We start from the raw sequence: 144089 nt of genomic DNA, 5'->3' as shown, positions 1-144089 counted from the left end.
GACTAATGATCAGAAGAAGACTTTACGAAGCAGGTGACATCTTCTGGATTGCTCTGCTCCTACTGTGGTCTTATCCGGCTAGGACTCGGTCTCGGAGAACAGTAGAATTGTTGTCTCTTCCTATGATGCTGGCCGGGAGAGTTGAATCAATGCTGACCTCTTACAGCTGATGTTTGAGGCACTTATCTCCCTCCCTTCATAAGAATGGATGTTGTTTCCCAACACTCATTGGCTGGCTCTGCCTTGTAAATGGGAGTGCAGACTGGGCGCCTCCCTGTATGATCTTCTCAATGGCTCCCTCCCTTAATCATCTACTTATAGAGCGGGAGACCTGGGAATACAAGGGGGACAGCGTGGGAACGCAGCCAGTGAGAGCTGATAGGACGTCTGCTGACCAGTAATGGGCCTTCATCAGTTAGCAGTAATAGGTTTATGTTACTAAGTATTAGTGGGAATGATAATTGCTGGTATGATGAACCTTTATTATAACCATCAGAAACGTAATTAGGATTATTAGTCTGTGCCAGGTTTGCAGACAATGAAGCCCTTCCACACAAGTAATATGTTCTTAATGTTAGGCTTAATACCGTGCTGGACTCCTGGGTACAATCTCCGTGTGAACTGAATTATCATTTTTGCAATGATATAATGTAGCTGCACAGAAAGGGTTAAGGTGGCAGAGAGGCTCCTGGAAAGCTTAAAGTTGCAATGCGCCTTTGTAGAAAGGGTTAAGGCTGCCGTGAGGCTGCTCGGAAAGGGTTAAGGTTGCCGTGAGGCTGCTCGGGTAGGGTTAAGGTTGCCGTGAGGCTGCTCGGAAAGGGTTAAGGTTGCCGTGTGGCTGCTCGGAAAGGGTTAAGGTTGCAGTGTGGCTGCTCGGAAAGGGTTAAGGTTGCAGTGTGGCTGCTCGGAAAGGGTTAAGGTTGCAGTGTGGCTGCTCTGATAGGGTTAAGGTTGCGGCGAGGCTGCTCGGGTAGGGTTAAGGTTGTGGCGAGGCTGCTCGGGTAGGGTTAAGGTTGTGGCGAGGCTGCTCGGGTAGGGTTAAGGTTGCGGCGAGGCTGCTCGGGTAGGGTTAAGGTGGCGGCGAGGCTGCTCGGGTAGGGTGAAGGTGGCGGCGAGGCTGCTCGGGTAGGGTTAAGGTTGCGGTGAGGCTGCTTGGATAGGGTTAAGGTTGCGGTGAGGCTGCTCGGGTAGGGTTAAGGTTGCGGCGAGGCTGCTCGGATAGGGTTAAGGATGCGGCGAGGCTGCTCGGAAAGGGTTAAGGTTGCGGCGAGGCTGCTCGGAAAGGGTTAAGGCTGCGGCTGCGATGTAATAGGAGTATTTCCTGCACTCCCAGCCTTAGCGTGAGGGATCATGGACAGGAGATCTGAGCTGGGGCTCCCCGGGGCGTCATTTTATGCTGCAGAGACCCATGATGAGAAACCCAATCTGACCATCTGCCTGTCACTGCCGCCTCTATACTACCCTCTGACTTTCTACATCGCTGCCAGTGTCTGCTGGGAGTTGTAGTCCCTAGCAGCGTTTTCTGTCCTTCAGGGAGTTGTGTTTTTAGCAGTATCCTTACATCAGTGATGTCATTATAGATGTATATTTCTCACTGGCCGAAGGCAATAAGGGAACACCCAGCCATACTGCTACCTCATCCCTGGTACTAACATCCGCCAGCCGTGCCGCTACCTCATCCCTGGTACTAATATCCGCCAGCCGTGCCGCTGCCTCATCCCTGGTACTAACATCCGCCAGCCGTGCCGCTACCTCATCCCTGGTACTAATATCCGCCAGCCGTGCCGCTACCTCATCCCTGGTGCTAATATCCGCCAGCCGTGCCGCTGCCTCATCCCTGGTACTAACATCCGCCAGCCGTGCCGCTACCTCATCCCTGGTACTAACATCCGCCAGCCGTGCAGGAGACTGAGTATAAATATAATACAGCTGTCCCTGCTCATACTGCTGGGGGTCTCTACTAATCGCCTTTCATATTGTGCATGTGCGGAGCCTGAGCCTTGTACAGCGCTGCAGAGTATGCTGGCGCTATATAGGCAACTGATCTCCAAATTGTGGTTTCAAGTGATTAATACAGTAATAATATAATAATACAGCACAAAGCACAATGTCTCCTACGTCTGTATCCTCCCCTCAGGGCCCAGCGAGCGACCAGTGTCCTATTGGCAGACCCGTGCTTCCAGTTACGCTCTATCCAGTACTTACTGGGGCAGATTGAACCAAACACTCTGGGGACTGGGCTGCCTCCTGCTGAAAAGAAGCATTTCTCCATGCAGGCCTGTAAGTACCCCGTCTGATCGCCATGTTTGAGGTAACGGTATGAATAAGTACCCCGTCTGATTGCCATGTTTGAGGTAACGGCATGAATAAGTACCCCGTCTGATCGCCATGTGTGAGGTAACTGTATGAATAAGTACCCCGTCTGATCGCCATGTGTGAGGTAACGGTATGAGTAAGTACCCCGTCTGATCGCCATGTGTGAGGTAACGGTATGAGTAAGTACCCCGTCTGATTGCCATGTGTGAGGTAACGGTATGAGTAAGTACCCCGTCTGATCGCCATGTTTGAGGTAACGGTATGAATAAGTACCCCGTCTGATCGCCATGTTTGAGGTAATGGTATGAATAAGTACCCCGTCTGATCGCCATGTTTGAGGTAACGGTATGAATAAGTACCCCGTCTGATCGCCATGTGTGAGGTAATGGTATGAATAAGTACCCCGTCTGATCGCCATGTTTGAGGTAACGGTATGAATAAGTACCCCGTCTGATCGCCATGTGTGAGGTAACTGTATGAAACGTATTATTCTTTTCTGGCCCACACATTCTTGGTTGTAAATTAAGGGGATACCCCCAGACCTGAAGGAAACCCCTAATAATCATAATGTTTCCTACAGCGCCCCCTGGAGTCCAACCATTCATTTACATTCTCTTATATAGTCTATGGCAGAGGTTCCCAATCCCCACAATTACAGTCCAGGTTTTAAGCATATCCATGCTTGAGCACAGGTGATTTAATTAGTACCTCAGGCAATTTTATTTAACAATATGGACTAAAGCATGGATATCCTTAAAACCTGGACTGTAATGGCGGAGTTTGGGAACCTCAGGTCTATAGTAATTAATGTTACATTCATGCTAAAATGTAATAACACATGTAACTATATATATATACACGCACGCACACACGAAGAAGACAGACTGCGCATATTATCTACCCTTATAAATGTTGGCGGCCACAGAACAACCTGACGCAGTGCAGTAATAGCTGTGCCTCCTGAGGTGGGAGGTGGAACCTCTGCTGGGAAAATGAAGTTTAATAACAATTTAGAGATGAGATGGCAGAAATAATGTGATATTTGCCTCCAGAACTTTCCTAATTACAATGTTCTGGGCTAATTGCATTCATTAATGATTTTGGGCAGAACTGCGAATCCCCTTGTACATGAAGACGGACGTTCGGGGCATTTTGAGGCAGCTGGAAGGGGGTTTCCTAAAGTCTAGTCCTCCTTTCTGTGGCCCCTTGAAGTGCCTGTGAGTGGGGGTTGGGTGGGTGCCCGTGTGAGCTCGGTGCTGGTGACCCCCATTTCAGCCTCACTTAGATGCACCGTCCTTCACCCTATGATTTTGGGGTTCTGCCCAATCCCCTCCGTTCTTGTTGTGGAAGGATGAGACCGCCTGGAACACGGGGACAGAATGTCTGACGCTGGGATATTTATAGATGAGGGAGCTCCCCGAGCATATTATTGTCTCTATAATACGGCAGGAAAGCAGCTGGCAGATATGGTAAAGCCTTTCCCCGGAGCCTGTCCCCTGCAAGGATCCGGTACTAATGTGTACTCAGGGCCTACACCCCGGGACACGCACGGCAGCGCACGGACCATGGAACCGCTGCTTCCACCAGGACTAACGCGTCTCTCTCTGTACAGATACAGACTACATCAGTGCAGAGGAACTGGGTAAGGTGACCCGGATGCTGGCACACCTGAGCGAGGAGTCTAAGCAGGCAGCAGCCACCAGTCAGGTGAGTGCCCGTGTTCCCTGTGCGCTGACTGATCACAAAATGTCTTCCCGTGTTGTCCGTGCGCTGGCTGAATCATCGACTGTGCCCCTGTATGAGACGTGCCCGTGTTCTCCGCGTGCGCCTGTGGGAGACGTGCCCGTGTTCTCCGCGTGCGCCTGTGGGAGACGTGCCCGTGTTCTCCGCGTGCGCCTGTGGGAGACGTGCCCGTGTTCTCCGCGTGCGCCTGTGGGAGACGTGCCCGTGTTCTCCGCGTGCGCCTGTGGGAGACGTGCCCGTGTTCTCCGCGTGCGCCTGTGGGAGACGTGCCCGTGTTCTCCGCGTGCGCCTGTGGGAGACGTGCCCGTGTTCTCCGCGTGCGCCTGTGGGAGACGTGCCCGTGTTCTCCGCGTGCGCCTGTGGGAGACGTGCCCGTGTTCTCCGCGTGCGCCTGTGGGAGACGTGCCCGTGTTCTCCGCGTGCGCCTGTGGGAGACGTGCCCGTGTTCTCCGCGTGCGCCTGTGGGAGACGTGCCCGTGTTCTCCGCGTGCGCCTGTGGGAGACGTGCCCGTGTTCTCCGCGTGCGCCTGTGGGAGACGTGCCCGTGTTCTCCGCGTGCGCCTGTGGGAGACGTGCCCGTGTTCTCCGCGTGCGCCTGTGGGAGACGTGCCCGTGTTCTCCGCGTGCGCCTGTGGGAGACGTGCCCGTGTTCTCCGCGTGCGCCTGTGGGAGACGTGCCCGTGTTCTCCGCGTGCGCCTGTGGGAGACGTGCCCGTGTTCTCCGCGTGCGCCTGTGGGAGACGTGCCCGTGTTCTCCGCGTGCGCCTGTGGGAGACGTGCCCGTGTTCTCCGCTTGCGCCTGTGGGAGACGTGCCCGTGTTCTCCGCTTGCGCCTGTGGGAGACGTGCCCGTGTTCTCCGCTTGCGCCTGTGGGAGACGTGCCCGTGTTCTCCGCGTGCGCCTGTGGGAGACGTGCCCGTGTTCTCCGCGTGCGCCTGTGGGAGACGTGCCCGTGTTCTCCGCGTGCCCCTGTGGGAGACGTGCCCGTGTTCTCCGCGTGCCCCTGTATGAGACGTGCCCGTGTTCTCCGCGTGCCCCTGTATGAGACGTGCCCGTGTTCTCCGCGTGCCCCTGCAGGAGACGTGCCCGTGTTCTCCGCGTGCGCCTGCAGGAGACGTGCCCGTGTTCTCCGCGTGCGCCTGCAGGAGACGTGCCCGTGTTCTCCGCGTGCGCCTGCAGGAGACGTGCCCGTGTTCTCCGTGTGTGTGCCTGTATGAGACGTGCCCGTGTTCTCCGTGTGTGTGTCTGTATGAGACGTGCCCGTGTTCTCCGCGTGCGCCTGCAGGAGACGTGCCCGTGTTCTCCGCGTGCCCCTGCAGGAGACGTGCCCGTGTTCTCCGTGTGTGTGCCTGCAGGAGACGTGCCCGTGTTCTCCGTGTGTGTGCCTGTATGAGACGTGCCCGTGTTCTCCGTGTGTGTGCCTGTATGAGACGTGCCCGTGTTCTCCGTGTGTGTGCCTGTATGAGACGTGCTGACCTTTCTTGCAGATGAAGTGATCAGTTTACTGCAGATCGGCATAAAAATAGTTTTCTGAACAGAACAAGATCCTCACAGGGGAATCTCTGCATTATTAATGCTTCTCTGCATCACCCTCCAGCCACTGTCCTCTCTCAGCCAGGCAGTGTACCAGGGACACACAGGGGGGGTGAGACGCTGCCCCAACATATACACCAGCTGCTTATAGTATAGGACAGACATGGCTATAGCCCATAGTGTCTCTCACTGTCTCTTGTACGTTGCAGCCCACCAGCGAGGAAGACCTATGTCCCATCTGTTACGCTCACCCCATCTCTGCCGTATTCAAGCCATGCTCCCACAAGTCCTGCAAGTGAGTACACGCTCCCCCTCCCCACATAGCAGACCCCCCCCCCCCCCCCCTGTATCAATGACCTGGTATTCACCTGCTCTATCCCTCTCCAGAGCCTGCATCAACCAGCATCTAATGAACAACAAGGACTGCTTCTTCTGCAAGGCCACCATTACTGGGGTGGAGGACTATGAGAAGCCAGCGGCCTAGCACCTCTCCCCTTACTCAGGGTGTCTGTGTGTTCCCCTCACAATGCTGCTGCCGCCCACATCACAGACCTGTCCTGTAGCCGCCATACTAGGACCCCTCGGCCTCGGCCATCACTGGAGGATGCTGGGAGAAGTGTCGCTGTGGCACCGTTTACATTAATGATGCATTTTTATCATTTATATCTGTGTCCTGAGAGGGATCATAGAGTATTAAATTATTTACCCTCCAACATTTGTGACTTATTATCATATTATAGAATTGGGCTAAAAGGAGAAAACCTCTGAGCTCACGGATAGATATAGAGAGAGAGAGAGAGAGCCAGGTCTGTCCCTGTCTCCACCCTCCACCCCCCCCTTTATACTCCCACTCCTCCTCTGTCATGTCTCCTACATCAGGTCTCCTCCTCTGTCATGTCTCCTACATCAGGTCTCCTCCTCTGTCATGTCTCCTACATCAGGTCTCCTCCTCTGTCATGTCTCCTACATCAGGTCTCCTCCTCTGTCATGTCTCCTACATCAGGTCTCCTCCTCCCCTTTATACTCCCACTCCTCCTCTGTCATGTCTCCTACATCAGGTCTCCTCCTCTGTCATGTCTCCTACATCAGGTCTCCTCCTCTGTCATGTCTCCTACATCAGGTCTCCTCCTCTGTCATGTCTCCTACATCAGGTCTCCTCCTCTGTCATGTCTCCTACATCAGGTCTCCTCCTCCCCTTTATACTCCCACTCCTCCTCTGTCATGTCTCCTACATCAGGTCTCCTCCTCTGTCATGTCTCCTACATCAGGTCTCCTCCTCTGTCATGTCTCCTACATCAGGTCTCCTCCTCCCCTTTATACTCCCACTCCTCCTCTGTCATGTCTCCTACACCAGGTCTCCTCCTCTGTCATGTCTCCTACATCAGGTCTCCTCCTCTGTCATGTCTCCTACATCAGGTCTCCTCCTCTGTCATGTCTCCTACATCAGGTCTCCTCCTCTGTCATGTCTCCTACATCAGGTCTCCTCCTCTGTCATGTCTCCTACATCAGGTCTCCTCCTCCCCTTTATACTCCCACTCCTCCTCTGTCATGTCTCCTACATCAGGTCTCCTCCTCTGTCATGTCTCCTACATCAGGTCTCCTCCTCTGTCATGTCTCCTACATCAGGTCTCCTCCTCTGTCATGTCTCCTACATCAGGTCTCCTCCTCTGTCATGTCTCCTACATCAGGTCTCCTCTGTCATGTCTCCTACATCAGGTCTCCTCCTCTGTCATGTCTCCTACATCAGGTCTCCTCCTCTGTCATGTCTCCTACATCAGGTCTCCTCCTCTGTCATGTCTCCTACATCAGGTCTCCTCCTCTGTCATGTCTCCTACATCAGGTCTCCTCCTCTGTCATGTCTCCTACATCAGGTCTCCTCCTCTGTCATGTCTCCTACATCAGGTCTCCTCCTCTGTCATGTCTCCTACATCAGGTCTCCTCCTCCCCTTTATACTCCCACTCCTCCTCTGTCATGTCTCCTACACCAGGTCTCCTCCTCTGTCATGTCTCCTACATCAGGTCTCCTCCTCTGTCATGTCTCCTACATCAGGTCTCCTCCTCTGTCATGTCTCATACATCAGGTCTCCTCCTCTGTCATGTCTCCTACATCAGGTCTCCTCCTCCCCTTTATACTCCCACTCCTCCTCTGTCATGTCTCCTACATCAGGTCTCCTCCTCTGTCATGTCTCCTACATCAGGTCTCCTCCTCTGTCATGTCTCCTACATCAGGTCTCCTCCTCTGTCATGTCTCCTACATCAGGTCTCCTCCTCCCCTTTATACTCCCACTCCTCCTCTGTCATGTCTCCTACATCAGGTCTCCTCCTCTGTCATGTCTCCTACATCAGGTCTCCTCCTCTGTCATGTCTCCTACATCAGGTCTCCTCCTCCCCTTTATACTCCCACTCCTCCTCTGTCATGTCTCCTACATCAGGTCTCCTCCTCCCCTTTATACTCCCACTCCTCCTCTGTCATGTCTCCTACATCAGGTCTCCTCCTCTGTCATGTCTCCTACACCAGGTCTCCTCCTCTGTCATGTCTCCTACATCAGGTCTCCTCCTCTGTCATGTCTCCTACATCAGGTCTCCTCCTCTGTCATGTCTCCTACATCAGGTCTCCTCCTCTGTCATGTCTCCTACATCAGGTCTCCTCCTCTGTCATGTCTCCTACATCAGGTCTCCTCCTCTGTCATGTCTCCTACATCAGGTCTCCTCCTCCCCTTTATACTCCCACTCCTCCTCTGTCATGTCTCCTACATCAGGTCTCCTCTGTCATGTCTCCTACATCAGGTCTCCTCCTCCCCTTTATACTCACACTCCTCCTCTGTCATGTCTCATACATCAGGCCTCCCTGCCCTCCTAGTTCGCGCCATGCCGTGGAGTGACTGTAGCGCACACAGCGTCTCTTTGTGCAAATATTTACCTTCCAATGCGTCTTATTCGCACAGCAATGTAAATAGGACTCACAAGTCGCTTCTGAGACTGCGGCTGCATCTGCGTACAAAAATCCGCGATTGAAGCAGCCGACGCTGTAATGTAGCGTTTTCTCATGCGGTTTGGTTTTGGCTCGGCAATCCAACATAAGGACACACAATGTGTAAATTAGGCTCACAGCGTATCAGCCGCGAGATGCCCAACGTCTCGGGGGTCTACGAGCCCTGGAGGTATAAAACACTGATTATATCTCTGCTCTAATCCTAATGGTCAATACAGCGCTGCCTTATACCCGATGCTGAACTTTATCCGCACATCTATCTCTATGGGGCTCATTTATTAAGCATCTGGTATAATTTCTCACTGCAGCAATAGGAAATGATGTACTGGCAGCATGTATTATATACATAGACCGATAGGGAAGCCCTGTCCCTGTGTAAGTGATAATTCAACCACTTCACCTTGTATCTGAGAACACCACCCCCCCTCCCCGCTCCTCGTCTTCCATATCCTCCCCCCACTGATACACTTCCTGATCTGTCCTCCTCCCCCCCCCCCCAATCTGCCCCCTCCCCCTGAGCTGTGCCTCCCTCTCCCTCTTTCCTCAACTCTGCACTAACCCCTCATTCCTAACCCCTCCCTTATTCCTCAGCTATACCCCCCCCCCCCCTCTTTGTATATTCCTGTTTCTGAATCAGGATCAGTATTTTATCCTATGTGAAATGGTAACATGGGTACAGGTGCGTTCTTTGTGCCCTGTAATGGGACATCACTGGGGTATAGGGAATGGCACAGAAATGTGAAAAGCTCAAGTTCCTGCCACAGCTGGACGCTAATGGTTATGGCTGATTATATTATTTTTTAAAAAGATGGCAGGAGTGGGCTGAGGAATTAGTGTTGTCATTAGCTCCACCTACCTGCACCCATTGGCCCCAATCACTAATCCGCTAGCAGTCCTCAGTGGGTGACGGGACCCCAGTGCCATGGAAAGGGGGGGACTGTTATGCCACCTCAAGCTAAGGACATGGAGGTCGGCCAGCTTTCATGGCTGGGCCCTGGGGGAGGAGCCTGCTCCGGATGTCACTCTACATGCCCCTGTGACCAATATGGGTCAGAGAGCCAGGAGCCATGGTCCCACAGAAATGGAGCCATCATGGTCTAAATCAGAGGTTCCCCAACAGTTCAGGTGTTAAATAAAATTGACTAAGTCACCTGTGCTTAGCCATGGAAATCCCTAACACCTGAACTGTTGGGGAGCCTTGAGGACTGCATTTGAGAACCACTGATTTAGACCATTGGGGTCCTGAGGAATTAACAGGTCACGTTTTCCAGGTCACCCAGCAGGTGTACAGGTGTACTCATTACTCACTAAAGCTCTTTAAAAGATCCTCAGGTGTAGCTGATTATTTTCACTTGTGATTCTGTGAGGAGACCTGGAAAACATGCACTGTTTGGGGTCCTGAGAACTGAGTTTGAGAACCTGTGGTCTAAATGTTTGGTCCAGGTTACTGCAGAGTTCATGCATGAGCCAAGTCCTGGGTAGTGAAGTGCGGTGAGGTACAGGGCTGGGGAGGCACTGGGTAGTATCAGAGCCGGAGTTACAGATACATATATGAACCTGCGGGTACAAAGCTGCAGCAGTATATAGTGCTGGAAAATATGAGATATGGTAAGAACTTACCCTTGTTATCTCTATTTCTACGAAGTCCATAGGGTATCCACAGGATACCTTGGGGTATAGGTGTGACGTCAGTCGCAGGGCACCAAAGAGTTAAGCTTTCAGCCTCCCAGGATGCACTAGGTCCCCCTCCTATACCCCGCCCCCGGGCCAAGGCACCTCAGTTAGTTACCAAGCCATAGGCCGGAGGAGGAGAAGGAAGAGAGAGAACAAAGATCTGGACACATACAAGAATCACATTCTCACCAGAGGGAGAGGGAAAACCGGTGACCAGAGCAAAGCCCATCTGCAGCACAGGTGCGACAGGGCGGGAGTCCTGTGGAACCCTATGGACTTCGTAGAAATAGAGATAACAAGGGTAAGTTCTTACCATATCTCATATTTTCTACTTCAGGGTCCATAGGGTATCCACAGGATACCTTGGGGATGTCCCAAAGCAGTATGCTTTAAGGGTGGGGACGCTCCTGTGCAGAAAGGAGAATCCGCCGCCCGAAGGAAGCATCCTGAGAGGCGAAGGTGTCAAACCTGTAATACCTCACGAAGGTATGGACAGAAGACCACGTAGCAGCCTTGCAGATCTGAACTGCCGAGGCACCACGTCGAGCTGCCCACGAAGGACCCACAGACCTAGTGGAATGAGCCTTCAGAGAAGGAGGGACCGGTAGGCCTTCATGAAGATAAGCTTCAGAAATAGCCATACGGATCCAGGCTGCCAAAGTTTGCTTTGAAGCAGGCCAACCCTTTTTACAGAAGCCATAGAGGACAACAAAGCGTCCGACTTCCTAAACAAAGAAGTGCAGTCAACATAAGTCCTTAAGGCCCGCACAACATCCAAAGAGGCCTCACCCACGGAAAGACCCGGTGAGTTAAAGGCCGGAACAACTATTTCCTCGTTAACATGAAACTGGGAAACAACTTTGGGAAGAAACTCGGGCCGAGTGCGGAGCACTGCCCTGTTCCCATGAAAAACCAAGAAAGGGGGTCTACAAGAAAGAGCCCCTAACTCAGAAACACGTCTGGCTGAAGCAACGGCCAGAAGGAAAACAGTCTTAGCTGTTAGCCATTTAATATCCACTGAGCCCAGTGGTTCAAACGGCGGTCCTTGGAGAGCCCTCAGGACCACAGTCAAATCGCAAGGCGCCACAGGTGGAACAAAGGGCGGCTGAATACGGAGAACACCTTGCATAAAGGTGCGCACATCCGGGATTGTAGCAATCCTACGGTGAAACCAGACAGATAGGGCCGAAACCTGTACCTTCAAAGAAGCAAGGCGAAGCCCATGATCTAGTCCCGCTTGTAGGAAGGCGAGAATCCGAGACAGACGAAACTCCCGCGGTGCATAACCTCTCGGTCGACACCACTGGAAGAACGTATGCCACACGCGATGGTATATCCTCGCGGAAGACGGTTTCCGAGCTCGTAACATGGTACGCACCACAGAGCTGGAAAACCCCCGGGACCTCAGCATGGCCGTCTCAACAGCCACGCCGCCAAAGACAGCCGAGTCAGGTCCGGGTGAAGACAAGGACCCTGAGACAGAAGGTCCAGTCGTAGCGGCAACCGCAGAGGACTGTCCACGGACAGACCCTGAAGGTCTGAGAACCAGTGCCGTCTGGGCCACGCGGGAGCTATCAACAGGAGCGTCCCTCCTTCCTGTTTGAATTTCCGGATTACCCGTGGAAGAAGGGAGACCGGAGGGAACAGGTATGCGAACCTGAACGTCCACCGGACGGACAGAGCATCCACCAGAGACGCCCCTTCGTCTCTTGTGCGAGACCCGTACACCGGCAACTTGTTGTTGTGCCGGGACGCCATGAGGTCGATTTCTGGAAGACCCCACCTGTCCACCAGTAGTTGAAAAACGTCCGGGTGCAGGGACCATTCCCCTGGATGAACGTCCTGGCGACTTAGAAAGTCCGCCTCCCAATTTAGCACTCCCGGGATGAAGACCGCTGATATGGCCGGAAGATTGCGCTCCGCCCAAACCAGGATCCGAGAGACCTCTACGAGAGCCGCCCGACTGCGAGTTCCTCCTTGCCTGTTTATGTAGGCCACGGTGGTAGCATTGTCCGACTGGACCTGCACCGAGTGACCCTGGAGAAACCGCTGTGCCTGCAGGAGAGCATTGAAGACCGCACGGAGTTCCAAGATATTTATTGGAAGCTCCGCTTCTGTCGGCGTCCACCTGCCCTGGAACAAGTGTGGACCCGAAACTGCTCCCCAGCCCCGAAGACTGGCGTCCATTGTCAACAGGACCCAATTTGGAACCCAGAACGGACGTCCCTTGTTGAGGTGGGTCGTCTTTTTAACCACCACGCAAGGGACAGGCGAACCTCCGGGGTGAGCACAATCGTCTGGAACTTCAGAGACTGAGGCAGCCCGTTCCACTTGGACAGGATCAGGTGCTGCAGAGGTCTGGAGTGAAACTGGGCGTATTCCACCATGTCGAACACCGACACCATGGAGCCCAGTAACCTCATCGCCGAGTGTAAGGACACCCGGCGGCTGTGCAGACAACTGCGCACCCTTGACTGTAAAGCAGAGATCTTGTCCTCCGTCACGAAGATCCTTTGCTGTCCCGAGTCCAATAAGGCTCCAAGATGCAGAATCCTCCGAGACGGGATTAGAGTGGACTTCTGCCAGTTGATTAGCCAGCCGTGCCGTTGCAGCAGTGCAATGGTCAGGTCCAAGTGGTGTAACAGGAGCTCTGGAGATCCTGCCACCAATAACAGGTCGTCCAAGTACGGCAACATGCGGACTCCTTGCAGCCGCAGAGAAGCCGCCATGACCGCCATAGCGTCCTGTATGTCCAATGACACCATGTAGTCCCCAGGTTCCAGCGCCAGAATGATGGACCGTAGGGTCTCCATCCGAAACTTCGGGACCCGCAAAGACTTGTTGAGTGCTTTGAGGTTGAGAATCGGACGATATGACCCATTGGGTTTCTGTACCAAAAATAGATTTGAATAGAAACCCTGGCCCCTCTGGGAGAATGGAACAGGCACTATAACTCCAGCCTGGAGCATAGTGTGCAATACCTTCCGCAGCTCCGTAGCCTTGTTCCGGTCTGATGGTAGACCCGTGGTGAAGAATCGAGCCGGGGGTCTGTGCCGGAAGGAGAGGGCGTACCCGTGAGAGACCACCTCCAGAACCCAAGTGTCTGTCGTAGTGAACGACCAACACCGGGAGAACTGCAGCAGGCGGCCTCCCACCCTGGGATCCCCCAAGGGGAGACCCGGACCGTCAGGCCGCAGGCTTGTCATCTGGCTTGGGGGCCGGACGTCTGGTACTCCATGCCTGTTTCCGGGGCTTGACCGATTTCTTAGGGCCAGCCTGTCGAGGAAACGACTGTGGTTTGGGCCTGCCCTGGGCCCTAGATGACCGAAAGGACGATGGTCCAGAACCAGAAGGAGCAGCGGCCGATGGGAGACAAGCAGATTTGGCTGCCGCCAGCGTGGCCACAATCTTATCCAGATCCGGACCGAAGAGAACTTCTCCGGTAAACGGCAACGCTTCCAGACCTTTCTTGGATCTGCGTCCGCCTTCCAGGATCGCAGCCACAAGGTGCGACGAACAGCTACCGCTGCTGAAGAAATTCTAGACACCAGAGTACTAATGTCTAGAGCCGCCTCGTTGATGTAGGTGGCCGAATCACGGAGATTGCCAATCAACTCCGCCTGTTCGGCCGGACAGTCGGATTCAAAAGAAGCCTCTAATGAATCCGCCCAGCGCTCCATCGCTCTGGCAACCCAGCAAATGGCCATAGCCGGCCGTGCTGCCCCCCCTGCAAGGGAATAAGTGGACTTCAGGCAGATTTCTACCTTGCGGTCCGTAGCATCCTTAAGGGAGGACATGGATGGCATCGGCAATGTGGCACTACGGACAAGACGGGTCACGTGAGAATCCACCTGTGGAGGGGATTCCCACTTACCAAAATAATTATCCGCGAACGGATAAGCCACCGCCAGGCGTCTCTGCGGCTGGTATCTTTTGCCAGGTTGTTTCCACGCCTCCTCTAAATGGTCCACCAACTGACCCAAAAGAGGAAAGACTGTGGCATCGCCCTTCACATCTTTGAAAAAGGCATACTTAGATTTAGCAGCTGGGGGAACTTCGTCCTCAATCACCAAGGCTGTGCGGACCGCCCGAATAAGTCCAGGAATATATACTTTGGACTTAGCATCAGCGTCCTTAGTATGGAGAGGTTCCTGATCGTAAGGATCCAGAATCTCCCCATCATCAGACGTCCCTTCGTCATCCTCATAAGGAGCGGACAGAGACGCCACCGGCCTTTTATGAGGCCGCATCACAGACTCCCCTTGCAACACATCCGACAAGTGCTGTACAGAACTCGTCAGGGAGTTAACCCACGCTGGCTCCTGAGAACCCGGGAGCGGGGAAATAGGGAGACTGTGGGGTACCACCAATTGTCGTGGGAACCCCTGCATGGGTGACGACACCACAGACTGCTGGGACAAACCCATCGGAGTAAACGCGGGCTGCGGAGCTAACTGGCCCACTAAAGCTGTTAACGCCTGAGCGAAACAAGCCCAGGGCGGCTCCTGTACCGGTGCTGTAACCGTAATAGGCCGCGCCATGGACAAACACTGCCGGCAAAGGCCCTCCGCGCTACCCTCCCCCTCCGCTAACGGTACTTTGCACGTGGTACACCGTAGCCGGAGGGGAAAATCACTTTCAGACATGATGGCACCATGTATGTGACCTCTCTCACCAATTAAGTATTAAATAGGCGAGAGACCACCCTGCAGCACCGCACCGCAAGGGCTTTAGCAGAAAGAACAGGGACAGTAATAAAGCTGACAGTTTAGAGAAGAAAAGATTACAGGCAGCAGCGCTAGCACAGTCACATACAATGCAGAGAAATAACAATTCCTGCACTAACAGCGCTGATCACTCAACTACACAGACACAGGGCCTGGTAGGACACAGCGCTGCATACACAGACCTGAGCCACAGCGGAGGAGAGGTATGCGGGGGGACCCAGACCACGATGCTTCCAGCAGCGTTCACCATGCGTTGCAGAGAAGATGGCCGCCGAGGAGCAGAGAGAAGCTGGCCTGGGGGAGGAGCGCTGACACAGGACCAGTCAGCACAGTGCAGAGAGGGCTGTGTGCAGCGGGGGAGGCGCCGGCTGTGAGACAGGGAAGGCGCGCTCCCCTGGCATGCATTTAACCCCTGGGACGCCGCAGCGCTACCGCTCTGCTGCGGTCCGCTGTCCCAGGGGGTAGTGGAAGCGCAGGTTGGTCGCCTGGCTCCACGCTGCAGCCAGTCCCCAGGGAGCCCCCTGCCTGGGGACTTAGGACCATGTGATCAGCGGGGACCCACCGCGGAACCCCGCTGCTTACCTCTGTCCCCCTTGAATCCGGCCATGGTCCGGAACATCTGGGGTCACCGCTAGCTGTGACCCCAGACGCCCACCAGCATCCCCGGATCAGTACCGGCGTTCTGGTACCGGCGGGGTGTAGGGAAGACAGCATGGACGTCAGGACTGACTGTCCATGCTGTACATCCAGTTGTGCAGCCACCGCTGCATGAAGAAAAAGCTTCAGGGGCTCTTCTAGCCCCCACTCCAACAGGTGCACCCGACTCCGGCCGGGCACCAAACTAAACTGAGGTGCCTTGGCCCGGGGGCGGGGTATAGGAGGGGGACCTAGTGCATCCTGGGAGGCTGAAAGCTTAACTCTTTGGTGCCCTGCGACTGACGTCACACCTATACCCCAAGGTATCCTGTGGATACCCTATGGACCCTGAAGTAGAAATTTGGTTATTTGATCAGGGATGTGCGGAAAAGGTAGAGAGGGGAGGCAGTGACTGTGGGGGGGAGGCAGTGCCTCACCCGCCATACACTTTTACTCCAGAGTTTTGACTATAAAAATGATAACAATAAAAAAAAGTAAAGAAAATATATCTTCTTTGTATTATTCTAGTGATAACTCTGCTAGTGCATGGGCAGCTTTACATATACTCCAGACATGACAACGACTGCGCCATAACCACATTGTACTCGTACAGTCGTTTGTCAGTCTGTGATGAGCAGTCGTTCAGTGCAGGCTCATCAATCATCTGCAAACACGCTCAGCCTGACGATATTGTCAGATTGTCCAGCATGTTTGCCCGATGATAGATGTCTGAACGACCAGCAGGAGCACGTATCACTGGTCATTTTAGACATTTTTGCAACTGATTGAAAGATCGTTATTGTTCAACTTAATCGTCTAGTGGATGGGCACATTTAGTGTGACAGGAGAGGCTCTGCCTCACATCACGGCCAAGCAGGGCCCCTCTGCTCCAATAATAGCCATGGGGAGCAATCGTCACTCAACTGCACTAACCTTGGTCCTGTGTCCTCCTGTGATTCTGGCCCAGATGCCTTTCAGCCAACAAGTAGCAGGTATGGAAAACTTCCATTCCCTGTTGTGAGCTAGGGGTCCCGTGGCGCATCTTTCCGGACGGATTGGTTACTGCTGCAGGAGCGTTCCTTTTTTTCCTTCAGTGAGTGCTGCATATGGAGCCTCCATATGTCCACGATATTACTCTTTGGGATCCCGATCATTTGTTGGAAGACCACCCATCAGCTGGCTCGGAGTGCTTGGTGAATTACCTTTCTTTCTAGTCCAGGTTCTATCTTAATGAGGACATTGTGATCCCAGTCTTATACCAGGGTAACCAATATAAACCGCGATAGTGAATACGCAGTATACTGACCTCTACAAGAGACCTGTGTGTTATCTTTTTTTTTTTATAAAAAATTGTAGGAAATATTTTTACAAAGATATGGTAAGAACTTACCTTTGTTATCTCTGTTTCTACGAAGTCCATAGGGTCCACAGGGTTGACCTTGGGGTATAGGTGGATCTGGATCCACGGGCACCATGCAGTTAAAGCTTTGCTGCTCCCAGGATGCACTTGGGTCCATCCTCCTCTATACCCCGCCCCCGAGCCACAGGCACTTCAGTTGGTAAGCAGCCAAGGGCGGAGGGAGAAGGAAGACTGCAACACACAAGAAACCATACTCACAGAAATGGGAGACGGAAAACCGGTGACCAGCCACACAGCCCATATGAAGCCAGGTGCGTCAGGGCGGGTGCCCTGTGGACCTTATGGTAAGAATTTACCTTTGTTATCTCTGTTTCTACGAAGTCCATAATCACTTGTTTTCTACTTCAGGGTCCATAGGGGGTCCACAGGGTTCACCTTGGGGATGTCCCAAAGCAGTTCAACTAAGGGCAGGGACGCTTTGCTGAAAGGAGAATCCGGCGCCCAAAGGATGCATCCTGAGAGGCGAAGGTGTCAAACGCATAGAACCTCAAAAAAGTCTGGCTGGAAGACCAAGTGGCCGCCTTACACAGCTGAACAGCAGAGGCGCCACGGCTAGCAGCCTACGAGGGACCCACAGAACGAGTAGAATGAGCCTTAACAGAGGCCAGAACAGGCAAACCCTCCTGTGCATAAACCTCACAAATAACCAAACAAAGCCAACGGGCCAAAGTTAGTTTGGTTTTCACAGGAGGGGTTGGCCTGCCAGCAAAGAGGACAAACAAGGAATCAGACTTCCAATTTCCTGATTAATGTGGGACTTAGAAACCACTTTAGGTAGAAAACCCGGGCGAGTGCGAAGCACCGCCCTGTCCTGGTGAAAAATCAGAATTGGGGGCGCTCTCCTGTCGTCCTCCTTTTCTGACACCGTTCTGTCCGAAGCAATCGCCAGGAGAAAAACAACCATTTGAGTGCCACCGACTCAAGAGGTTCAAATGGAGGACCCTGCAGGGCCAGAAGCACCACCACCAAATCCCAAGGAGCCACTGGGGGAACAAAGGGAGGCTGAATCCTGAGATCACCCTGGAAAAAGGTGCGGACATCTGGCAGAGTAGCTATCCTACGCTGGAACCACACAGATAGTGCAGACACGTGAACTTTTAAAGAAGCTAGGCATAAGCCTAGGTCCAAACCAGACTGAAGGAATGCCAAATTCCTAGAAAGCCGAAACATCTGAGGATCGTAGTTTCTTGACTAACACCACTGAAAAGAAGTATGCCACACTCTGTGGTAAATCCTGGCGGAAGCAGGCTTGCGCGCCTGTAGCATCGTGCTGATGACTGAGCTGGAAAAACCCCAGGCCCTTAAGATGGATATCTCAAGAGCCACGCCGTCAAAGACAGATGACCCAGATCTGGGTAAAGGCAGGGACCCTGAGACAACGGGTCCCGACGTTGAGGCAGAGGGAGCGTCGATGGAGAGGCTCCAAAAATCAGAGTACCACGGACGTCTGGGCCAAGCCGAAGCCACCAGCAGAAGCGTACCGCTGTCCTGTTTGAATTATCCGAAGGACCCGAGGCAGCAGGGATATCGGAGGGAATAGATACGCCAGCTGAAATGTCCATTTCACTGACAGCGCATCTGCCAGGCTTGCGCCAGAGTCCCTTGTCCTTGACCCGTACACGGGTAGCTGGTGATTGTGACTGGAGGCCATGAGGTTCACCTCCAGCAGTCCCCACCTGTCCACGAGTAGTTGAAATACCTCTGGGTGAAGCAACCATTCCCCAGGATGTACGTCGTGATGGCTGAGGAAGTCCGCCTCCCAATTGAGGACTCCTGGAATGGAGATGGCCAGAAGGTGGCACTCCGCCCAAGACCAGATGCGTGAAACCTCTGATATCGCTGCTCGACTGTGAGTCCCTCCTTGATGGTTGATGTACGCCACCGTGGCGGCGTTGTCGGATTGAACTTGCACGGCCCTTCCTTGGAGAGCATGACCGGACAACTCTAAGGCCCTGTACACGGCCTGAGGTTCCAGAATGTTGATGGGGAGAACCGCTTCTTCCGCCGTCCAACGGCCCTGAAGTGAAAGTGGACTCGTCACTGCACTCCAACCCTGGAGACTGGCATTTGTCGTGAGCAGAAACCAGCCTGGGATCCAAAAGGGGCGACACTTGGTGAAATGTGACGTCTGAAGCCATCAAGCAAGTGACAGACGCACCTACGGAGACAACACCAGCATGCGAGTCCTGATCCGGCGTGGTAACCCATTCCATTTGGATAGAATCATCCCCGGCAGGGGCCTGGAATGAAACTGGGCATACTCCACCATGTTGAATACCTGGGAACTCTTCAGAAAAGATTTCCTCCCTACAACTGAGTGAGCAGTTGTCTGGAGTCAGAAAGATCCTTTGTGACGGAATCAGGGAGGACTTTTTCCAGTTTATCAGCCACCCGTGTGCTTGCAGACAAGAGATAGTCAGGTGCAGATGGTGTAGAAGTACCTCCGGAGAGCCTGCCAGCAATAGGAAGTCATCCAGATACGGCAGAAGCCGTATACCCTGGCTCCGCAGATGGGCAGCCATGACGGCCATAATTTTGGTGAACACCCTTGGAGAGGCCAAAGAGCAGAGCCTGCAATTGGAAGTGAAGCTGGCGGGCGGGGGGTTGCGTACCCCTGAGAGACCACTTCTCGTACCCAAGAATCTGTGGTGGTATTGCACCAGCGCTGGGCGAATCGAAAAAGTCGGCCTCGCACTCTGGGATTCCCCAGAGGGAGGCCCGTCCCATGAAGCTGAAAGCTTATCCTCTAGCTTGGAAGCAAGGCATCTAGTGGTCCACGCCTGCTTCTTTGGTTTAGGTGCGGCCTTGGTTGACGACTGCCTCGGGAACGACTGACGCTTGGACTTCCCCTGAGTACGAAAGGCCGAGGTCCTAGCCTTAGAAGGCAGAAACGCAGACTTGGACTTTGCCAGGGTATCAACAATTTTGTCCAGGTCTGGGCCGAACAAAATCTCCCCATTAAAGGGTAAGGCCTCCAGGCCTTTCTTGGAATCCGCATCTACTCTCCAAGAACGGAGCCACAAAGACTGGCGAGCAGACACCGCTGCAGCCGATACTCTGGCAGTTAGAAGACTGGCATCTAGACGCCTCTCCAATATAGGAAGCAGCATCCCTCATTTGTCCCGCTAAAGCTCTTTGAACCTCCGGAGCTTCCAAGATTTAATTTCCACTTCCCGGACAGGGGAATCAGAGTCTGATAGGTCATCCCAGTCTGCGCAACTAATGGTGCATACACACGATCAGATTTTTCCTTCAGATATGAACGATAACTATTTAAAAATCGTTCAGTCGTTCATATCTGAAGGAAAATCGTTCATATCTGACATGCCTGAACGATGGACGATCAACGATGCGCGTTCCCGTTTGTCAGATAACGATATCTGACATCTGATGGGTTTGCAGTCAGACTTGGACGATTCCATTCAATTTAATGCAGTCAAAAATCGTTCAATCGTTCAAAACTTTGGTCAAATCGTTTAATCGTTCATCTGACAAATCTGACCGTGTGTACGCTCCATAACAGTGCGTTTAGACTCCTTCTGAGGTCTGTCACTCCGTAGCATAGTTTGAAAGGCTGAAGATGAGGCCACTAAACACTGAACTGGAGAACACATCCACCCAAGGTGGTTGACCCACCTGCGGGAGACCCTGAAAGGGAATGACGGACTGCTGCACCAGCGCCGGAGACTGAATATATATATATAGGTAACCAAGTATATGGACTCAGTCTGAGGCCCAGGGGGAGACTGCAATAATTGCGGTATACCCTGAGAAGGGAGGATGGCATGTTGGGGTAACCCCATAAGGGGGAGAGCAGTCCGGACCGCCGAACGGTCCGCAATGGAAGCCAGCACCTGAAATAACGCCGCCCAAGGAGGGTCCTGTACCGAATTTGGGGGTGGGGTGGGGTTGTGTGTTAGAGGGACCAGGTAACTGACGGCACCTCACACACAGCCCATCCTGTGATAACTCCTCCATATTTGCCCCAGTGGCTCACTCCTGGCGCACCCACAAGTATGCAACACACAGGTCCACAGATATGGCACCGTGCAGCACACAACTGTATGTGACTGACCTCACCAATACATGGATTTATATAAGCGAGATCAGAGAAAAGCCCCTTCCCACATACACACCTGCCTGGGCCATAGGAGAAGGAAAGGGATAGGTATAGACTGTGCTTTATTTCTCCTTACTGTCAGACAGCAGCACTAGTAAAAGTCACATACAATGCAGGAAGATATACTCACTGCACCTCGTCACTACAATCACGCTGCCCAGAGTCAGTGTCTGGGAGGGCTATAGTGCTGTGTACGCTGTCCTAGCAGGGGAGAGGTATACAGGGAGACCGGTCCACGCGCTGCCAGAGAGATCTGCGATGTGCCAGGGAAGATGGCTGCCGGAGACCTCAGTGGAGGAGTGGCCGAAGGAGGAAGCAGCTCAGCGTCGCCAGGCCCGAGTGGAAAAGCGCACTGAGCTGCTAGACAGGGAAGGCTTCCTCCCCTGGCTAGCAATTAGCCCCAGGGACGCCAGTTGCCGCTGCCGGCAACTTACTCTCTGTTGATCTAGTGGTCCCCCAGGGTATTCCTTTGGAGAGAGAGGGGGCCGCTGCCACTGCTAGCGCCTCTGGTCTGTCCCCAGAGATCGGAGGCAGCCGACTGCATATACCCGAGCTGACTGCGTCTTACCTGATCCCCGGCGCTCCGGCAGCAGTCGTGGGATACCCCAGAGCACGGCTAGTACAGACTCTGGGGTCTCGCTGCGATCCTCAGATCTGTACTGGCGTCGCGGCACCAGCAGGGTGTAGGAGCGGCAGCGTGGACGTCCAATGGGCAGTCCGATGCTGCCGCTCTGGAAGAGTTGTAAAAATAACATTTTAAATAAGCTTAGGGGCTGCTAATAAGCCCCCCTGTGTTAACGGTGACCCGACTCCAGCCGGGCACCAACTTAAACTGAGGTGCATGTGGCTCTGGGGCGGGGTATAGAGGAGGATGACCCAGGTGCATCCTGGGAGCTAAAGCTTTAACTGTGTGGTGCCCGTGGATCCAGATCCAGCTATACCCCAAGGTCAACTCCGTGAACCCCTATGGACCCTGAAGTAGAAATATTACATAAAAATACTGTTGGATGGGGCCATGGAGAAACGCGTTGGGTGCATGCTGCTATTACTCATCTTGTGTCCACATAGACTGCGTCAGGTGCTTACCTCAGCCCTGTGAGCTGACGCCGGTTGCAGGGGAAATTTATTGGAGCTGGCAGCGGTTCTCATCAGTACAGGACAGTGGATTTACTATTCCTGAGTGCCTCATGCCGGCAAATTACCAACAATTGCTGCTGTGTTGAGCCCCACTACACAAGCCAGTCATTCAGGATTTGCTAGTTTGTACTCACACTGCTGCTGCACAAATATTTCCTGTTCTAGCGTTACACCAACACAACTACAGGAGACCTGTATAAATCGAGGGACCCTTTGCTGAGTTTGGCCTCTTGCTTGCAATATACGTGGACTTGCTGGTAAAAAGCACCCGTGCGATCGGGCACAACGGCATGTAATATGTGATGCAATTGTTAACAACTTTTAGGCACAATATAATGGATATACTGACAGTATTATAATGTAATAGCTTTATAATAAATTGTATCAAATATTTTTCCACGCAGGTCTGTTGTATAGTTCATTATACAGCTTATATACTGATTCAGCGTCATATGTAAAGGGCTTTGGCTATATAATTTATACCGGGTAAGTCTCCAGCAGTAGAGGGCTTTGTGGCTGTGGTTAGGGTTTGAGGACCATTTCTGGGGCCTGGTGTAGATGCCCTGTTGGTACTTTAGATGCAGGCCACATAAACAGCCCATCGCCAGGTGGGTCACTTCTGTAATTAGTCAGGAGGACGATGGGACAGGGGAACTGGTTACAGGACATTTTGCCCGTACGGTTCCTGCTTCTCAGATAGTGAGGGATGGACCTCGGCTGAGCGGCCAGAAGGTGACATTAAGGACTTAGTAAATATGCATCTTATAAAGACAAAATGAAGACACCACCATGCAGGACTGCGTTTCTTTATAAAGAATAGCTGAGCGGAAACCAGCAGACGTCTGGGTCCAGCGCTCTGCGTAGTGTCACAGACGCTGTAATGCGCTCGGCTACACCGGGGCAGCTGCAGGACTCTCACCCAATCTCGCTGCTTCCAGCCACACAAACAATCTCATTTACTGCTCCGACCTTTCCCAGAGATTCACCACAGTCATTAGGAAAAGGGTCGGTCAGAACTTCAGTCTATGCCAACAAGCTGGAGCCAAGTACATTGCGACTGGGTGCTCTGGCACGGATGAGGTCAGATATGGTATCTCAGTCCTTCAGTGCCTCGTTACATAGGATGAAGGGCGCAATATAGTCTCCTGGTGCCTCTACATGATAATCCGGGGCTCCGGCACTGACTCGCAGATGCACTTGTGGGGTAAGACATTGGCGCCATTCAGGTAAAGTTCATCATTCACAATAACATCCTCCCCCAGAACGGTCACGTTCTCCATCCGCACCTAGGAAGGAAAAAGCAGATTTATAGATACATTACACCAAGAGTAACTCAGGGGTCTAATAATACAGACACTACATCCATTCATAGGGCCGTATTCACTACACCACACTAACTATAATACACACACAGCACACTAACTATAATATGTACACAGCACAGTAACTAGAATATGTACACAGCACAGTAACTATAATATGTACACAGCACAGTAACTATAATATGTACACAGCACAGTAACTATAATATGTACACAGCACAGTAACTATAATATGAACACAGCACACTAACTATAATATGTACACAGCACACTAACTATAATATGTACACAGCACAGTAACTATAATATGTACACAGCACACTCATACAGGGGAAGAGATCTCACTACACCACAGTAACTATAATATGTACACAGCACAGTAACTATAATATGTACACAGCACACTCATACAGGGGAAGAGATCTCACTACACCACACTAACTATAATATGTACACAGCACACTAACTATAATATGTACACAGCACACTCATACAGGGGAAGAGTCCTCACTACACCACAGTAACTATAATATGTACACAGCACACTAACTATAATATGTACACAGCACAGTAACTATAATATGTACACAGCACAGTAACTATAATATGTACACAGCACACTAACTATAATATGTACACAGCACACTAACTATAATATGTACACAGCACACTCATACAGGGGAAGAGTCCTCACTACACCACAGTAACTATAATATGTACACAGCACAGTAACTATAATATGTACACACCACAGTAACTATAATATGTACACAGCACACTAACTATAATATGTACACAGCACAGTAACTATAATATGTACACAGCACAGTAACTATAATATGTACACAGCACACTCATACAGGGGAAGAGTCCTCACTACACCACAGTAACTATAATATGTACACAGCACACTAACTATAATATGTACACAGCACACGAACTATAATATGTACACAGCACACTCATACAGGGGAAGAGACCTCACTACACCACACTAACTATAATATGTACACAGCACAGTAACTATAATATGTACACAGCACAGTAACTATAATATGTACACAGCACAGTAACTATAATATGTACACAGCACAGTAACTATAATATGTACACAGCACACTAACTATAATATGTACACAGCACACTCATACAGGGGAAGAGATCTCACTACACCACACTAACTATAATATGTACACAGCACAGTAACTATAATATGTACACAGCACAGTAACTATAATATGTACACAGCACAGTAACTATAATATGTACACAGCACACTCATACAGGGGAAGAGTCCTCACTACACCACAGTAACTATAATATGTACACAGCACAGTAACTATAATATGTACACAGCACACTAACTATAATATGTACACAGCACAGTAACTATAATATGTACACAGCACACTAACTATAATATGTACACAGCACACTCATACAGGGGAAGAGATCTCACTACACCACACTAACTATAATATGTACACAGCACAGTAACTATAATATGTACACAGCACACTAACTATAATATGTACACAGCACAGTAACTATAATATGTACACAGCACAGTAACTATAATATGTACACAGCACAGTAACTATAATATGTACACACCACAGTAACTATAATATGTACACAGCACAGTAACTATAATATGTACACAGCACAGTAACTATAATATGTACACAGCACACTAACTATAATATGTACACAGCACACTAACTATAATATGTACACAGCACACTCATACAGGGGAAGAGATCTCACTACACCACACTAACTATAATATGTACACAGCACACTCATACAGGGGAAGAGATCTCACTACACCACAGTAACTATAATATGTACACAGCACACTAACTATAATATGTACACAGCACACTCATACAGGGGAAGAGACCTCACTACACCACACTAACTATAATATGTACACAGCACACTCATACAGGGGAAGAGACCTCACTACACCACAGTAACTATAATATGTACACAGCACAGTAACTATAATATGTACACAGCACACTAACTATAATATGTACACAGCACAGTAACTATAATATGTACACAGCACAGTAACTATAATATGTACACAGCACAGTAACTATAATATGTACACACCACAGTAACTATAATATGTACACAGCACACTCATACAGGGGAAGAGACCTCACTACACCACAGTAACTATAATATGTACACAGCACACTAACTATAATATGTACACAGCACAGTAACTATAATATGTACACAGCACAGTAACTATAATATGTACACAGCACAGTAACTATAATATGTACACAGCACAGTAACTATAATATGTACACAGCACACTAACTATAATATGTACACAGCACAGTAACTATAATATGTACACAGCACAGTAACTATAATATGTACACAGCACAGTAACTATAATATGTACACACCACAGTAACTATAATATGTACACAGCACACTCATACAGGGGAAGAGACCTCACTACACCACAGTAACTATAATATGTACACAGCACACTAACTATAATATGTACACAGCACACTCATACAGGGGAAGAGACCTCACTACACCACACTAACTATAATATGTACACAGCACACTCATACAGGGGAAGAGATCTCACTACACCACAGTAACTATAATATGTACACAGCACACTAACTATAATATGTACACAGCACACTCATACAGGGGAAGAGACCTCACTACACCACACTAACTATAATATGTACACAGCACACTCATACAGGGGAAGAGACCTCACTACACCACAGTAACTATAATATGTACACAGCACACTAACTATAATATGTACACAGCACAGTAACTATAATATGTACACAGCACAGTAACTATAATATGTACACAGCACAGTAACTATAATATGTACACACCACAGTAACTATAATATGTACACAGCACACTCATACAGGGGAAGAGACCTCACTACACCACACTAACTATAATATGTACACAGCACACTAACTATAATATGTACACAGCACACTCATACAGGGGAAGAGATCTCACTACACCACAGTAACTATAATATGTACACAGCACACTAACTATAATATGTACACAGCACAGTAACTATAATATGTACACAGCACAGTAACTATAATATGTACACAGCACAGTAACTATAATATGTACACACCACAGTAACTATAATATGTACACAGCACACTCATACAGGGGAAGAGACCTCACTACACCACAGTAACTATAATATGTACACAGCACACTAACTATAATATGTACACAGCACACTCATACAGGGGAAGAGACCTCACTACACCACACTAACTATAATATGTACACAGCACACTCATACAGGGGAAGAGATCTCACTACACCACAGTAACTATAATATGTACACAGCACACTAACTATAATATGTACACAGCACACTCATACAGGGGAAGAGACCTCACTACACCACACTAACTATAATATGTACACAGCACACTCATACAGGGGAAGAGACCTCACTACACCACAGTAACTATAATATGTACACAGCACACTAACTATAATATGTACACAGCACAGTAACTATAATATGTACACAGCACAGTAACTATAATATGTACACAGCACAGTAACTATAATATGTACACACCACAGTAACTATAATATGTACACAGCACACTCATACAGGGGAAGAGACCTCACTACACCACACTAACTATAATATGTACACAGCACACTAACTATAATATGTACACAGCACACTCATACAGGGGAAGAGATCTCACTACACCACAGTAACTATAATATGTACACAGCACACTAACTATAATATGTACACAGCACAGTAACTATAATATGTACACACCACAGTAACTATAATATGTACACAGCACACTCATACAGGGGAAGAGACCTCACTACACCACACTAACTATAATATGTACACAGCACACTAACTATAATATGTACACAGCACACTCATACAGGGGAAGAGACCTCACTACACCACACTAACTATAATATGTACACAGCACACTCATACAGGGGAAGAGACCTCACTACACCACAGTAACTATAATATGTACACAGCACACTAACTATAATATGTACACAGCACAGTAACTATAATATGTACACAGCACAGTAACTATAATATGTACACAGCACACTAACTATAATATGTACACAGCACACTCATACAGGGGAAGAGATCTCACTACACCACACTAACTATAATATGTACACAGCACACTAACTATAATATGTACACAGCACACTCATACAGGGGAAGAGTCCTCACTACACCACAGTAACTATAATATGTACACAGCACACTAACTATAATATGTACATAGCACAGTAACTATAATATGTACACAGCACAGTAACTATAATATGTACACAGCACACTCATACAGGGGAAGAGTCCTCACTACACCACAGTAACTATAATATGGACACAGCACACTAACTATAATATGTACACAGCACAGTAACTATAATATGTACACAGCACAGTAACTATAATATGTACACAGCACACTAACTATAATATGTACACAGCACACTAACTATAATATGAACACAGCACACTAACTATAATATGTACACAGCACACTCATACAGGGGAAGAGTCCTCACTACACCACAGTAACTATAATATGTACACAGCACACTAACTATAATATGTACACAGCACACTCATACAGGGGAAGAGATCTCACTACACCACAGTAACTATAATATGTACACAGCACACTAACTATAATATGTACACAGCACACTCATACAGGGGAAGAGTCCTCACTACACCACAGTAACTATAATATGTACACAGCACACTAACTATAATATGTACACAGCACAGTAACTATAATATGTACACAGCACAGTAACTATAATATGTACACAGCACAGTAACTATAATATGTACACACCACAGTAACTATAATATGTACACAGCACAGTAACTATAATATGTACACAGCACAGTAACTATAATATGTACACAGCACACTAACTATAATATGTACACAGCACACTCATACAGGGGAAGAGACCTCACTACACCACACTAACTATAATATGTACACAGCACAGTAACTATAATATGTACACAGCACACTCATACAGGGGAAGAGATCTCACTACACCACAGTAACTATAATATGTACACAGCACAGTAACTATAATATGTACACAGCACACTCATACAGGGGAAGAGATCTCACTACACCACAGTAACTATAATATGTACACAGCACACTAACTATAATATGTACACAGCACACTCATACAGGGGAAGAGACCTCACTACACCACACTAACTATAATATGTACACAGCACACTCATACAGGGGAAGAGACCTCACTACACCACAGTAACTATAATATGTACACAGCACACTAACTATAATATGTACACAGCACAGTAACTATAATATGTACACAGCACAGTAACTATAATATGTACACAGCACAGTAACTATAATATGTACACACCACAGTAACTATAATATGTACACAGCACACTCATACAGGGGAAGAGACCTCACTACACCACACTAACTATAATATGTACACAGCACACTAACTATAATATGTACACAGCACACTCATACAGGGGAAGAGATCTCACTACACCACAGTAACTATAATATGTACACAGCACACTAACTATAATATGTACACAGCACAGTAACTATAATATGTACACAGCACAGTAACTATAATATGTACACAGCACAGTAACTATAATATGTACACACCACAGTAACTATAATATGTACACAGCACACTCATACAGGGGAAGAGACCTCACTACACCACAGTAACTATAATATGTACACAGCACACTAACTATAATATGTACACAGCACACTCATACAGGGGAAGAGACCTCACTACACCACACTAACTATAATATGTACACAGCACACTCATACAGGGGAAGAGATCTCACTACACCACAGTAACTATAATATGTACACAGCACACTAACTATAATATGTACACAGCACACTCATACAGGGGAAGAGACCTCACTACACCACAGTAACTATAATATGTACACAGCACACTAACTATAATATGTACACAGCACAGTAACTATAATATGTACACAGCACAGTAACTATAATATGTACACAGCACAGTAACTATAATATGTACACACCACAGTAACTATAATATGTACACAGCACACTCATACAGGGGAAGAGACCTCACTACACCACAGTAACTATAATATGTACACAGCACACTAACTATAATATGTACACAGCACAGTAACTATAATATGTACACAGCACAGTAACTATAATATGTACACAGCACAGTAACTATAATATGTACACAGCACAGTAACTATAATATGTACACAGCACACTAACTATAATATGTACACAGCACACTAACTATAATATGTACACAGCACAGTAACTATAATATGTACACAGCACAGTAACTATAATATGTACACAGCACAGTAACTATAATATGTACACAGCACAGTAACTATAATATGTACACAGCACAGTAACTATAATATGTACACACCACAGTAACTATAATATGTACACAGCACACTCATACAGGGGAAGAGACCTCACTACACCACAGTAACTATAATATGTACACAGCACACTAACTATAATATGTACACAGCACACTCATACAGGGGAAGAGACCTCACTACACCACACTAACTATAATATGTACACAGCACACTCATACAGGGGAAGAGATCTCACTACACCACAGTAACTATAATATGTACACAGCACACTAACTATAATATGTACACAGCACACTCATACAGGGGAAGAGACCTCACTACACCACACTAACTATAATATGTACACAGCACACTCATACAGGGGAAGAGACCTCACTACACCACAGTAACTATAATATGTACACAGCACACTAACTATAATATGTACACAGCACAGTAACTATAATATGTACACAGCACAGTAACTATAATATGTACACAGCACAGTAACTATAATATGTACACACCACAGTAACTATAATATGTACACAGCACACTCATACAGGGGAAGAGACCTCACTACACCACACTAACTATAATATGTACACAGCACACTAACTATAATATGTACACAGCACACTCATACAGGGGAAGAGATCTCACTACACCACAGTAACTATAATATGTACACAGCACAGTAACTATAATATGTACACAGCACAGTAACTATAATATGTACACAGCACAGTAACTATAATATGTACACAGCACAGTAACTATAATATGTACACACCACAGTAACTATAATATGTACACAGCACACTCATACAAGGGAAGAGACCTCACTACACCACAGTAACTATAATATGTACACAGCACACTAACTATAATATGTACACAGCACACTCATACAGGGGAAGAGACCTCACTACACCACACTAACTATAATATGTACACAGCACACTCATACAGGGGAAGAGATCTCACTACACCACAGTAACTATAATATGTACACAGCACACTAACTATAATATGTACACAGCACACTCATACAGGGGAAGAGACCTCACTACACCACACTAACTATAATATGTACACAGCACACTCATACAGGGGAAGAGACCTCACTACACCACAGTAACTATAATATGTACACAGCACACTAACTATAATATGTACACAGCACAGTAACTATAATATGTACACAGCACAGTAACTATAATATGTACACAGCACAGTAACTATAATATGTACACACCACAGTAACTATAATATGTACACAGCACACTCATACAGGGGAAGAGACCTCACTACACCACACTAACTATAATATGTACACAGCACACTAACTATAATATGTACACAGCACACTCATACAGGGGAAGAGATCTCACTACACCACAGTAACTATAATATGTACACAGCACAGTAACTATAATATGTACACACCACAGTAACTATAATATGTACACAGCACACTCATACAGGGGAAGAGACCTCACTACACCACACTAACTATAATATGTACACAGCACACTAACTATAATATGTACACAGCACAGTAACTATAATATGTACACAGCACAGTAACTATAATATGTACACAGCACACTAACTATAATATGTACACAGCACACTCATACAGGGGAAGAGATCTCACTACACCACAGTAACTATAATATGTACACAGCACAGTAACTATAATATGTACACAGCACACTCATACAGGGGAAGAGTCCTCACTACACCACACTAACTATAATATGTACACAGCACACTAACTATAATATGTACACAGCACACTCATACAGGGGAAGAGACCTCACTACACCACAGTAACTATAATATGTACACAGCACACTCATACAGGGGAAGAGACCTCACTACACCACAGTAACTATAATATGTACACAGCACACTAACTATAATATGTACACAGCACACTCATACAGGGGAAGAGATCTCACTACACCACAGTAACTATAATATGTACACAGCACAGTAACTATAATATGTACACAGCACACTCATACAGGGGAAGAGACCTCACTACACCACACTAACTATAATATGTACACAGCACACTCATACAGGGGAAGAGACCTCACTACACCACACTAACTATAATATGTACACAGCACACTCATACAGGGGAAGAGACCTCACTACACCACACTAACTATAATATGTACACAGCACAGTAACTATAATATGTACACAGCACACTAACTATAATATGTACACAGCACACTAACTATAATATGTACACAGCACACTCATACAGGGGAAGAGATCTCACTACACCACAGTAACTATAATATGTACACAGCACACTAACTATAATATGTACACAGCACACTCATACAGGGGAAGAGATCTTACTACACCACAGTAACTATAATATGTACACAGCACAGTAACTATAATATGTACACAGCACACTAACTATAATATGTACACAGCACACTCATACAGGGGAAGAGATCTCACTACACCACAGTAACTATAATATGTACACAGCACACTAACTATAATATGTACACAGCACACTCATACAGGGGAAGAGATCTTACTACACCACAGTAACTATAATATGTACACAGCACAGTAACTATAATATGTACACAGCACACTCATACAGGGGAAGAGATCTCACTACACCACAGTAACTATAATATGTACACAGCACAGTAACTATAATATGTACACAGCACACTAACTATAATATGTACACAGCACACTCATACAGGGGAAGAGATCTCACTACACCACAGTAACTATAATATGTACACAGCACACTCATACAGGGGAAGAGACCTCACTACACCACAGTAACTATAATATGTACACAGCACACTAACTATAATATGTACACAGCACACTCATACAGGGGAAGAGATCTCACTACACCACAGTAACTATAATATGTACACAGCACACTCATACAGGGGAAGAGACCTCACTACACCACACTAACTATAATATGTACACAGCACAGTAACTATAATATGTACACAGCACACTCATACAGGGGAAGAGACCTCACTACACCACAGTAACTATAATATGTACACAGCACACTAACTATAATATGTACACAGCACACTAACTATAATATGTACACAGCACACTCATACAGGGGAAGAGACCTCACTACACCACAGTAACTATAATATGTACACAGCACACTCATACAGGGGAAGAGACCTCACTACACCACAGTAACTATAATATGTACACAGCACACTAACTATAATATGTACACAGCACACTCATACAGGGGAAGAGTCCTCACTACACCACAGTAACTATAATATGTACACAGCACACTCATACAGGGGAAGAGATCTCACTACACCACAGTAACTATAATATGTACACAGCACAGTAACTATAATATGTACACAGCACAGTAACTATAATATGTACACAGCACACTCATACAGGGGAAGAGATCTCACTACACCACAGTAACTATAATATGTACACAGCACAGTAACTATAATATGTACACAGCACAGTAACTATAATATGTACACAGCACACTCATACAGGGGAAGAGACCTCACTACACCACAGTAACTATAATATGTACACAGCACACTAACTATAATATGTACACAGCACACTCATACAGGGGAAGAGACCTCACTACACCACAGTAACTATAATATGTACACAGCACACTCATACAGGGGAAGAGACCTCACTACACCACACTAACTATAATATGTACACAGCACAGTAACTATAATATGTACACAGCACACTCATACAGGGGAAGAGACCTCACTACACCACAGTAACTATAATATGTACACAGCACACTAACTATAATATGTACACAGCACACTCATACAGGGGAAGAGTCCTCACTACACCACAGTAACTATAATATGTACACAGCACACTCATACAGGGGAAGAGATCTCACTACACCACAGTAACTATAATATGTACACAGCACAGTAACTATAATATGTACACAGCACAGTAACTATAATATGTACACAGCACACTCATACAGGGGAAGAGATCTCACTACACCACAGTAACTATAATATGTACACAGCACAGTAACTATAATATGTACACAGCACAGTAACTATAATATGTACACAGCACACTCATACAGGGGAAGAGATCTCACTACACCACAGTAACTATAATATGTACACAGCACACTAACTATAATATGTACACAGCACACTCATACAGGGGAAGAGTCCTCACTACACCACACTAACTATAATATGTACACAGCACACTAACTATAATATGTACACAGCACACTAACTATAATATGTACACAGCACACTCATACAGGGGAAGAGACCTCACTACACCACACTAACTATAATATGTACACAGCACACTAACTATAATATGTACACAGCACACTCATACAGGGGAAGAGATCTCACTACACCACACTAACTATAATATGTACACAGCACACTAACTATAATATGTACACAGCACACTAACTATAATATGTACACAGCACACTAACTATAATATGTGCACAGCACACTCATACAGGGGAAGAGATCTCACTACACCACAGTAACTATAATATGTACACAGCACACTAACTATAATATGTAAACAGCACACTAACTATAATATGTACACAGCACACTAACTATAATATGTACACAGCACACTAACTATAATATGTACACAGCACAGTAACTATAATATGTACACAGCACAGTAACTATAATATGTACACAGCACAGTAACTATAATATGTACACAGCACACTAACTATAATATGTACACAGCACACTCATACAGGGGAAGAGACCTCACTACACCACAGTAACTATAATATGTACACAGCACACTCATACAGGGGAAGAGATCTCACTACACCACAGTAACTATAATATGTACACAGCACACTCATACAGGGGAAGAGACCTCACTACATCACAGTAACTATAATATGTACACAGCACAGTAACTATAATATGTACACAGCACACTCATACAGGGGAAGAGACCTCACTACATCACAGTAACTATAATATGTACACAGCACACTCATACAGGGGAAGAGACCTCACTACACCACACTAACTATAATATGTACACAGCACACTAACTATAATATGTACACAGCACACTCATACAGGGGAAGAGATCTCACTACACCACAGTAACTATAATATGTACACAGCACACTAACTATAATATATACACAGCACACTCATACAGGGGAAGAGTCCTCACTACACCACACTAACTATAATATGTACACAGCACAGTAACTATAATATGTACACAGCACACTCATACAGGGGAAGAGATCTCACTACATCACAGTAACTATAATATGTACACAGCACACTAACTATAATATGTACACAGCACACTCATACAGGGGGAGAGATCTCACTACACCACAGTAACTATAATATGTACACAGCACACTAACTATAATATGTACACAGCACACTCATACAGGGGAAGAGTCCTCACTACACCACACTAACTATAATATGTACACAGCACAGTAACTATAATATGTACACAGCACACTCATACAGGGGAAGAGATCTCACTACACCACAGTAACTATAATATGTCCACAGCACACTAACTATAATATGTACACAGCACACTAACTATAATATGTACACAGCACACTCATACAGGGGAAGAGACCTCACTACACCACACTAACTATAATATGTACACAGCACACTCATACAGGGGAAGAGTCCTCACTACACCACAGTAACTATAATATGTACACAGCACACTAACTATAATATGTACACAGCACAGTAACTATAATATGTACACAGCACACTCATACAGGGGAAGAGTCCTCACTACACCACACTAACTATAATATGTACACAGCACACTCATACAGGGGAAGAGACCTCACTACACCACAGTAACTATAATATGTACACAGCACAGTAACTATAATATGTACACAGCACACTCATACAGGGGAAGAGACCTCACTACACCACAGTAACTATAATATGTACACAGCACACTCATACAGGGGAAGAGACCTCACTACACCACACTAACTATAATATGTACACAGCACAGTAACTATAATATGTACACAGCACACTCATACAGGGGAAGAGACCTCACTACACCACAGTAACTATAATATGTACACAGCACACTAACTATAATATGTACACAGCACACTCATACAGGGGAAGAGTCCTCACTACACCACAGTAACTATAATATGTACACAGCACACTCATACAGGGGAAGAGATCTCACTACACCACAGTAACTATAATATGTACACAGCACACTAACTATAATATGTACACAGCACACTAACTATAATATGTACACAGCACACTCATACAGGGGAAGAGATCTCACTACACCACAGTAACTATAATATGTACACAGCACAGTAACTATAATATGTACACAGCACACTCATACAGGGGAAGAGATCTCACTACACCACAGTAACTATAATATGTACACAGCACACTAACTATAATATGTACACAGCACACTCATACAGGGGAAGAGATCTCACTACACCACAGTAACTATAATATGTACACAGCACAGTAACTATAATATGTACACAGCACACTAACTATAATATGTACACAGCACACTAACTATAATATGTACACAGCACACTAACTATAATATGTACACAGCACACTAACTATAATATGTACACAGCACACTCATACAGGGGAAGAGTCCTCACTACACCACAGTAACTATAATATGTACACAGCACACTAACTATAATATGTACACAGCACAGTAACTATAATATGTACACAGCACACTCATACAGGGGAAGAGACCTCACTACACCACAGTAACTATAATATGTACACAGCACACTAACTATAATATGTACACAGCACAGTAACTATAATATGTACACAGCACAGTAACTATAATATGTACACAGCACAGTAACTATAATATGTACACACCACAGTAACTATAATATGTACACAGCACACTCATACAGGGGAAGAGACCTCACTACACCACACTAACTATAATATGTACACAGCACACTAACTATAATATGTACACAGCACACTCATACAGGGGAAGAGATCTCACTACACCACAGTAACTATAATATGTACACAGCACACTAACTATAATATGTACACAGCACACTCATACAGGGGAAGAGACCTCACTACACCACACTAACTATAATATGTACACAGCACACTAACTATAATATGTACACAGCACACTCATACAGGGGAAGAGATCTCACTACACCACAGTAACTATAATATGTACACAGCACACTAACTATAATATGTACACAGCACACTCATACAGGGGAAGAGACCTCACTACACCACAGTAACTATAATATGTACACAGCACACTAACTATAATATGTACACAGCACACTCATACAGGGGAAGAGATCTCACTACACCACAGTAACTATAATATGTACACAGCACAGTAACTATAATATGTACACAGCACACTCATACAGGGGAAGAGTCCTCACTACACCACACTAACTATAATATGTACACAGCACACTAACTATAATATGTACACAGCACACTCATACAGGGGAAGAGACCTCACTACACCACAGTAACTATAATATGTACACAGCACACTCATACAGGGGAAGAGACCTCACTACACCACAGTAACTATAATATGTACACAGCACACTAACTATAATATGTACACAGCACACTCATACAGGGGAAGAGATCTCACTACACCACAGTAACTATAATATGTACACAGCACAGTAACTATAATATGTACACAGCACACTCATACAGGGGAAGAGACCTCACTACACCACACTAACTATAATATGTACACAGCACACTCATACAGGGGAGGAGACCTCACTACACCACACTAACTATAATATGTACACAGCACACTCATACAGGGGAAGAGACCTCACTACACCACACTAACTATAATATGTACACAGCACACTCATACAGGGGAAGAGATCTCACTACACCACAGTAACTATAATATGTACACAGCACACTAACTATAATATGTACACAGCACACTCATACAGGGGAAGAGATCTTACTACACCACAGTAACTATAATATGTACACAGCACAGTAACTATAATATGTACACAGCACACTAACTATAATATGTACACAGCACACTCATACAGGGGAAGAGATCTCACTACACCACAGTAACTATAATATGTACACAGCACAGTAACTATAATATGTACACAGCACACTAACTATAATATGTACACAGCACACTCATACAGGGGAAGAGATCTCACTACACCACAGTAACTATAATATGTACACAGCACACTCATACAGGGGAAGAGACCTCACTACACCACAGTAACTATAATATGTACACAGCACACTAACTATAATATGTACACAGCACACTCATACAGGGGAAGAGATCTCACTACACCACAGTAACTATAATATGTACACAGCACACTCATACAGGGGAAGAGACCTCACTACACCACAGTAACTATAATATGTACACAGCACACTAACTATAATATGTACACAGCACACTCATACAGGGGAAGAGACCTCACTACACCACAGTAACTATAATATGTACACAGCACACTCATACAGGGGAAGAGACCTCACTACACCACACTAACTATAATATGTACACAGCACAGTAACTATAATATGTACACAGCACACTCATACAGGGGAAGAGACCTCACTACACCACAGTAACTATAATATGTACACAGCACACTAACTATAATATGTACACAGCACACTCATACAGGGGAAGAGTCCTCACTACACCACAGTAACTATAATATGTACACAGCACAGTAACTATAATATGTACACAGCACACTCATACAGGGGAAGAGACCTCACTACACCACAGTAACTATAATATGTACACAGCACACTAACTATAATATGTACACAGCACACTCATACAGGGGAAGAGATCTCACTACACCACAGTAACTATAATATGTACACAGCACAGTAACTATAATATGTACACAGCACAGTAACTATAATATGTACACAGCACACTCATACAGGGGAAGAGATCTCACTACACCACAGTAACTATAATATGTACACAGCACAGTAACTATAATATGTACACAGCACAGTAACTATAATATGTACACAGCACACTCATACAGGGGAAGAGATCTCACTACACCACAGTAACTATAATATGTACACAGCACACTCATACAGGGGAAGAGACCTCACTACACCACAGTAACTATAATATGTACACAGCACACTAACTATAATATGTACACAGCACACTCATACAGGGGAAGAGATCTCACTACACCACAGTAACTATAATATGTACACAGCACACTCATACAGGGGAAGAGACCTCACTACACCACACTAACTATAATATGTACACAGCACAGTAACTATAATATGTACACAGCACACTCATACAGGGGAAGAGACCTCACTACACCACAGTAACTATAATATGTACACAGCACACTAACTATAATATGTACACAGCACACTCATACAGGGGAAGAGACCTCACTACACCACAGTAACTATAATATGTACACAGCACACTCATACAGGGGAAGAGACCTCACTACACCACACTAACTATAATATGTACACAGCACACTAACTATAATATGTACACAGCACACTCATACAGGGGAAGAGACCTCACTACACCACAGTAACTATAATATGTACACAGCACACTAACTATAATATGTACACAGCACACTCATACAGGGGAAGAGATCTCACTACACCACAGTAACTATAATATGTACACAGCACACTAACTATAATATGTACACAGCACACTAACTATAATATGTACACAGCACACTAACTATAATATGTACACAGCACACTCATACAGGGGAAGAGATCTCACTACACCACAGTAACTATAATATGTACACAGCACACTCATACAGGGGAAGAGACCTCACTACACCACACTAACTATAATATGTACACAGCACAGTAACTATAATATGTACACAGCACACTCATACAGGGGAAGAGACCTCACTACACCACAGTAACTATAATATGTACACAGCACACTAACTATAATATGTACACAGCACACTCATACAGGGGAAGAGTCCTCACTACACCACAGTAACTATAATATGTACACAGCACACTCATACAGGGGAAGAGATCTCACTACACCACAGTAACTATAATATGTACACAGCACAGTAACTATAATATGTACACAGCACAGTAACTATAATATGTACACAGCACACTCATACAGGGGAAGAGATCTCACTACACCACAGTAACTATAATATGTACACAGCACACTCATACAGGGGAAGAGACCTCACTACACCACAGTAACTATAATATGTACACAGCACACTAACTATAATATGTACACAGCACACTCATACAGGGGAAGAGATCTCACTACACCACAGTAACTATAATATGTACACAGCACACTCATACAGGGGAAGAGACCTCACTACACCACACTAACTATAATATGTACACAGCACAGTAACTATAATATGTACACAGCACAGTAACTATAATATGTACACAGCACACTCATACAGGGGAAGAGACCTCACTACACCACAGTAACTATAATATGTACACAGCACACTAACTATAATATGTACACAGCACACTCATACAGGGGAAGAGACCTCACTACACCACAGTAACTATAATATGTACACAGCACACTCATACAGGGGAAGAGACCTCACTACACCACACTAACTATAATATGTACACAGCACAGTAACTATAATATGTACACAGCACACTCATACAGGGGAAGAGACCTCACTACACCACAGTAACTATAATATGTACACAGCACACTAACTATAATATGTACACAGCACACTCATACAGGGGAAGAGTCCTCACTACACCACAGTAACTATAATATGTACACAGCACACTCATACAGGGGAAGAGATCTCACTACACCACAGTAACTATAATATGTACACAGCACAGTAACTATAATATGTACACAGCACACTCATACAGGGGAAGAGATCTCACTACACCACAGTAACTATAATATGTACACAGCACAGTAACTATAATATGTACACAGCACAGTAACTATAATATGTACACAGCACACTCATACAGGGGAAGAGATCTCACTACACCACAGTAACTATAATATGTACACAGCACACTAACTATAATATGTACACAGCACACTCATACAGGGGAAGATACCTCACTACACCACACTAACTATAATATGTACACAGCACACTAACTATAATATGTACACAGCACACTCATACAGGGGAAGAGATCTCACTACACCACACTAACTATAATATGTACACAGCACACTAACTATAATATGTACACAGCACACTAACTATAATATGTACACAGCACACTAACTATAATATGTACACAGCACACTCATACAGGGGAAGAGATCTCACTACACCACAGTAACTATAATATGTACACAGCACACTAACTATAATATGTAAACAGCACACTAACTATAATATGTACACAGCACACTAACTATAATATGTACACAGCACACTAACTATAATATGTACACAGCACAGTAACTATAATATGTACACAGCACAGTAACTATAATATGTACACAGCACACTAACTATAATATGTACACAGCACACTAACTATAATATGTACACAGCACACTAACTATAATATGTACACAGCACACTCATACAGGGGAAGAGACCTCACTACACCACAGTAACTATAATATGTACACAGCACACTCATACAGGGGAAGAGATCTCACTACACCACAGTAACTATAATATGTACACAGCACACTCATACAGGGGAAGAGACCTCACTACATCACAGTAACTATAATATGTACACAGCACAGTAACTATAATATGTACACAGCACACTCATACAGGGGAAGAGACCTCACTACATCACAGTAACTATAATATGTACACAGCACACTCATACAGGGGAAGAGACCTCACTACACCACACTAACTATAATATGTACACAGCACACTAACTATAATATGTACACAGCACACTCATACAGGGGAAGAGATCTCACTACACCACAGTAACTATAATATGTACACAGCACACTAACTATAATATGTACACAGCACACTCATACAGGGGAAGAGTCCTCACTACACCACACTAACTATAATATGTACACAGCACAGTAACTATAATATGTACACAGCACACTCATACAGGGGAAGAGATCTCACTACATCACAGTAACTATAATATGTACACAGCACACTAACTATAATATGTACACAGCACACTCATACAGGGGAAGAGATCTCACTACACCACAGTAACTATAATATGTACACAGCACACTAACTATAATATGTACACAGCACACTCATACAGGGGAAGAGTCCTCACTACACCACACTAACTATAATATGTACACAGCACAGTAACTATAATATGTACACAGCACACTCATACAGGGGAAGAGATCTCACTACACCACAGTAACTATAATATGTACACAGCACACTAACTATAATATGTACACAGCACACTAACTATAATATGTACACAGCACACTCATACAGGGGAAGAGACCTCACTACACCACACTAACTATAATATGTACACAGCACACTCATACAGGGGAAGAGTCCTCACTACACCACAGTAACTATAATATGTACACAGCACACTAACTATAATATGTACACAGCACAGTAACTATAATATGTACACAGCACACTCATACAGGGGAAGAGTCCTCACTACACCACACTAACTATAATATGTACACAGCACACTCATACAGGGGAAGAGACCTCACTACACCACAGTAACTATAATATGTACACAGCACAGTAACTATAATATGTACACAGCACACTCATACAGGGGAAGAGACCTCACTACACCACAGTAACTATAATATGTACACAGCACACTCATACAGGGGAAGAGACCTCACTACACCACACTAACTATAATATGTACACAGCACAGTAACTATAATATGTACACAGCACACTCATACAGGGGAAGAGACCTCACTACACCACAGTAACTATAATATGTACACAGCACACTAACTATAATATGTACACAGCACACTCATACAGGGGAAGAGTCCTCACTACACCACAGTAACTATAATATGTACACAGCACACTAACTATAATATGTACACAGCACACTAACTATAATATGTACACAGCACACTAACTATAATATGTACACAGCACACTCATACAGGGGAAGAGATCTCACTACACCACAGTAACTATAATATGTACACAGCACAGTAACTATAATATGTACACAGCACACTCATACAGGGGAAGAGATCTCACTACACCACAGTAACTATAATATGTACACAGCACACTAACTATAATATGTACACAGCACACTCATACAGGGGAAGAGATCTCACTACACCACAGTAACTATAATATGTACACAGCACAGTAACTATAATATGTACACAGCACACTAACTATAATATGTACACAGCACACTAACTATAATATGTACACAGCACACTAACTATAATATGTACACAGCACACTCATACAGGGGAAGAGTCCTCACTACACCACACTAACTATAATATGTACACAGCACACTCATACAGGGGAAGAGACCTCACTACACCACAGTAACTATAATATGTACACAGCACACTAACTATAATATGTACACAGCACAGTAACTATAATATGTACACAGCACAGTAACTATAATATGTACACAGCACAGTAACTATAATATGTACACACCACAGTAACTATAATATGTACACAGCACACTCATACAGGGGAAGAGACCTCACTACACCACACTAACTATAATATGTACACAGCACACTAACTATAATATGTACACAGCACACTCATACAGGGGAAGAGATCTCACTACACCACAGTAACTATAATATGTACACAGCACACTAACTATAATATGTACACAGCACACTCATACAGGGGAGGAGACCTCACTACACCACACTAACTATAATATGTACACAGCACACTCATACAGGGGAGGAGACCTCACTACACCACACTAACTATAATATGTACACAGCACACTCATACAGGGGAAGAGACCTCACTACACCACACTAACTATAATATGTACACAGCACACTCATACAGGGGAAGAGATCTCACTACACCACAGTAACTATAATATGTACACAGCACACTAACTATAATATGTACACAGCACACTCATACAGGGGAAGAGATCTTACTACACCACAGTAACTGTAATATGTACACAGCACAGTAACTATAATATGTACACAGCACACTAACTATAATATGTACACAGCACACTAACTATAATATGTACACAGCACACTCATACAGGGGAAGAGATCTCACTACACCACAGTAACTATAATATGTACACAGCACACTAACTATAATATGTACACAGCACACTCATACAGGGGAAGAGTCCTCACTACACCACACTAACTATAATATGTACACAGCACACTAACTATAATATGTACACAGCACACTAACTATAATATGTACACAGCACACTCATACAGGGGAAGAGACCTCACTACACCACACTAACTATAATATGTACACAGCACAGTAACTATAATATGTACACAGCACACTCATACAGGGGAAGAGATCTCACTACACCACAGTAACTATAATATGTACACAGCACAGTAACTATAATATGTACACAGCACACTCATACAGGGGAAGAGTCCTCACTACACCACACTAACTATAATATGTACACAGCACACTAACTATAATATGTACACAGCACACTCATACAGGGGAAGAGACCTCACTACACCACAGTAACTATAATATGTACACAGCACACTCATACAGGGGAAGAGACCTCACTACACCACAGTAACTATAATATGTACACAGCACACTAACTATAATATGTACACAGCACACTCATACAGGGGAAGAGATCTCACTACACCACAGTAACTATAATATGTACACAGCACAGTAACTATAATATGTACACAGCACACTCATACAGGGGAAGAGACCTCACTACACCACACTAACTATAATATGTACACAGCACACTCATACAGGGGAGGAGACCTCACTACACCACACTAACTATAATATGTATACAGCACACTCATACAGGGGAAGAGACCTCACTACACCACACTAACTATAATATGTACACAGCACACTCATACAGGGGAAGAGATCTCACTACACCACAGTAACTATAATATGTACACAGCACACTAACTATAATATGTACACAGCACACTCATACAGGGGAAGAGATCTTACTACACCACAGTAACTATAATATGTACACAGCACAGTAACTATAATATGTACACAGCACACTAACTATAATATGTACACAGCACACTCATACAGGGGAAGAGATCTCACTACACCACAGTAACTATAATATGTACACAGCACAGTAACTATAATATGTACACAGCACACTAACTATAATATGTACACAGCACACTCATACAGGGGAAGAGATCTCACTACACCACAGTAACTATAATATGTACACAGCACACTCATACAGGGGAAGAGACCTCACTACACCACAGTAACTATAATATGTACACAGCACACTAACTATAATATGTACACAGCACACTCATACAGGGGAAGAGATCTCACTACACCACAGTAACTATAATATGTACACAGCACACTCATACAGGGGAAGAGACCTCACTACACCACACTAACTATAATATGTACACAGCACAGTAACTATAATATGTACACAGCACACTCATACAGGGGAAGAGACCTCACTACACCACAGTAACTATAATATGTACACAGCACACTAACTATAATATGTACACAGCACACTCATACAGGGGAAGAGACCTCACTACACCACAGTAACTATAATATGTACACAGCACACTCATACAGGGGAAGAGACCTCACTACACCACACTAACTATAATATGTACACAGCACAGTAACTATAATATGTACACAGCACACTCATACAGGGGAAGAGACCTCACTACACCACAGTAACTATAATATGTACACAGCACACTAACTATAATATGTACACAGCACACTCATACAGGGGAAGAGTCCTCACTACACCACAGTAACTATAATATGTACACAGCACACTCATACAGGGGAAGAGATCTCACTACACCACAGTAACTATAATATGTACACAGCACAGTAACTATAATATGTACACAGCACAGTAACTATAATATGTACACAGCACACTCATACAGGGGAAGAGATCTCACTACACCACAGTAACTATAATATGTACACAGCACAGTAACTATAATATGTACACAGCACAGTAACTATAATATGTACACAGCACACTCATACAGGGGAAGAGATCTCACTACACCACAGTAACTATAATATGTACACAGCACACTAACTATAATATGTACACAGCACACTCATACAGGGGAAGAGATCTCACTACACCACAGTAACTATAATATGTACACAGCACAGTAACTATAATATGTACACAGCACACTCATACAGGGGAAGAGACCTCACTACACCACACTAACTATAATATGTACACAGCACACTCATACAGGGGAAGAGATCTCACTACACCACACTAACTATAATATGTACACAGCACACTAACTATAATATGTACACAGCACACTAACTATAATATGTACACAGCACACTAACTATAATATGTACACAGCACACTCATACAGGGGAAGAGATCTCACTACACCACAGTAACTATAATATGTACACAGCACACTAACTATAATATGTAAACAGCACACTAACTATAATATGTACACAGCACACTAACTATAATATGTACACAGCACACTAACTATAATATGTACACAGCACAGTAACTATAATATGTACACAGCACAGTAACTATAATATGTACACAGCACACTAACTATAATATGTACACAGCACACTAACTATAATATGTACACAGCACACTAACTATAATATGTACACAGCACACTCATACAGGGGAAGAGACCTCACTACACCACAGTAACTATAATATGTACACAGCACACTCATACAGGGGAAGAGACCTCACTACACCACACTAACTATAATATGTACACAGCACACTCATACAGGGGAAGAGACCTCACTACACCACAGTAACTATAATATGTACACAGCACACTAACTATAATATGTACACAGCACACTCATACAGGGGAAGAGTCCTCACTACACCACAGTAACTATAATATGTACACAGCACACTCATACAGGGGAAGAGATCTCACTACACCACAGTAACTATAATATGTACACAGCACACTAACTATAATATGTACACAGCACACTCATACAGGGGAAGAGATCTCACTACACCACAGTAACTATAATATGTACACAGCACACTAACTATAATATGTACACAGCACACTCATACAGGGAAAGAGATCTCACTACACCACAGTAACTATAATATGTACACAGCACAGTAACTATAATATGTACACAGCACACTAACTATAATATGTACACAGCACACTAACTATAATATGTACACAGCACACTAACTATAATATGTACACAGCACACTCATACAGGGGAAGAGATCTCACTACACCACAGTAACTATAATATGTACACAGCACACTAACTATAATATGTAAACAGCACACTAACTATAATATGTACACAGCACACTAACTATAATATGTACACAGCACACTAACTATAATATGTACACAGCACACTAACTATAATATGTACACAGCACACTCATACAGGGGAAGAGATCTCACTACACCACAGTAACTATAATATGTACACAGCACAGTAACTATAATATGTACACAGCACACTCATACAGGGGAAGAGACCTCACTACATCACAGTAACTATAATATGTACACAGCACAGTAACTATAATATGTACACAGCACACTAACTATAATATGTACACAGCACACTCATACAGGGGAAGAGTCCTCACTACACCACACAGTAACTATAATATGTACACAGCACACTAACTATAATATGTACACAGCACACTCATACAGGGGAAGAGACCTCACTACACCACAGTAACTATAATATGTACACAGCACAGTAACTATAATATGTACACAGCACAGTAACTATAATATGTACACAGCACACTCATACAGGGGAAGAGATCTCACTACACCACAGTAACTATAATATGTACACAGCACACTAACTATAATATGTACACAGCACACTCATACAGGGGAAGAGATCTCACTACACCACAGTAACTATAATATGTACACAGCACAGTAACTATAATATGTACACAGCACAGTAACTATAATATGTACACAGCACACTAACTATAATATGTACACAGCACACTAACTATAATATGTACACAGCACACTCATACAGGGGAAGAGACCTCACTACACCACAGTAACTATAATATGTACACAGCACACTCATACAGGGGAAGAGATCTCACTACACCACAGTAACTATAATATGTACACAGCACACTCATACAGGGGAAGAGACCTCACTACATCACAGTAACTATAATATGTACACAGCACACTAACTATAATATGTACACAGCACAGTAACTATAATATGTACACAGCACACTCATACAGGGGAAGAGACCTCACTACATCACAGTAACTATAATATGTACACAGCACACTCATACAGGGGAAGAGACCTCACTACACCACAGTAACTATAATATGTACACAGCACAGTAACTATAATATGTACACAGCACACTCATACAGGGGAAGAGATCTCACTACACCACAGTAACTATAATATGTACACAGCACACTAACTATAATATGTACACAGCACACTCATACAGGGGAAGAGACCTCACTACACCACAGTAACTATAATATGTACACAGCACACTCATACAGGGGAAGAGACCTCACTACACCACAGTAACTATAATATGTACACAGCACACTAACTATAATATGTACACAGCACAGTAACTATAATATGTACACAGCACACTCATACAGGGGAAGAGTCCTCACTACACCACACTAACTAAAATATGTACACAGCACACTCATACAGGGGAAGAGACCTCACTACACCACAGTAACTATAATATGTACACAGCACACTAACTATAATATGTACACAGCACAGTAACTATAATATGTACACAGCACACTCATACAGGGGAAGAGTCCTCACTACACCACACTAACTATAATATGTACACAGCACACTCATACAGGGGAAGAGATCTCACTACACCACAGTAACTATAATATGTACACAGCACACTCATACAGGGGAAGAGACCTCACTACACCACAGTAACTATAATATGTACACAGCACAGTAACTATAATATGTACACAGCACACTAACTATAATATGTACACAGCACACTCATACAGGGGAAGAGTCCTCACTACACCACACTAACTATAATATGTACACAGCACAGTAACTATAATATGTACACAGCACACTCATACAGGGGAAGAGATCTCACTACACCACAGTAACTATAATATGTACACAGCACACTAACTATAATATGTACACAGCACACTAACTATAATATGTACACAGCACACTCATACAGGGGAAGAGACCTCACTACACCACACTAACTATAATATGTACACAGCACACTCATACAGGGGAAGAGTCCTCACTACACCACAGTAACTATAATATGTACACAGCACACTAACTATAATATGTACACAGCACAGTAACTATAATATGTACACAGCACACTCATACAGGGGAAGAGTCCTCACTACACCACACTAACTATAATATGTACACAGCACACTCATACAGGGGAAGAGACCTCACTACACCACAGTAACTATAATATGTACACAGCACAGTAACTATAATATGTACACAGCACACTCATACAGGGGAAGAGACCTCACTACACCACAGTAACTATAATATGTACACAGCACACTCATACAGGGGAAGAGACCTCACTACACCACACTAACTATAATATGTACACAGCACAGTAACTATAATATGTACACAGCACACTCATACAGGGGAAGAGACCTCACTACACCACAGTAACTATAATATGTACACAGCACACTAACTATAATATGTACACAGCACACTCATACAGGGGAAGAGTCCTCACTACACCACAGTAACTATAATATGTACACAGCACACTAACTATAATATGTACACAGCACACTAACTATAATATGTACACAGCACACTAACTATAATATGTACACAGCACACTCATACAGGGGAAGAGATCTCACTACACCACAGTAACTATAATATGTACACAGCACAGTAACTATAATATGTACACAGCACACTCATACAGGGGAAGAGATCTCACTACACCACAGTAACTATAATATGTACACAGCACACTAACTATAATATGTACACAGCACACTCATACAGGGGAAGAGATCTCACTACACCACAGTAACTATAATATGTACACAGCACAGTAACTATAATATGTACACAGCACACTAACTATAATATGTACACAGCACACTAACTATAATATGTACACAGCACACTAACTATAATATGTACACAGCACACTCATACAGGGGAAGAGTCCTCACTACACCACACTAACTATAATATGTACACAGCACACTCATACAGGGGAAGAGACCTCACTACACCACAGTAACTATAATATGTACACAGCACACTAACTATAATATGTACACAGCACAGTAACTATAATATGTACACAGCACAGTAACTATAATATGTACACAGCACAGTAACTATAATATGTACACACCACAGTAACTATAATATGTACACAGCACACTCATACAGGGGAAGAGACCTCACTACACCACACTAACTATAATATGTACACAGCACACTAACTATAATATGTACACAGCACACTCATACAGGGGAAGAGATCTCACTACACCACAGTAACTATAATATGTACACAGCACACTAACTATAATATGTACACAGCACACTCATACAGGGGAGGAGACCTCACTACACCACACTAACTATAATATGTACACAGCACACTCATACAGGGGAGGAGACCTCACTACACCACACTAACTATAATATGTACACAGCACACTCATACAGGGGAAGAGACCTCACTACACCACACTAACTATAATATGTACACAGCACACTCATACAGGGGAAGAGATCTCACTACACCACAGTAACTATAATATGTACACAGCACACTAACTATAATATGTACACAGCACACTCATACAGGGGAAGAGATCTTACTACACCACAGTAACTGTAATATGTACACAGCACAGTAACTATAATATGTACACAGCACACTAACTATAATATGTACACAGCACACTAACTATAATATGTACACAGCACACTCATACAGGGGAAGAGATCTCACTACACCACAGTAACTATAATATGTACACAGCACACTAACTATAATATGTACACAGCACACTCATACAGGGGAAGAGTCCTCACTACACCACACTAACTATAATATGTACACAGCACACTAACTATAATATGTACACAGCACACTAACTATAATATGTACACAGCACACTCATACAGGGGAAGAGACCTCACTACACCACACTAACTATAATATGTACACAGCACAGTAACTATAATATGTACACAGCACACTAACTATAATATGTACACAGCACACTAACTATAATATGTACACAGCACACTCATACAGGGGAAGAGATCTCACTACACCACAGTAACTATAATATGTACACAGCACAGTAACTATAATATGTACACAGCACACTCATACAGGGGAAGAGTCCTCACTACACCACACTAACTATAATATGTACACAGCACACTAACTATAATATGTACACAGCACACTCATACAGGGGAAGAGACCTCACTACACCACAGTAACTATAATATGTACACAGCACACTCATACAGGGGAAGAGACCTCACTACACCACAGTAACTATAATATGTACACAGCACACTAACTATAATATGTACACAGCACACTCATACAGGGGAAGAGATCTCACTACACCACAGTAACTATAATATGTACACAGCACAGTAACTATAATATGTACACAGCACACTCATACAGGGGAAGAGACCTCACTACACCACACTAACTATAATATGTACACAGCACACTCATACAGGGGAGGAGACCTCACTACACCACACTAACTATAATATGTATACAGCACACTCATACAGGGGAAGAGACCTCACTACACCACACTAACTATAATATGTACACAGCACACTCATACAGGGGAAGAGATCTCACTACACCACAGTAACTATAATATGTACACAGCACACTAACTATAATATGTACACAGCACACTCATACAGGGGAAGAGATCTTACTACACCACAGTAACTATAATATGTACACAGCACAGTAACTATAATATGTACACAGCACACTAACTATAATATGTACACAGCACACTCATACAGGGGAAGAGATCTCACTACACCACAGTAACTATAATATGTACACAGCACAGTAACTATAATATGTACACAGCACACTAACTATAATATGTACACAGCACACTCATACAGGGGAAGAGATCTCACTACACCACAGTAACTATAATATGTACACAGCACACTCATACAGGGGAAGAGACCTCACTACACCACAGTAACTATAATATGTACACAGCACACTAACTATAATATGTACACAGCACACTCATACAGGGGAAGAGATCTCACTACACCACAGTAACTATAATATGTACACAGCACACTCATACAGGGGAAGAGACCTCACTACACCACACTAACTATAATATGTACACAGCACAGTAACTATAATATGTACACAGCACACTCATACAGGGGAAGAGACCTCACTACACCACAGTAACTATAATATGTACACAGCACACTAACTATAATATGTACACAGCACACTCATACAGGGGAAGAGACCTCACTACACCACAGTAACTATAATATGTACACAGCACACTCATACAGGGGAAGAGACCTCACTACACCACACTAACTATAATATGTACACAGCACAGTAACTATAATATGTACACAGCACACTCATACAGGGGAAGAGACCTCACTACACCACAGTAACTATAATATGTACACAGCACACTAACTATAATATGTACACAGCACACTCATACAGGGGAAGAGTCCTCACTACACCACAGTAACTATAATATGTACACAGCACACTCATACAGGGGAAGAGATCTCACTACACCACAGTAACTATAATATGTACACAGCACAGTAACTATAATATGTACACAGCACAGTAACTATAATATGTACACAGCACACTCATACAGGGGAAGAGATCTCACTACACCACAGTAACTATAATATGTACACAGCACAGTAACTATAATATGTACACAGCACAGTAACTATAATATGTACACAGCACACTCATACAGGGGAAGAGATCTCACTACACCACAGTAACTATAATATGTACACAGCACACTAACTATAATATGTACACAGCACACTCATACAGGGGAAGAGATCTCACTACACCACAGTAACTATAATATGTACACAGCACAGTAACTATAATATGTACACAGCACACTCATACAGGGGAAGAGACCTCACTACACCACACTAACTATAATATGTACACAGCACACTCATACAGGGGAAGAGATCTCACTACACCACACTAACTATAATATGTACACAGCACACTAACTATAATATGTACACAGCACACTAACTATAATATGTACACAGCACACTAACTATAATATGTACACAGCACACTCATACAGGGGAAGAGATCTCACTACACCACAGTAACTATAATATGTACACAGCACACTAACTATAATATGTAAACAGCACACTAACTATAATATGTACACAGCACACTAACTATAATATGTACACAGCACACTAACTATAATATGTACACAGCACAGTAACTATAATATGTACACAGCACAGTAACTATAATATGTACACAGCACAGTAACTATAATATGTACACAGCACACTAACTATAATATGTACACAGCACACTAACTATAATATGTACACAGCACACTAACTATAATATGTACACAGCACACTCATACAGGGGAAGAGACCTCACTACACCACAGTAACTATAATATGTACACAGCACACTCATACAGGGGAAGAGACCTCACTACACCACACTAACTATAATATGTACACAGCACACTCATACAGGGGAAGAGACCTCACTACACCACAGTAACTATAATATGTACACAGCACACTAACTATAATATGTACACAGCACACTCATACAGGGGAAGAGTCCTCACTACACCACAGTAACTATAATATGTACACAGCACACTCATACAGGGGAAGAGATCTCACTACACCACAGTAACTATAATATGTACACAGCACACTAACTATAATATGTACACAGCACACTCATACAGGGGAAGAGATCTCACTACACCACAGTAACTATAATATGTACACAGCACACTAACTATAATATGTACACAGCACACTCATACAGGGAAAGAGATCTCACTACACCACAGTAACTATAATATGTACACAGCACAGTAACTATAATATGTACACAGCACACTAACTATAATATGTACACAGCACACTAACTATAATATGTACACAGCACACTAACTATAATATGTACACAGCACACTCATACAGGGGAAGAGATCTCACTACACCACAGTAACTATAATATGTACACAGCACACTAACTATAATATGTAAACAGCACACTAACTATAATATGTACACAGCACACTAACTATAATATGTACACAGCACACTAACTATAATATGTACACAGCACACTAACTATAATATGTACACAGCACACTCATACAGGGGAAGAGATCTCACTACACCACAGTAACTATAATATGTACACAGCACAGTAACTATAATATGTACACAGCACACTCATACAGGGGAAGAGACCTCACTACATCACAGTAACTATAATATGTACACAGCACAGTAACTATAATATGTACACAGCACACTAACTATAATATGTACACAGCACACTCATACAGGGGAAGAGTCCTCACTACACCACACAGTAACTATAATATGTACACAGCACACTAACTATAATATGTACACAGCACACTCATACAGGGGAAGAGACCTCACTACACCACAGTAACTATAATATGTACACAGCACAGTAACTATAATATGTACACAGCACAGTAACTATAATATGTACACAGCACACTCATACAGGGGAAGAGATCTCACTACACCACAGTAACTATAATATGTACACAGCACACTAACTATAATATGTACACAGCACACTCATACAGGGGAAGAGATCTCACTACACCACAGTAACTATAATATGTACACAGCACAGTAACTATAATATGTACACAGCACAGTAACTATAATATGTACACAGCACACTAACTATAATATGTACACAGCACACTAACTATAATATGTACACAGCACACTCATACAGGGGAAGAGACCTCACTACACCACAGTAACTATAATATGTACACAGCACACTCATACAGGGGAAGAGATCTCACTACACCACAGTAACTATAATATGTACACAGCACACTCATACAGGGGAAGAGACCTCACTACATCACAGTAACTATAATATGTACACAGCACACTAACTATAATATGTACACAGCACAGTAACTATAATATGTACACAGCACACTCATACAGGGGAAGAGACCTCACTACACCACAGTAACTATAATATGTACACAGCACACTCATACAGGGGAAGAGACCTCACTACACCACAGTAACTATAATATGTACACAGCACACTAACTATAATATGTACACAGCACAGTAACTATAATATGTACACAGCACACTCATACAGGGGAAGAGTCCTCACTACACCACACTAACTAAAATATGTACACAGCACACTCATACAGGGGAAGAGACCTCACTACACCACAGTAACTATAATATGTACACAGCACACTAACTATAATATGTACACAGCACAGTAACTATAATATGTACACAGCACACTCATACAGGGGAAGAGTCCTCACTACACCACACTAACTATAATATGTACACAGCACACTCATACAGGGGAAGAGATCTCACTACACCACAGTAACTATAATATGTACACAGCACACTCATACAGGGGAAGAGACCTCACTACACCACAGTAACTATAATATGTACACAGCACAGTAACTATAATATGTACACAGCACAGTAACTATAATATGTACACAGCACACTCATACAGGGGAAGAGATCTCACTACACCACAGTAACTATAATATGTACACAGCACACTCATACAGGGGAAGAGACCTCACTACACCACAGTAACTATAATATGTACACAGCACACTAACTATAATATGTACACAGCACACTCATACAGGGGAAGAGACCTCACTACACCACAGTAACTATAATATGTACACAGCACAGTAACTATAATATGTACACAGCACAGTAACTATAATATGTACACAGCACACTCATACAGGGGAAGAGACCTCACTACACCACAGTAACTATAATATGTACACAGCACAGTAACTATAATATGTACACAGCACAGTAACTATAATATGTACACAGCACACTAACTATAATATGTACACAGCACACTAACTATAATATGTACACAGCACACTCATACAGGGGAAGAGATCTCACTACACCACACTAACTATAATATGTACACAGCACAGTAACTATAATATGTACACAGCACACTCATACAGGGGAAGAGACCTCACTACACCACACTAACTATAATATGTACACAGCACACTCATACAGGGGAAGAGACCTCACTACATCACAGTAACTATAATATGTACACAGCACACTAACTATAATATGTACACAGCACACTCATACAGGGGAAGAGATCTCACTACACCACAGTAACTATAATATGTACACAGCACACTAACTATAATATGTACACAGCACACTAACTATAATATGTACACAGCACACTAACTATAATATGTACACAGCACACTAACTATAATATGAACACAGCACACTAACTATAATATGTACACAGCACACTAACTATAATATGTACACAGCACACTAACTATAATATGTACACAGCACACTCATACAGGGGAAGAGTCCTCACTACACCACAGTAACTATAATATGTACACAGCACACTAACTATAATATGTACACAGCACACTCATACAGGGGAAGAGATCTCACTACACCACAGTAACTATAATATGTACACAGCACACTAACTATAATATGTACACAGCACACTCATACAGGGGAAGAGTCCTCACTACACCACACTAACTATAATATGTACACAGCACACTCATACAGGGGAAGAGACCTCACTACACCACAGTAACTATAATATGTACACAGCACACTAACTATAATATGTACACAGCACAGTAACTATAATATGTACACAGCACAGTAACTATAATATGTACACAGCACAGTAACTATAATATGTACACACCACAGTAACTATAATATGTACACAGCACACTCATACAGGGGAAGAGACCTCACTACACCACACTAACTATAATATGTACACAGCACACTAACTATAATATGTACACAGCACACTCATACAGGGGAAGAGATCTCACTACACCACAGTAACTATAATATGTACACAGCACACTAACTATAATATGTACACAGCACACTCATACAGGGGAAGAGACCTCACTACACCACAGTAACTATAATATGTACACAGCACACTAACTATAATATGTACACAGCACACTCATACAGGGGAAGAGACCTCACTACACCACACTAACTATAATATGTACACAGCACAGTAACTATAATATGTACACAGCACACTAACTATAATATGTACACAGCACACTAACTATAATATGTACACAGCACACTAACTATAATATGTACACAGCACACTCATACAGGGGAAGAGATCTCACTACACCACAGTAACTATAATATGTACACAGCACAGTAACTATAATATGTACACAGCACACTCATACAGGGGAAGAGTCCTCACTACACCACACTAACTATAATATGTACACAGCACACTAACTATAATATGTACACAGCACACTCATACAGGGGAAGAGACCTCACTACACCACAGTAACTATAATATGTACACAGCACACTCATACAGGGGAAGAGACCTCACTACACCACAGTAACTATAATATGTACACAGCACACTCATACAGGGGAAGAGATCTCACTACACCACAGTAACTATAATATGTACACAGCACACTAACTATAATATGTACACAGCACACTCATACAGGGGAAGAGACCTCACTACACCACACTAACTATAATATGTACACAGCACAGTAACTATAATATGTACACAGCACACTAACTATAATATGTACACAGCACACTCATACAGGGGAAGAGATCTCACTACACCACAGTAACTATAATATGTACACAGCACACTAACTATAATATGTACACAGCACACTCATACAGGGGAAGAGATCTTACTACACCACAGTAACTATAATATGTACACAGCACAGTAACTATAATATGTACACAGCACACTAACTATAATATGTACACAGCACACTCATACAGGGGAAGAGATCTCACTACACCACAGTAACTATAATATGTACACAGCACAGTAACTATAATATGTACACAGCACAGTAACTATAATATGTACACAGCACAGTAACTATAATATGTACACAGCACACTCATACAGGGGAAGAGATCTCACTACACCACAGTAACTATAATATGTACACAGCACACTCATACAGGGGAAGAGACCTCACTACACCACAGTAACTATAATATGTACACAGCACACTAACTATAATATGTACACAGCACACTCATACAGGGGAAGAGATCTCACTACACCACAGTAACTATAATATGTACACAGCACACTCATACAGGGGAAGAGACCTCACTACACCACACTAACTATAATATGTACACAGCACAGTAACTATAATATGTACACAGCACACTCATACAGGGGAAGAGACCTCACTACACCACAGTAACTATAATATGTACACAGCACACTAACTATAATATGTACACAGCACACTCATACAGGGGAAGAGACCTCACTACACCACAGTAACTATAATATGTACACAGCACACTCATACAGGGGAAGAGACCTCACTACACCACACTAACTATAATATGTACACAGCACAGTAACTATAATATGTACACAGCACACTCATACAGGGGAAGAGACCTCACTACACCACAGTAACTATAATATGTACACAGCACACTAACTATAATATGTACACAGCACACTCATACAGGGGAAGAGTCCTCACTACACCACAGTAACTATAATATGTACACAGCACACTCATACAGGGGAAGAGATCTCACTACACCACAGTAACTATAATATGTACACAGCACAGTAACTATAATATGTACACAGCACAGTAACTATAATATGTACACAGCACACTCATACAGGGGAAGAGATCTCACTACACCACAGTAACTATAATATGTACACAGCACAGTAACTATAATATGTACACAGCACAGTAACTATAATATGTACACAGCACACTCATACAGGGGAAGAGATCTCACTACACCACAGTAACTATAATATGTACACAGCACAGTAACTATAATATGTACACAGCACAGTAACTATAATATGTACACAGCACAGTAACTATAATATGTACACAGCACACTAACTATAATATGTACACAGCACACTAACTATAATATGTACACAGCACACTCATACAGGGGAAGAGTCCTCACTACACCACACTAACTATAATATGTACACAGCACACTCATACAGGGGAAGAGATCTCACTACACCACAGTAACTATAATATGTACACAGCACAGTAACTATAATATGTACACAGCACAGTAACTATAATATGTACACAGCACAGTAACTATAATATGTACACAGCACACTAACTATAATATGTACACAGCACAGTAACTATAATATGTACACAGCACACTCATACAGGGGAAGAGATCTCACTACACCACAGTAACTATAATATGTACACAGCACACTAACTATAATATGTACACAGCACACTCATACAGGGGAAGAGATCTCACTACACCACAGTAACTATAATATGTACACAGCACACTAACTATAATATGTACACAGCACACTCATACAGGGAAAGAGATCTCACTACACCACAGTAACTATAATATGTACACAGCACACTCATACAGGGGAAGAGATCTCACTACACCACAGTAACTATAATATGTACACAGCACACTAACTATAATATGTACACAGCACACTAACTATAATATGTACACAGCACACTCATACAGGGGAAGAGATCTCACTACACCACAGTAACTATAATATGTACACAGCACACTCATACAGGGGAAGAGACCTCACTACACCACACTAACTATAATATGTACACACCACACTAACTATAATATGTACACAGCACACTAACTATAATATGTACACAGCACACTCATACAGGGGAAGAGTCCTCACTACACCACAGTAACTATAATATGTACACAGCACAGTAACTATAATATGTACACAGCACACTCATACAGGGGAAGAGATCTCACTACATCACAGTAACTATAATATGTACACAGCACACTAACTATAATATGTACACAGCACACTCATACAGGGGAAGAGACCTCACTACACCACAGTAACTATAATATGTACACAGCACAGTAACTATAATATGTACACAGCACACTCATACAGGGGAAGAGACCTCACTACACCACACTAACTATAATATGTACACAGCACACTAACTATAATATGTACACAGCACACTCATACAGGGGAAGAGATCTCACTACACCACACTAACTATAATATGTACACAGCACACTAACTATAATATGTACACAGCACACTCATACAGGGGAAGAGTCCTCACTACACCACAGTAACTATAATATGTACACAGCACAGTAACTATAATATGTACACAGCACACTCATACAGGGGAAGAGATCTCACTACATCACAGTAACTATAATATGTACACAGCACACTAACTATAATATGTACACAGCACACTCATACAGGGGAAGAGATCTCACTACACCACAGTAACTATAATATGTACACAGCACACTAACTATAATATGTACACAGCACACTCATACAGGGGAAGAGTCCTCACTACACCACACTAACTATAATATGTACACAGCACACTCATACAGGGGAAGAGACCTCACTACACCACAGTAACTATAATATGTACACAGCACACTAACTATAATATGTACACAGCACAGTAACTATAATATGTACACAGCACAGTAACTATAATATGTACACAGCACAGTAACTATAATATGTACACACCACAGTAACTATAATATGTACACAGCACACTCATACAGGGGAAGAGACCTCACTACACCACACTAACTATAATATGTACACAGCACACTAACTATAATATGTACACAGCACACTCATACAGGGGAAGAGATCTCACTACACCACAGTAACTATAATATGTACACAGCACACTAACTATAATATGTACACAGCACACTCATACAGGGGAAGAGACCTCACTACACCACAGTAACTATAATATGTACACAGCACACTAACTATAATATGTACACAGCACACTCATACAGGGGAAGAGATCTCACTACACCACAGTAACTATAATATGTACACAGCACACTAACTATAATATGTACACAGCACACTAACTATAATATGTACACAGCACACTCATACAGGGGAAGAGATCTCACTACACCACAGTAACTATAATATGTACACAGCACACTAACTATAATATGTACACAGCACACTCATACAGGGGAAGAGATCTTACTACACCACAGTAACTATAATATGTACACAGCACAGTAACTATAATATGTACACAGCACACTAACTATAATATGTACACAGCACACTCATACAGGGGAAGAGATCTCACTACACCACAGTAACTATAATATGTACACAGCACACTAACTATAATATGTACACAGCACACTCATACAGGGGAAGAGATCTCACTACACCACAGTAACTATAATATGTACACAGCACACTAACTATAATATGTACACAGCACACTAACTATAATATGTACACAGCACACTCATACAGGGGAAGAGATCTCACTACACCACAGTAACTATAATATGTACACAGCACACTAACTATAATATGTACACAGCACACTAACTATAATATGTACACAGCACACTCATACAGGGGAAGAGATCTCACTACACCACAGTAACTATAATATGTACACAGCACACTAACTATAATATGTACACAGCACACTCATACAGGGGAAGAGTCCTCACTACACCACACTAACTATAATATGTACACAGCACACTAACTATAATATGTACACAGCACACTCATAAAGGGGAAGAGACCTCACTACACCACAGTAACTATAATATGTACACAGCACACTCATACAGGGGAAGAGACCTCACTACACCACAGTAACTATAATATGTACACAGCACACTAACTATAATATGTACACAGCACACTCATACAGGGGAAGAGATCTCACTACACCACAGTAACTATAATATGTACACAGCACAGTAACTATAATATGTACACAGCACACTAACTATAATATGTACACAGCACACTCATACAGGGGAAGAGATCTCACTACACCACAGTAACTATAATATGTACACAGCACACTAACTATAATATGTACACAGCACACTCATACAGGGGAAGAGATCTTACTACACCACAGTAACTATAATATGTACACAGCACAGTAACTATAATATGTACACAGCACACTAACTATAATATGTACACAGCACACTAACTATAATATGTACACAGCACACTCATACAGGGGAAGAGATCTCACTACACCACAGTAACTATAATATGTACACAGCACAGTAACTATAATATGTACACAGCACACTAACTATAATATGTACACAGCACACTAACTATAATATGTACACAGCACACTCATACAGGGGAAGAGATCTCACTACACCACAGTAACTATAATATGTACACAGCACACTCATACAGGGGAAGAGACCTCACTACACCACAGTAACTATAATATGTACACAGCACACTAACTATAATATGTACACAGCACACTCATACAGGGGAAGAGATCTCACTACACCACAGTAACTATAATATGTACACAGCACACTCATACAGGGGAAGAGACCTCACTACACCACACTAACTATAATATGTACACAGCACAGTAACTATAATATGTACACAGCACACTCATACAGGGGAAGAGACCTCACTACACCACAGTAACTATAATATGTACACAGCACACTAACTATAATATGTACACAGCACACTCATACAGGGGAAGAGACCTCACTACACCACAGTAACTATAATATGTACACAGCACACTCATACAGGGGAAGAGACCTCACTACACCACACTAACTATAATATGTACACAGCACAGTAACTATAATATGTACACAGCACACTCATACAGGGTAAGAGACCTCACTACACCACAGTAACTATAATATGTACACAGCACACTAACTATAATATGTACACAGCACACTCATACAGGGGAAGAGTCCTCACTACACCACAGTAACTATAATATGTACACAGCACACTCATACAGGGGAAGAGATCTCACTACACCACAGTAACTATAATATGTACACAGCACAGTAACTATAATATGTACACAGCACAGTAACTATAATATGTACACAGCACACTCATACAGGGGAAGAGATCTCACTACACCACAGTAACTATAATATGTACACAGCACACTAACTATAATATGTACACAGCACACTCATACAGGGGAAGAGACCTCACTACACCACAGTAACTATAATATGTACACAGCACAGTAACTATAATATGTACACAGCACACTCATACAGGGGAAGAGACCTCACTACACCACACTAACTATAATATGTACACAGCACACTAACTATAATATGTACACAGCACACTCATACAGGGGAAGAGATCTCACTACACCACACTAACTATAATATGTACACAGCACACTAACTATAATATGTACACAGCACACTCATACAGGGGAAGAGTCCTCACTACACCACAGTAACTATAATATGTACACAGCACAGTAACTATAATATGTACACAGCACACTCATACAGGGGAAGAGATCTCACTACATCACAGTAACTATAATATGTACACAGCACACTAACTATAATATGTACACAGCACACTCATACAGGGGAAGAGATCTCACTACACCACAGTAACTATAATATGTACACAGCACACTAACTATAATATGTACACAGCACACTCATACAGGGGAAGAGTCCTCACTACACCACACTAACTATAATATGTACACAGCACAGTAACTATAATATGTACACAGCACACTCATACAGGGGAAGAGATCTCACTACACCACAGTAACTATAATATGTACACAGCACAGTAACTATAATATGTACACAGCACACTCATACAGGGGAAGAGATCTCACTACACCACAGTAACTATAATATGTACACAGCACACTAACTATAATATGTAAACAGCACACTAACTATAATATGTACACAGCACACTAACTATAATATGTACACAGCACACTAACTATAATATGTACACAGCACAGTAACTATAATATGTACACAGCACAGTAACTATAATATGTACACAGCACAGTAACTATAATATGTACACAGCACACTAACTATAATATGTACACAGCACACTAACTATAATATGTACACAGCACACTAACTATAATATGTACACAGCACACTCATACAGGGGAAGAGATCTCACTACACCACAGTAACTATAATATGTACACAGCACACTCATACAGGGGAAGAGACCTCACTACATCACAGTAACTATAATATGTACACAGCACACTAACTATAATATGTACACAGCACAGTAACTATAATATGTACACAGCACACTCATACAGGGGAAGAGACCTCACTACATCACAGTAACTATAATATGTACACAGCACACTAACTATAATATGTACACAGCACACTCATACAGGGGAAGAGACCTCACTACACCACACTAACTATAATATGTACACAGCACACTAACTATAATATGTACACAGCACACTCATACAGGGGAAGAGATCTCACTACACCACAGTAACTATAATATGTACACAGCACACTAACTATAATATGTACACAGCACACTCATACAGGGGAAGAGTCCTCACTACACCACACTAACTATAATATGTACACAGCACAGTAACTATAATATGTACACAGCACACTAACTATAATATGTACACAGCACACTCATACAGGGGAAGAGATCTCACTACATCACAGTAACTATAATATGTACACAGCACACTAACTATAATATGTACACAGCACACTCATACAGGGGAAGAGATCTCACTACACCACAGTAACTATAATATGTACACAGCACACTCATACAGGGGAAGAGTCCTCACTACACCACACTAACTATAATATGTACACAGCACAGTAACTATAATATGTACACAGCACACTCATACAGGGGAAGAGATCTCACTACACCACAGTAACTATAATATGTACACAGCACACTAACTATAATATGTACACAGCACAGTAACTATAATATGTACACAGCACACTCATACAGGGGAAGAGACCTCACTACACCACAGTAACTATAATATGTACACAGCACAGTAACTATAATATGTACACAGCACACTCATACAGGGGAAGAGACCTCACTACACCACAGTAACTATAATATGTACACAGCACACTCATACAGGGGAAGAGACCTCACTACACCACACTAACTATAATATGTACACAGCACAGTAACTATAATATGTACACAGCACACTCATACAGGGGAAGAGACCTCACTACACCACAGTAACTATAATATGTACACAGCACACTAACTATAATATGTACACAGCACACTCATACAGGGGAAGAGTCCTCACTACACCACAGTAACTATAATATGTACACAGCACACTCATACAGGGGAAGAGATCTCACTACACCACAGTAACTATAATATGTACACAGCACACTAACTATAATATGTACACAGCACACTAACTATAATATGTACACAGCACACTCATACAGGGGAAGAGATCTCACTACACCACAGTAACTATAATATGTACACAGCACACTCATACAGGGGAAGAGATCTCACTACACCACAGTAACTATAATATGTACACAGCACAGTAACTATAATATGTACACAGCACACTCATACAGGGGAAGAGACCTCACTACACCACACTAACTATAATATGTACACAGCACACTAACTATAATATGTACACAGCACACTAACTATAATATGTACACAGCACACTCATACAGGGGAAGAGATCTCACTACACCACAGTAACTATAATATGTACACAGCACAGTAACTATAATATGTACACAGCACACTCATACAGGGGAAGAGACCTCACTACACCACACTAACTATAATATGTACACAGCACACTAACTATAATATGTACACAGCACACTCATACAGGGGAAGAGATCTCACTACACCACACTAACTATAATATGTACACAGCACACTAACTATAATATGTACACAGCACACTAACTATAATATGTACAGAGCACACTAACTATAATATGTACACAGCACACTCATACAGGGGAAGAGATCTCACTACACCACAGTAACTATAATATGTACACAGCACACTAACTATAATATGTAAACAGCACACTAACTATAATATGTACACAGCACACTAACTATAATATGTACACAGCACACTAACTATAATATGTACACAGCACACTAACTATAATATGTACACAGCACACTAACTATAATATGTACACAGCACACTAATACAGGGGAAGAGATCTCACTACACCACAGTAACTATAATATGTACACAGCACAGTAACTATAATATGTACACAGCACACTCATACAGGGGAAGAGACCTCACTACATCACAGTAACTATAATATGTACACAGCACACTAACTATAATATGTACACAGCACACTAACTATAATATGTACACAGCACACTCATACAGGGGAAGAGTCCTCACTACACCACACAGTAACTATAATATGTACACAGCACACTAACTATAATATGTACACAGCACACTCATACAGGGGAAGAGACCTCACTACACCACAGTAACTATAATATGTACACAGCACAGTAACTATAATATGTACACAGCACAGTAACTATAATATGTACACAGCACAGTAACTATAATATGTACACAGCACACTCATACAGGGGAAGAGACCTCACTACATCACAGTAACTATAATATGTACACAGCACACTCATACAGGGGAAGAGACCTCACTACACCACAGTAACTATAATATGTACACACCACACTAACTATAATATGTACACAGCACACTAACTATAATATGTACACAGCACACTCATACAGGGGAAGAGATCTCACTACACCACAGTAACTATAATATGTACACAGCACACTAACTATAATATGTACACAGCACACTCATACAGGGGAAGAGATCTCACTACACCACAGTAACTATAATATGTACACATCACAGTAACTATAATATGTACACAGCACACTCATACAGGGGAAGAGTCCTCACTACACCACACTAACTATAATATGTACACAGCACAGTAACTATAATATGTACACAGCACACTAACTATAATATGTACACAGCACAGTAACTATAATATGTACACAGCACACTAACTATAATATGTACACAGCACACTCATACAGGGGAAGAGACCTCACTACACCACAGTAACTATAATATGTACACAGCACACTCATACAGGGGAAGAGATCTCACTACACCACAGTAACTATAATATGTACACAGCACACTAACTATAATATGTACACAGCACACTCATACAGGGGAAGAGTCCTCACTACACCACACTAACTATAATATGTACACAGCACACTCATACAGGGGAAGAGTCCTCACTACACCACAGTAACTATAATATGTACACAGCACAGTAACTATAATATGTACACAGCACACTCATACAGGGGAAGAGTCCTCACTACACCACACTAACTATAATATGTACACAGCACACTCATACAGGGGAAGAGATCTCACTACACCACAGTAACTATAATATGTACACAGCACACTCATACAGGGGAAGAGACCTCACTACACCACAGTAACTATAATATGTACACAGCACAGTAACTATAATATGTACACAGCACAGTAACTATAATATGTACACAGCACACTCATACAGGGGAAGAGACCTCACTACACCACAGTAACTATAATATGTACACAGCACACTAACTATAATATGTACACAGCACACTCATACAGGGGAAGAGATCTCACTACACCACAGTAACTATAATATGTACACAGCACACTAACTATAATATGTACACAGCACACTCATACAGGGGAAGAGATCTCACTACACCACAGTAACTATAATATGTACACAGCACAGTAACTATAATATGTACACAGCACACTAACTATAATATGTACACAGCACACTCATACAGGGGAAGAGACCTCACTACACCACACTAACTATAATATGTACACAGCACAGTAACTATAATATGTACACAGCACACTAACTATAATATGTACACAGCACACTCATACAGGGGAAGAGATCTCACTACACCACAGTAACTATAATATGTACACAGCACAGTAACTATAATATGTACACAGCACACTAACTATAATATGTACACAGCACACTCATACAGGGGAAGAGACCTCACTACACCACAGTAACTATAATATGTACACAGCACACTCATACAGGGGAAGAGACCTCACTACACCACAGTAACTATAATATGTACACAGCACACTCATACAGGGGAAGAGTCCTCACTACACCACAGTAACTATAATATGTACACAGCACACTAACTATAATATGTACACAGCACACTAACTATAATATGTACACAGCACACTAACTATAATATGTACACAGCACACTCATACAGGGGAAGAGATCTCACTACACCACAGTAACTATAATATGTACACAGCACACTCATACAGGGGAAGAGTCCTCACTACACCACAGTAACTATAATATGTACACAGCACACTAACTATAATATGTACACAGCACACTAACTATAATATGTACACAGCACACTCATACAGGGGAAGAGATCTCACTACAGCACAGTAACTATAATATGTACACAGCACACTAACTATAATATGTACACAGCACACTCATACAGGGGAAGAGATCTCACTACACCACAGTAACTATAATATGTACACAGCACACTAACTATAATATGTACACAGCACACTCATACAGGGGAAGAGTCCTCACTACACCACACTAACTATAATATGTACACAGCACAGTAACTATAATATGTACACAGCACACTCATACAGGGGAAGAGATCTCACTACACCACAGTAACTATAATATGTACACAGCACAGTAACTATAATATGTACACAGCACACTCATACAGGGGAAGAGATCTCACTACACCACAGTAACTATAATATGTACACAGCACACTAACTATAATATGTAAACAGCACACTAACTATAATATGTACACAGCACACTAACTATAATATGTACACAGCACACTAAGTATAATATGTACACAGCACAGTAACTATAATATGTACACAGCACAGTAACTATAATATGTACACAGCACAGTAACTATAATATGTACACAGCACACTAACTATAATATGTACACAGCACACTAACTATAATATGTACACAGCACACTAACTATAATATGTACACAGCACACTCATACAGGGGAAGAGACCTCACTACACCACAGTAACTATAATATGTACACAGCACACTCATACAGGGGAAGAGATCTCACTACACCACAGTAACTATAATATGTACACAGCACACTCATACAGGGGAAGAGACCTCACTACATCACAGTAACTATAATATGTACACAGCACACTAACTATAATATGTACACAGCACAGTAACTATAATATGTACACAGCACACTCATACAGGGGAAGAGACCTCACTACATCACAGTAACTATAATATGTACACAGCACACTCATACAGGGGAAGAGACCTCACTACACCACACTAACTATAATATGTACACAGCACACTAACTATAATATGTACATAGCACACTCATACAGGGGAAGAGATCTCACTACACCACAGTAACTATAATATGTACACAGCACACTAACTATAATATGTACACAGCACACTCATACAGGGGAAGAGTCCTCACTACACCACACTAACTATAATATGTACACAGCACAGTAACTATAATATGTACACAGCACACTCATACAGGGGAAGAGATCTCACTACATCACAGTAACTATAATATGTACACAGCACACTAACTATAATATGTACACAGCACACTCATACAGGGGAAGAGATCTCACTACACCACAGTAACTATAATATGTACACAGCACACTAACTATAATATGTACACAGCACACTCATACAGGGGAAGAGTCCTCACTACACCACACTAACTATAATATGTACACAGCACAGTAACTATAATATGTACACAGCACACTCATACAGGGGAAGAGATCTCACTACACCACAGTAACTATAATATGTACACAGCACACTAACTATAATATGTACACAGCACACTAACTATAATATGTACACAGCACACTCATACAGGGGAAGAGACCTCACTACACCACACTAACTATAATATGTACACAGCACACTCATACAGGGGAAGAGTCCTCACTACACCACAGTAACTATAATATGTACACAGCACACTAACTATAATATGTACACAGCACAGTAACTATAATATGTACACAGCACACTCATACAGGGGAAGAGTCCTCACTACACCACACTAACTATAATATGTACACAGCACACTCATACAGGGGAAGAGACCTCACTACACCACAGTAACTATAATATGTACACAGCACAGTAACTATAATATGTACACAGCACACTCATACAGGGGAAGAGACCTCACTACACCACAGTAACTATAATATGTACACAGCACACTAACTATAATATGTACACAGCACACTCATACAGGGGAAGAGACCTCACTACCCCACACTAACTATAATATGTACACAGCACAGTAACTATAATATGTACACAGCACACTCATACAGGGGAAGAGACCTCACTACACCACAGTAACTATAATATGTACACAGCACACTAACTATAATATGTACACAGCACACTCATACAGGGGAAGAGTCCTCACTACACCACAGTAACTATAATATGTACACAGCACACTCATACAGGGGAAGAGATCTCACTACACCACAGTAACTATAATATGTACACAGCACACTAACTATAATATGTACACAGCACACTAACTATAATATGTACACAGCACACTCATACAGGGGAAGAGATCTCACTACACCACAGTAACTATAATATGTACACAGCACAGTAACTATAATATGTACACAGCACACTCATACAGGGGAAGAGATCTCACTACACCACAGTAACTATAATATGTACACAGCACAGTAACTATAATATGTACACAGCACACTCATACAGGGGAAGAGACCTCACTACACCACACTAACTATAATATGTACACAGCACACTAACTATAATATGTACACAGCACACTAACTATAATATGTACACAGCACAGTAACTATAATATGTACACAGCACAGTAACTATAATATGTACACAGCACAGTAACTATAATATGTACACAGCACACTCATACAGGGGAAGAGATCTCACTACACCACAGTAACTATAATATGTACACAGCACAGTAACTATAATATGTACACAGCACACTCATACAGGGGAAGAGACCTCACTACACCACACTAACTATAATATGTACACAGCACACTAACTATAATATGTACACAGCACACTCATACAGGGGAAGAGATCTCACTACACCACACTAACTATAATATGTACACAGCACACTAACTATAATATGTACACAGCACACTAACTATAATATGTACACAGCACACTAACTATAATATGTACACAGCACACTAACTATAATATGTACACAGCACACTCATACAGGGGAAGAGATCTCACTACACCACAGTAACTATAATATGTACACAGCACAGTAACTATAATATGTACACAGCACACTCATACAGGGGAAGAGACCTCACTACATCACAGTAACTATAATATGTACACAGCACAGTAACTATAATATGTACACAGCACACTAACTATAATATGTACACAGCACACTCATACAGGGGAAGAGTCCTCACTACACCACACAGTAACTATAATATGTACACAGCACACTAACTATAATATGTACACAGCACACTCATACAGGGGAAGAGACCTCACTACACCACAGTAACTATAATATGTACACAGCACAGTAACTATAATATGTACACAGCACAGTAACTATAATATGTACACAGCACAGTAACTATAATATGTACACAGCACAGTAACTATAATATGTACACAGCACACTAACTATAATATGTACACAGCACACTAACTATAATATGTACACAGCACACTCATACAGGGGAAGAGACCTCACTACACCACAGTAACTATAATATGTACACAGCACACTCATACAGGGGAAGAGATCTCACTACACCACAGTAACTATAATATGTACACAGCACACTCATACAGGGGAAGAGACCTCACTACATCACAGTAACTATAATATGTACACAGCACACTAACTATAATATGTACACAGCACAGTAACTATAATATGTACACAGCACACTCATACAGGGGAAGAGACCTCACTACATCACAGTAACTATAATATGTACACAGCACACTCATACAGGGAAAGAGACCTCACTACACCACAGTAACTATAATATGTACACACCACACTAACTATAATATGTACACAGCACACTAACTATAATATGTACACAGCACACTCATACAGGGGAAGAGATCTCACTACACCACAGTAACTATAATATGTACACAGCACACTAACTATAATATGTACACAGCACACTCATACAGGGGAAGAGTCCTCACTACACCACACTAACTATAATATGTACACAGCACAGTAACTATAATATGTACACAGCACACTCATACAGGGGAAGAGATCTCACTACACCACAGTAACTATAATATGTACACAGCACACTAACTATAATATGTACACAGCACACTCATACAGGGGAAGAGTCCTCACTACACCACACTAACTATAATATGTACACAGCACACTCATACAGGGGAAGAGTCCTCACTACACCACAGTAACTATAATATGTACACAGCACAGTAACTATAATATGTACACAGCACACTAACTATAATATGTACACAGCACACTCATACAGGGGAAGAGTCCTCACTACACCACACTAACTATAATATGTACACAGCACACTCATACAGGGGAAGAGTCCTCACTACACCACAGTAACTATAATATGTACACAGCACACTAACTATAATATGTACACAGCACACTCATACAGGGGAAGAGACCTCACTACACCACAGTAACTATAATATGTACACAGCACACTAACTATAATATGTACACAGCACAGTAACTATAATATGTACACAGCACAGTAACTATAATATGTACACAGCACACTCATACAGGGGAAGAGACCTCACTACACCACAGTAACTATAATATGTACACAGCACAGTAACTATAATATGTACACAGCACAGTAACTATAATATGTACACAGCACAGTAACTATAATATGTACACAGCACACTCATACAGGGGAAGAGACCTCACTACACCACAGTAACTATAATATGTACACAGCACACTAACTATAATATGTACACAGCACACTCATACAGGGGAAGAGATCTCACTACACCACAGTAACTATAATATGTACACAGCACAGTAACTATAATATGTACACAGCACACTAACTATAATATGTACACAGCACACTCATACAGGGGAAGAGACCTCACTACACCACACTAACTATAATATGTACACAGCACAGTAACTATAATATGTACACAGCACACTAACTATAATATGTACACAGCACACTCATACAGGGGAAGAGATCTCACTACACCACAGTAACTATAATATGTACACAGCACAGTAACTATAATATGTACACAGCACACTCATACAGGGGAAGAGACCTCACTACACCACACTAACTATAATATGTACACAGCACACTAACTATAATATGTACACAGCACACTCATACAGGGGAAGAGACCTCACTACACCACACTAACTATAATATGTACACAGCACAGTAACTATAATATGTACACAGCACACTAACTATAATATGTACACAGCACACTCATACAGGGGAAGAGATCTCACTACACCACAGTAACTATAATATGTACACAGCACAGTAACTATAATATGTACACAGCACACTAACTATAATATGTACACAGCACACTCATACAGGGGAAGAGACCTCACTACACCACAGTAACTATAATATGTACACAGCACACTCATACAGGGGAAGAGACCTCACTACACCACAGTAACTATAATATGTACACAGCACACTCATACAGGGGAAGAGTCCTCACTACACCACAGTAACTATAATATGTACACAGCACACTAACTATAATATGTACACAGCACACTAACTATAATATGTACACAGCACACTCATACAGGGGAAGAGATCTCACTACAGCACAGTAACTATAATATGTACACAGCACACTAACTATAATATGTACACAGCACACTAACTATAATATGTACACAGCACACTCATACAGGGGAAGAGATCTCACTACACCACAGTAACTATAATATGTACACAGCACACTCATACAGGGGAAGAGTCCTCACTACACCACAGTAACTATAATATGTACACAGCACACTAACTATAATATGTACACAGCACACTAACTATAATATGTACACAGCACACTCATACAGGGGAAGAGATCTCACTACAGCACAGTAACTATAATATGTACACAGCACACTAACTATAATATGTACACAGCACACTCATACAGGGGAAGAGATCTCACTACACCACAGTAACTATAATATGTACACAGCACACTAACTATAATATGTACACAGCACACTCATACAGGGGAAGAGTCCTCACTACACCACAGTAACTATAATATGTACACAGCACACTCATACAGGGGAAGAGTCCTCACTACACCACAGTAACTATAATATGTACACAGCACACTAACTATAATATGTACACAGCACAGTAACTATAATATGTACACAGCACACTCATACAGGGGAAGAGACCTCACTACACCACAGTAACTATAATATGTACACAGCACACTCATACAGGGGAAGAGACCTCACTACACCACACTAACTATAATATGTACACAGCACACTCATACAGGGGAAGAGACCTCACTACACCACAGTAACTATAATATGTACACAGCACAGTAACTATAATATGTACACAGCACACTCATACAGGGGAAGAGTCCTCACTACACCACAGTAACTATAATATGTACACAGCACACTCATACAGGGGAAGAGACCTCACTACACCACAGTAACTATAATATGTACACAGCACACTAACTATAATATGTACACAGCACACTAACTATAATATGTACACAGCACACTCATACAGGGGAAGAGATCTCACTACACCACAGTAACTATAATATGTACACAGCACAGTAACTATAATATGTACACAGCACACTCATACAGGGGAAGAGATCTCACTACACCACAGTAACTATAATATGTACACAGCACACTAACTATAATATGTACACAGCACACTCATACAGGGGAAGAGACCTCACTACACCACACTAACTATAATATGTACACAGCACACTCATACAGGGGAAGAGATCTCACTACACCACAGTAACTATAATATGTACACAGCACACTAACTATAATATGTAAACAGCACACTAACTATAATATGTACACAGCACACTAACTATAATATGTACACAGCACACTAACTATAATATGTACACAGCACAGTAACTATAATATGTACACAGCACACTCATACAGGGGAAGAGATCTCACTACACCACAGTAACTATAATATGTACACAGCACACTAACTATAATATGTACACAGCACACTAACTATAATATGTACACAGCACACTCATACAGGGGAAGAGATCTCACTACACCACAGTAACTATAATATGTACACAGCACAGTAACTATAATATGTACACAGCACACTCATACAGGGGAAGAGATCTCACTACACCACAGTAACTATAATATGTACACAGCACACTAACTATAATATGTACACAGCACACTCATACAGGGGAAGAGACCTCACTACACCACACTAACTATAATATGTACACAGCACACTCATACAGGGGAAGAGATCTCACTACACCACAGTAACTATAATATGTACACAGCACACTAACTATAATATGTAAACAGCACACTAACTATAATATGTACACAGCACACTAACTATAATATGTACACAGCACACTAACTATAATATGTACACAGCACAGTAACTATAATATGTACACAGCACACTCATACAGGGGAAGAGATCTCACTACACCACAGTAACTATAATATGTACAGAGCACACTCATACAGGGGAAGAGTCCTCACTACACCACAGTAACTATAATATGTACACAGCACACTAACTATAATATGTACACAGCACACTAACTATAATATGTACACAGCACACTAACTATAATATGTACACAGCACACTAACTATAATATGTACACAGCACACTAACTATAATATGTACACAGCACACTAACTATAATATGTACACAGCACACTAACTATAATATGTACACAGCACACTCATACAGGGGAAGAGATCTCACTACACCACACTAACTATAATATGTACACAGCACACTAACTATAATATGTACACAGCACACTAACTATAATATGTACACAGCACACTCATACAGGGGAAGAGACCTCACTACACTACAGTAACTATAATATGTACACAGCACACTAACTATAATATGTACACAGCACACTCATACAGGGGAAGAGATCTCACTACACCACAGTAACTATAATATGTACACAGCACAGTAACTATAATATGTACACAGCACACTAACTATAATATGTACACAGCACACTCATACAGGGGAAGAGATCTCACTACACCACAGTAACTATAATATGTACACAGCACACTCATACAGGGGAAGAGACCTCACTACACCACAGTAACTATAATATGTACACAGCACACTAACTATAATATGTACACAGCACAGTAACTATAATATGTACACAGCACACTAACTATAATATGTACACAGCACACTAACTATAATATGTACACAGCACACTCATACAGGGGAAGAGATCTCACTACACCACAGTAACTATAATATGTACACAGCACACTCATACAGGGGAAGAGATCTCACTACACCACAGTAACTATAATATGTACACAGCACACTAACTATAATATGTACACAGCACACTCATACAGGGGAAGAGATCTCACTACACCACAGTAACTATAATATGTACACAGCACACTCATACAGGGGAAGAGACCTCACTACACCACAGTAACTATAATATGTACACAGCACAGTAACTATAATATGTACACAGCACAGTAACTATAATATGTACACAGCACACTAACTATAATATGTACACAGCACACTCATACAGGGGAAGAGATCTCACTACACCACAGTAACTATAATATGTACACAGCACACTAACTATAATATGTACACAGCACACTCATACAGGGGAAGAGACCTCACTACACCACAGTAACTATAATATGTACACAGCACAGTAACTATAATATGTACACAGCACACTCATACAGGGGAAGAGATCTCACTACACCACATTAACTATAATATGTACACAGCACACTCATACAGGGGAAGAGATCTCACTACACCACAGTAACTATAATATGTACACAGCACACTCATACAGGGGAAGAGTCCTCACTACACCACAGTAACTATAATATGTACACAGCACAGTAACTATAATATGTACACAGCACACTAACTATAATATGTACACAGCACACTAACTATAATATGTACACAGCACAGTAACTATAATATGTACACAGCACACTAACTATAATATGTACACAGCACACTCATACAGGGGAAGAGACCTCACTACACCACACTAACTATAATATGTACACAGCACACTAACTATAATATGTACACAGCACACTCATACAGGGGAAGAGACCTCACTACACCACAGTAACTATAATATGTACACAGCACACTCATACAGGGGAAGAGATCTCACTACACCACAGTAACTATAATATGTACACAGCACAGTAACTATAATATGTACACAGCACAGTAACTATAATATGTACACAGCACAGTAACTATAATATGTACACAGCACACTCATACAGGGGAAGAGACCTCACTACACCACAGTAACTATAATATGTACACAGCACAGTAACTATAATATGTACACAGCACACTCATACAGGGGAAGAGACCTCACTACACCACAGTAACTATAATATGTACACAGCACACTCATACAGGGGAAGAGATCTCACTACACCACAGTAACTATAATATGTACACAGCACAGTAACTATAATATGTACACAGCACACTCATACAGGGGAAGAGACCTCACTACACCACAGTAACTATAATATGTACACAGCACACTCATACAGGGGAAGAGACCTCACTACACCACACTAACTATAATATGTACACAGCACACTCATACAGGGGAAGAGACCTCACTACACCACAGTAACTATAATATGTACACAGCACACTAACATATGTACACAGCACAGTAACTATAATATGTACACAGCACACTCATACAGGGGAAGAGACCTCACTACACCACAGTAACTATAATATGTACACAGCACACTAACTATAATATGTACACAGCACAGTAACTATAATATGTACACAGCACACTCATACAGGGGAAGAGACCTCACTACACCACAGTAACTATAATATGTACACAGCACACTAACTATAATATGTACACAGCACAGTAACTATAATATGTACACAGCACACTCATACAGGGGAAGAGACCTCACTACACCACACTAACTATAATATGTACACAGCACAGTAACTATAATATGTACACAGCACACTAACTATAATATGTACACAGCACACTCATACAGGGGAAGAGACCTCACTACATCACAGTAACTATAATATGTACACAGCACACTCATACAGGGGAAGAGATCTCACTACACCACAGTAACTATAATATGTACACAGCACACTAACTATAATATGTACATAGCACACTCATACAGGGGAAGAGATCTCACTACACCACACTAACTATAATATGTACACAGCACAGTAACTATAATATGTACACAGCACACTCATACAGGGGAAGAGACCTCACTACACCACAGTAACTATAATATGTACACAGCACACTCATACAGGGGAAGAGATCTCACTACACCACAGTAACTATAATATGTACACAGCACACTAACTATAATATGTACACAGCACACTAACTATAATATGTACACAGCACACTCATACAGGGGAAGAGTCCTCACTACACCACAGTAACTATAATATGTACACAGCACAGTAACTATAATATGTACACAGCACACTCATACAGGGGAAGAGACCTCACTACACCACAGTAACTATAATATGTACACAGCACACTCATACAGGGGAAGAGACCTCACTACACCACACTAACTATAATATGTACACAGCACACTCATACAGGGGAAGAGACCTCACTACACCACAGTAACTATAATATGTACACAGCACACTAACTATAATATGTACACAGCACAGTAACTATAATATGTACACAGCACACTCATACAGGGGAAGAGACCTCACTACACCACAGTAACTATAATATGTACACAGCACACTAACTATAATATGTACACAGCACAGTAACTATAATATGTACACAGCACACTCATACAGGGGAAGAGACCTCACTACACCACACTAACTATAATATGTACACAGCACAGTAACTATAATATGTACACAGCACACTAACTATAATATGTACACAGCACACTCATACAGGGGAAGAGACCTCACTACATCACAGTAACTATAATATGTACACAGCACACTCATACAGGGGAAGAGATCTCACTACACCACAGTAACTATAATATGTACACAGCACAGTAACTATAATATGTACACAGCACAGTAACTATAATATGTACACAGCACACTCATACAGGGGAAGAGACCTCACTACACCACAGTAACTATAATATGTACACAGCACACTAACTAAAATATGTACACAGCACAGTAACTATAATATGTACACAGCACACTCATACAGGGGAAGAGATCTCACTACACCACACTAACTATAATATGTACACAGCACACTAACTATAATATGTACACAGCACACTAACTATAATATGTACACAGCACACTAACTATAATATGTACACAGCACAGTAACTAGAATATGTACACAGCACAGTAACTATAATATGTACACAGCACAGTAACTATAATATGTACACAGCACAGTAACTATAATATGTACACAGCACAGTAACTATAATATGTACACAGCACACTCATACAGGGGAAGAGACCTCACTACACCACAGTAACTATAATATGTACACAGCAGACTAACTATAATATGTACACAGCACAGTAACTATAATATGTACACAGCACACTCATACAGGGGAAGAGACCTCACTACACCACAGTAACTATAATATGTACACAGCACACTAACTATAATATGTACACAGCACAGTAACTATAATATGTACACAGCACACTAACTATAATATGTACACAGCACACTCATACAGGGGAAGAGACCTCACTACATCACAGTAACTATAATATGTACACAGCACACTCATACAGGGGAAGAGATCTCACTACACCACAGTAACTATAATATGTACACAGCACAGTAACTATAATATGTACACAGCACAGTAACTATAATATGTACACAGCACACTCATACAGGGGAAGAGACCTCACTACACCACAGTAACTATAATATGTACACAGCACACTAACTATAATATGTACACAGCACACTCATACAGGGGAAGAGACCTCACTACACCACAGTAACTATAATATGTACACAGCACAGTAACTATAATATGTACACAGCACACTCATACAGGGGAAGAGACCTCACTACACCACAGTAACTATAATATGTACACAGCACAGTAACTATAATATGTACACAGCACACTCATACAGGGGAAGAGACCTCACTACACCACAGTAACTATAATATGTACACAGCACACTAACTATAATATGTACACAGCACAGTAACTATAATATGTACACAGCACACTCATACAGGGGAAGAGATCTCACTACACCACAGTAACTATAATATGTACACAGCACACTAACTATAATATGTACACAGCACACTAACTATAATATGTACACAGCACACTAATTATAATATGTACACAGCACACTAACTATAATATGTACACAGCACAGTAACTATAATATGTACACAGCACAGTAACTATAATATGTACACAGCACAGTAACTATAATATGTACACAGCACAGTAACTATAATATGTACACAGCACAGTAACTATAATATGTACACAGCACACTAACTATAATATGTACACAGCACACTAACTATAATATGTACACAGCACACTAACTATAATATGTACACAGCACACTAACTATAATATGTACACAGCACACTCATACAGGGGAAGAGACCTCACTACACCACAGTAACTATAATATGTACACAGCACAGTAACTATAATATGTACACAGCACACTAACTATAATATGTACACAGCACACTCATACAGGGGAAGAGATCTCACTACACCACAGTAACTATAATATGTACACAGCACAGTAACTATAATATGTACACAGCACAGTAACTATAATATGTACACAGCACACTCATACAGGGGAAGAGATCTTACTACACCACAGTAACTATAATATGTACACAGCACACTCATACAGGGGAAGAGTCCTCACTACACCACAGTAACTATAATATGTACACAGCACACTAACTATAATATGTACACAGCACACTAACTATAATATGTACACAGCACACTAACTATAATATGTACACAGCACACTAACTATAATATGTACACAGCACACTCATACAGGGGAAGAGACCTCACTACACCACAGTAACTATAATATGTACACAGCACAGTAACTATAATATGTACACAGCACACTCATACAGGGGAAGAGACCTCACTACACCACAGTAACTATAATATGTACACAGCACACTAACTATAATATGTACACAGCACAGTAACTATAATATGTACACAGCACACTAACTATAATATGTACACAGCACAGTAACTATAATATGTACACAGCACACTAACTATAATATGTACACAGCACACTAACTATAATATGTACACAGCACAGTAACTATAATATGTACACAGCACACTCATACAGGGGAAGAGATCTTACTACACCACAGTAACTATAATATGTACACAGCACACTAACTATAATATGTACACAGCACACTAACTATAATATGTACACAGCACACTAACTATAATATGTACACAGCACAGTAACTATAATATGTACACAGCACACTCATACAGGGGAAGAGACCTCACTACACCACAGTAACTATAATATGTACACAGCACAGTAACTATAATATGTACACAGCACAGTAACTATAATATGTACACAGCACACTCATACAGGGGAAGAGATCTTACTACACCACAGTAACTATAATATGTACACAGCACACTAACTATAATATGTACACAGCACACTAACTATAATATGTACACAGCACACTAACTATAATATGTACACAGCACAGTAACTATAATATGTACACAGCACACTCATACAGGGGAAGAGACCTCACTACACCACAGTAACTATAATATGTACACAGCACAGTAACTATAATATGTACACAGCACAGTAACTATAATATGTACACAGCACAGTAACTATAATATGTACACAGCACACTAACTATAATATGTACACAGCACACTAACTATAATATGTACACAGCACAGTAACTATAATATGTACACAGCACACTCATACAGGGGAAGAGACCTCACTACACCACAGTAACTATAATATGTACACAGCACACTCATACAGGGGAAGAGACCTCACTACACCACACTAACTATAATATGTACACAGCACACTAACTATAATATGTACACAGCACACTCATACAGGGGAAGAGACCTCACTACATCACAGTAACTATAATATTTACACAGCACAGTAACTATAATATGTACACAGCACACTCATACAGGGGAAGAGACCTCACTACACCACAGTAACTATAATATGTACACAGCACACTCATACAGGGGAAGAGACCTCACTACACCACACTAACTATAATATGTACACAGCACAGTAACTATAATATGTACACAGCACACTCATACAGGGGAAGAGACCTCACTACACCACAGTAACTATAATATGTACACAGCACACTAACTATAATATGTACACAGCACAGTAACTATAATATGTACACAGCACACTAACTATAATATGTACACAGCACACTCATACAGGGGAAGAGACCTCACTACACCACAGTAACTATAATATGTACACAGCACACTCATACAGGGGAAGAGACCTCACTACACCACAGTAACTATAATATGTACACAGCACACTAACTATAATATGTACACAGCACACTCATACAGGGGAAGAGATCTCACTACACCACAGTAACTATAATATGTACACAGCACACTAACTATAATATGTACACAGCACACTAACTATAATATGTACACAGCACACTAACTATAATATGTACACAGCACACTAACTATAATATGTACACAGCACACTAACTATAATATGTACACAGCACACTAACTATAATATGTACACAGCACACTAACTATAATATGTACACAGCACAGTAACTATAATATGTACACAGCACAGTAACTATAATATGTACACAGCACAGTAACTATAATATGTACACAGCACAGTAACTATAATATGTACACAGCACAGTAACTATAATATGTACACAGCACACTCATACAGGGGAAGAGACCTCACTACACCACAGTAACTATAATATGTACACAGCACAGTAACTATAATATGTACACAGCACACTCATACAGGGGAAGAGATCTCACTACACCACAGTAACTATAATATGTACACAGCACAGTAACTATAATATGTACACAGCACAGTAACTATAATATGTACACAGCACAGTAACTATAATATGTACACAGCACACTCATACAGGGGAAGAGATCTCACTACACCACAGTAACTATAATATGTACACAGCACAGTAACTATAATATGTACACAGCACAGTAACTATAATATGTACACAGCACAGTAACTATAATATGTACACAGCACACTCATACAGGGGAAGAGATCTTACTACACCACAGTAACTATAATATGTACACAGCACACTCATACAGGGGAAGAGATCTCACTACACCACAGTAACTATAATATGTACACAGCACAGTAACTATAATATGTACACAGCACACTCATACAGGGGAAGAGACCTCACTACACCACAGTAACTATAATATGTACACAGCACAGTAACTATAATATGTACACAGCACAGTAACTATAATATGTACACAGCACACTAACTATAATATGTACACAGCACACTAACTATAATATGTACACAGCACACTAACTATAATATGTACACAGCACACTCATACAGGGGAAGAGACCTCACTACACCACAGTAACTATAATATGTACACAGCACAGTAACTATAATATGTACACAGCACAGTAACTATAATATGTACACAGCACACTAACTATAATATGTACACAGCACACTAACTATAATATGTACACAGCACACTAACTATAATATGTACACAGCACACTCATACAGGGGAAGAGACCTCACTACACCACAGTAACTATAATATGTACACAGCACACTCATACAGGGGAAGAGACCTCACTACACCACACTAACTATAATATGTACACAGCACACTCATACAGGGGAAGAGACCTCACTACACCACAGTAACTATAATATGTACACAGCACACTAACTATAATATGTACACAGCACAGTAACTATAATATGTACACAGCACACTAACTATAATATGTACACAGCACACTCATACAGGGGAAGAGACCTCACTACACCACAGTAACTATAATATGTACACAGCACACTAACTATAATATGTACACAGCACACTCATACAGGGGAAGAGACCTCACTACACCACACTAACTATAATATGTACACAGCACACTCATACAGGGGAAGAGACCTCACTACACCACAGTAACTATAATATGTACACAGCACACTAACTATAATATGTACACAGCACACTAACTATAATATGTACACAGCACAGTAACTATAATATGTACACAGCACACTAACTATAATATGTACACAGCACAGTAACTATAATATGTACACAGCACAGTAACTATAATATGTACACAGCACACTCATACAGGGGAAGAGACCTCACTACACCACAGTAACTATAATATGTACACAGCACAGTAACTATAATATGTACACAGCACAGTAACTATAATATGTACACAGCACACTAACTATAATATGTACACAGCACACTCATACAGGGGAAGAGACCTCACTACACCACACTAACTATAATATGTACACAGCACAGTAACTATAATATGTACACAGCACACTAACTATAATATGTACACAGCACAGTAACTATAATATGTACACAGCACACTAACTATAATATGTACACAGCACAGTAACTATAATATGTACACAGCACAGTAACTATAATATGTACACAGCACACTCATACAGGGGAAGAGTCCTCACTACACCACAGTAACTATAATATGTACACAGCACAGTAACTATATTATGTACACAGCACAGTAACTATAATATGTACACAGCACACTAACTATAATATGTACACAGCACAGTAACTATAATATGTACACAGCACAGTAACTATAATATGTACACAGCACACTCATACAGGGGAAGAGACCTCACTACACCACACTAACTATAATATGTACACAGCACAGTAACTATAATATGTACACAGCACAGTAACTATAATATGTACACAGCACAGTAACTATAATATGTACACAGCACAGTAACTATAATATGTACACAGCACAGTAACTATAATATGTACACAGCACAGTAACTATAATATGTACACAGCACAGTAACTATAATATGTACACAGCACACTCATACAGGGGAAGAGACCTCACTACACCACAGTAACTATAATATGTACACAGCACAGTAACTATAATATGTACACAGCACACTCATACAGGGGAAGAGATCTCACTACACCACAGTAACTATAATATGTACACAGCACAGTAACTATAATATGTACACAGCACAGTAACTATAATATGTACACAGCACAGTAACTATAATATGTACACAGCACAGTAACTATAATATGTACACAGCACACTCATACAGGGGAAGAGATCTTACTACACCACAGTAACTATAATATGTACACAGCACACTCATACAGGGGAAGAGATCTCACTACACCACAGTAACTATAATATGTACACAGCACACTAACTATAATATGTACACAGCACACTAACTATAATATGTACACAGCACACTCATACAGGGGAAGAGACCTCACTACACCACAGTAACTATAATATGTACACAGCACAGTAACTATAATATGTACACAGCACAGTAACTATAATATGTACACAGCACACTAACTATAATATGTACACAGCACACTAACTATAATATGTACACAGCACACTCATACAGGGGAAGAGACCTCACTACACCACAGTAACTATAATATGTACACAGCACACTCATACAGGGGAAGAGACCTCACTACACCACACTAACTATAATATGTACACAGCACACTCATACAGGGGAAGAGACCTCACTACACCACAGTAACTATAATATGTACACAGCACAGTAACTATAATATGTACACAGCACAGTAACTATAATATGTACACAGCACACTCATACAGGGGAAGAGACCTCACTACACCACAGTAACTATAATATGTACACAGCACACTCATACAGGGGAAGAGACCTCACTACACCACACTAACTATAATATGTACACAGCACACTAACTATAATATGTACACAGCACACTAACTATAATATGTACACAGCACACTAACTATAATATGTACACAGCACACTAACTATAATATGTACACAGCACACTAACTATAATATGTACACAGCACACTCATACAGGGGAAGAGACCTCACTACACCACAGTAACTATAATATGTACACAGCACAGTAACTATAATATGTACACAGCACACTCATACAGGGGAAGAGACCTCACTACACCACAGTAACTATAATATGTACACAGCACACTCATACAGGGGAAGAGACCTCACTACACCACAGTAACTATAATATGTACACAGCACAGTAACTATAATATGTACACAGCACACTCATACAGGGGAAGAGACCTCACTACACCACAGTAACTATAATATGTACACAGCACACTAACTATAATATGTACACAGCACACTAACTATAATATGTACACAGCACAGTAACTATAATATGTACACAGCACACTAACTATAATATGTACACAGCACAGTAACTATAATATGTACACAGCACAGTAACTATAATATGTACACAGCACACTCATACAGGGGAAGAGACCTCACTACACCACAGTAACTATAATATGTACACAGCACAGTAACTATAATATGTACACAGCACAGTAACTATAATATGTACACAGCACACTAACTATAATATGTACACAGCACACTCATACAGGGGAAGAGACCTCACTACACCACAGTAACTATAATATGTACACAGCACACTCATACAGGGGAAGAGACCTCACTACACCACAGTAACTATAATATGTACACAGCACACTAACTATAATATGTACACAGCACAGTAACTATAATATGTACACAGCACAGTAACTATAATATGTACACAGCACACTCATACAGGGGAAGAGACCTCACTACACCACAGTAACTATAATATGTACACAGCACAGTAACTATAATATGTACACAGCACAGTAACTATAATATGTACACAGCACACTAACTATAATATGTACACAGCACACTCATACAGGGGAAGAGACCTCACTACACCACACTAACTATAATATGTACACAGCACAGTAACTATAATATGTACACAGCACACTAACTATAATATGTACACAGCACAGTAACTATAATATGTACACAGCACAGTAACTATAATATGTACACAGCACACTCATACAGGGGAAGAGTCCTCACTACACCACAGTAACTATAATATGTACACAGCACAGTAACTATAATATGTACACAGCACAGTAACTATAATATGTACACAGCACAGTAACTATAATATGTACACAGCACACTAACTATAATATGTACACAGCACACTAACTATAATATGTACACAGCACACTCATACAGGGGAAGAGTCCTCACTACACCACAGTAACTATAATATGTACACAGCACAGTAACTATAATATGTACACAGCACAGTAACTATAATATGTACACAGCACAGTAACTATAATATGTACACAGCACAGTAACTATAATATGTACACAGCACAGTAACTATAATATGTACACAGCACACTAACTATAATATGTACACAGCACACTCATACAGGGGAAGAGATCTCACTACACCACAGTAACTATAATATGTACACAGCACAGTAACTATAATATGTACACAGCACACTCATACAGGGGAAGAGACCTCACTACACCACAGTAACTATAATATGTACACAGCACACTAACTATAATATGTACACAGCACACTCATACAGGGGAAGAGTCCTCACTACACCACAGTAACTATAATATGTACACAGCACACTAACTATAATATGTACACAGCACAGTAACTATAATATGTACACAGCACACTAACTATAATATGTACACAGCACAGTAACTATAATATGTACACAGCACAGTAACTATAATATGTACACAGCACAGGAACTATAATATGTACACAGCACAGTAACTATAATATGTACACAGCACACTCATACAGGGGAAGAGATCTTACTACACCACAGTAACTATAATATGTACACAGCACACTCATACAGGGGAAGAGATCTCACTACACCACAGTAACTATAATATGTACACAGCACACTAACTATAATATGTACACAGCACACTAACTATAATATGTACACAGCACACTAACTATAATATGTACACAGCACACTAACTATAATATGTACACAGCACAGTAACTATAATATGTACACAGCACACTAACTATAATATGTACACAGCACAGTAACTATAATATGTACACAGCACACTCATACAGGGGAAGAGACCTCACTACACCACAGTAACTATAATATGTACACAGCACAGTAACTATAATATGTACACAGCACAGTAACTATAATATGTACACAGCACACTAACTATAATATGTACACAGCACACTCATACAGGGGAAGAGACCTCACTACACCACACTAACTATAATATGTACACAGCACAGTAACTATAATATGTACACAGCACACTAACTATAATATGTACACAGCACAGTAACTATAATATGTACACAGCACACTAACTATAATATGTACACAGCACAGTAACTATAATATGTACACAGCACAGTAACTATAATATGTACACAGCACACTCATACAGGGGAAGAGTCCTCACTACACCACAGTAACTATAATATGTACACAGCACAGTAACTATATTATGTACACAGCACAGTAACTATAATATGTACACAGCACACTAACTATAATATGTACACAGCACAGTAACTATAATATGTACACAGCACAGTAACTATAATATGTACACAGCACACTCATACAGGGGAAGAGACCTCACTACACCACACTAACTATAATATGTACACAGCACAGTAACTATAATATGTACACAGCACAGTAACTATAATATGTACACAGCACAGTAACTATAATATGTACACAGCACAGTAACTATAATATGTACACAGCACAGTAACTATAATATGTACACAGCACAGTAACTATAATATGTACACAGCACAGTAACTATAATATGTACACAGCACACTCATACAGGGGAAGAGACCTCACTACACCACAGTAACTATAATATGTACACAGCACAGTAACTATAATATGTACACAGCACACTCATACAGGGGAAGAGATCTCACTACACCACAGTAACTATAATATGTACACAGCACAGTAACTATAATATGTACACAGCACAGTAACTATAATATGTACACAGCACAGTAACTATAATATGTACACAGCACAGTAACTATAATATGTACACAGCACACTCATACAGGGGAAGAGATCTTACTACACCACAGTAACTATAATATGTACACAGCACACTCATACAGGGGAAGAGATCTCACTACACCACAGTAACTATAATATGTACACAGCACACTAACTATAATATGTACACAGCACACTAACTATAATATGTACACAGCACACTCATACAGGGGAAGAGACCTCACTACACCACAGTAACTATAATATGTACACAGCACAGTAACTATAATATGTACACAGCACAGTAACTATAATATGTACACAGCACACTAACTATAATATGTACACAGCACACTAACTATAATATGTACACAGCACACTCATACAGGGGAAGAGACCTCACTACACCACAGTAACTATAATATGTACACAGCACACTCATACAGGGGAAGAGACCTCACTACACCACACTAACTATAATATGTACACAGCACACTCATACAGGGGAAGAGACCTCACTACACCACAGTAACTATAATATGTACACAGCACAGTAACTATAATATGTACACAGCACAGTAACTATAATATGTACACAGCACACTCATACAGGGGAAGAGACCTCACTACACCACAGTAACTATAATATGTACACAGCACACTCATACAGGGGAAGAGACCTCACTACACCACACTAACTATAATATGTACACAGCACACTAACTATAATATGTACACAGCACACTAACTATAATATGTACACAGCACACTAACTATAATATGTACACAGCACACTAACTATAATATGTACACAGCACACTAACTATAATATGTACACAGCACACTCATACAGGGGAAGAGACCTCACTACACCACAGTAACTATAATATGTACACAGCACAGTAACTATAATATGTACACAGCACACTCATACAGGGGAAGAGACCTCACTACACCACAGTAACTATAATATGTACACAGCACACTCATACAGGGGAAGAGACCTCACTACACCACAGTAACTATAATATGTACACAGCACAGTAACTATAATATGTACACAGCACACTCATACAGGGGAAGAGACCTCACTACACCACAGTAACTATAATATGTACACAGCACACTAACTATAATATGTACACAGCACACTAACTATAATATGTACACAGCACAGTAACTATAATATGTACACAGCACACTAACTATAATATGTACACAGCACAGTAACTATAATATGTACACAGCACAGTAACTATAATATGTACACAGCACACTCATACAGGGGAAGAGACCTCACTACACCACAGTAACTATAATATGTACACAGCACAGTAACTATAATATGTACACAGCACAGTAACTATAATATGTACACAGCACACTAACTATAATATGTACACAGCACACTCATACAGGGGAAGAGACCTCACTACACCACAGTAACTATAATATGTACACAGCACACTCATACAGGGGAAGAGACCTCACTACACCACAGTAACTATAATATGTACACAGCACACTAACTATAATATGTACACAGCACAGTAACTATAATATGTACACAGCACAGTAACTATAATATGTACACAGCACACTCATACAGGGGAAGAGACCTCACTACACCACAGTAACTATAATATGTACACAGCACAGTAACTATAATATGTACACAGCACAGTAACTATAATATGTACACAGCACACTAACTATAATATGTACACAGCACACTCATACAGGGGAAGAGACCTCACTACACCACACTAACTATAATATGTACACAGCACAGTAACTATAATATGTACACAGCACACTAACTATAATATGTACACAGCACAGTAACTATAATATGTACACAGCACAGTAACTATAATATGTACACAGCACACTCATACAGGGGAAGAGTCCTCACTACACCACAGTAACTATAATATGTACACAGCACAGTAACTATAATATGTACACAGCACAGTAACTATAATATGTACACAGCACAGTAACTATAATATGTACACAGCACACTAACTATAATATGTACACAGCACACTAACTATAATATGTACACAGCACACTCATACAGGGGAAGAGTCCTCACTACACCACAGTAACTATAATATGTACACAGCACAGTAACTATAATATGTACACAGCACAGTAACTATAATATGTACACAGCACAGTAACTATAATATGTACACAGCACAGTAACTATAATATGTACACAGCACAGTAACTATAATATGTACACAGCACACTAACTATAATATGTACACAGCACACTCATACAGGGGAAGAGATCTCACTACACCACAGTAACTATAATATGTACACAGCACAGTAACTATAATATGTACACAGCACACTCATACAGGGGAAGAGACCTCACTACACCACAGTAACTATAATATGTACACAGCACACTAACTATAATATGTACACAGCACACTCATACAGGGGAAGAGTCCTCACTACACCACAGTAACTATAATATGTACACAGCACACTAACTATAATATGTACACAGCACAGTAACTATAATATGTACACAGCACACTAACTATAATATGTACACAGCACAGTAACTATAATATGTACACAGCACAGTAACTATAATATGTACACAGCACAGGAACTATAATATGTACACAGCACACTCATACAGGGGAAGAGATCTTACTACACCACAGTAACTATAATATGTACACAGCACAGTAACTATAATATGTACACAGCACAGTAACTATAATATGTACACAGCACACTCATACAGGGGAAGAGATCTTACTACACCACAGTAACTATAATATGTACACAGCACAGTAACTATAATATGTACACAGCACACTAACTATAATATGTACACAGCACAGTAACTATAATATGTACACAGCACACTAACTATAATATGTACACAGCACACTAACTATAATATGTACACAGCACACTAACTATAATATGTACACAGCACAGTAACTATAATATGTACACAGCACAGTAACTATAATATGTACACAGCACACTCATACAGGGGAAGAGACCTCACTACACCACAGTAACTATAAGGGGGTGTGGCACTGGGCTGGGGGGTGTGGCACTGGGTGTGGGGCTGGGCTGGGGGGTGTGGGGCTGGGCTGGGGGGTGTGGCACTGGGTGTGGGGCTGGGCTGGGGGGTGTGGCACTGGGTGTGGGGCTGGGCTGGGCTGGCAGGGCTTCCTTAGAGTCCTGACTCCAATCTATAGCCCTCAGAGTCCCGGGCCGGCCAGTACTGAGAAGCCTTCTCCTCTCTGCCAATGCAGCAGCCGCATGGCATACACATTTAGTGACGGGCCATGCCACGCTGCCACTCACTGTTGTGCTGACTGAGTGAGCAGTCCACCTCCGCTTAAGATGGCTGGCTGGCACAGCTGAAGGGATGGGCAGGCGTGGGGCTGAGCAGCGTGAACAGTTACATCATGCGGCGTCACGCACAGCCAGCGTCTGAGCCGAGTGCTCTCCGCTGCCCAGCATAAAGAAGAAACCATGGATGTGCAGCTTATTCCCAGGATACAAATGTTGTCAGTTGCGGCCCCAAATCCCGGGATCCCGCCGGCTCAGACCCCAGGATTGGCCACCCTAGATAGGTTACCCCAGGAATCATCTGTGCCAGTGACAGTGAAGCAGGGCCGCTGACTTGCTGAGAGTGATTGGTCCTAGGTCCGCCAGGGATTCCCCCTATTACTGCTATTCATCACCCATTCTGTTCTAGAACCACCTGCTACCGTGCCCGCGTTATATGCGCACAGCCCAGTTTATGGCAGGGCACACAACCAGAGGCGGGCAGATTTTCAGCATGGTCTATTTACCCGCAGTACGGTCACTAAATGATTTACTGATCGGTCACATTATATCATAGATTGTGAGATCTTTGTGCCAGGAGAGATGATGAAAGACCTAGAAGAGACGGGACTGAGGGCCTGATGGGGAACGATCAATACAGGACAGGTCAGACCTAAACCTCACCCACTTCCCCACGGCCGAGCTCCAGCCCACTATAGAGGACTCCAGCCAGGAATGGGAATGGATTCTGGAGCTTTTCATGATTGTGCAACGCTTTATCCGCACCCCATTCTCCACCGTCACGCCAGGGCCGATTGTCACATTGGGGCCAATGCAACAGTGTTCTCCAATCTTGGCTGTGGGGTCCTGAAAGACACAAATATAGCACAGTCATATGAGGTTATCCAGGACCCTCGCTGGTGCCCATCACTCCCTGACAAGCAGCACATTGTGTCCTCTATACTCCCCTCCTCGTTCACAAACATCTTCTCACCTGTAACTGAGGCACGTGTGGTGCACGATAGATGTGTGTGTGTGTAATGTAATGTAATATGTGTTATGGGATTTTTATCGACATTGCTTTTCTGTTATGTATATCACCCTAATGTATTACTATCTATAGATATATACCACTGTGGCCGGAGGCCGGCCTCACGCGGGGAATGGCGGCCGCGACACTGAGAGGGTTAACCCCCGTGCTGCGGCGCCATTTTTAAATATAACAATAGGCGCTAGGCGCCCTGTATTGGAATGTGTTACTGGCGCCATCTGTGAAATGTTGCCGGTGCTGGACGCCGAGTGTTCCATGTTTCTGTGCCGCAGCCCCGGACTGTCTCCGGCGATGACTGATGTTAACCCCCCACCCCCCGGTGTGCTGCACTGGGGGGGGGGACCGGAGTGCAGGGAGCCGCTCTGCGCTCCACACTGGGACCCGGGAGTGTGACTCCCGGCGTCCCAGCTCCACAGGGACGCCGCTGGTCCCTCCGTGCCGGCTGCTTACTGCGGCCAGGCAGCGGAGGGCAGGGCGGGATGCCGACCGCTGGGGGCTGGGAACTGAGCTCCCAGCGCCCCAGCTACCCGGCGAGGTGCTCTGCGTTGTTGCGCTACAGCCCCCGGAAATGGCAGAGCTAGGTGCTGGCTGCTGGGGACCGGGAGCAGCGCTCCCGGCGTCCCAGTGCTCCAGGCCAGCAAGAAGCCGCTGCCGCCGGGACAAGTGTCTCGGACAGCAGCGGTAAGCGCCACAGGCAGGGAGGACTGGACTAGCCGGCTCCCTGCCCGGCGCTGGTTAATCCTCGGTGCGCGGCACCCCAGGCACAGTGTGCTGCTGCTGGGGGCTGGGAGCCTAGCTCCCGGCGCTCCAGCCCCACAGCAGAAAAACGGCCAGCAGTTAACCCTCGGTGCGCTGCACCGAGGGGAGAATTGCGATGGGCGCACACTGGGGGTCGGGAGCTCTGGCTCCCGATACACCAGCGCAGAGAAGCCACCCACTGGGAGACCAGAGAAGCCGGCTCCCAGTGCATCGTGACTGGCCAAGATAGGGTGCACAGGGGGACCGGGCTAGCCGGCTCCTTGTGCAGTGTTAGAGGGTGCGCTGGGGGCCGGGAGCCTAGCTCCAGGGGGCCCCAGCAGCATGGCCAAGTGGCTGCACGCTGGGGGACAGGGAGAGCCAGCTCCCCGGACCACCAGCGCTGTGAGCAGGATACAGCAGAGAGACCCAGCAGTCCAGGACTGCAGGGCTAGGGGAACCCAGCGCTGAGCGCTGGGCAGTGTAAAAAACAAATAAATATAAATATATTCAAAAAGATTTGTGCAGCACTGAGCCAGGACAGCAGGTCCTGGGCTACAGTGCTGCAGTGTATAACAGCCTGATGCAGGGCACAGGCTTGGTGTATATGTATAAAACAATGTATTTTAAATGTATAATTTAAGTAAAGTGCACTTACCTGTGGTCTGTGGAGGTCCAGGAGGATTCGGAGCTCTGTGTGGGCTGCTGGGTCCCCCAGCCTCCTCCCTAGGGGAATAAAATGTTATCCTATGCAGCCTCATGCCTGGAAGTGGTATGAGGGGGTGCATAGGGAGCTGGCTAATGCAGCCAGCTAAGTGGGTTTAGGGAGCTTCAAATAGTTTCCCTTCCATGGCCAGGAAACCGTGTCCGGGGACCCTGCTTGCCCACCTCTGGAGCTCAGATTCAGGCAGAAGTAGGAAGCTTGGTCCCTTAGCAGATTCCTGGAAGTAGGGTTTTGGAGGGAAACCTTCCCCCGGCCCTAGACGAGCCGACTCCTGGGTGGCGACCAAAACCCCAGGTAGTCTCAGGCTCAGGGGAGTGACCACTCCCCACTATCCATAGGGGACAATGTTAAATGTGCATGTGGCTAGCACATGCACAGGTCATGCACTTATGATGATTGGTTGGAAACCACAGGGCGGGCTTACCCCCTGTGGTAATGTGTATTAGAGTGGCATAAAAAGAGGGTCTGTGAGCCCTGTATGTGGTACAGCTTTGACAATCCTTTGTGGAGTAGACCTGCTGTATGATTCCTGTAACATCTTGTATGCTGATTATTCCCCTTCAATCCGAAGGGAGGGTCTTTTTTAAGACTGAGAGCAATAAACACCTTTGCCTTTAAATTCTACTACATCTGTACCCTGCGACCAACAGAATTGCGCAAAACGCTATTCCGTTCTCCAGCTGTTCTGGGTAAGAGCTCCGTGTCTCCAAGTTCAAGCCCTCTGCCAGCTACCGTGCAGACCTGGTCCATTGCGAGGGATCAGGTGGAAACAGCCGACACCAAACAGGAGGTGTGTCCACAGTTAGTCAAACGCATACGCAGCAGAGGCGGTTCCAGGTGCCGACGTAGCAGCCTGATTGTACGTAAAAAGCGGTTCCAAACGCCGATGGTAGAGTTTGGTGGTGGCAGCATCGTTAAACGCCCACGGCGCAGTGGGCGGAGTCAGTGACAGGTGGTCACTGACGGTGAGTGGGAGTCCAAAAGCGCTAACCCGTTACCAGTGACGGCCTAGGTGAAAGGCGTCCAGTCACAACCACCTACTTTTTTTTTTTTATATATTTTCATGTATATCTATCTGCAGACTCTGCTCCACAATAACTCACTACAGCCCTGCCCTCATCACACACATTAGTGACTCTGCTCCACAATGACTCACTACATCCCTGCCCTCATCACACACATTAGTGACTCTGCTCAGCAATGACTCACTACATCCCTGCCCTCATCACACACATTAGTGACTCTGCTCAGCAATGACTCACTACAGCCCTGCTATCATCACACACATTAGTGACTCTGCTCCACAATGACTCACTACAGCCCTGCCCTCATCACACACATTAGTGACTCTGCTCAGCAATGACTCACTACATCCCTGCCCTCATCACACACATTAGTGACTCTGCTCAGCAATGACTCACTACAGCCCTGCTATCATCACACACATTAGTGACTCTGCTCCACAATGACTCACTACAGCCCTGCCGTCATCACACACATTAGTGACTCTGCTCAGCAATGACTCACTACATCCCTGTCGTCATCACACACATTAGTGACTCTGCTCCACAATGACTCACTACAGCCCTGCTATCATCACACACATTAGTGACTCTGCTCAGCAATGACTCACTACATCCCTGTCGTCATCACACACATTAGTGACTCTGCTCCACAATGACTCACTACATCCCTGCCCTCATCACACACATTAGTGACTCTGCTCAGCAATGACTCACTACAGCCCTGCCCTCGTCACACACATTAGTGACTCTGCTCAGCAATGACTCACTACAGCCCTGCCCTCATCACACACATTAGTGACTCTGCTCAGCAATGACTCACTACATCCCTGCCCTCATCACACACATTAGTGACTCTGCTCAGCAATGACTCACTACATCCCTGCCCTCATCACACACATTAGTGACTCTGCTCAGCAATGACTCACTACAGCCCTGCTATCATCACACACATTAGTGACTCTGCTCCACAATGACTCACTACATTCCTGTCGTCATCACACACATTAGTGACTCTGCTCAGCAATGACTCACTACAGCCCTGCTATCATCACACACATTAGTGACTCTGCTCAGCAATGACTCACTACATCCCTGCCCTCATCACACACATTAGTGACTCTGCTCCACAATGACTCACTACAGCCCTGCTATCATCACACACATTAGTGACTCTGCTCAGCAATGACTCACTACAGCCCTGCTATCATCACACACATTAGTGACTCTGCTCCACAATAACTCACTACAGCCCTGCCCTCATCACACACATTAGTGACTCTGCTCCACAATGACTCACTACATCCCTGCCCTCATCACACACATTAGTGACTCTGCTCAGCAATGACTCACTACATCCCTGTCGTCATCACACACATTAGTGACTCTGCTCAGCAATAACTCACTACATCCCTGCTATCATCACACACATTAGTGACTCTGCTCAGCAATGACTCACTACAGCCCTGCTATCATCACACACATTAGTGACTCTGCTCCACAATAACTCACTACAGCCCTGCCCTCATCACACACATTAGTGACTCTGCTCCACAATGACTCACTACATCCCTGCCCTCATCACACACATTAGTGACTCTGCTCAGCAATGACTCACTACATCCCTGCCCTCATCACACACATTAGTGACTCTGCTCAGCAATGACTCACTACAGCCCTGCTATCATCACACACATTAGTGACTCTGCTCCACAATGACTCACTACAGCCCTGCCGTCATCACACACATTAGTGACTCTGCTCAGCAATGACTCACTACATCCCTGTCGTCATCACACACATTAGTGACTCTGCTCCACAATGACTCACTACAGCCCTGCTATCATCACACACATTAGTGACTCTGCTCAGCAATGACTCACTACATCCCTGTCGTCATCACACACATTAGTGACTCTGCTCCACAATGACTCACTACATCCCTGCCCTCATCACACACATTAGTGACTCTGCTCAGCAATGACTCACTACAGCCCTGCCCTCGTCACACACATTAGTGACTCTGCTCAGCAATGACTCACTACAGCCCTGCCCTCATCACACACATTAGTGACTCTGCTCAGCAATGACTCACTACATCCCTGCCCTCATCACACACATTAGTGACTCTGCTCAGCAATGACTCACTACATCCCTGCCCTCATCACACACATTAGTGACTCTGCTCAGCAATGACTCACTACAGCCCTGCTATCATCACACACATTAGTGACTCTGCTCCACAATGACTCACTACAGCCCTGCCGTCATCACACACATTAGTGACTCTGCTCAGCAATGACTCACTACATCCCTGTCGTCATCACACACATTAGTGACTCTGCTCCACAATGACTCACTACAGCCCTGCTATCATCACACACATTAGTGACTCTGCTCAGCAATGACTCACTACAGCCCTGCCCTCGTCACACACATTAGTGACTCTGCTCCACAATAACTCACTACATCCCTGTCGTCATCACACACATTAGTGACTCTGCCAATGGGGAGTATAAGTGGACAGTAGCTGCAGACCAGGCCGGCTTTGTATTGTTGTTTGTACGCTTTGTATATATGTTTAGTGTACTGGTATTAGGTGTTTTACTATCCCATTACAGATATATATATATATATATATCTGTATATACAGACCAGTGTAGTCTGTTATCTAGCTCCCCATAACCTGTGTACTATGCTGCTCATTACGTACATATAGACAATGCTCTCATTTATTACACTAATATATATGGTAACATTGAATGTTAGTAAATATGCATATTATATTTAGCACGTATTCTGTGTGTAGCTTCCCATGTACACATCATAGCGCGCTATTCTGCGTCCTGTACAGCGCAGTGGTGCGCTAATCGTCATCTTCCTCCTACATTATAGAGGAGCATCTGCCACACATCCATATACTCACCACCAGCACATTCCCAACAAAGCCAGCGCCGGTGTGCAGCCGCTCGGGGTGACGCTGCCGCACGGACTGCAGGTACATACACATCCCCGTCAGGAAATCCTTGGGCTGCCCAATGTCCATCCAGAAACCTGACCAGCAGTAGACAGTTATTAGTGTATATCACACACACACACACACACACACATTAATATATATATATATATATATATATATATATATAATCACGCACTTATATTTATAATCACACATTAATATACACACATATATAATCACACACACACACACACACATATAATTATCACATACACATATATATATATATCACACACACATCACACAGACAATATATATATAATCACACACATAATATTTATATATATATATATATATATATATATATATATATATATATATACACACACATATACATACACAGTCACTATAATATACAGTGACCCACGACACACAGAGCAGAGACACCAGATACAGGTGTCAGGTTATCCAATTCCGTTACTGCTGCTCAGTGTAGGAGACGACTTTGTTATCACCGTGACGCAGAGGTTCCCAAACTCAGGCCCTGATTCAGACCCTGTCGCTAGCGCTGAGCGCTCGCAACCGGGGCGATGGTGGCCCAGAGCGCATGATGGAGCCGGCTCCATCATGCGCAAGACCCGGATAGCGACGGGCAATCCGTCGCTCTGGGTCTCGTACCAAAGGTGCGTGCTGTCGATGTTGCGTGGCAGCACGCCCCCTTTGGTGGGCGGGCCGGGGGAGTGGCTGCCCAAACGGAGGCGTTCCCATGTGAACGCCTCCATTTGGGGCCGGCCCCACTGACATCACGAGTGATATCAGTGGGAGAGATTTCGGTTCTGTTCGAGCCGAAATCTCTCTGGGGCTTGCGGCAACGAGACCCTACCACAAGGGTCTCGTCGCAAGCCCGATGGTCGCGATGGTCTTGACTATCGTCATGGCCGCTCACTATAGTGACAGCTATGTGAGCGGCCAGGAAAAAAAAAAAAAGACCGGCCCGTATTCAGAGCGAGCGCTCTGTCACAGCGTCCGGCTCTGAATCAGGGCCTCAGTCCTCAAAGCACTATAACGGTCCTGGTTTTAAGGATAACAATATTTGGGCACATGTAATTTTTTTTTTTTTTTTTTTAAATTGAGTAAATTTTTATTGGTTTATAGAAATACATTAACAAATAACCAAACAAAATATATATACACATAAAAAAAATAAAAAAAAATACCACACTATATAAATATTGGAATATTGTCAAAAATAACACCTGAAAAATTGGCAAAATCAACTAGATCCCAACAAATTCTCAACTTATCACACAGCACATTACCTCCAACAAAGTAATAATCTACCTCATTATCCTAACAATAATATACCGGTCAATCATTAGGCAATGCACGGGCATAACGGGATTTAAGCCAACTGCTCCAGATACGTTCATACTTCTTCTCAGCTTTGCGACAAATAAACACGTGTTTTTCATGTTCAACAGTGGTACGGACCAAGGACAGCCAAGCATTATAATCTGGTCCTGTAGGAGCCATCCACGACCGAGCCACACATACCTTAGCTAGTGTACACATATTGACAATGTATTGTTTAAGATATCTGTCCACTACCTCATCGTCCATAGAGCCTAAACAGCACGTCAATGGCGCAGCTAAAGTGGGAGCAATACCTGTATTGGACAAAACTCTCAGAACCTTATTCCAAAAAGTGCTAACCATCGGACAATCCCAAAGAAGGTGCCAGAAAGTACCGCTACTAATTTTACACTTAGGGCATATGTCAGATGCTCTCCCCCCAAATCTCAGCAAACGAACAGGAGTTAAATAGGTTCGGTGTAGAATAAACAGTTGAATCTGTTGAAATCTTATAGAAGTTGTGGAAATACGAGGAGCTTCTAGAGCATTATCCCATTCCGCATCACTTATAAGGCCAATATCTCTCTCCCACTTTGATCTAAGATGTGGTAAACTATCCTTATGATAAGAAGACAATATATAGGAGTATAAGTAAGAAAGCGTCTTCCGGGGACCTAAAGATAAAAGGAATGACTTCAATGGGGATATTTGAATTAGATTAGGGCCATCTGAAAATTGAGCCGAGAGAGCATGCCGTAATTGTAAATATCTATAGAAATATGATTGAGGGAGATGATGAGCTTCTTGGAGTTGTGCAAATGATTTAAGAATTGAAGTGTCATATAAATGACCCAATGTAGTTACACCGTTAGAACCCCATGTCACCTCAAGCGGTAAAGAGGCCAGTTCAGGTAATATACGATAACTACATAGAGAAGTGTCTGGATCTAATCCCGTAAACTGTAGAATACTAGATACCAATTTCCATATCTTAATAGCTTGCATCAACAGGGGAGGGCCTTTCTGTATAATTCTACCCGCAAGCAAGGCCTGCAATGGTGTAAAGTTAGGGAAAATCTGAGAAACCAACAAAACGTGCAGGGCATTAGGGGAGTCATCTTGAAGCCATAACCGTATATGTGCCATCTGCGCTGCATAATAATAAAATTTTAAATTTGGAAGAGCCAAACCTCCCCCAGACCTAAATCGGGTCAGAGCTGCCAATTGAATACGTGGTCGACGATTCACCCAGACCAATGAAGAAAGACCAAACGCCTAAACAATGTATCTGTAATAAAAACAGGAGAAAGCTGCAAAACGTACACGAATTTTGGCAGCACCACCATCTTTATTAAGTTAATTCTACCAGTAACGGTAAGAGGGAGCCGGCGCCAGGACTGAACTTTGCCCTTTAAGTAGACAAACAGGGGCTCAACATTCAATACTATATAGTCCTTTGGGGAATTAGTTATCCAGATACCTAAATATTTACATTTATTTACCCAACAGAGAGGGAGAGTGACAATGGGAACAGTCGGATACAACCCCCTAAGAGGAAGGATAGATGATTTGTCCCAGTTTATCTTAAGACCAGAAAACATTCCAAATTGTTCTATGACTTGAAGAACCACAGGCATAGCTGTTACATAGTCAGACAGTAATAAATCATCTGCATATAAGGAAACTTTGTCCATTCTATTACCCAATTGTAGACCTATAATATCATGGTGAGAACGTATAATACAGGCTAACGGCTCAATAGCCAATGCAAACAGGGTTGGGGACAAGGGGCAACCCTGTCTTGTGCCCCGAGACAGGGGGAAGGATGGGGAGATAAACCCATTCACTGACACCCTGGCAGGAGGGTTCGCATACATAAGCTTTACCCATTTCAAGAACACCGGCCCAAACCCAAAACATAACATGACCTCCCACAGAAAGGGCCACTCCACAGAGACAAATGCTTCTGCAGCATCTAATGACACAATAACAGAGGACGATTCTTCTGGGCACATGTAATTTAATTAGTACCTCAATCTTGTGATTGAACTTCTTTGCTCAACAATGGATATTCTTAAAATCTGGACTGTTAGGCTGCCTTGAGGACCATGGCTGGGAACCTCTACCATAGTGCCTGCCCTGAGAGCACAGACTGTACCCACATTCCCTGTATCCCCAGTATAATGCACCAGCCGTAGGCCTGACAATACATCCTGTATTTATTTGTGTATTATCATCATCCTAAATCCAGCTACAGAGCCCGGAATACACCTCGCTCCCAGCCAGCAGTGTGCACACACCGTATATACACAGTAACACACAGACACTCCCAGCAGTGTGCACACACCGTATATACACAGTAACACACAGACACTCCCAGCAGTGTGCACACACCGTATATACACAGTAACACACAGACACTCCCAGCAGTGTGCACACACCGTATATACACAGTAACACACAGACACTCCCAGCAGTGTGCACACACCGTATATACAGTAACACACAGACACTCCCAGCAGTGTGCACACACCGTATATACAGTAACACACAGACACTCCCAGCAGTGTGCACACACCGTATATAGAGTAACACACAGACACTCCCAGCAGTGTGCACACACCGTATATACAGTAACACACAGACACTCCCAGCAGTGTGCACACACCGTATATACAGTAACACACAGACACTCCCAGCAGTGTGCACACACCGTATATACAGTAACACACAGACACTCCCAGCAGTGTGCACACACCGTATATACACAGTAACACACAGACACTCCCAGCAGTGTGCACACACCGTATATACACAGTAACACACAGACACTCCCAGCAGTGTGCACACACCGTATATACAGTAACACACAGACACTCCCAGCAGTGTGCACACACCGTATATACACAGTAACACACAGACACTCCCAGCAGTGTGCACACACCGTATATACACAGTAACACACAGACACTCCCAGCAGTGTGCACACACCGTATATACACAGTAACACACAGACACTCCCAGCAGTGTGCACACACCGTATATACAGTAACACACAGACACTCCCAGCAGTGTGCACACAGCGTATATACAGTAACACACAGACACTCCCAGCAGTGTGCACACACCGTATATACAGTAACACACAGACACTCCCACCAGTGTGCACACACCGTATATACAGTAACACACAGACACTCCCAGCAGTGTGCACACACCGTATATAGAGTAACACACAGACACTCCCACCAGTGTGCACACACCGTATATACAGTAACACACAGACACTCCCAGCAGTGTGCACACACCGTATATAGAGTAACACACAGACACTCCCACCAGTGTGCACACACCGTATATACAGTAACACACAGACACTCCCAGCAGTGTGCACACACCGTATATAGAGTAACACACAGACACTCCCAGCAGTGTGCACACACCGTATATAGAGTAACACACAGACACTCCCAGCAGTGTGCACACAGCGTATATACAGTAACACACAGACACTCCCAGCAGTGTGCACACAGCGTATATACAGTAACACACAGACACTCCCAGCAGTGTGCACACACCGTATATAGAGTAACACACAGACACTCCCAGCAGTGTGCACACAGCGTATATACAGTAACACACAGACACTCCCAGCAGTGTGCACACACCGTATATACACAGTAACACACAGACACTCCCAGCAGTGTGCACACAGCGTATATACAGTAACACACAGACAATCCGCTGGTCCTCACCTTGAAGCTCCATTGCAAACAATTGTCCGTCCTCCGCCATGGCTGGGAAAATCTCCTTCTCGATTGAGGTAGGACGCAGCTGCAGCGTGGGAATACATACATACAGTAAATAGGGATAATAGCTTTCGGTTATGTTTAGATAATAGGATTTATTATACGGATGGTTTCTGTTTTTGGTCTTTTATATATCAGTCAATCCCAGAATCCATTCCAGCTGTGTCGGCACTGGGAGTACTCCCATCCTGGGAACACTATGCAGTTACTGCGCCATGACACCACAACCCCCATGCCCGAGGATCCCCTCTTTGTTACAGTATATCTGCAGCAATGGTTCTACGCCACAGCGCTCGCCCTGGCATCTCCTCTGCGAGTCTTCTCCTGTCCTAGTGTTTAGGTCCCCAGTCACCAGTTGTCTCACTAGAACAGGAGGAGGAGAAATTCCCCTTTTATTCCCTAAGATGTGTATATTTGGCTTGGGTCTCCTGGACAGGGTTAATCATTTAAAGGGCCAATATATAATGAATGCATGACTTTGGCAAAGGTTTGTATTGCCCGCACTTGGATGGCATCTAGGGGCCCTACCTTTGCTAAGTGGTGTGGGCAGATGAATGAAGTTTGGGGCATGAACGATTTCTATATACTAAACTAAATTGTGTTCACAGATATGAGGGTATATGGGGCCCTTGGATTGCTCCTTCCCATTATGTTCCTGGGGGCGGCAGGAATTCAGACACTGATGGATTGGCGCCCGGCGGGGCGGCACAATGATGATTTGGCATTCTGCATCTGTATTTGTAGTTCTTCTGCTGTTTTCTGTGGTTCAGAGGTATTGCGCAGATATTTTTATTATGATTTTATTCTCATGAGATTATATGATAATGGATGTATAATGCAAATGTTTTTTTCTTTTCTTTTTAAGGTTTATTGGGGGCGGGGATTATGTTTTTGTGTATGGGTGCGGTGTATGGGTGCGGTGTATTGTTATGGAAAAAAAAACATTTTCATAAATAAACTCATTTTTAAAAAAAATATATCTGCAGCAATGCTGGCGACACCGACGTACCTGAATACGGTCCAGCACAGAGGGAGAGAAGATATATAAACCAGAGTTAATCTTGTTTGACACAAAGACTTGCGGCTTCTCTACAAAGTGTTGGATTCGGCCCATCTCCGCGTCATATACAACGACTCCATACTTAGACGGTTCCTCTACCTTTGTGACCTGTATGGGTAAGATATATGATCAGTCCACTATACATGCTCTCCATCTCCGCATTCCCACAGCACCCTTCATCTCCCCTCCCCATTCCCACAGAACACCCTTCATCTCCCCTCCCCATTCCCACAGAACACCCTTCATCTCCCCTCCCAATTATCCCAGCACCCTTCATCTCCCCTCCCCATTCCCACCATTCTGTCTCCCCATTCCCACCATTCCATCTTTCCATTATCAACGCACCCTTCATCTCCCCTCCCCATTCCCACCATTCTGTCTCCCCATTATCACCGTACCCTTCATCTCCCATCCCCATTATCCCAGCACCCTTCATCTCCCCTCTCCATTATCACCGCACCCTTCATCTCCTCTCCCCATTCCCACCATTCTGTCTCCCCATTATCCCCGCACCCTTCATCTCCTCATTCCCACCATTCTGTCTCCCCATTATCCCCGCACCCTTCATCTCCCCTCCCCATTCCCACCATTCTGTCTCCCCATTATCACTGCACCCTTCATCTCCCCTCCCCATTCCCACCATTCTGTCTCCCCATTATCCCCGCACCCTTCATCTCCCCTCCCCATTCCCACCATTCCATCTGTCCATTATCACCGCACCCTTCATCTCCCCTCCCCATCATTCTGTCTCCCCATTATCCCCGCACCCTTCATCTCCCCATTCCCATCATTCTGTCCCCCCATTATCACCGCACCCTTCATCTCCCCTCCCCATTCCCACCATTCCGTCTCCCCATTATCACCCCACCCTTCATCTCCCCTCCCCATTCCCACCATTCCATCTGTCCATTATCACCGCACCCTTCATCTCCCCTCCCCATTCCCACCATACCCTTCATCTCCCCTCCCCATTCCCACCATACCCTTCATCTCCCCTCCCCATTCCCACCATTCTGTCTCCCCATTATCACCCCACCCTTCATCTCCCCTCCCCACCATTCTGTCTCCCCATTATCACCATACCCTTCATCTCCCCTCCCCATTCCCACCCCTCCCTTCATCTCCCCTCCCCATTCCCACCATTCTGTCTCCCCATTATCACCATACCCTTCATCTCCCCTCCCCATTCCCACCGCACCCTTCATCTTCCCTCCCCATTATCCCAGCACCCTTCATCTCCCCTCCCCATTATCACAGCACCCTTCATCTCCCCTCCTCATTCCCACCATTCTGTCTCCCCATTATCACTGCACCCTTCATCTCCCCTCCCCATTCCATCTCCCCATTATCACCGCACCCTTCATCTCCCCTCCCCATTCCCACCATTCTGTCTCCCCATTATCACCGTACCCTTCATCTCCCCTTCCCATTACCACCATTCTGTCTCCCCATTATCCCCGCACCCTTCATCTCCCCTTCCCATTCCCACCATTCTGTCTCCCCATTATCACCGCACCCTTCATCTCCCCTTCCCATTACCACCATTCTGTCTCCCCATTATCCCCGCACCCTTCATCTCCCCTTCCCATTCCCACCATTCTGTCTCCCCATTATCACCGCACCCTTCATCTCCCCTCCCCATTCCCACCATTCTGTCTCCCCATTCCCACCGCACCCTTCATCTCCCCTCCCCATTCCCACCATTCTGTCTCCCCATTATCACCCCACCCTTCATCTCCCCTCCCCATTCCCACCATTCTGTCTCCCCATTCCCACCGCACCCTTCATCTTCCCTCCCCATTATCCCAGCACCCTTCATCTCCCCTCCCCATTATCACAGCACCCTTCATCTCCCCTCCTCATTCCCACCATTCTGTCTCCCCATTATCACTGCACCCTTCATCTCCCCTCCCCATTCCATCTCCCCATTATCACCGCACCCTTCATCTCCCCTCCCCATTCCCACCATTCTGTCTCCCCATTATCACTGTACCCTTCATCTCCCCTTCCCATTACCACCATTCTGTCTCCCCATTATCCCCGCACCCTTCATCTCCCCTTCCCATTCCCACCATTCTGTCTCCCCATTATCACCGCACCCTTCATCTCCCCTCCCCATTCCCACCATTCTGTCTCCCCATTCCCACCGCACCCTTCATCTCCCCTCCCCATTCCCACCATTCTGTCTCCCCATTATCACCCCACCCTTCATCTCCCCTCCCCACCATTCTGTCTCCCCATTATCACCATACCCTTCATCTCCCCTCCCCATTCCCACCCCTCCCTTCATCTCCCCTCCCCATTCCCACCATTCTGTCTCCCCATTATCACCATACCCTTCATCTCCCCTCCCCATTCCCACCGCACCCTTCATCTTCCCTCCCCATTATCCCAGCACCCTTCATCTCCCCTCCCCATTATCACAGCACCCTTCATCTCCCCTCCTCATTCCCACCATTCTGTCTCCCCATTATCACTGCACCCTTCATCTCCCCTCCCCATTATCACCGCACCCTTCATCTCCCCTCCCCATCATTCTGTCTCCCCATTATCACCCCACCCTTCATCTCCCCTCCCCATTCCCACCATTCCATCTGTCCATTATCACCGCACCCTTCATCTCCCCTCCCCATTCCCACCATTCTGTCTCCCCATTATCACCGCACCCTTCATCTCCCCTCCCCATTCCCACCATTCTGTCTCCCCATTATCCCCGCACCCATCATCTCCCCTCCCCATCATTCTGTCTCCCCATTATCACCGCACCATTCATCTCCCCTCCCCATTCCCACCATTCTGTCTCCCCATTATCACCATACCCTTCATCTCCCCTCCCCATTCCCACCGCACCCTTCATCTCCCCTCCCGATTATCCCAGCACCCTTCATCTCCCCTCCCCATTATCACAGCACCCTTCATCTCCCCTCCTCATTCCCACCATTCTGTCTCCCCATTATCACTGCACCCTTCATCTCCCCTCCCCATTCCATCTCCCCATTATCACCGCACCCTTCATCTCCCCTCCCCATTCCCACCATTCTGTCTCCCCATTATCACCCCACCCTTCATCTCCCCTCCCCATTCCCACCATTCCATCTGTCCATCACTGCACCCTTCATCTCCCCTCCCCATTCCCACCATTCTGTCTCCCCATTATCAACGCACCCTTCATCTCCCCTTCCCATTCCCACCATTCTGTCTCCCCATTATCACCATACCCTTCATCTCCCCTCCCCATTCCCACCGCACCCTTCATCTCCCCTCCCCATTATCCCAGCACCCTTCATCTCCCCTCCCCATTATCACAGCACCCTTCATCTCCCCTCCTCATTCCCACCATTCTGTCTCCCCATTATCACTGCACCCTTCATCTCCCCTCCCCATTCCATCTCCCCATTATCACCGCACCCTTCATCTCCCCTCCCCATTCCCACCATTCTGTCTCCCCATTATCACCGTACCCTTCATCTCCCCTTCCCATTACCACCATTCTGTCTCCCCATTATCCCCGCACCCTTCATCTCCCCTTCCCATTCCCACCATTCTGTCTCCCCATTATCACCGCACCCTCCATCTCCCCTCCCCATTCCCACCATTCTGTCTCCCCATTATCCCCGCACCCTTCATCTCCCCTCCCCATTCCCACCATTCTGTCTCCCCATTATCACCGCACCCTTCATCTCCCCATTCCCACCATTCTGTCTCCCCATTATCACTGCACCCTTCATCTCCCCTCCCCATTCCCACCATTCTGTCTCCCCATTATCCCCACACCCTTCATCTCCCCTCCCCATTCCCACAATTCTGTCTCCCCATTATCCCCGCACCCTTCATCTCCCCTCCCCATTCCCACCATTGTCTCCCCATTATCCCCGCACCCTTCATCTCCCCTCCCCATTCCCACCATTGTCTCCCATTATCCCCGCACCCTTCATCTCCCCTCCCCATTATCCCCGCACCCTTCACCTCCCCTTCCCATTACCACCATTGTCTCCCCATTATCCGCGCACCCTTCATCTCCCCTCCCCATTCCCACCATTCTGTCTTCCCATTATCCCCTCCTCATTCCCACCATTGTCTCCCCATTATCCCCGCACCCTTCATCTCCCCTCCCCATTCCCATCATTCTGTCTCCCCATTATCCCCACACCCATCATCTCCCCTCCCCATTCCCATCATTCTGTCTCCCCATTATCCCCGCACCCTTCATCTCCCCTCCCCATTCCCATCATTCTGTCTCCCCATTATCCCCGCACCCTTCATCTCCCCTCCCCATTCCCATCATTCTGTCTCCCCATTATCCCCACACCCATCATCTCCCCTCCCCATTCCCATCATTCTGTCTCCCCATTATCCCCGCACCCTTCATCTCCTCATTCCCACCATTCTGTCTCCCCATTATCCCCGCACCCTTCATCTCCTCATTCCCACCATTCTGTCTCCCCATTATCCCCGCACCCTTCATTTCCCCATTCCCATCATTCTGTCTCCCCATTATCACTGCACCCTTCATCTCCCCTCCCCATTCCATCTCCCCATTATCACCGCACCCTTCATCTCCCCTCCCCATTCCCGGATAAAAGTGTAGCCATCTATATTATGTATGTACAGTAAATGTAACATTAATGTTTAATACTATTCTGCATAGTAAACAGGGAGCAGAATCCCTTCATGAGTCCCTCATGTCCTAGTCCTTTTCCCACGTCACTGCAATTTGACCAATCCGCACCATGCCGGAAGAACGGCACACAACTCCACTTACCACGATGGTTCCCTCCTTTCCGTGGTGATGGTGGAAACGCACCATATCGTCAAAGGGAAAGTCACAGATCACGTCACTGTTAAGGACAAAGAAAGGATCCGAGTTTTCCATCAGCAACTCTCTGGCCAGGGCAAGAGGACCCGCTGTGTGCACAGGACAAGAGGGTTAACTAACCTTCACAAGCAGCAACGCTGCTGTCACTGTCTATCTCACACTGCACCAATGAAAGCACCACTGCCCTCAGGAGACTCACCTGTACCAAGCGGCTCCTTTTCATGTGACATGGAGATTCGGATTCCCAGCTACCAGGGAACAAAGGGCAGAGTGAGGGACAGAAGCAGTCACAGACATACTGCTCACACAGAGAGCACGGCTTACCCTCTTCTCCTGCTCCTTCATCTCCTTCTCCAACATGTCCGACATGTAACTGACTGCCAGGATCACATGATCAACTCCGGCCTATCCGGGGGGATACAGGAGAACACGGCTGTCATACGTACATGGATGTATATGAGGGCTATATACGAGGCTGCAGTGTACCCTATAAGGGACAGCTCCACGGACATGTACAGAAGACATCTAATCTTACCTTAACCAGAGCTTCCACCTGGTGCAGTAATATGGGCTTGTTGCAGAAATCCACCAGAGGTTTGGGAATACTGAGGGTCAGAGGACGTAACCTAGTGCCGTAGCCACCAACCAGGATTAAGGCCTTCATGTTCCCTGTACAGAAGGCACCACGCCACAGACATGAAACAAACATCTGCATAACCCTAGATATAGATCTAGGCAGCATATATCACCAGGCTACCGGCTCACGGTGTAACCACCCATTCCTACACATTACCCAATTTCATCATGGTTTTAACAAGAACACACAATGTGCCCAGTTACCCTCCAATGACATCCTGTATACCTCTCCCTGTGTAACCTGATGGCCTCTCCCCAGGGGTGATTGCCTCCATTACTGCCTCCTGTATAAGGTCTCCTAGTGCTGTACACAGTGGTCAGGTGACCTATGTAATGGTGATATATCTCCTGTATCCCTCTCCCTATGTAACCTGATGGTCTCTCCCTCTAGTGACTGCACAGCTCTCCCCAGGGGTGACTGCCTCCATTACTGCCTTCTGTATAAGGTCTCCTAGTGCCGTATACAGTGGTCAGGTGACCTATGTAATGGTGATATATCTCCTGTATCCCTCTCCCTATGTAACCTGATGGTCTCTCCCCAGGGGTGATTGCCTCCATTACTGCCTCCTGTATAAGGTCTCCGATAGAGATGAGAGTTGGAGGCCACGTATCAGGAAATAGTGCGTTATTATTATTACAGATCGCATCTCTATGTGATATATATGTTAAAGTTACTGTGTCCCAATATTAACCTGAAATTCATCGCTGTGTATCCGGCCCACTGGGGTGAAGCTAAACAAACTGGTTCTACCCGTCTATCAGCCCAAAAGGTACACGCCGACGCCTGTGGTTCCCCCGGGAAGAAGCACGCTGGGACCTGTGGTTCCCCCGGGAAGGAGCACGCTGGGACCTGTGGTTCCCCCGGGAAGGAGCACGCTGGGACCTGTGGTTCCCGCTGGATATGAGCACGCTGGGACCTGTGGTTCCCGCTGGATATGAGCACGCTGGGACCTGTGGTTCCCGCTGGATATGAGCACGCTGGGACCTGTGGTTCCCGCTGGATATGAGCACGCTGGGACCTGTGGTTCCCGCTGGATATGAGCACGCTGGGACCTGTGGTTCCCGCTGGATATGAGCACGCTGGGACCTGTGGTTCCCGCTGGATATGAGCACGCTAGGAACTGTTGTTCCCCTGGAAAGGAGAACGCTGGGACCTGTGGTTCCCCGGATAGTGCATGCTGGGACCTGTGGTTCCCCTGGGAAGGAGCACGCTGGGACCTGTGGTTCCCCGGATAGGGCATGCTGGGACCTGTGGTTCCCCGGATAGGGCATGCTGGGACCTGTGGTTCCCCTGGGAAGGAGAAGTCACTCACCTGCTGCCGCTTGCTCTGTCAGCGCTTCCTGCTCAGTATCATTCCCATGTGACGTCACTGTCGAGCCCACGTCACCTGTTCCGCCATTGGCTGCTGTCACTCTGTGTCTCTGCCAATCACCAAATGCCGCAAATCCCGTCAACGCCTTCCGGCATTGGACGATGAACCGACCAATGAAAAGTGAGAACGCCCCGTTACCATGGTGCCCCTTCCAGCGACGCGGAAATATAACAACGGGGCCAATAGCAAATGTCATATCACATGACCAGCGGCAGCCAATGAGATGGGGACAACACCTGCTCACTATCACAGCGCTGCGCTGGTCACATGGTTATCTATGCGCCCACCTGTATGGTAGGGATTAGGGAATGACGGACACTGGCTGATGACGTCATGGTCACTCTACGGAAGGGGATCTAGCTGCTTCCAATACACATTACCCCAGCAGCATGGCTCCCCCCCTCTGTGTGCACGTAACAGACACATCCACCAATCGTACGGCTGTCCTTATCCTCTGTATACAGACACTGTCCCTCTCCCCTATATACACACACTGTCCCTCTCCCCTATATACACACACTGTCCCTCTCCCCTATATACAGACACTGTCCCTCTCCCCTATATACACACACTGTCCCTCTCCCCTATATACACACACTGTCCTTATCCTCTGTATACACACACTGTCCTTATCCTCTATATACACACACTGTCCTTATCCTCTGTATACACACACTGTCCTTATCCTCTGTATACACACACTGTCCTTATCCTCTGTATACACACACTGTCCCTCTCCCCTATATACAGACACTGTCCTTATCCTCTGTATACACACACTGTCCTTATCCTCTGTATACACACACTGTCCCTCTCCCCTATATACACACACTGTCCCTCTCCCCTATATACAGACACTGTCCCTCTCCCCTATATACACACACTGTCCCTCTCCCCTATATACACACACTGTCCTTATCCTCTGTATACACACACTGTCCTTATCCTCTGTATACACACACTGTCCCTCTCCCCTATATACACACACTGTCCCTCTCCCCTATATACAGACACTGTCCCTCTCCCCTATATACACACACTGTCCCTCTCCCCTATATACACACACTGTCCTTATCCTCTGTATACACACACTGTCCTTATCCTCTGTATACACACACTGTCCCTCTCCCCTATATACAGACACTGTCCCTCTCCCCTATATACACACACTGTCCCTCTCCCCTATATACAGACACTGTCCCTCTCCCCTATATACAGACACTGTCCCTCTCCCCTATATACACACACTGTCCCTCTCCCCTATATACACACACTGTGCCTCTCCCCCATATACAGACACTGTCCTTATCCTCTGTATACACACACTGTCCTTATCCTCTGTATACACACACTGTCCCTCTCCCCTATATACAGACACTGTCCCTCTCCCCCATATACAGACACTGTCCTTATCCTCTGTATACACACACTGTCCCTCTCCCCTATATACACACACTGTCCTTATCCTCTGTATACACACACTGTCCCTCTCCCCTATATACACACACTGTCCCTCTCCCCTATATACAGACACTGTCCCTCTCCCCTATATACACACACTGTCCCTCTCCCCTATATACACACACTGTCCTTATCCTCTGTATACACACACTGTCCTTATCCTCTGTATACACACACTGTCCCTCTCCCCTATATACAGACACTGTCCCTCTCCCCTATATACACACACTGTCCCTCTCCCCTATATACACACACTGTGCCTCTCCCCCATATACAGACACTGTCCTTATCCTCTGTATACACACACTGTGCCTCTCCCCATATACACACACTGTCCCTCTCCCCTATATACACACACTGTCCCTCTCCCCTATATACAGACACTGTCCCTCTCCCCTATATACACACACTGTCCCTCTCCCCTATATACACACACTGTGCCTCTCCCCCATATACAGACACTGTCCTTATCCTCTGTATACACACACTGTCCCTCTCCCCTATATACACACACTGTCCTTATCCTCTGTATACACACACTGTCCCTCTCCCCTATATACACACACTGTCCCTCTCCCCTATATACAGACACTGTCCCTCTCCCCTATATACACACACTGTCCCTCTCCCCTATATACACACACTGTCCTTATCCTCTGTATACACACACTGTCCTTATCCTCTGTATACACACACTGTCCTTATCCTCTGTATACACACACTGTCCCTCTCCCCTATATACAGACACTGTCCCTCTCCCCTATATACACACACTGTCCCTCTCCCCTATATACAGACACTGTCCCTCTCCCCTATATACAGACACTGTCCCTCTCCCCTATATACACACACTGTCCCTCTCCCCCATATACAGACACTGTCCTTATCCTCTGTATACACACACTGTCCCTCTCCCCTATATACACACACTGTGCCTCTCCCCCATATACAGACACTGTCCTTATCCTCTGTATACACACACTGTGCCTCTCCCCCATATACACACACTGTCCCTCTCCCCTATATACACACACTGTCCCTCTCCCCTATATACAGACACTGTCCCTCTCCCCTATATACACACACTGTCCCTCTCCCCTATATACACACACTGTGCCTCTCCCCCATATACAGACACTGTCCTTATCCTCTGTATACACACACTGTCCCTCTCCCCTATATACACACACTGTCCCTCTCCCCTATATACACACACTGTCCCTCTCCCCTATATACACACACTGTGCCTCTCCCCCATATACAGACACTGTCCTTATCCTCTGTATACACACACTGTCCCTCTCCCCTATATACAGACACTGTCCCTCTCCCCTATATACACACACTGTCCCTCTCCCCTATATACACACACGGTCCTTATCCTCTGTATACACACACTGTCCCTCTCCCCTATATACACACGCTGTCCCTCTCCCCCATATACAGACACTGTCCTTATCCTCTGTATACACACACTGTCCCTCTCCCCTATATACACACACTGTGCCTCTCCCCCATATACAGACACTGTCCTTATCCTCTGTATACACACACTGTGCCTCTCCCCCATATACACACACTGTCCCTCTCCCCTATATACACACACTGTCCCTCTCCCCTATATACAGACACTGTCCCTCTCCCCTATATACACACACTGTCCCTCTCCCCTATATACACACACTGTGCCTCTCCCCCATATACAGACACTGTCCTTATCCTCTGTATACACACACTGTCCCTCTCCCCTATATACACACACTGTCCCTCTCCCCTATATACACACACTGTCCCTCTCCCCTATATACACACACTGTGCCTCTCCCCCATATACAGACACTGTCCTTATCCTCTGTATACACACACTGTCCCTCTCCCCTATATACACACACTGTGCCTCTCCCCCATATACAGACACTGTCCTTATCCTCTGTATACACACACTGTCCCTCTCCCCTATATACAGACACTGTCCCTCTCCCCTATATACACACACTGTCCCTCTCCCCTATATACACACACTGTCCCTCTCCCCTATATACACACACTGTCCTTATCCTCTGTATACACACACTGTCCCTCTCCCCTATATACACACGCTGTCCCTCTCCCCTATATACACACACTGTCCCTCTCCCCTATATACACACACTGTCCCTCTCCCCTATATACACACACTGTCCTTATCCTCTGTATACACACACTGTGCCTCTCCCCTATATACACACACTGTGCCTCTCCCCTATATACACACACTGTCCCTCTCCCCTATATACAGACACTGTCCCTCTCCCCTATATACACACACTGTCCTTATCCTCTGTATACACACACTGTCCTTATCCTCTGTATACACACACTGTCCCTCTCCCCTATATACACACACTGTCCCTCTCCCCTATATACAGACACTGTCCCTCTCCCCTATATACACACACTGTCCCTCTCCCCTATATACACACACTGTCCCTCTCCCCTATATACACACACTGTCCTTATCCTCTGTATACACACACTGTGCCTCTCCCCTATATACACACACTGTCCCTCTCCCCTATATACAGACACTGTCCCTCTCCCCTATATACACACACTGTCCCTCTCCCCTATATACACACACTGTCCTTATCCTCTGTATACACACACTGTCCCTCTCCCCCATATACACACACTGTGCCTCTCCCCCATATACAGACACTGTCCTTATCCTCTGTATACACACACTGTCCTTATCCTCTGTATACACACACTGTCCCTCTCCCCTATATACAGACACTGTCCCTCTCCCCTATATACACACACTGTCCCTCTCCCCCATATACAGACACTGTCCTTATCCTCTGTATACACACACTGTCCCTCTCCCCTATATACACACACTGTGCCTCTCCCCCATATACAGACACTGTCCTTATCCTCTGTATACACACACTGTGCCTCTCCCCCATATACACACACTGTCCCTCTCCCCTATATACACACACTGTCCCTCTCCCCTATATACAGACACTGTCCCTCTCCCCTATATACACACACTGTCCCTCTCCCCTATATACACACACTGTGCCTCTCCCCCATATACAGACACTGTCCTTATCCTCTGTATACACACACTGTCCTTATCCTCTGTATACACACACTGTCCCTCTCCCCTATATACAGACACTGTCCTTATCCTCTGTATACACACACTGTCCCTCTCCCCTATATACAGACACTGTCCTTATCCTCTGTATACACACACTGTCCCTCTCCCCTATATACACACACTGTCCCTCTCCCCTATATACAGACACTGTCCCTCTCCCCTATATACACACACTGTCCCTCTCCCCTATATACACACACTGTCCTTATCCTCTGTATACACACACTGTCCTTATCCTCTGTATACACACACTGTCCCTCTCCCCTATATACACACACTGTCCCTCTCCCCTATATACAGACACTGTCCCTCTCCCCTATATACACACACTGTCCCTCTCCCCTATATACACACACTGTCCTTATCCTCTGTATACACACACTGTCCTTATCCTCTGTATACACACACTGTCCCTCTCCCCTATATACAGACACTGTCCCTCTCCCCTATATACACACACTGTCCCTCTCCCCTATATACAGACACTGTCCCTCTCCCCTATATACAGACACTGTCCCTCTCCCCTATATACACACACTGTCCCTCTCCCCTATATACACACACTGTGCCTCTCCCCCATATACAGACACTGTCCTTATCCTCTGTATACACACACTGTCCCTCTCCCCTATATACACACACTGTCCTTATCCTCTGTATACACACACTGTCCCTCTCCCCTATATACACACACTGTCCCTCTCCCCTATATACAGACACTGTCCCTCTCCCCTATATACACACACTGTCCCTCTCCCCTATATACACACACTGTCCTTATCCTCTGTATACACACACTGTCCTTATCCTCTGTATACACACACTGTCCCTCTCCCCTATATACAGACACTGTCCCTCTCCCCTATATACACACACTGTCCCTCTCCCCTATATACACACACTGTGCCTCTCCCCCATATACAGACACTGTCCTTATCCTCTGTATACACACACTGTGCCTCTCCCCCATATACACACACTGTCCCTCTCCCCTATATACACACACTGTCCCTCTCCCCTATATACAGACACTGTCCCTCTCCCCTATATACACACACTGTCCCTCTCCCCTATATACACACACTGTGCCTCTCCCCCATATACAGACACTGTCCTTATCCTCTGTATACACACACTGTCCCTCTCCCCTATATACACACACTGTCCTTATCCTCTGTATACACACACTGTCCCTCTCCCCTATATACACACACTGTCCCTCTCCCCTATATACAGACACTGTCCCTCTCCCCTATATACACACACTGTCCCTCTCCCCTATATACACACACTGTCCTTATCCTCTGTATACACACACTGTCCTTATCCTCTGTATACACACACTGTCCTTATCCTCTGTATACACACACTGTCCCTCTCCCCTATATACAGACACTGTCCCTCTCCCCCTATATACACACACTGTCCCTCTCCCCTATATACAGACACTGTCCCTCTCCCCTATATACAGACACTGTCCCTCTCCCCTATATACAGACACTGTCCCTCTCCCCTATATACACACACTGTCCCTCTCCCCCATATACAGACACTGTCCTTATCCTCTGTATACACACACTGTCCCTCTCCCCTATATACACACACTGTGCCTCTCCCCCATATACAGACACTGTCCTTATCCTCTGTATACACACACTGTGCCTCTCCCCCATATACACACACTGTCCCTCTCCCCTATATACACACACTGTCCCTCTCCCCTATATACAGACACTGTCCCTCTCCCCTATATACACACACTGTCCCTCTCCCCTATATACACACACTGTGCCTCTCCCCCATATACAGACACTGTCCTTATCCTCTGTATACACACACTGTCCCTCTCCCCTATATACACACACTGTCCCTCTCCCCTATATACACACACTGTCCCTCTCCCCTATATACACACACTGTGCCTCTCCCCCATATACAGACACTGTCCTTATCCTCTGTATACACACACTGTCCCTCTCCCCTATATACAGACACTGTCCCTCTCCCCTATATACACACACTGTCCCTCTCCCCTATATACACACACGGTCCTTATCCTCTGTATACACACACTGTCCCTCTCCCCTATATACACACGCTGTCCCTCTCCCCCATATACAGACACTGTCCTTATCCTCTGTATACACACACTGTCCCTCTCCCCTATATACACACACTGTGCCTCTCCCCCATATACAGACACTGTCCTTATCCTCTGTATACACACACTGTGCCTCTCCCCCATATACACACACTGTCCCTCTCCCCTATATACACACACTGTCCCTCTCCCCTATATACAGACACTGTCCCTCTCCCCTATATACACACACTGTCCCTCTCCCCTATATACACACACTGTGCCTCTCCCCCATATACAGACACTGTCCTTATCCTCTGTATACACACACTGTCCCTCTCCCCTATATACACACACTGTCCCTCTCCCCTATATACACACACTGTCCCTCTCCCCTATATACACACACTGTGCCTCTCCCCCATATACAGACACTGTCCTTATCCTCTGTATACACACACTGTCCCTCTCCCCTATATACACACACTGTGCCTCTCCCCCATATACAGACACTGTCCTTATCCTCTGTATACACACACTGTCCCTCTCCCCTATATACAGACACTGTCCCTCTCCCCTATATACACACACTGTCCCTCTCCCCTATATACACACACTGTCCCTCTCCCCTATATACACACACTGTCCTTATCCTCTGTATACACACACTGTCCCTCTCCCCTATATACACACGCTGTCCCTCTCCCCTATATACACACACTGTCCCTCTCCCCTATATACACACACTGTCCCTCTCCCCTATATACACACACTGTCCTTATCCTCTGTATACACACACTGTGCCTCTCCCCTATATACACACACTGTGCCTCTCCCCTATATACACACACTGTCCCTCTCCCCTATATACAGACACTGTCCCTCTCCCCTATATACACACACTGTCCTTATCCTCTGTATACACACACTGTCCTTATCCTCTGTATACACACACTGTCCCTCTCCCCTATATACACACACTGTCCCTCTCCCCTATATACAGACACTGTCCCTCTCCCCTATATACACACACTGTCCCTCTCCCCTATATACACACACTGTCCCTCTCCCCTATATACACACACTGTCCTTATCCTCTGTATACACACACTGTGCCTCTCCCCTATATACACACACTGTCCCTCTCCCCTATATACAGACACTGTCCCTCTCCCCTATATACACACACTGTCCCTCTCCCCTATATACACACACTGTCCTTATCCTCTGTATACACACACTGTCCCTCTCCCCCATATACACACACTGTGCCTCTCCCCCATATACAGACACTGTCCTTATCCTCTGTATACACACACTGTCCTTATCCTCTGTATACACACACTGTCCCTCTCCCCTATATACAGACACTGTCCCTCTCCCCTATATACACACACTGTCCCTCTCCCCCATATACAGACACTGTCCTTATCCTCTGTATACACACACTGTCCCTCTCCCCTATATACACACACTGTGCCTCTCCCCCATATACAGACACTGTCCTTATCCTCTGTATACACACACTGTGCCTCTCCCCCATATACACACACTGTCCCTCTCCCCTATATACACACACTGTCCCTCTCCCCTATATACAGACACTGTCCCTCTCCCCTATATACACACACTGTCCCTCTCCCCTATATACACACACTGTGCCTCTCCCCCATATACAGACACTGTCCTTATCCTCTGTATACACACACTGTCCCTCTCCCCTATATACACACACTGTCCCTCTCCCCTATATACACACACTGTCCCTCTCCCCTATATACACACACTGTGCCTCTCCCCCATATACAGACACTGTCCTTATCCTCTGTATACACACACTGTCCCTCTCCCCTATATACAGACACTGTCCCTCTCCCCTATATACACACACTGTCCCTCTCCCCTATATACACACACTGTCCCTCTCCCCTATATACACACACTGTCCTTATCCTCTGTATACACACACTGTCCCTCTCCCCTATATACACACGCTGTCCCTCTCCCCCATATACAGACACTGTCCTTATCCTCTGTATACACACACTGTCCCTCTCCCCTATATACACACACTGTGCCGCTCCCCCATATACAGACACTGTCCTTATCCTCTGTATACACACACTGTGCCTCTCCCCCATATACACACACTGTCCCTCTCCCCTATATACACACACTGTCCCTCTCCCCTATATACAGACACTGTCCCTCTCCCCTATATACACACACTGTCCCTCTCCCCTATATACACACACTGTCCTTATCCTCTGTATACACACACTGTCCCTCTCCCCTATATACACACACTGTCCCTCTCCCCTATATACACACACTGTCCCTCTCCCCTATATACAGACACTGTGCCTCTCCCCCATATACAGACACTGTCCTTATCCTCTGTATACACACACTGTCCCTCTCCCCTATATACACACACTGTCCCTCTCCCCTATATACACACACTGTCCCTCTCCCCTATATACACACACTGTGCCTCTCCCCCATATACAGACACTGTCCTTATCCTCTGTATACACACACTGTCCCTCTCCCCTATATACACACACTGTGCCTCTCCCCCATATACAGACACTGTCCTTATCCTCTGTATACACACACTGTCCCTCTCCCCTATATACAGACACTGTCCCTCTCCCCTATATACACACACTGTCCCTCTCCCCTATATACACACACTGTCCCTCTCCCCTATATACACACACTGTCCTTATCCTCTGTATACACACACTGTCCCTCTCCCCTATATACACACGCTGTCCCTCTCCCCTATATACACACACTGTCCCTCTCCCCTATATACACACACTGTCCCTCTCCCCTATATACACACACTGTCCTTATCCTCTGTATACACACACTGTGCCTCTCCCCTATATACACACACTGTGCCTCTCCCCTATATACACACACTGTCCCTCTCCCCTATATACAGACACTGTCCCTCTCCCCTATATACACACACTGTCCTTATCCTCTGTATACACACACTGTCCTTATCCTCTGTATACACACACTGTCCCTCTCCCCTATATACACACACTGTCCCTCTCCCCTATATACAGACACTGTCCCTCTCCCCTATATACACACACTGTCCCTCTCCCCTATATACACACACTGTCCTTATCCTCTGTATACACACACTGTGCCTCTCCCCTATATACACACACTGTCCCTCTCCCCTATATACAGACACTGTCCCTCTCCCCTATATACACACACTGTCCTTATCCTCTGTATACACACACTGTCCTTATCCTCTGTATACACACACTGTCCCTCTCCCCTATATACACACACTGTCCCTCTCCCCTATATACACACACTGTCCTTATCCTCTGTATACACACACTGTGCCTCTCCCCTATATACACACACTGTGCCTCTCCCCTATATACACACACTGTCCCTCTCCCCCATATACAGACACTGTCCTTATCCTCTGTATACACACACTGTGCCTCTCCCCTATATACACACACGCTGTCCCTCTCCCCTATATACACACACTGTCCCTCTCCCCCATATACACACACTGTCCCTCTCCCCTATATACACACACTGTCCATCTCCCCTATATACACACACTGTCCCTCTCCCCTATATACAGACACTGTCCCTCTCCCCTATATACACACACTGTCCCTCTCCCCTATATACACACACTGTCCCTCTCCCCTATATACACACACTGTCCCTCTCCCCTATATACACACACTGTCCTTATCCTCTGTATACACACACTGTGCCTCTCCCCTATATACACACACTGTGCCTCTCCCCTATATACACACACTGTCCTTATCCTCTGTATACACACACTGTGCCTCTCCCCCATATACACACACTGTCCCTCTCCCCTATATACACACACTGTGCCTCTCCCCTATATACACACACTGTCCCTCTCCCCCATATGCACACACGCTGTCCCTCTCCCCTATATACACACACTGTCCCTCTCCCCCATATACACACACTGTCCCTCTCCCCTATATACACACACTGTCCCTCTCCCCTATATACACACACTGTGCCTCTCCCCTATATACACACACTGTCCCTCTCCCCCATATACACACACGCTGTCCCTCTCCCCTATATACAGACACTGTCCCTCTCCCCTATATACACACACTGTCCCTCTCCCCTATATACAGACACTGTCCCTCTCCCCTATATACAGACACTGTCCCTCTCCCCCATATACACACACTGTCCCTCTCCCCTATATACAGACACTGTCCCTCTCCCCCATATACACACGCTGTCCCTCTCCCCTATATACAGACACTGTCCCTCTCCCCTATATACAGACACTGTCCCTCTCCCCCATATACAGACACTGTCCCTCTCCCCCATATACACACGCTGTCCCTCTCCCCTATATACACACGCTGTCCCTCTCCCCCATATACACACGCTGTCCCTCTCCCCTATATACACACGCTGTCCCTCTCCCCCATATACACACACTGTGCCTCTCCCCTATATACACACACTGTCCCTCTCCCCCATATACACACACGCTGTCCCTCTCCCCTATATACAGACACTGTCCCTCTCCCCTATATACAGACACTGTCCCTCTCCCCCATATACACACACTGTCCCTCTCCCCCATATACAGACACTGTCCCTCTCCCCCATATACACACGCTGTCCCTCTCCCCTATATACAGACACTGTCCCTCTCCCCTATATACAGACACTGTCCCTCTCCCCCATATACAGACACTGTCCCTCTCCCCCATATACACACGCTGTCCCTCTCCCCCATATACACACGCTGTCCCTCTCCCCCATATACACACACTGTCCCTCTCCCCTATATACACACACTGTCCCTCTCCCCCATATACACACACTGTGCCTCTCCCCTATATACACACACTGTCCCTCTCCCCCATATACACACACGCTGTCCCTCTCCCCTATATACACACACTGTCCCTCTCCCCTATATACACACACTGTCCCTCTCCCCTATATACACACACTGTCCCTCTCCCCTATATACAGACACTGTCCCTCTCCCCCATATACACACACTGTCCCTCTCCCCTATATACAGACACTGTCCCTCTCCCCCATATACACACACTGTCCCTCTCCCCTATATACACACACTGTCCTTATCCTCTGTATACACACACTGTCCCTCTCCCCTATATACAGACACTGTCCCTCTCCCCCATATACACACACTGTCCCTCTCCCCTATATACACACACTGTCCTTATCCTCTGTATACACACACTGTCCCTCTCCCCTATATACAGACACTGTCCCTCTCCCCCATATACACACACTGTCCCTCTCCCCTATATACACACACTGTCCCTCTCCCCTATATACACACACTGTCCCTCTCCCCTATATACAGACACTGTCCTTATCCTCTGTATACACACACTGTCCTTATCCTCTGTATACACACACTGTCCTTATCCTCTGTATACACACACTGTCCCTCTCCCCCGTATACACACATGCTGTCCCTCTCCCCTATATACAGACACTGTCCTTATCCTCTGTATACACACACTGTCCTTATCCTCTGTATACACACACTGTCCTTATCCTCTGTATACACACACTGTCCTTATCCTCTGTATACACACACTGTCCTTATCCTCTGTATACACACACTGTCCCTCTCCCCCATATACACACATGCTGTCCTTATCCTCTATATACACACACTGTCCTTATCCTCTATATACACACACTGTCCTTATCCTCTATATATACACACTGTCCTTATCCTCTATATACACACACTGTCCCTCTCCCCTATATACAGACACTGTCCCTCTCCCCTATATACACACACTGTCCTTATCCTCTGTATACACACACTGTGCCTCTCCCCTATATACACACACTGTGCCTCTCCCCTATATACACACACTGTCCCTCTCCCCCATATACAGACACTGTCCCTCTCCCCCATATACACACACTGTCCCTCTCCCCCATATACACACACTGTCCCTCTCCCCCATATACACACACTGTGCCTCTCCCCTATATACACACACTGTCCCTCTCCCCCATATACACACACGCTGTCCCTCTCCCCTATATACAGACACTGTCCCTCTCCCCTATATACACACACTGTCCCTCTCCCCTATATACACACACTGTCCCTCTCCCCTATATACAGACACTGTCCCTCTCCCCCATATACACACACTGTCCCTCTCCCCCATATACAGACACTGTCCCTCTCCCCCATATACACACACTGTCCCTCTCCCCTATATACACACACTGTCCTTATCCTCTGTATACACACACTGTCCCTCTCCCCTATATACAGACACTGTCCCTCTCCCCCATATACACACACTGTCCCTCTCCCCTATATACACACACTGTCCTTATCCTCTGTATACACACACTGTCCCTCTCCCCTATATACAGACACTGTCCCTCTCCCCCATATACACACACTGTCCCTCTCCCCTATATACACACACTGTCCCTCTCCCCTATATACACACACTGTCCCTCTCCCCTATATACAGACACTGTCCCTCTCCCCCATATACACACACTGTCCCTCTCCCCCATATACACACACTGTCCCTCTCCCCTATATACACACACTGTCCTTATCCTCTGTATACACACACTGTCCCTCTCCCCTATATACAGACACTGTCCCTCTCCCCCATATACACACACTGTCCCTCTCCCCTATATACACACACTGTCCCTCTCCCCTATATACAGACACTGTCCTTATCCTCTGTATACACACACTGTCCTTATCCTCTGTATACACACACTGTCCTTATCCTCTGTATACACACACTGTCCCTCTCCCCCGTATACACACATGCTGTCCCTCTCCCCTATATACAGACACTGTCCTTATCCTCTGTATACACACACTGTCCTTATCCTCTGTATACACACACTGTCCTTATCCTCTGTATACACACACTGTCCTTATCCTCTGTATACACACACTGTCCTTATCCTCTGTATACACACACTGTCCTTATCCTCTGTATACACACACTGTCCTTATCCTCTGTATACACACACTGTCCCTCTCCCCCATATACACACATGCTGTCCTTATCCTCTATATACACACACTGTCCTTATCCTCTATATACACACACTGTCCTTATCCTCTATATATACACACTGTCCTTATCCTCTATATACACACACTGTCCCTCTCCCCTATATACAGACACTGTCCCTCTCCCCTATATACACACACTGTCCTTATCCTCTGTATACACACGCTGTCCTTATCCTCTGTATACACACACTGTCCCTCTCCCCTATATACACACACTGTCCTTATCCTCTGTATACACACGCTGTCCCTCTCCCCCATATACACACACTGTCCCTCTCCCCTATATACACACACTGTCCCTCTCCCCTATATACACACGCTGTCCCTCTCCCCCATATACACACACGCTGTCCCTCTCCCCCATGTACACATGCTGTCCCTCTCCCCCATGTACACACGCTGTCCCTGTCCCCTATATGCACACGCTGTCCCTCTCCCCTATATACACACGCTGTCCCTCTCCCCTATATACACACGCTGTCCCTCTCCCCCATATACACACGCTGTCCCTGTCCCCTATATGTACACGCTGTCCCTCTCCCCTATATACACATGCTGTCCCTGTCCCCTATATGCACATGCTGTCCCTCTGGAATTGGTATGAAATACCGTCGGCCACACGGCAACGGCAGCCCGACAGAAGCAGAGTGCGACGCAGCGGAAGCCCGACAGCGCTGGAAATCCCGATCGTGGATAGGTAAGTATCCACTAACCTAACCCCCCTAACCATCCTTAGGGGTGCCTAACCCTAACTTACCCCCCAAGTGCCTAACCCTAATCCCCCCTCTAAGTGCCTAACCCTAACCACCCCCTTCCCCGCTGCCTAAACCTAAGTCCCCGGGGGGTGCCTAACCCTAAGTCCCCCCCGGGAGCCCTAAACCTAACCCTCCCCCCCCGCGGCGCCCGGCATCACTACGATCGTGATGCCGGGCGCCGGTCTCCCGGCATCGGGGAAATGCGGCCATCTACATCTAGACGCCCGGCATTTCACCCTTGCCGGGATAAGACAGTCGGGAAGCCAGCTGCCGGTATTTAGGCAGTCGGCTTCCCGATAGCCTCCCGTCCCTCTCCCCCATATACACACGCCGTCCCTCTCCCCCATATACACATGCTGTCCCTGTCCCCCATATACACATGCTGTCCCTCTCCCCTATATACACACACTGTCCCTCTCCCCTATATACACACACTGTCCTTATCCTCTGTATACACACACTGTGCCTCTCCCCTATATACACACACTGTGCCTCTCCCCTATATACACACACTGTCCTTATCCTCTGTATACACACACTGTGCCTCTCCCCCATATACACACACTGTCCCTCTCCCCTATATACACACACTGTGCCTCTCCCCCATATACACACACTGTCCCTCTCCCCCATATACACACACGCTGTCCCTCTCCCCTATATACACACACTGTCCCTCTCCCCCATATACACACACTGTCCCTCTCCCCTATATACACACACTGTCCCTCTCCCCTATATACACACACTGTGCCTCTCCCCTATATACACACACTGTGCCTCTCCCCTATATACACACACTGTCCCTCTCCCCCATATACACACACGCTGTCCCTCTCCCCTATATACACACACTGTCCCTCTCCCCCATATACACACACTGTCCCTCTCCCCTATATACACACACTGTGCCTCTCCCCTATATACACACACTGTGCCTCTCCCCTATATACACACACTGTCCCTCTCCCCTATATACACACACTGTCCCTCTCCCCTATATACACACACTGTGCCTCTCCCCTATATACACACACTGTGCCTCTCCCCCATATACACACACTGTCCCTCTCCCCTATATACACACACTGTCCCTCTCCCCTATATACACACACTGTGCCTCTCCCCTATATACACACACTGTGCCTCTCCCCTATATACACACACTGTCCCTCTCCCCTATATACACACGCTGTCCCTCTCCCCTATATACAGACACTGTCCCTCTCCCCTATATACAGACACTGTCCCTCTCCCCTATATACAGACACTGTCCCTCTCCCCCATATACACACGCTGTCCCTCTCCCCTATATACAGACACTGTCCCTCTCCCCTATATACACACGCTGTCCCTCTCCCCCATATACAGACACTGTCCCTCTCCCCCATATACAGACACTGTCCCTCTCCCCCATATACACACGCTGTCCCTCTCCCCCATATACACACGCTGTCCCTCTCCCCCATATACACACGCTGTCCCTCTCCCCTATATACACACGCTGTCCCTCTCCCCCATATACACACGCTGTGCCTCTCCCCTATATACACACACTGTCCCTCTCCCCCATATACACACACGCTGTCCCTCTCCCCTATATACAGACACTGTCCCTCTCCCCTATATACACACACTGTCCCTCTCCCCTATATACACACACTGTCCCTCTCCCCTATATACAGACACTGTCCCTCTCCCCCATATACACACACTGTCCCTCTCCCCTATATACAGACACTGTCCCTCTCCCCCATATACACACACTGTCCCTCTCCCCTATATACACACACTGTCCTTATCCTCTGTATACACACACTGTCCCTCTCCCCTATATACAGACACTGTCCCTCTCCCCCATATACACACACTGTCCCTCTCCCCTATATACACACACTGTCCTTATCCTCTGTATACACACACTGTCCCTCTCCCCTATATACAGACACTGTCCCTCTCCCCCATATACACACACTGTCCCTCTCCCCTATATACACATGCTGTCCCTCTCCCCTATATACAGACACTGTCCCTCTCCCCCATATACACACACTGTCCCTCTCCCCCATATACACACACTGTCCCTCTCCCCTATATACACACACTGTCCTTATCCTCTGTATACACACACTGTCCCTCTCCCCTATATACAGACACTGTCCCTCTCCCCTATATACACACACTGTCCCTCTCCCCTATATACACACACTGTCCCTCTCCCCTATATACACACACTGTCCCTCTCCCCTATATACAGACACTGTCCTTATCCTCTGTATACACACACTGTCCTTATCCTCTGTATACACACACTGTCCTTATCCTCTGTATACACACACTGTCCCTCTCCCCCGTATACACACACTGTCCCTCTCCCCCGTATACACACACTGTCCCTCTCCCCCATATACACACATGCTGTCCTTATCCTCTATATACACACACTGTCCTTATCCTCTATATACACACACTGTCCTTATCCTCTATATATACACACTGTCCTTATCCTCTATATACACACACTGTCCCTCTCCCCTATATACAGACACTGTCCCTCTCCCCTATATACACACACTGTCCTTATCCTCTGTATACACACACTGTGCCTCTCCCCTATATACACACACTGTGCCTCTCCCCTATATACACACACTGTCCCTCTCCCCCATATACAGACACTGTCCCTCTCCCCCATATACACACGCTGTCCCTCTCCCCTATATACACACGCTGTCCCTCTCCCCCATATACACACACTGTCCCTCTCCCCTATATACACACACTGTCCCTCTCCCCCATATACACACACTGTGCCTCTCCCCTATATACACACACTGTCCCTCTCCCCCATATACACACACGCTGTCCCTCTCCCCTATATACAGACACTGTCCCTCTCCCCTATATACACACACTGTCCCTCTCCCCTATATACACACACTGTCCCTCTCCCCTATATACAGACACTGTCCCTCTCCCCCATATACACACACTGTCCCTCTCCCCCATATACAGACACTGTCCCTCTCCCCCATATACACACACTGTCCCTCTCCCCTATATACACACACTGTCCTTATCCTCTGTATACACACACTGTCCCTCTCCCCTATATACAGACACTGTCCCTCTCCCCCATATACACACACTGTCCCTCTCCCCTATATACACACACTGTCCTTATCCTCTGTATACACACACTGTCCCTCTCCCCTATATACAGACACTGTCCCTCTCCCCCATATACACACACTGTCCCTCTCCCCTATATACACATGCTGTCCCTCTCCCCTATATACAGACACTGTCCCTCTCCCCCATATACAGACACTGTCCCTCTCCCCCATATACACACACTGTCCCTCTCCCCCATATACACACACTGTCCTTATCCTCTGTATACACACACTGTCCCTCTCCCCTATATACAGACACTGTCCCTCTCCCCCATATACACACACTGTCCCTCTCCCCTATATACACACACTGTCCCTCTCCCCTATATACACACACTGTCCCTCTCCCCTATATACAGACACTGTCCTTATCCTCTGTATACACACACTGTCCTTATCCTCTGTATACACACACTGTCCTTATCCTCTGTATACACACACTGTCCCTCTCCCCCGTATACACACATGCTGTCCCTCTCCCCTATATACAGACACTGTCCTTATCCTCTGTATACACACACTGTCCTTATCCTCTGTATACACACACTGTCCTTATCCTCTGTATACACACACTGTCCTTATCCTCTGTATACACACACTGTCCTTATCCTCTGTATACACACACTGTCCTTATCCTCTGTATACACACACTGTCCTTATCCTCTGTATACACACACTGTCCTTATCCTCTGTATACACACATGCTGTCCTTATCCTCTATATACACACACTGTCCTTATCCTCTATATACACACACTGTCCTTATCCTCTATATATACACACTGTCCTTATCCTCTGTATACACACACTGTCCCTCTCCCCCATATACACACATGCTGTCCTTATCCTCTATATACACACACTGTCCTTATCCTCTATATACACACACTGTCCTTATCCTCTATATACACACACTGTCCTTATCCTCTATATATACACACTGTCCTTATCCTCTATATACACACACTGTCCCTCTCCCCTATATACAGACACTGTCCCTCTCCCCTATATACACACACTGTCCTTATCCTCTGTATACACACACTGTCCTTATCCTCTGTATACACACGCTGTCCTTATCCTCTGTATACACACACTGTCCCTCTCCCCCGTATACACACACTGTCCTTATCCTCTATATATACACACTGTCCTTATCCTCTATATACACACACTGTCCCTCTCCCCTATATACAGACACTGTCCCTCTCCCCTATATACACACACTGTCCTTATCCTCTGTATACACACACTGTCCTTATCCTCTGTATACACACACTGTCCTTATCCTCTGTATACACACGCTGTCCTTATCCTCTGTATACACACACTGTCCTTATCCTCTGTATACACACGCTGTCCCTCTCCCCTATATACACACACTGTCCTTATCCTCTGTATACACACGCTGTCCCTCTCCCCCATATACACACACTGTCCCTCTCCCCTATATACACACACTGTCCCTCTCCCCTATATACACACGCTGTCCCTCTCCCCCATATACACACACGCTGTCCCTCTCCCCCATGTACACATGCTGTCCCTCTCCCCCATGTACACACGCTGTCCCTGTCCCCTATATGCACACGCTGTCCCTCTCCCCTATATACACACGCTGTCCCTCTCCCCTATATACACACGCTGTCCCTCTCCCCTATATACACACGCTGTCCCTCTCCCCTATATACACACGCTGTCCCTCTCCCCCATATACACACGCTGTCCCTGTCCCCTATATGTACACGCTGTCCCTCTCCCCTATATACACATGCTGTCCCTGTCCCCTATATGCACATGCTGTCCCTCTGGAATTGGTATGAAATACCGTCGGCCACACGGCAACGGCAGCCCGACAGAAGCAGAGTGCGACGCAGCGGAAGCCCGACAGCGCTGGAAATCCCGATCGTGGATAGGTAAGTATCCACTAACCTAACCCCCCTAACCATCCTTAGGGGTGCCTAACCCTAACTTACCCCCCAAGTGCCTAACCCTAATCCCCCCTCTAAGTGCCTAACCCTAACCACCCCCTTCCCCGCTGCCTAAACCTAAGTCCCCGGGGGGTGCCTAACCCTAAGTCCCCCCCGGGAGCCCTAAACCTAACCCTCCCCCCCCGCGGCGCCCGGCATCACTACGATCGTGATGCCGGGCGCCGGTCTCCCGGCATCGGGGAAATGCGGCCATCTACATCTAGACGCCCGGCATTTCACCCTTGCCGGGATAAGACAGTCGGGAAGCCAGCTGCCGGTATTTAGGCAGTCGGCTTCCCGATAGCCTCCCGTCCCTCTCCCCCATATACACACGCCGTCCCTCTCCCCCATATACACATGCTGTCCCTGTCCCCCATATACACATGCTGTCCCTCTCACCTATATGCACATGCTGTCCCTGTCCCCCGTATGCACATGCTGTCCCTGTCCCCCGTATGCACATGCTGTCCCTGTCCCCCGTATGCACATGCTGTCCCTGTCCCCCGTATGCACATGCTGTCCCTGTCCCCCGTATGCACATGCTGTCCCTGTCCCCCGTATGCACATGCTGTCCCTGTCCCCCGTATGCACATGCTGTCCCTGTCCCCCGTATGCACATGCTGTCCCTGTCCCCCGTATGCACATGCTGTCCCTGTCCCCCGTATGCACATGCTGTCCCTGTCCCCCGTATGCACATGCTGTCCCTGTCCCCCGTATGCACATGCTGTCCCTGTCCCCCGTATGCACATGCTGTCCCTGTCCCCCGTATGCACATGCTGTCCCTGTCCCCCGTATGCACATGCTGTCCCTGTCCCCCGTATGCACATGCTGTCCCTGTCCCCCGTATGCACATGCTGTCCCTGTCCCCCGTATGCACATGCTGTCCCTGTCCCCCGTATGCACATGCTGTCCCTGTCCCCCGTATGCACATGCTGTCCCTGTCCCCCGTATGCACATGCTGTCCCTGTCCCCCGTATGCACATGCTGTCCCTGTCCCCCGTATGCACATGCTGTCCCTGTCCCCCGTATGCACATGCTGTCCCTGTCCCCCGTATGCACATGCTGTCCCTCTCCCCCGTATGCACATGCTGTCCCTGTCCCCCGTATGCACATGCTGTCCCTCTCCCCCGTATGCACATGCTGTCCCTGTCTCCTATATGCACATGATGTCCCTGTCTCCTATATACACATGATGTCTCTGTCCCCCATATACACATATTGTCCCTGTCTCCTATATACACATGATGTCCCTGTCTCCTATATACACATGCTGTCCTTATCCCCTATATACACACACTATCCCTGTCCCCTATATACACATGCTGTCCTTGTCCCCTATATACACATGCTGTCCTTGTCCCCTATATACACGCGCTATCCCTGTCCCCTATATACACGCGCTGTCCTTATCCCCTATATACACGCACTATCTCTGTCCCCTATATACACATGCTTTCCTTATCCCCTATATACACACGCTATCCCTGTCTCCTATATACACATGCTTTCCTTATCCCCTATATACACACACGCTGTCCTTATCCCCTATATACACACACTATACCTGTCCCCTATATACACATGCTGTCCCTGTCCCCTATATACACACGCTGTCCTTATCCCCTATATACACACACTGTCCCTGTCTCCTATATACACATGCTTTCCTTATCCCCTATATACACGCACTGTCCCTGTCCCCTATATACACACGCTGTCCTTATCCCCTATATACACACGCTATCCCTGTCCCCTATATACACATGCTGTCTCTGTCCCCCATATGCACATGCTGTCCCTGTCCCCTATATACACACACGCTGTCCTTATCCCCTATATACACACACTATCCCTGTCCCCTATATACACACGCTGTCCTTATCTTCTGTATACACACACTGTCCCTGTCCTCTATATACACACGCTGTCCCTCTCCCCTATATGCACACACTGTCCCTCTCCCCTATATGCACACGCTGTCCCTCTCCCCTATATACACACTCTGTCCCTATCCTCTGTATACACACGCTGTCCTTATCCCCTATATACACATGCTGTCTCTGTCCCCCATATACACATACTGTCCCTGTCTCCTATATACACATGATGTCCCTGTCTCCTATATACACATGCTGTCTCTGTCCCCTATATACACATGATGTCCCTGTCTCCTATATACACATGCTGTCCTTATCCCCTATATACACACACTATCCCTGTCCCCTATATACACACGCTATCCCTGTCCCCTATATACACACGCTGTCCTTATCCCCTATATACACACGCTATCCCTGTCCCCTATATACACACGCTATCCCTGTCCCCTATATACACACGCTGTCCTTATCCCCTATATACACACAGTCCCTGTCTCCTATATACACATGCTTTCCTTATCCCCTATGTACACATGCTGTCCCTCTCCCCCATATGCACAGACTGTTCCCCATATGCACATGCTGTCCCTCTCCCCCATATGAACATGCTGTCCCTCTCCCCCATATATACAGACTGTTCCCCATATACACATGCTGTCCCTGTCTCCTATATACACACACTGTCTTTTCCTTAGGTACAGTATGTGTATGTCTCCTATATACACATATTGTCCCCTTTCCCCTATACACATACTGGGCCTGATTCAGACCCGGTCGCAAGCGCTGAGCGCTCGCAACCGGGGCGATGGTGGCCCAGAGCGCATGCGCACGATGGAGCCGTCTCAGTCGTGCGCATGCGCGAGACCCGGATAGCGACGGGCAATCCGTCGCTCCGGGTCTCACTCCAAAGGGGGCGTGCTGTCGATGTTGAGTGACAGCACGCCCCTTTTGGTGGTCGGGGGGGGGGGTGGCTGCCCAGACGGAGGCGTTCCCATGGGAACGCCTACCGTTTGGGGGCGGCCCCACTGACATCACAAGTGATGTCAGTGGGAGAACTTTCGGCTCTGTTCGAGCCGAAAGCTCTCTTGGCTTGCGGCCACGAAACCCTACCACAAGGGTCTCTTCGCAAGTCCGATGGTCGCGATGGTCTCGACCATCATCCTGGCTGCTCTCATTAGCTGTGGGTGGCAACCAGCCCTGATTCAGAGCGAGCGCTATGTCAGATATTGTCCCATTTCCCCTATACACATACTGGGCCTAATTCAGACCCGCTCGCGACCGCTGATCGCAACAGCTAGTTTGCGCCCAGACCCAACCTTAGGGTCTGGTCGTAAGTCGCGATGGTGATGACCATCGCAACCATCACCCTGATCGCAAGCTAAGCTGTAGATGGCAACGACACAGCTTAGCTCGCGACCTGGAGGCAGCACTTCAAAACACGAAGTGCCCGCCCTCATTCAGAGTGAGCGATCGCTTCTTGCGATCGACTCTGAATGAGGGCCATTGTCCCCTTTACTCTATACACATACTGTCCCCTATATTCACATATTGCCCCTTTCCCCTATACACATAATGTTCCTATCCTCTATACACACATACTGTCCGTCCCCTATATACTCCTACTGTCCCTGTCCTCTATATACAGATACTGTCCGTCCCCTATATACTCCTACTGTCCCTGTCCTCTATATAAACATACTGTTCCTGTCCCTTATATTCACATATTGTCCCTGTCCTCTATATACAGATACTGTCCCTGTCCCCTATATTCACATATTGTCCCTGTCCTCTATATACAGATACTGTTCCTGTCACCTATACACATACTGTCCTTGTCCCCTATGTACACATATTGGACCTCATTCAGAGTCGGTCGAAGCGGCCGCACGGTCTGACGCCACCGATGTTCGCTAAACTGCGCATGCGTAAAGTTCGCAATGCGCGTGCGCAAACTACGATCAGAAATTTCTCTCTCCTTGAACATAGCCAGGTCGGTAGTTTGAGTGACAGATTGAGGCGTTTGTGGGTGGTAACAGGGGAAGGTGCTTGAAAACGGGGGAATGGAGATCCGAACACAGGCGTGCCTAATTATGCGAACGGCGTTTAATGGGAGTGCATACGGTTTATGGGAGTGCATAATTAACAAAGTAGTGTCATGGCAGATGTGACATGGGAGGTTATTACACTGACATGATCGTAGAGCTTAAGAGAGGGTATGGTCAACCTTAAGCTCTATGACCAGTTCCGATGGTCTCGATTAATCCTTATATGCCCGGAGATGACGTGTAAAGCGTACGAGAAGGGGGCGTATTTTTTGTCTTCCGGCCGCTTCCTACCCTTGGTCGGCCAGCTGCCGATCCGATCTTAGGGACGCAACTGCCCCCTTTCCCCTATACACATACTGTCTCCTATATACGCACTGCCCTTTTCCTTATACACATTGTCCCTGTCCCCTATGTACACATACACACACACTGCCCCCTTTCCTCTATACACATTGTCCCTGTCCCCTATATATACACACACACTGCCCCCATTCCTCTATACACATTGTCCCTGTCCCCTATATATACATACACTGACCCCTTTCCTCTATACACTTTGTCCCTGTCCCCTATATACACACACACTGACCCCTTTCCTCTATACACTTTGTCCCTATCCCCTATATATACACACACACTGCCCCCTTTCCTCTATACACTTTGTCCCTATCCCCTATATACACATACACACACACTGACCCCTTTCCTCTATACACTTTGTCCCTGTCCCCTATATACACATACACACACACTGACCCCTTTCCTCTATACACTTTGTCCCTATCCCCTATATACACACACACTGACCCCTTTCCTCTATACACTTTGTCCCTGTCCCCTATATATACACACACACACTGACCCCTTTCCTCTATACACTTTGTCCCTATCCCCTATATACACACACACTGACCCCTTTCCTCTATACACTTTGTCCCTGTCCCCTATATATACACACACACTGACCCCTTTCCTCTATACACTTTGTCCCTGTCCCCTATATATACACACACACTGACCCCTTTCCTCTATACACTTTGTCCCTATCCCCTATATACACACACACTGACCCCTTTCCTCTATACACTTTGTCCCTGTCCCCTATATACACATACACACACACTGACCCCTTTCCTCTATACACTTTGTCCCTATCCCCTATATACACACACACTGTCCCCTTTCCTCTATACACTTTGTTCCTGTCCCCTATATACACATACACACTGACCCCTTTCCTCTATACACTTTGTTCCTGTCCCCTATATACACATACACACACACTGACCCCTTTCCTCTATACACTTTGTCCCTATCCCCTATATACACATACACACACACTGACCCCTTTCCTCTATACACTTTGTCCCTGTCCCCTATATATACACACACACTGACCCCTTTCCTCTATACACTTTGTCCCTATCCCCTATATATACACACACTGACCCCTTTCCTCTATACACTTTGTCCCTATCCCCTATATACACACACACTGACCCCTTTCCTCTATACACTTTGTCCCTATCCCCTATATACACACACACTGACCCCTTTCCTCTATACACTTTGTCCCTATCCCCTATATATACACACACACTGACCCCTTTCCTCTATACACTTTGGGCCTGATTCAGAGCCGTTCGCTATTTGCGGTCGTTCGTTCAAAAACAAGGGGTGGCTATTCAAATGATCCGTTCGCAAATTGCAGTCTGTTCACACCTCTAAGTCTGAACGAGCGAGCAAAATATACGCTCGTTTATTTGTTAAAAACGCCCCCTGGCCGCTCGCACCATACGTCATGTCCGCTATTTATTAGATTAATCGAGTACATCGACCAGCGTATGAACTGCTCGCTATTCTTGTTGTTGGTTTTTGCTACCACAATCTTGCGAGCAGTTCTGGCTATAAAATAACCCAGTGACGTGGTCAATGACGCTGCTGTATTAATTATGCACACCCATAAACCGCCCGTTTTGACCTTTAAGCACGCCTGCGTTCGGATCTCCACTCCCCGTTTTCAAGCACCTTCCCCTGTTACCACCCACATACGCCTCATTCTGTCACTCAAAATAGCAGGCATTCGCTATATTGCGAGCACATGAATTTCGGCCGCACTGACTGGTTCGCGCATGCGTATAACGATCCGTACGCATGCGCAGATGTGCGAACATCGCTCGGAACGAGCGTACTGCCGCTAGCGAGTGGCTCTGAATGAGGGCCTTTGTCCCTATCCCCTATATATACACACACTGACCCCTTTCCTCTATACACTTTGTCCCTATCCCCTATATATACACACACACTGCCCCTTTCCTCTATACACTTTGTCCCTGTCCCCTATATATACACACACACTGCCCCCTTTCCTCTATACACTTTGTCCCTATCCCCTATATATACACACACACTGACCCCTTTCCTCTATACACTTTGTCCTTGTCCCCTATATACACACACACACTGCCCCTTTCCTCTATACACTTTGTCCCTGTCCCCTATATACACACACACACACTGCCCCTTTCCTCTATACACTTTGTCCCTGTCCCCTATATACACATACACACACACTGACCCCTTTCCTCTATACACTTTGTCCCTGTCCCCTATATATACACACACACTGCCCCTTTCCTCTATACACTTTGTCCCTGTCCCCTATATATACACACACACTGCCCCTTTCCTCTATACACTTTGTCCCTATCCCCTATATATACACACACACTGCCCCTTTCCTCTATACACTTTGTCCCTGTCCCCTATATATACACACACACTGCCCCCTTTCCTCTATACACTTTGTCCCTATCCCCTATATATACACACACACTGCCCCCTTTCCTCTATACACTTTGTCCTTGTCCCCTATATATACACACACACTGCCCCTTTCCTCTATACACTTTGTCCCTGTCCCCTATATACACACACACACACTGCCCCTTTCCTCTATACACTTTGTCCCTGTCCCCTATATACACATACACACACACTGACCCCTTTCCTCTATACACTTTGTCCCTATCCCCTATATATACACACACACTGCCCCTTTCCTCTATACACTTTGTCCCTGTCCCCTATATATACACACACACACTGCCCCTTTCCTCTATACACTTTGTCCCTATCCCCTATATATACACACACTGCCCCCTTTCCTCTATACACTTTGTCCCTATCCCCTATATATACACACACACTGACCCCTTTCCTCTATACACTTTGTCCCTATCCCCTATATATACACACACACTGACCCCTTTCCTCTATACACTTTGTCCCTATCCCCTATATATACACACACACTGCCCCTTTCGTCTATACACTTTGTCCCTGTCCCCTATATACACACACACACTGCCCCTTTCCTCTATACACTTTGTCCCTATCCCCTATATATACACACACTGCCCCCTTTCCTCTATACACTTTGTCCCTATCCCCTATATATACACACACTGCCCCCTTTCCTCTATACACTTTGTCCCTATCCCCTATATATACACACACACTGACCCCTTTCCTCTATACACTTTGTCCCTATCCCCTATATATACACACACACTGACCCCTTTCCTCTATACACTTTGTCCCTATCCCCTATATATACACACACACTGCCCCTTTCGTCTATACACTTTGTCCCTGTCCCCTATATACACACACACACTGCCCCCTTTCCTCTATACACTTTGTCCCTATCCCCTATATATACACACACTGCCCCCTTTCCTCTATACACTTTGTCCCTATCCCCTATATATACACACACTGCCCCCTTTCCTCTATACACTTTGTCCCTATCCCCTATATACACATACACACTGACCCCTTTCCTCTATACACTTTGTTCCTGTCCCCTATATATACACACACACTGACCCCTTTCCTCTATACACTTTGTCCCTATCCCCTATATATACACACACTGCCCCCTTTCCTCTATACACTTTGTCCCTATCCCCTATATATACACACACACTGACCCCTTTCCTCTATACACTTTGTCCCTATCCCCTATATATACACACACACTGACCCCTTTCCTCTATACACTTTGTCCCTATCCCCTATATACACACACACTGACCCCTTTCCTCTATACACTTTGTCCCTATCCCCTATATACACATACACACTGACCCCTTTCCTCTATACACTTTGTCCCTATCCCCTATATACACATACACACACACTGACCCCTTTCCTCTATACACTTTGTCCCTGTCCCCTATATATACACACACACTGACCCCTTTCCTCTATACACTTTGTCCCTATCCCCTATATATACACACACACTGACCCCTTTCCTCTATACACTTTGTCCCTATCCCCTATATACACACACACTGACCCCTTTCCTCTATACACTTTGTCCCTATCCCCTATATACACATACACACTGACCCCTTTCCTCTATACACTTTGTTCCTGTCCCCTATATATACACACACACTGACCCCTTTCCTCTATACACTTTGTCCCTATCCCCTATATATACACACACTGCCCCCTTTCCTCTATACACTTTGTCCCTATCCCCTATATATACACACACACTGACCCCTTTCCTCTATACACTTTGTCCCTATCCCCTATATACACACACACTGACCCCTTTCCTCTATACACTTTGTCCTTGTCCCCTATATACACACACACACTGACCCCTTTCCTCTATACACTTTGTCCTTGTCCCCTATATATACACACACACTGCCCCTTTCCTCTATACACTTTGTCCCTGTCCCCTATATACACACACTGCCCCTTTCCTCTATACACTTTGTCCCTGTCCCCTATATACACATACACACACACTGACCCCTTTCCTCTATACACTTTGTCCCTGTCCCCTATATATACACACACACTGCCCCTTTCCTCTATACACTTTGTCCCTGTCCCCTATATATACACACACACTGCCCCTTTCCTCTATACACTTTGTCCCTATCCCCTATATATACACACACACTGCCCCCTTTCCTCTATACACTTTGTCCTTGTCCCCTATATATACACACACACTGCCCCTTTCCTCTATACACTTTGTCCCTGTCCCCTATATACACACACACACACTGCCCCTTTCCTCTATACACTTTGTCCCTGTCCCCTATATACACATACACACACACTGACCCCTTTCCTCTATACACTTTGTCCCTATCCCCTATATATACACACACACTGCCCCTTTCCTCTATACACTTTGTCCCTGTCCCCTATATATACACACACACTGCCCCTTTCCTCTATACACTTTGTCCCTATCCCCTATATATACACACACTGCCCCCTTTCCTCTATACACTTTGTCCCTATCCCCTATATATACACACACACTGACCCCTTTCCTCTATACACTTTGTCCCTATCCCCTATATATACACACACACTGACCCCTTTCCTCTATACACTTTGTCCCTATCCCCTATATATACACACACACTGCCCCTTTCGTCTATACACTTTGTCCCTGTCCCCTATATACACACACACACTGCCCCTTTCCTCTATACACTTTGTCCCTATCCCCTATATATACACACACTGCCCCCTTTCCTCTATACACTTTGTCCCTATCCCCTATATATACACACACACTGACCCCTTTCCTCTATACACTTTGTCCCTATCCCCTATATATACACACACACTGACCCCTTTCCTCTATACACTTTGTCCCTATCCCCTATATATACACACACACTGCCCCTTTCGTCTATACACTTTGTCCCTGTCCCCTATATACACACACACACTGCCCCCTTTCCTCTATACACTTTGTCCCTATCCCCTATATATACACACACTGCCCCCTTTCCTCTATACACTTTGTCCCTATCCCCTATATATACACACACTGCCCCCTTTCCTCTATACACTTTGTCCCTATCCCCTATATACACATACACACTGACCCCTTTCCTCTATACACTTTGTTCCTGTCCCCTATATATACACACACACTGACCCCTTTCCTCTATACACTTTGTCCCTATCCCCTATATATACACACACTGCCCCCTTTCCTCTATACACTTTGTCCCTATCCCCTATATATACACACACACTGACCCCTTTCCTCTATACACTTTGTCCCTATCCCCTATATATACACACACACTGACCCCTTTCCTCTATACACTTTGTCCCTATCCCCTATATACACACACACTGACCCCTTTCCTCTATACACTTTGTCCCTATCCCCTATATACACATACACACTGACCCCTTTCCTCTATACACTTTGTCCCTATCCCCTATATACACATACACACACACTGACCCCTTTCCTCTATACACTTTGTCCCTGTCCCCTATATATACACAAACACTGACCCCTTTCCTCTATACACTTTGTCCCTATCCCCTATATATACACACACACTGACCCCTTTCCTCTATACACTTTGTCCCTATCCCCTATATACACACACACTGACCCCTTTCCTCTATACACTTTGTCCCTATCCCCTATATACACATACACACTGACCCCTTTCCTCTATACACTTTGTTCCTGTCCCCTATATATACACACACACTGACCCCTTTCCTCTATACACTTTGTCCCTATCCCCTATATATACACACACTGCCCCCTTTCCTCTATACACTTTGTCCCTATCCCCTATATATACACACACACTGACCCCTTTCCTCTATACACTTTGTCCCTATCCCCTATATATACACACACACTGACCCCTTTCCTCTATACACTTTGTCCCTATCCCCTATATACACACACACTGACCCCTTTCCTCTATACACTTTGTCCCTATCCCCTATATACACATACACACTGACCCCTTTCCTCTATACACTTTGTTCCTGTCCCCTATATACACATACACACACACTGACCCCTTTCCTCTATACACTTTGTCCCTGT

General features: G+C 44.6%; 3 protein-coding genes across 4 annotated transcripts in view; 1 reads left to right on the top strand and 2 right to left on the bottom strand.

Annotated features, from left to right (window-relative positions):
• AMIGO3 (adhesion molecule with Ig like domain 3) overlaps positions 1-236 on the bottom strand; it is a 2543-nt gene extending 2307 nt beyond the window's left edge. Inside the window, exon 1 of the mRNA XM_088466220.1 lies at positions 1-236. This exon is cut by the window's left edge and continues 2307 nt beyond it. The gene's annotated coding sequence lies outside the window, so the exon portion shown is untranslated.
• A 2762-nt stretch (positions 237-2998) lies between these two features.
• LOC148431208 (E3 ubiquitin-protein ligase RNF123-like) lies at positions 2999-6464 on the top strand. The gene is made up of 4 exons (XM_088466221.1): positions 2999-3825; positions 3929-4023; positions 5802-5887; positions 5980-6464. Exons 1-4 carry the CDS (start codon positions 3696-3698, stop codon positions 6074-6076), a joined length of 408 nt encoding a protein of 135 aa, XP_088322347.1. The 5' UTR covers positions 2999-3695; the 3' UTR covers positions 6077-6464.
• A 16624-nt stretch (positions 6465-23088) lies between these two features.
• Positions 23089-113623, bottom strand: GMPPB (GDP-mannose pyrophosphorylase B). Of its 2 annotated transcripts, XM_088466218.1 has the most exons (10): positions 113467-113619; positions 112053-112186; positions 111842-111922; positions 111717-111765; positions 111464-111606; positions 106651-106809; positions 105588-105666; positions 100447-100574; positions 94673-94855; positions 23089-23584 (listed from the first exon to the last, which is right to left on the bottom strand). In XM_088466218.1, exons 2-10 carry the CDS (start codon positions 112179-112181, stop codon positions 23453-23455), a joined length of 1083 nt encoding a protein of 360 aa, XP_088322344.1. In that variant the 5' UTR covers positions 112182-112186; positions 113467-113619; the 3' UTR covers positions 23089-23452. The 2 variants fall into 2 exon arrangements, with proteins under 2 accessions (XP_088322344.1, XP_088322345.1); XM_088466219.1 differs by lacking the exon at positions 94673-94855 and having other exon boundaries at positions 113467-113623.
• Between the last annotated feature and the right edge of the window lie 30466 nt (positions 113624-144089).

The sequence above is a fragment of the Taudactylus pleione genome, unplaced genomic scaffold (genome assembly GCF_031769625.1).
Source record: "Taudactylus pleione unplaced genomic scaffold, aTauple2 ptg002674l, whole genome shotgun sequence".
NCBI classification, from domain to species: Eukaryota; Metazoa; Chordata; class Amphibia; order Anura; family Myobatrachidae; genus Taudactylus; species Taudactylus pleione.
Note: the sequence above shows the minus strand (reverse complement) of the source record. Positions and strands in the feature narration are given on the sequence as shown.

What these genes read in the sequence shown, in the direction of transcription:
- LOC148431208 (XM_088466221.1), top strand. Translation starts at nt 3,696, where the DNA reads ATGTCTGACGCTGGGATATTTATAGATGAGGGAGCTCCCCGAGCATAT. An exon ending in CTGTCCCCTGCAAGGATCCG is followed by an intron (nt 3,826 to 3,928) that starts GTACTAATGTGT and finishes CTCTCTGTACAG; the next exon opens with ATACAGACTACATCAGTGCA. An exon ending in TGCTCCCACAAGTCCTGCAA is followed by an intron (nt 5,888 to 5,979) that starts GTGAGTACACGC and finishes ATCCCTCTCCAG; the next exon opens with AGCCTGCATCAACCAGCATC.
- GMPPB (XM_088466218.1), bottom strand. Translation starts at nt 112,181, where the DNA reads ATGAAGGCCTTAATCCTGGTTGGTGGCTACGGCACTAGGTTACGTCCT. An exon ending in GAAAGGAGGGAACCATCGTG is followed by an intron (nt 106,810 to 111,463) that starts GTAAGTGGAGTT and finishes TTACCCATACAG; the next exon opens with GTCACAAAGGTAGAGGAACC. An exon ending in CTGTGCTGGACCGTATTCAG is followed by an intron (nt 105,667 to 106,650) that starts GTACGTCGGTGT and finishes CCCACGCTGCAG; the next exon opens with CTGCGTCCTACCTCAATCGA.